Source organism: Polypterus senegalus, chromosome 16 (assembly GCF_016835505.1).
Source record: "Polypterus senegalus isolate Bchr_013 chromosome 16, ASM1683550v1, whole genome shotgun sequence".
Lineage (NCBI taxonomy): Eukaryota > Metazoa > Chordata > Cladistia > Polypteriformes > Polypteridae > Polypterus > Polypterus senegalus.
Genome location: NC_053169.1, coordinates 18,336,304 through 18,454,576, shown reverse-complemented (window position 1 = coordinate 18,454,576; position 118,273 = coordinate 18,336,304). Strand labels below are relative to the sequence as shown.

At 41.8% G+C, this 118,273-nt stretch overlaps 1 protein-coding gene across 2 annotated transcripts; it reads right to left on the bottom strand.

Annotated features, from left to right (window-relative positions):
• Positions 1-35,388: 35,388 nt before the first annotated feature.
• On the bottom strand, positions 35,389-114,055 carry dlk2 (delta-like 2 homolog (Drosophila)). 2 transcript variants are annotated; one of them, XM_039738852.1, is made up of 6 exons: positions 113,628-114,055; positions 101,301-101,408; positions 59,713-59,776; positions 44,451-44,581; positions 41,858-42,002; positions 35,389-36,983 (listed from the first exon to the last, which is right to left on the bottom strand). In XM_039738852.1, the coding sequence occupies exons 2-6, from the start codon at positions 101,365-101,367 to the stop codon at positions 36,212-36,214; spliced, it is 1,179 nt and encodes a 392-aa protein (XP_039594786.1). In that variant the 5' UTR covers positions 101,368-101,408; positions 113,628-114,055; the 3' UTR covers positions 35,389-36,211. The 2 variants fall into 2 exon arrangements, with proteins under 2 accessions (XP_039594786.1, XP_039594787.1); XM_039738853.1 differs by lacking the exon at positions 113,628-114,055 and adding an exon at positions 113,437-113,593.
• Between the last annotated feature and the right edge of the window lie 4,218 nt (positions 114,056-118,273).

The following is a 118,273-nucleotide window of genomic DNA, read 5'->3' as shown; positions in this document are numbered from 1 at the left end:
AGCATTTGCCCTTGTATGAGCACTCTTCTATAGTCCAGTTATAAGACACTCTTGGAAATAAAGTGAAATTTAAATTGATGGACAAATATGTGGAAAAAGATGCAAAATGACACAACATGGCATATGATACAAAGAAAATGATAATTTAAGCACTTCAGGAGCAGTAAGTAGATTCTTAAGACTAAAAAAAAGCACATGGTGATCATAATTTAAGCATATTAAGGGAGTTTTAACTAAATGGGGAGTTAAAGGGCCTAAATTATTAAACTATGTACAAAAAAAAGTTGTTGTTAAATTCTTGAAAGATGTAAATGTGATTAATCCTGTAAGGGGTTTTCTGTGAATTTAAATGAGAGCTACATAACGAGTAACGTAATGAAGTTGTTACTGTATTAGCCCTGCTGAATCCTTCGCAGAAATAGTCGGTTCCTCCATTAGACACACACACATACATATGTACACATCATTTAGGTATACAGTATCTGTTTCTCTCTATATATACATCTCTCTCTCCATCTCATATATCTATATACTGTATATGATGTACAGTTTAATAGGTACAGGCTTTTTTTCCTCTCATCCCTGAGGCAGACATGCCATGTTTCGTTAAAGTTGTTCTTATTGTTCATTACCCACCATACAAAGCTTCACAGTCTGGGTGGACAGACGCTAAACGTACTGAACCTGCTTACTCAAATACAGGGTCGTGGTGAGGATTGAGCCCAGTAACATATGTTGCAGGGAAGGAGCCAGGAATGGTTAAAGCATCTGGCCATCCCAGGGTACATTGATATATGCATCCATACACATTCTCACACACATACACACACATTCTTTTTATACTGAACAGTTCATCCAACATTCATGTCTTTGGCATGTAGACAGAAAACCGAGGTACGCTGACAGAAGATCTTGCAGATTAAGAGTGATTAAGCCAAAACGTTGTAGGCGTGATGCAGCATTATACAAACCACATGCAGCGAGTAATGAGCTATGTTTAGACCTTCAGAGTTGATGTGTTTTTTGCTTCTTTTACTAAAATTGTATAATTTCATATCTTGCGTTGGATAGACTTGATAGCTGTTTGGTCGGAGAGGGTGCTTATAAAAGTGTAGTGAATTATACAGTAAGTAGCATATTATGTTGCTGACAGGAGACGTTCCATTGCTTGCTTAAGTAGCAGAAATGCTATTTAGTATTTATCCATAATTTCTTTAATCTGTACCAATTTGTTTAATGATAAACTGACAGTAAGATAAAGTAGAATATTGTTTATGAACCTGTTTTTATTTATTTATTTTTTAAAGTGGATCACTCTAGCAACTGACATTGATCATGTTGTACATCCAATCTTCTCTTGAAGCTTTCCAAAGCACTTTGAGGAGGTGTTCTCTCACAAAAAACACTATAAAAATTTTTCAACACCGTTTGCTGCATACTGTAAAACATCAAGGTTGTTTTTGGTTTATTTATGGATTTAATGTGATGAAGTTGAATGCTTTTTTTTTATTGGCGTGAAAGAAATATCAACCATAAAAAAATTCTCTGTACTACAGTATACTATTTATTTTAATACTGACCTTTACAGAGACTGTGTTTTTATCACAGGTCTTGATACCTTTTGAAAAGTGTAGTATCAAACGTAATCTGAATTGTTTACAGCGGGGCAAGAACAGTAAACTTTAGAGCTCTGACTATTGAAATAGATTTTTTTTTATTTATAATATTTGTGTTATATGAGATGTCCTGTCTAACTAGATGTACGTCATATTTATGTGACATTATTATGGATTTTTTTGTGTTAGTTTTCAATTTTTGTTGTATCAGAATGTCTTTCTTGATCAAAAATTAAAATCGACTGTGACATTTACCTCAGAATGCTCAGCTTGCGTAGTGTGCTTTCCTTTGAGGCTATTTATTTATTTTGAAGCATGTGAAAAAGGGGTAATTAATTACACCTACAATGCAGCTTAAATCTTAGATTCTATACAGGATGCTATTTTTTAAGCAGTGCATGTTATGAAACTGACATCTTTTGGGGGGAGTCTGAGTAACATAAGCTACAATGCAGGAATCAATCCATCACAAGGCATACAGATGCAATACTAACTCAGAACGAGACAGTAATCTCGTTCGATGTTAATTAATGTTGATTTATTTTGTTTTATAATTGTCCATCCATCCATTTTCTAACCCGCTGAATCCGAATACAGGGTCACGGGGGTCTGCTGGAGCCAATCCCAGCCAACACAGGGCACAAGGCAGGAACCAATCCTGGGCAGGGTGCCAACCCACCGCAGGTTTTATAATTGTGTCTTTCATTTTTCTATTCTTTAATATGTAAGGCACTTTGAGCTACTGTTTGTATGAAAATGTGCTATATAAATAAATGTTGTAGTTGTTGTTGTAGTAAGGAATTTTAATGAAAAGTACCAGGAGATGAAATGTAGTTTGGAGGAAGAGCCAAATTCAAACCCAGAAGTCAGTCTTGTCTGTCCAAAAGTTAAAATTGCTAACCAAAATTTGATACACCAAATAACTAAAGCAAAGATCTAAAGCCAGCCAGGAAGTCTTCCACAAAAGTTCTGCTGTTGATGGCAAATTCAAAACTGTTATTCACAATGCTTCAAAACATTTGTCATACTTTGGTTTTGAAACCCTGCTCTCAAGTCCTTATCAAAAGGAAGAGGTTACATGCCTGTAATGAAAAGGACTTCATTACATCACCACTTGTATCAAAACGTTTGTCCCATTTATATGTCAGGGATTCACTTCACAGCATACTGTAGTGTCAAAATCGCTGGTTTGTTGCAGAGTGCTGCTCATGCTGTGTACTCCTGTTTATGAGCCACTTTAATATCAAACTTGGATAAAGTTTGGGCTGGTGCTTCTGATCATTATTATTTTCAAGCTGAAAAGAAATGAAAGTTAAAGACACAACATTTTAGCTGCATAGACTCCATCAGGTTGTGACAATTATATATGATGCTACATAACTAGCTGTGTAAGCCTGTGCTGTAAAAAGCCCGGGGTCCTAGAAACTATTGAAATTATAAAAAAATAAATAAACCCTGTAATGGGGCAGTATGGTGGCGCAGTGGACAGCGCTACTGCCTCTCAGTTAGGAGACCTGTGGGTTTGCTTCCCGGGACCTCCCTGCGTGGAGTGTGCATGTTCTCCCCATGTCTGCGTGGGTTTCCTCCCACAGTCCAAAGAAATGCAGGTTAGGTGCATTGGCGATCCTAAATTGTCCCTAGTGTGTGTGTGCCCTGCGGTGGGCTGGCACCCTGCCCGGGGTTTGTTTCCTGCCTTGCGCCCTGTGTTGGCTGGGATTGGCTCCAGCAGACCCCCCGTGACCCTGTAGTTGGGTTGGATAATGGATGGATGGATGAAAAACCTGTAATGTAGAGATGTCAGGTAATTGAAAGGTACTACTCTGGGCATCTCTCTCCTTGGAATTTTCGTTTTGCCGATGTGCTCACCTTGCTTGTGTATATATTAGTGGCTAAGCAAGTTTCTCTCTTTTCTTGGCGATTTCACTTTGGTGGCAGAGTCGTTTTCTTTGAGCTTCATGCTGTAGCCTCACAATTCCAGGCTGCCTTGTACTTCCGGGCCGGACAGACAGATACACACACTTCCATGTGTAGACATTTATATATAAGAAATGAAATATATTATACTAGCCGACCCGCACTGCATAATTATTCATCGATGGGTGAACACTTCCTGAAAGACCCAGTTCAGCAATCCCCTATTCAGCATCACGATAGGGCGGCAGCCATCACTCCGGGTTCGGTGTCGGTCTAACAAAGGAAAAAAAGAAGGCACAGAAACAACAGGGAGAACAGAAGCTTGTGGGGACAAAGAAAGACGGCAGAAATGAGAGAGACCTGTTAGCAAAGCAAAGCAAAGCAAAGCAGCCGGAACCGAGAAGAACAGTGAAAAGTCAACGTGGCTCAGAGGTGCATATGGACTGTAGCAGAGACCAAAGCGACTGAGGATGTGTTTGGTGAGGTGTTGGGGGCGGGCACGTGAGATCGAGGGTGGGTACAGGAGGAGGGTTAGAGTTGGTGGGCGGGGCTCCGTCATGTGTACCCCATGGTTGGGCGACTTGGTCGATTATACACTGTGTGCACAATTATTAGGCAAGTGAGTATTTTGACCATATCATCATTTTTAATGCGTATATTCCAACTCCAAGCTGTATTAACTTGAATGCTTATTGGATTTAAGCACGTCAGGTGATGTGTATTTGTGTAATGAGGGAGGGTGTGGCCTAAGGAGATCAACACCCTATATCAAGGTGTGCAGAATTATTAGGCAGCTAGTTTTCCTCAGGCAAAATGGGCCAAAAAGAGATTTAACTGACTCTGAAAAGTCAAAATTGTAAAAGTCTTTCAGAGGGATGCAGCACTTTTGGAATTGCTAAGATATTGGTGTGTGATCACAGAACCATCAAACATTTTGTTGCAAATAGTCAACAGGGTCGCAAGAAACGTGTTGAGAACAAAAGACGCAAATTAGCTGCCAAAGATTTGAGAAGAATCAAACGTGAAGCTACCAGGAACCCATTATCCTCCAGTACTTTCATATTCCAGAGCTGCAACCTACCTGGAGTGCCCAGAAGTACAAGGTGTTCAGTGCTCAAAGACATGGCCAAGGTAAGGAGGGCTGAAACCCAACCACCACTGAACAAGAAACATAAGTTGAAACGTCAAAACTGGGCCAAGAAATATCTGAAGACAGATTTTTTCAAAGGTTTTATGGACCGATGAGATGAGAGTGACTCTTGATGGACCAGATGGATGGACCTGTGGATCAGTAATGGGCACAGAGCTCCACTCCAACGTGGAGGTGGGGTACTGGTATGAGCTGGTATTTTTAAAGATGAGCTAGTTGGACCTTTTGCATTGAAGATGAACTCAAAATCAACTCCCAAACCTACTGCCAGTTTTTCAAGACACTTTCTTCAAACAGTGATACAGGAAAAGACCATGATTTTTATGCAGGCCAATGCTCCATCACTTGCATCGAAGTTCTCCACTGCGTGGCCAGCCAGTAAAGGCCTTAAAGATGAAGGAATAATGACATGGCCCCCCTTCCTCATCTGACCTAAACCCTATCGAGAACTTGTGGGCACTTCTTAAACGCTAGATTTACGGGGGAGAAAAACAATACACCTCTCTGAAGAGTGTCTGGGAGGCTGTAGTCACTGCTCCACAAAAAGCTGATCGTCAACAGATCAAGAAACTGACAGACTCCATGAATGGAAAGGCTTATGACTGTTATTGGAAAGAAGGGTGGCTATATTGGTCATTGATTGATTGATTGATTTTTTTTGAAATGTCAGAGATGTTTATTTGTAAATTTTGAGGTGTTTGTTTATTATTCTCACTATAACAGATGAAAATAAACAAGTGAGATGGGAAAATTTTCATTTTTCCTTTAGTTGCATAATAAATCTGCACACTAATAGTTGCCTAATAATTGTGCGCATATGTATTCCCCTGATGATGTTCACACTCACATTTCCGTTGTGAAACATTCAGGTTTCAGGTTTATTAACATTTTGGATTGACTGATAGCACTGTGTTTGTTCCATATTAAAATTAATCCTCAAAAATACAACTTGCCTAATAATTGTGCACACAGTGTATATATATATATATATATATAGATCCTTTCAGTGCTTGTTGTAATGGGCACAATTTGCTGTAGTTTTTTTGTTTGCATAGGGTTTATTGTATAAATGCTTTTGGGTATTTGTTGGCTGTGAAAAGCTTCAACAGATAAGGTCTTTCATTCAAGCTCCCAACCTCCTCCTCCTCTTCCATATTGCAGTGAGTTTTGACTTGTATGAACAAAGCCGTGACACAGCTCATTTGATGAAAGAGAGGGGATTGCTGTTACCATCCACCATCTTATCAGCATATCTGTTCGTCTAAAATACATTGCTTGTTAAAGACACATTCCCACCTCTCATTATATGACTGACCAGGAAGGACACGTATGTTTTTATTTTCTTCCATTACTGAATAGCTGGGAGTATTGAAGTCATGTCTGCGCAGTGACGTTTAAGTGTGATGGAAGTGTCCTCCACATATTGTATTCAGAGTTTGCTTGATCTGTACTAGCACAATATATTTTCTAAACATTGCATGACTAATTCTGCTAGCAGTCCAGATAGTGTTGATCCCATAGGGGTCCCTTCTCTCTGTTAATATTTCACATTGAAGTGAAAATGGGCTTGAAGGCAGTGAGTTAGTAACATCATTATATCTTTTTTGGCAGTTTTGTTTGTGTACCCAGGATGGTGTCAACCTTTAGGTTCATTAGTAAAGTCTCTGTGTCTTGTAGGACAGGTATGGATATCAACAGGGACTCCACATTAAAAGAAATCTTCTCATCATCTTTGATGGACTTCTCGTGCAAATCTTTTAATGCCTTCTCAGAATTGTACTTGGAATAGTCCAAGCTTTTCATTACGCATGTTGACGTCTGGAATAAACGTTTAGGTGGATTGTATGGAGGACCATCCTGTAGGCTAACAAATGGTCACTTCCACGTAAAAACATCCAGCATGCATACAAACGTCTAACAAACTCTGCATGCGTATCCATGACCATGAAAATAATGTGAGGAGAAAATATCCAAAACAGTGTTCTGGCACATTGACTCATTTAGACAAAACAGTTTTTGGAACACAGCTCTAGTTAGGACAAGAAGAAACTTAAAAAGCAAACAAGAGTTTGGCAAGGCATGGTTCATAGGTGAGAACCCAATTAACACGTACATCATCCTAAATTCTTCTTATGCCCAGCTCAGAGCTAAAACCACTACGCCATCAATGACCTATACCTCCTTTCACATAAAACGCTGCTTTTCCCTCATGTCTAATTATTAGTCCTCTGATGAAGATACCTAACAGGTGTCAAAAGCTCAGGAATAAAAAGTACTTTGATTTTATCTATAATAGATGTAGAAATATACATATACTGTAGATATAGATATAGACAAGTAAAGGTATACAAACTTAACAAGACATCATTGGACAACTGACCAAGAGAAATGTGTTGGCTTCAAAATGTTTATTCATTACTTTCTGCCACTAGATGTCACTGTGATGTGAAGTTTTGAACGTTCCGAAAGATCAAATCATTTTGTGAATCAATTGTTTCATTTGATTTGATCTTGCAAACGTTTCATTTCTGCCATCACTAGGATTCACATACAAACACAGGGACTTCTGCACAAACCTGGATGAGAAGTGACCACCAGAACCAATCGTTTCAAAGACGTCCGATGTCACAACCTCCTCAACCACTTGACTATCTTGGTACTCATAAAGTGGTTGTGCCCATATGCAAAGCAAAGAAAGTGAGCATTTAATTACTTGTACCTTTTACTGAAGTACTTCTTGCAAACCGTATTTAAATGGCATGCTAAAAGAAGCAGCTTCCACACCCCACTGCTTTTTGGCTGTCAATTTTAAGTGGTGTCTTACTGAAGTTCATTGTATTCATTGAAGAAAAACAATTTTACATAAACTAAGAAAAGACAAATCAATATAAGGAACATAACTAATAATATAAAAAATACAAAATTGGTTTTGTTGTTATTTAAAGAGGAAACTTTATCCAGCGCTACACTCCTGGCTAAAATGTAACACTAATGGCATAAGTATGAAGGTAAGATTTTTTCAGGTAAGGAAGACAGGTTTCAAAGTAAGGTAAAGTAGATATTTCAGGTAAGGAAGACTGAAGTTTTGAGGTAAGGTAGTGTTCATTAGCACTTGCAAGTATGAATTTTACTGTACATGTAACAATAATGGCCCTGTGAATTTGTGATCGGCTGTGTCAGGGATGCCAGGGGCCATGACCCGGTCGGGACGACAGGAAGGACCGGATGTGGGTCTGCACCCACCCTGGATCACGTGGGGGTTGCCTTCCGGGTTGCTTTGAGGCCACGGGTACAGGGGTAGGGGCCCGTGGTCACCACCAGGAGGCGCCCCAATGCCTTGAGGACCTGTTACCTCAGCACTTCCGCCACACCAGGAAGTGCTGGGGGGAAGACTTTGGAGGATACCCGGAGAGCTGCTGGGAGAACAGCCGGCGCTGGGGCGTGGCTAGAGGAGGAATGCCGGGAACACCTGGGGCTCATCCGGGTCCTGTATAAAAGGGGCCGTCTCCCTTCATTCGAGGCTGGAGTCGGGAGGAGGAAGGACGAAGCTCAGGAGGAGCTGTGGAGGCGGCCCGAAGAAAGGCATTTGTGGTCAGGACTGTTTGGGGAACTGTGCACTGTTTGAACTGGGTCTTTGTGACCATTATTTGGGTCTGAGTGACCAATTAATTGTAAATACTGTAAATAAACGTGTGGTGGTTGGATAAACAACATGTCCGCCTGTCTGTGTCCGGGCAGCGTTCACAGCTGTTTTATCAGAGGGAGATCCCCCATTATCTGCATTGGCCCAAAGGGTTGCTTTGTAATCCTATGGTACCAAGTCCAAGTCCTACAGCTGTTGTCTCAGGGAGGATGAGTAATCAAGAGGGATACATCCCTCTGAGCAGAGAGAAATGAGTTAGAAAACATCACATTGTGTTTTACTCCTTTTAGGATGTTGTTCTTTTGTTGTTGAAAATGATAAGATAAGACCAAATAGCAAAAGAAAACAGAAACATAATATTTCAGCCTACACAGAATTCAACTGTCCCTGGCCAACTAGTCGCAGACAAAAGTCAAAAATCTGGCAATATACAATAAACTTCAGATGTGAAGCGTCTACTCTGTGATTGTATTCCATGTGTTCAGGCCAGATAATGTGATCAAGATGGAAGTGAGGCTATGTTCTACCACAGGGCACCAAGAAAAGAAAGCCTTGCGAGAAATACTCGAGAAGGAGAACAAGCTCCTGCTGGGTTATCTACTGTTTTTACTCGTGTACCACGTGCCCTCGTCTAAGACGTGCACCCTAATTTTTACAAAGAAAACCGCGAAAATTGTTTTGCCCCGTGTACGACGTGCGTTGTGATTGCATAGGAAGCATTTAGAGAGAGAGAGAGAGAGAGCGCAAGAGCACAATCAAGCGTATTTCCTCGTGTACCACGCGCACCTGATTTTCTAATGCTAATTTTCGGGAAAAAATGTGTGCGTGGTACACGTGTAAATACGGTATATCCTTCAATTTCCATATTGCTACCTTGGAAAGAGTTGAACCTGAATGAGCAAGTTTACTACATTAACATTCATTACTTGTGGTAGAATTGCTGAGGTCAGTAAACAAAGCAGTTTCAGCGAGATAGTACCCAAAACATTCTTTCATTTTAAACATACTGTATGTTTATCTGCGGTGGGTTGGCGCCCTGCCTAGGATTGGTTCCTGCCTTGTGCCCTGTGTTGGCTGGGATTGGCTCCAGCAGACCCCCGTGACCCTATTCGGATTCAGCGGGTTAGACAATGGTTGGTTGGTTGGTTGGTTGTATGTTTATTTGCACATCAAATATAAGAAGTGAAAATAGAAGAAAACAAGTCATTGTCCACACAGAAACCTTGACCTCAGTAAAACCAAGAGAGTATCTGTGTAAATTGAGAGTCTTTTCTTCTTACTCTAGCTAAGATGTTCTTTTAACACTTCAAGCCATTGTGCAGCCTTTTCCTCCTGTCTTCATTGTGGCACTTTTTCATTTTGTAAGTGGCTCCGTACTTTACATTCCTCCTTTGACAGCATGGTGTTTTGTTGCATCTTCACACCTATATCTCTCGTATATCTCCACGCTCTCTCTCTCAAACTGCAGACACTTTGTCTCACGTCTTTCATATCGAAAGCTGTTTGTCGTCAGATATTCTCAAAACAATACAGTGCCTTGGTAGCTGATTATACAAGATTTAGTTACATCCGCCTAAGTCAGACAGCAAAGAATTTTCCATGGTCTGGTTACTTGTCAGTTAAGATAAGACTTTTAAGATAAACACCATAAAATATTGACTACAAAGTTCCCTGTACATATTTCACATCTTCTTATCAGCATACACACACCAGATAGTTTATCTGAGCATAAACATATCTCTGTATTATAAAAAAAAATCTTGAGATGAGACGAGAATATTTTCAAGAGTTTTTTTCAAGCCCAGCCCTTCTCTCAGCCATTTACGGTTCACGGCCCATGCCCGCGGTCCTCTCTCCTCTCATTCGTGTGAATGCTTTTGTCAGACACAGTTCCTGCACTCTTAGCTCTAAAGTTCCCAATAAAAGAAGACTTATTATGTCCAAATCTTAATGAAGAATTTCATCCCGAAGGGTTGAAGAAATGAGTACATGGGCAATCCTAGCACCGAGAATCGATGAAGTCAAATAAATTTAAGCGAAAAATTGTTGATCGGTTACACTGCAAATTAGTTAAATGCGTATCAATAGAGTATGCTGAAACAGTTGGTGGTGATGGTGCGGAAGATGCTTACAATATCCTGTAGAATTTCTACAACCGTTAACACCATCCTGTCTTCCACCGGCCAAATTATTGTTGAAAGAAGGATATATCACAGTGTTATTGCGCAATTTATGTTTGAGTGTTGGGCTATGCATTAGGACAAGATTAGTTGTATTCAAAATTGGTCGAACAATTCTGACATGTAAAATTTTAACAGGCGACAAGAAAGGTAATGTAGTACATCTTCAGTGGGTAACATTAGACATCAAAGGAGAACTTGATATGCCATTTGTATTAAAACGTTTGCAGTTTCCCGTTAGAATAGCTTTTGCTACGACAATTAACAAATCACAGGGACAAACATTCAAAAAAGTCATTTTATTTATTAGAGAGAAAGAAACGATATTCACTCACTGGCAGTTGTACGTTGCATTGTCACGATGTAACTCCAAACACGGAATCAAAATTCAAAGCAATATTGACAAAAAGTTAATTCCAAATATTGTTTTTACTGAAGTTTTACAGTAAAAGTGTAAGTTTAAAAAGTATTTGTGTGTTAATTTCAAAGCCAAACAGAATGAAAACATATAACGCAACAAATACCTCTAACGTAACATAAAATATAATTTTCTTTCAATTTATTACGTTTTATTGTTTTTTTTCACTATGGTTAATTACTCACTGTAATGTAAAATATTTAGGTCTGTTATGCATATGTAACAATTCCCATGAAAATAACAATCTGTTTAAATTGTACATCTGCTTCTCTATACGCGAGTGGCAGAGCTGCAAAGTGGCAAGTGTGTAGCGCCCGCATGGGGGTTGGCGAGCGAAGTGAGCAGGGGGCTGTGCCCCCTAGTGCATAGGCAAAAAAAGCACTGTTTTTAGTATTTCCTTTTATATTTGCATACTTCCCAGAATTCTCTGTTTTTTGAAAACCACACACTTTTAATTTCTGTAAGTCATTATCATGCTGACTAAGGCCTTGTTCACACGGGCGTTAAGTTTTTGGATAAACGAACTTGCTCTGAACGTCCTAGACGTTTATGTTGCATTTTGTGGTGGCGATCGATTGACTTCTACACCGGCGTTCGTTTGTCTCTGTCTAACGCCAGCCTGCAGCCCAAATTGTAGTTTGTGTGTTAACCTGTGGAGGCAGTGTCAGAACTGGATATGAAAGCCCTTGTCATTTTATTTGAGGTGCCTCCTTTCAATATGGACCATTTTGCTATGTTAGATATTAATCTTCTTGTTTTAAAAATACTCGTAATCGGCGTAGGGAGAGAAAAATCGCCGCCACTACTGGGTTCATCCTCTGACTGCACAACGTCGGGTTAAAGGAAGTTTTTTTGTGCTTTATGAAGAAATGCGAAAATTTCCGCGCAAGTTTTTAATTACTGTCGGATGTCGGTTTCCACTTTTGATTGCTGCAGCTGGTGCAATGCCACATTGCACGCCGATCAACCAATATGCGACTTGGTGTTAGCCCCGAAGAGAGGCTACTTGTCACTTTGAAGTAAGGAAACAGTAATCGAGTGTGCGCTTACACCGGTGTTATGCACTGAAATGCCCGTCCCCCCGCCATGGATTGCCCCCCCCTACATAATCGTATTAGAACATAAATGAATAGGTTCATGGTTTACAAATTACATGAGAAAATAAAATAAAATAAGCAATATGAAAATATATATCCGGTCCTCCGAAGCGTAAAATAAATGCGCAGAAAACGAACTAGAAGCGGTTTCCTTGCGTTCGTTGGGTTTTGAACGCCAAGAAAAAGCTGCATGCAACGTTTTTTTGATGCCGTATAAACGCGCAGCCGGACAAACGCACGTCACCAAAGCCCGTGTGAACACTCTCATTGATTCCTACGTAGAAAACACTCGGCGCTTGATCCGCTCACCGGACGCTACGAACGCAAAAACGCTCGATTTTAACGCCCGTGGCCAAATTCTTCTGTCCAAAATGCAGACCTGTCAAACTCTTGTTTAAATATACACACAAACATATAGGATACTGGAGTGACTGTGTAAAGGGTAATATTTTATTAATTGACCAACCATAAATTAGCTAAAGAAGGATGCCTATTCTAGGCATTGCATCAGTAGTAACCTTGTCTATGCATCAAAAAGTGAGCAAACTGTTTTCCAGCTGAAGGAGGTAAACAACTGTGCCAGCTTCAGTTAAACTGCCATGGGGGGCTGAGCAATTAAAGACGATTATATAATCATCCCCGATAGACTCTTATGAAAGCAGACTCTTACTCAGAAGATAAGCCAACGTTCAGTTTAGCCTTTGGCCCTTTGTTGGAGGCAAAAACTGTCTTCTTACACAACACACCTGTTTTAATGTCTTTTGACATCAGATTTGAGTCTTTTTACCTCAGCTTCACATTCCCAGGAGTCAAGAAGTCTCACCTCATCCATCTGACAGCTACTTATCTGCAAGGGTTTAATTATCCATTGATGTGCCATATTGGGCAAGTAGTTTGCCCTTAGGCTATACAATAGGATATAAGGAGACTGGAGAGCCATGAGAATGTGGAAGATTCTAGGTCAATCTCCCAAAATGCACCTCTGTGTTCTTAGCCATTATCCAACATATATTTGTAATTATATTACTTCTGTTATTGTATTTAATTTTGACTTTGCTGGTTAATTAATTACTGTATATTACATCTGATCTTTGACTCTGGTATAAACAATACTTATTCTAAAAAGGCATAACTCTTAGGCCAGGTTTATACTTCACGCGACGCAACGCATTCTCCAGTGGACGCTCCTGCTACGCCAGTGCTTTACTGTTTATACTTGCGCGCGTACTTTACGTAAATCTGGCAGAATCCACCAGGTGGCAGTGCGAGATATTAACACGGTGAGAACAGGTTCGACTTCACTGTGTTGTGAATTGCCTGGAATACCCGTTAAATTCCGATGACACCTTACCGCAATATCTCTGAAAAGGATCTTTAATGATTAAATCCATCAATCCAGGGATGTGCCCATTCCAGCTAGCATTGGGCCCGAGGCAGAAACAATTCCTGGACGGGGCATCAGCTCATCGCAAAGTGAATACAAGCACTCACACACACAGACTGGCGTCATTTTACTGTCACCAGATCTGCATATCTTTGGAAGGAAACTTGAGCCCAGTGTGGAAACCCAGCAGGAAAACCTGTGAACTGTAGGCTGGGAATACCAGTGACGTGACTCCCTACAAGACAGCAGTGCTACCGCTCCGCCACCGTGTCACCCCCATGTGTGTATTTATTAACAGTATTCATTATTTAAAAGAAATGAACGATTTATCTGTAAAATGTAACATACACACTTTAATGCATTTCATCATGAAAGTGATATCAAGTATAAATCTAAGGATTCTAAATGTGCAGAGAGTTGGAATATCAAACATTTAATGTGTTCAGCGTGGTGATCTATTGCTGTTTGCCGCTGCTGTCAGGTCAGGAGGAAGCCCCAGAAAAAAAAGACGACTCAAAAGATGGTATGTCCATCCATCCATTATCCAACCCGCTAAATCCTAACTACAGGGTCACAGGGGTCTGCCGAAACCAAACCCAGCCAAAACAGGGCAAGGCAGGAAACAAACCCCGGGCAGGGCGCCAGCCCATTACAGAAGATGGTATGTGAGACTTTTAAAATGTATCATCGTGTTATTACGATCAGGAATATGTGACGCTTGAATATAAAAGCACCACGAATGCATTTGTATGTCGGCATTTTGTTTCATCGCATCGAACCATTCATCAAACATTGAAGTGCACACACCGATCCCGTAGGATCTGCACAGCGGCTTTCTGTCACAAGTAGATAGTAAACAGGGACTCTGACGTCACATTCTAACTTTTTATCACACTGTGCAAACCCGACTTTTTGCTGGTACTGCAACTCGTGTATGCATCTCGTTAATTTCAGAGGACACGTCAAATGAACGCTGGGAACGCGTGGCAGCCATGATGCGGGCGCGTACGCATTCTGTATAAATAAGCCCTTATTCTTGGTGGGCACATGCCAGAAATTCAGCCTGAAGGTTCACAGTCTGAATATTCTCTAAATTGGTGAGTATTCTGTTTACAGGTAGGCTTTAAATTAAATGTAACACACCTTAAGATTAGATGCCTTCTATAAGAAGTTTCATTCTGAAACACATGGTTTTCATGCAAAATATTATTCATGTAACACATGCTAACAGAGCTACGTAGACCCTGAGGTTACATATAAAAGGAGAATGTTAGCCCTAGTCAGTCAGTCAGTCATTACCCAACCTGCTACATCCTAACTAAAGGGTCACGGGGGTCTGCTGGAGCCAATCCCCGCCAACACAGGACGCAAGGCAGGAACAAATCCCGAGCAGGGCGCCAGCCCACCATAGTAGCCATAGTTGTATTTCTTTCCACGGGTATGTAACTCAAAAACAATAATAAGTTAATGCTAACTCAAACATTACAGTAACATACAATGAATTCAAAACTGCAGTAAAAGTAATCTTAAAATATTAATAATAAATTGGAGTCATTTTAAGAGATCCAAGCCCTTATTACCGTTTTATGGTTAAGAAGTGTGACGATTGTAGTTTAAAGCTGGTCTAATAAACAATTAAAATAATAGACATAAGTGCATAATCAATAAATGCATAAATTAGCAGCCAGCTAAAAAGTCCTATAAAAACAAAAATAATGTTAGCTTTCCCAGTTTATCCACTTCATCCTCTCTAAATAATATCTATATACTGTATATCTTTCCAAAGCATTGTGTGTAATGCCATCTACCATCCACAAGGGGGCTAGAATTTCTGATAAGTAAAAGCAACAAGACGCACAAACGGGGATGTAAGGGCTAGCATTTCAGGCGAGCAAAGGTTCCTAAATGCACAATGTGATTGAAACACACTGACTTACCATTTCACTGTATTAGACCTATAAAAATCCTAATAGCCACACAAATAAAATATTATAATTCTTATTTAACAACCTGTAAAAAAATGCATTTTTTCACCCCAATGTGCTAATAGCATGCCATGTTAGAATAACAAGGCTTCAGTCAAGCTTTAAATGTGTGACTGACGAGACTTCTTTCATGCTGGCAAACATTCAAGGTCAGTTCCAGGTTTTGGGGCCTTGTCACTACAGCTTTCCCAGCGGGTTTGGTTCACAGACGACCGGTAGAAAAGCACAACACTCCTGTTTAATTTCAGAGGAACAACATTTCAAAATTCAGAAGCAAATGCTAGGAAAGTGTTACAAGTTTTAAACTGTGCAATTATATAATCCACCCTCACAATTATCTTAGTGTGAAAATGTATTACAGAAATAGGAATGTTATCCCCAAATGTGACTGCATAATTTTCACAGTAGGATTTCGGAATTGGTTTGCCGTTTAATTGAGCTTAAGTGGGATTTTACGTGTCCTTCAAATATAGTGTAGAAAGTATCTAATGCCTGTAATTGCTGAAATCAGAAGACTGCAAGGAATGTTGATTTGCCGGGTCTTAGCGATTAGGTAATTTTTCACACTGTAGTTTTTTGTAATGGTGTGGAAATCAGCATACGCACACCAAAACTTCCTGAATTAAAGGCAGCAGTGGATTTCTGTTTCTACATTTCTCCACAGCAGTGACTGAATTCATCAAAAATAATCCTGTGGCATCCAACATAAGAAGGTGCTTATTAGTTTCTAGTCATCTAAAACACATGAAATATTGTTGGTGTTTGTTATAATATCTCTTGGGCTTCTGTAAAACCTAAATTTACCCCTTTAGACAAATAAAGTTCTCTACCAATCTATCTATTCCAATATCTATGAACAGTCGCATGCCAATTAGTTCCAAGAATAAGTAGCCTCTGCGTGAAAGGGACTTGTGAGCATTGTAAGTATCCATTACAATGAATTATTACAGAGAATTATTTTCTTCATATTTCCATGTGAATTAAACTTTATTTATTTCTAGAAGACCCCTGCTATTATTGTGGCCTTTATGTAATAGGAACCAAACACACAAAACAGCTGACCCATGAAATACCAATACACAGGTTGGCATAAATTAATTAATATGCTGTAACCTGATCTATCCAAATTTAAGATAGGCGGCTGGTAATCCGAATTATCTAGAATTAAAAGAGAGGGACTTTCCAAATTTTTTATCTTCCCCATCATTTCAACATTTCTTTTTAATAAACTAAAAAATATACCGTATATACTCGCGGATAAGTTCTCCCTCGTATAAGTTGGGACTTGATTTTACCGTATATTTTCTGGTCTTCTTATATAATACGGTACCGTGGCTGTTCGTTTGTCTGTCCAGGATTTTAAATCACCTGCAGCTCGCAAACCGTTTCACCGATTGACTTGAAATTTCATACACATATACTACGTGACGTCTACTATCAGCTTTTGGGGTGATAATTTTTATTACTCTTTTTATTTTTTATTTGACTTTATTGTAGAATCAGCTCTTGGCAGTGTGCAGCAGGGTGGCCGTGCGGCGCATGCGTATGGGCGCCGTTCTCATTCCCTACCACCTTCGCTAATCATTCTTGAGGCAGATTGGCACTTAAGTGAAAAATTAAAGAAAACGTAATAAGTAATGGCAACACAAAAACTAACTTAATCAGTTTTAACGCGAAATGATGCCGACGAAAGAGACGCAGCGGGCTGCTAGAGTGGAGAAAAGAGGAGCTGCTCAGGAAGGAGCAAGCGCATCAACCTCTGAGCAAACGAATGCTAAACGTACAGAGAAAGAAAGAGGATGAAAACTTCGAATGCTCAAGTCAAGCGTATTTATGCAGTGCGCCGTTACTGGTTCATATACAATACGCTACCGTGGCTATCCGTTTATCTGTCCAGGATTTTAAATCACCTGTAGCTCGCAAACCGTTTGACCGATTGACCTGAAATTTGGTGCACATATACTGCGTGACGTCTACTATCCGCTTTCAGGGTGATGGTTTTTATTACTCATTTTATTTTTGTATTTTATTTTATTGTAGAATCAACTCTCGGCAGCGCGCAGCATGGTGGCCGTGTGGCACATGCGAATGGGCGCCGTTCTCATTCCCTACCACCTTCGCTAATCATTCTTGAGGCAGATTGAAGACTTAAGCTCCAGCTTAAGTGAAAAATTAAAGAAAACATACTAAGTAATTGCAACACAAAAATGAACTTAATCAGATTTAACGCGGAAAGATGCCGACGAAAGAAGATAACAAGCGGGCCGCTAGGGTGGAGAAAACCAGCTGCTCAGGAAGGAGCAAGCGCATCAACCTCTGAGCAAACGAATGCTAAACGTACAGAGAAAGAAAGAGGATGAAAACTTCGAATGCTCAAGTCAAGCGTATTTATGCAGTGCGCCGTTACTGGTTCATATATAATACGCTACCATGGCTGTCCCTTTGTCTGTCCAGGATTTTAAATCACCTGTAGCTCGCAAACCGTTTGACCGATTGACTTGAAATTTGTTACACATATACTACGTGACCTCTACTATTCGCTTTCAGGGTGATGATTAATCTCCAAGGTTTTTGTTCTTTTTCTTTTTATTTTATTTTATTGTAGAATGAACTCTCGGCAGTGGCAGCTGGGCGGCTGCGTGGCGCATGCGTACGGGCGTCATTCTCTTATCCTAAATCATTCCTGTGGCTGATTGAAGATTTAATTGCCCTCTTAAGTGACAAATTAAATAAAATGTACTACGTAATTGAAACACAAACATGGACCTAATCAGATTTAAAGCGGAAAGATGCCGACGAAAGAGACGCAGCGGGCCGCTAGGGTGGAGAAAACCAGCTGCTCAGAAGGCAGCAAGCGCATCAACCTCTGAGCAAACGAACGCTAAACGTACAGAGAAAGAAAGAGGATGAAAACTCAACGCTCAAGTCGTGTATTCACTGCATGTTATTGTGCAGTACGCCGTTACTGGTAGATTATAATGTCGGTCGTATAAGTTGAATGCGGAAAACTCACGCTATTGGCCCAAGAGATTATGATATGCTAACGTCCACCTGAGAGAGTAACCACACATGTATTGTGCCCACGTGATCACACGTTAATACCCAAACTATTCCGAAGCGGCGTTTGCTCTGTTTTAAGTTTTTTGTATCTCACACCCTCATACACCTTCATCGTAAGAGCATCCCTTATGTACGATGGAGCATACGATCAGAAGAAAATATGAAGCTGGGTTTAAATTAAACGTCGTTGAAATAGCAAAAGGAATTGGTAACTGCGCTGCTGCAACAAACTTTGATGTGTCTGAGAAACTCATGTGAGATTGGAGGAGGCAAAAAGAGGTCAAAAAAAAAATGAAGTGTCGCATTTTTGAACGAGCATACAAGTCAGGGTTTGATTTTATGATTGATTTTTCAGGTTTCAAGACCTGACTTATATATGAGAATATACGGCATATCTGTATCTATAAATAAAAAATCTAAGTTGACTGGCTGACTCGCTCACTCACTCATCACTATTTCCCACTTAGTAAAAAAGCTGAACTTTGGCAGGTTTGTACATCTAGGGCAGTAGGTGTCTGCTAAGAAAAGACAATAACACCCCCCCAGTAGAAATAAACTAAATATCCCAAGATCTCAAAACGATTTGACAGATTGAATGATTTTACAGTGTGGCAGTAGGGGGCGCTAGTGCTCCCTTGAACCCACAGGGATGACTCCAAACACACGGTAAAAGTCCAATACCTTTTATTTTCTTTTAACACAAATGTGCACCAAGAACCCTCCACGCTACTCACAAACAATCCACTACCTACAATAAACACAATATTATTCTCTCCTCCTCGCCCAGACACTTTGCTCCTCTCCCACCCAGCACAGCTCAGTGTCTGGACTGAGGTACCGTCCTTTTATAGCCCCTGACCCGGAGGTGTTTCTGTCCCATCAATCCATAGTTCCTAATTCCTTCCAGGTCAGGGCAATCAGTCCTTGTATTCAACCCGGGAGCACGTTGTTCCTTCCTGTCACATGACCGTGACGTACTCCCGGGTTATAGGGCACAAAAGAGCCCATAAGCCCCCCCACAGCGACTCCTGGTGGCCCCCAAGGTATCCAGCAGGGCTGTGTATAAATACTACAAAGTCCATGAGGCCTTGCTGGACCTCGGGGCACTATCCTGCTGTCGGGAGGGCTCCTCCTGGCGGCCTGGGGGTGAGGACCGGCATGAGAAGCCGGCAGTCCTCCACAACAGAAAAAAGAAAATTAGCTGACCTAGGTTATTTCATTTTTCTGTATTTGTCAATAGTAACAGCATACCGAGTACGCTATGCTAAAGTGACGCACAACTCTAATAAAAGACCGAAAACCGAGTAGCACCTGCTCAGCGGCCTGTTTGCAGTGTGCCTGTGTGTGCAAATGAAGGTCTCCAGCAGAACCAACAAGTGGCGTAGACGAACATCACCACTGACCAGTAGGGGAGACGGGAATACGACACAGCATTGACTTGAATGTAAAATGCCCATATTGTTGTGTATTGAAATGGGCTGATGAACCACGAAAATGGGTTGCAAAAGTGGAAAAAATCTTTTGAAGGCTTACCAGGATCTACACTCACCTAAAGGATTATTAGGACCACCATACTAATACGGTGTTTGACCCCCTTTCGCCTTCAGAACTGCCTTAATTCTACGTGGCATTGATTCAACAAGGTGCTGAAAGCTTTCTTTAGAAATGTTGGCCCATATTGATAGGATAGCATCTTGCAGTTGATGGAGATTTGTGGGATGCACATCCAGGACACGAAGCTCCCGTTCCACCACATCCCAAAGATGCTCTATTGGGTTGAGATCTGGTGACTGTGGGGGCCATTTTAGTACAGTGAGCTCATTGTCATGTTCAAGAAACCAATTTGAAATGATTCGAGCTTTGTGACATGGTGCATTATCCTGCTGGAAATAGCCATCAGAGGATGGGTACATGGTGGTCATGAAGGGATGGACATGGTCAGAAACAATGCTCAGGTAGCCCGTGGCATTTAAACGATGCCCAATTGGCACTAAGGGGCCTAAAGTGTGCCAAGAAAACATCCTCCACACCATTACACCACCACCACCAGCCTGCACAGTGGTAACAAGGCATGATGGATCCATGTTCTCATTCTGTTTACGCCAAATTCTGACTCTACCATTTGAATGTCTCAACAGAAATCGAGACTCATCAGACCAGGCAACATTTTTCCAGTCTTCAACTGTCCAATTTTGGTGAGCTCGTGCAAATTGTAGCCTCTTTTTTCTATTTGTAGTGGAGATGAGTGGTACCCGGTGGGGTCTTCTGCTGTTGTAGTCCATTCGCCTCAAGGTTGTGCGTGTTGTGGCTTCACAATTGCTTTGCTGCATACCTCGGTTGTAACGAGTGGTTATTTCAGTCAAAGTTGCTCTTCTATCAGCTTGAATCAGTCGGCCCATTCTCCTCTGACCTCTAGCATCAACAAGGCATTTTCGCCCACAGGACTGCCGCATACTGGATGTTTTTCCTTTTCACACCATTCTTTGTAAACCCTAGAAGTGGTTGTGCGTGAAAATCCCAGTAACTGAGCAGATTGTGAAATACTCAGACTGGCCTGTCTGGCACCAACAACCATGCCACGCTCAAAATTGCTTAAATCACCTTTCTTTCCCATTCTGACATTCAGTTTGGAGTCCAGGAGATTCTCTTGACCAGGACCACACCCCTAAATGCATTGAAGCAACTGCCATGTGATTGGTTGATTAGATAATTGCATTAATGAGAAATTGAACAGGTGTTCCTAATAATCCTTTAGGTGAGTGTATTAAAAGTGTAGTATTTGGTTTACACCTGGACTCTGAACATTTTCTCAGTGCTTTAAGAAAAATAAGAGTGTTTCAAATGATATATCATCAAAGGCAATTTCATGCTAGATTTTTTAATTTTTTATGGGTATCTAAAATAAAAGATTACATTAAGTGTGGTCTTTTCTCTGTTTTTTATCATTCCATATAACAGTTCCCATATTTTGAAAGCAATATGGCATAAGAAGTTTGTATTCACACTTTTACATGTGAGATAATCTGGTACAGCGATTGTGGTCAAAATCTGAGACGTAGTGATTACATCTTTAAAACATTTGTGGTGATCCGTTATGGAACAGTCCTATTGAAGAAGATAACAGTGGCTAACCAGACCTCGTTGTTGGTTGCAAAGGGGCTCCCATAACAGTTCAAGGTTCAGGGCCCCAAACATGTAAGTCCACCACTCTATCTATCCTCTACTAGACAGTTCGCTTGACCGTGGCAACTTGTGGCTCCAGCATCTAAATGAGTGCAAGAGAAAGCTGAATTAGGAGTTGCACATCTTTTCATGGGTGTTGCATAGTGGTGCAGTGGTAGTACTGCTGCGTTGCAGTAAGGAGACCTGGGTTCACATTCTGAGTTCTCGCATGTTCTCTCCGTGTCTGTGTGGGTTTCCTCCCACAGTCCAAAGACATGCAAGGTTAGGTGGATTGGCGATGTTAAACTGGCCCTGGCATGTGTGTGTGTGTGTGTGTTTGCCCTGTGATGGACTGCCCCCTGTCCAGAATATGTTCCTGCCTTACACCCTATGTTCCAGCAGACCCCTGTGACCCTCTTCAGGACTAAGCGAGTTAGGGAATGACTGACTGACTGACATCTTGTCATTTCTTGGCAATTACTGTGGTGGCCTAGTAATAATGCCCTCCCTGCACCTCCCCTCTGAGGGTGAGGTGGGCTGCTGGTCTGTATCATTTGAGTCCAGGGCTGAAGGGCAGTCCAACTCTGCCTCTGACCAGGGGTAACCCTTGTATAGGGGGCTGGCCACCAGTGACGTGCAGTGAGGTTCATGGCTGGTGAGGCACGGACTCCTTCAGAGTCAGATTTACAAATATATGAACCCAAAGCGCAGCTGGCAGCCTGCACATTGACTACTGGTTATGTTTCATATCTCATCAGCACTCCTTTACACACATAGACAGGTAAGGCGCATATCTGGCTAAGAAAGAACGTTACATTTATAGCGGCGAGAGAGAGCGCATTTGCTCCTCACCCTCCATGTGTTCTAAATGTGCCGTCGCAATCCCACAATTCAAACTCATTCAATACAAATGAAAGAACAGAGAGGTGTACAAAAAAAAAAAAACGGATTTCAATTTTGACCTTAATTGAAATATTTAGTTTTTAAAAGCTTTTAATTCTGATGCTTTAATCAATTTTAATACAGACTGTTCAACAAAACGGTCCGTGTACTTTTTGGTATATGAAGTTTCATTTTAGAAGCAAAAACGAAAATGAAATGAATTTTCAGATTTAGATTTTTGATTAAAACATAAAATGAGAGAAAATAAGGTATTTTGTAATTCTTAGGTAACAAATAGCAGTCATAAACTTAAAATACACCTACTTTTCTGGATTTATTTGTGATTCAAATAATGAAAGTGTTATAGCTCGAAAACAACAAAACCAACGCATTTTCGTTGTCTTAAAACGGAGGCACTTCTTCTTCTGCGCGATTTTTGAGGACACGTGCGAACCTTCCAACGTATTCCTCACAAGACATCGATCAACAGCCTTGAAGTTACACTGCATGGCATCAGCAGAGGATGGACCGTTACGTTGTTTTTTAGAACAGTAAAAGAGTGACACTCCAGGACGAGGACACTGAGTTGCATCTTTCAGGTAAAAATACAAGCTTTGCAAACTTTGCTTCATTGATGTAACAGCTCTTACTGTATATGAACATTATTGTTATTACTTACTGTGAAACAGCCAACATTTGTTGATTTCATTTACTAACAGTAAGTCTGGCAATTTTTAGAGTGCTAGCACTTTGAATGGTTGCTCATTGACTTTTACCGGCTACTATAGCTAGTAAACGTTTCGAGTATTAACAGTGCGCAAACGGGTAACACGTTAGTAGAGCGACATGATTTACAGAAAGTTTTCTTAAAATGTGTTACATTTGTCAATGAGGAACCATTCACACATTTACACACATTCAAAATGCTAGCACTATAAAAATTGCCAGACTTAGTGTTAGTAAATGAAATCACCAAATGTTGGCTGTTTCACAGTAAGTAATAACAATAATGTTCATAAAAGAGCTGCTACATCAATGAAGCAAAGTTTGTATTTTTACCGGAAAGATGCGACTCCGTTTTTCTGCAGTCATGTCCTCGTCCCAGAGTGTCACTCTTTTACTGTTCTGAAAAACAACGTGATGGTCCATCCTCTGCTGATGCCAGTGTAACTTCAAGGCCGTCGGTCGATGTCTTGTGAGGAGGACGTTGGGAGGTTCGCACGTCTCGTCAAAAATCGCGCAGAAGAAGAAGTATTTACGGTTTCAGACAACGAAAATGCGTCTGTTTTGTTGTTTTTGAGCTATTACACTTTCATTATTTGAATCACAAATAAATCAAGAAAAGTATGTGTAATTTTAAGTTTATGACTGCTATTTGTTACCATAGAATTAAAAAATACCTCATTTTCCCTCATTTTATTCTTTAATCGTGAATCAAAATCTGAAAATTCCTTTAATTTTCATTTTTTTTGCTTCTAAAATGAAATTTCAAATACTAAAAAGTACACGGACCCAAAACGATAACAAGAAAAACAAAAGAATATTTTCTTTAAGGTCAAAATTTAGTTTTTAAATATTGGATTTCCCATTTTTTATAAAATTGAAAACCGCGTATGGTCTTACCTTCATTTGTAAGTGAAGTCCATGCGCCTATCCATCTCCACGAAAATCTCTGTCATTTTCTTGTAAAAGTCCTCCGTAGTTTCCTTTAGTTTTAAAAATCTTAATCTTCTATTTTGACAGTCAGTTGGAACAAAAAAATAAAAATAAACGGACCGCTGCAGTGCACGTGACTTTCTGATATCGCTAACTTATTGGCGCCTCTGCGTAGAAGAACAGCGGCAACGGGCACCTTTTGGGCTCACATGCGCCCCCTTCAGGGCGGCACGGTACTGTCAGTACTTCAGGGACTCCATATGCTTTTACAGAGGAGTCGAGCCACTTCAGGCACCTGTTACAATTTCTTTATGGTCTATAAAACCAATATATACTGCTCAAAAAATTAAAGGAACACTTTTTAATCAGAGTATAGCATCAAGTCAATGAAACTTGTGGGCTATTGATCTGGTCAGTTAAGTAGCAGAGGGGCTTGTTAGAGGGGCAACAATGAGACGACCCCCAAAACAGGAATGAATGGTTTAACAGGTGGAGCCCACTGACATTTTTCCTTCCTCATCTGTTTCTTCACTAGTTTCGCATTTGGCTATGGTCAGTGTCACTACTGGTGGCATGAAGTGATACCTGGACCCTACAGAGGTGGCACAGGTAGTCCAACTTCTCCAGGATGGCACATCAATACATGCCATTGCCAGAAGGTTTGCTGTGTCTTCCCAGCACAGTCTCAAGGGCATGGAGGAGAGTCCAGGAGACAGGCAGTTACTCTAGGAGATCTGGACAGGGCCGTAGAAGGTCCTTAACCCATCAATAGGACTGACCGGTATCTGCTTCTTTGGGCAAGGAGGAACAGGATGAGCACTTCCAGAGCCTACAAAATGAACTCCAGCATACAGGCCACTGGTGTGAATGTCTCTGACCAAACAATCACAAACAGACTTCATGAGGGTCACCTGAGCCCTGTGCTCACTGCCCGCCTGGCACCATGCTTTTCACAGATGACAGCAGATTCACCCTGAGCACATGTGACAGACAAGAAAGGGTCTGGAGAAGCCGTGGAACGCGTTATGCTGCCTGTAACAACGTTCAGCGTGACCGGTTTGGTGGTGGGGTCAGTGATGGTCTGGGGAGGGATATCCATGGAGGCACGCACAGACCTCTAATGGCTAGACAACGGCACCTTGACTGCCATTAGATATCGGGATGAAATCCTTAGACCCATTGTCAGACCCTATGCTGGTGCAGTGGCTCCTGGGTTCCTCCTGGTGCATGACAATGCCCGGCCTCATGTGGCGAGAGTATGCAGGCAGTTAATGGAGGATGAAGGAATTGATGCCATTGACTGGCCCCCATGCTCTGCTTGCCTGACCTCAATCTCATAGAACACCTCTGGGTGGGACATTATGTTTGGGTCCATCCAACAACTCAGACTGTCCAGGAGCTCAGTGATGCCCTGTTCCAGATCTGGGAGGAGATCCACCAGAACACCATCCATCGTCTCATTAGGAGCATGCCCCCCATAGACGTTGTCAGGCATTCATACAAGCACATGGGGGCCACACAAACTACTGAGTACGATTTGGAGTTGCTGCAATGAAATTTCGTCAAAGTGGACGAGCCTGCCGCCGCATCATTTTTTCACTTTGATTTACGGGGTGTCTTTGAATTCGGCCCTCTGTAGGCTGATGATTTTCATTTCCATCCTTTCGTTCCTAACACTTTACACAGTCCATATCAGTATGGATATCCAGGAGGATTTTTTTTTTCCCATTGAGATCTCATGTGTTTTCAAAGTGTTCCTTTATTTTTTTTTTTTGAGAAGTTTAGTTCACATGCGAAACAGTAATACACAGCCATGGACCAACACAGTATTGTTGGCATGCAGACCGGCAGTTAATACTGATATACCAGTAGTGTGAACATGTAAACCAATAGGTTACATACCTATATGATTTATTGCATGTTTGCCCCCTCATACCCAGATACAAGCAGGTAATAGTGTAATTATAACAGGGGTGCCCAATACGTCGATCGCGATCGACCAGTAGATCGGAAAGGGAGTGCAGGTAGATCGCGTTGCATTGAAAAAAAAAACTTTTTAAACGTTAGTCTATCACATATCCTCCCTATGGCATTTGCCACTTGATTGACATACAGGGTGGCCAGTCTGAGATCTCTTTTCTTCTAACACACTGGTCATCCCGCACGCGCGAGCTACTGCAAAACTCCGGCTGTGATCTAGTTAGCTTTCCAATTTATATCGAGTAAAGAAGGGATTTAAAACAAAAAATTTGCTTGGGAAGGATATGGTCTGGAAGTGGAATTGGAAGAAATTTTTTTCTCTCACAATGTCACAATCGAAGTGCGTTTATCAGATCTGTCAATCTATCATTGCTATTCCAAAGAAGGAAAATGTGGAAAGGCACTTTGGAACTGTTCATAAAAACTACGAAACTGACTTCCTTCTGAAAAGCAATCTGAGAAAGAGAAAGGAGAGGGAATTAAAATCGCAGTTAATCAGACAGCCGTCATTTTTCACTCGGCTGAATTCAAAAGCAAAGGCAGACACACCGAAGCATCGTTCCGGGTGAGTCACTCGATCATTAAGAATAAGAAGTCCTTCCAAGATGGAGAGATGATAAAAGATGCCTTCGTTGAGGCAGATGGCCAGGGAGAAATTCCTGCTGAGATTTCAAGACCCCTGGCCGGAGAAAAAGGAGTTTCTGCTTTTCATTAAACATGCAGAATACAAGCAACTTAATAACGATCAATGGCCGTTAGACTTTGCATTTTTTTTTCCAATCTGACCAACATATTGAATGAGCTTAATTTACAGCTACAAGGAAAAGAGAACTCCATGGTCAATATGATTAGCTCAGTTAATGCTTTCAAATGAAAAATGCAACATCTGTCCTCAAAGCTGCAGCGCCTTGATTTAGGGAACATCCAAAACCTGGCGTCAGAGCTGGAGACGCAATGGAAGGCGTGTGCGCAACTTGACAGAATACGCCACACAGAGCAGATTGAAAATTGTCTGTCAGACTTTGACAGACGGTTTCAAGACTCAGCCTTACTTGAGCCAATCGCTACATTTAAATGCTGTCCATTTAGGGAAGATGTTGAAGGTGATTCACTCGCATCAGAAATTGCAACACTGTTTCACCTAAAACTCGTCTACAGTGGAGGATGAGATTTTGACACTGCAGGATAACATTCAGCTGAAGTATGGGGATCATGGACAGTTTAGTAACTTACTCGCAGAGGAAAAGTACCCAAACATGAGGAAATGTGCTGCCTCCATGACTGCATTATTCGGCTCTACTGATTTATGCGAGACAGCCTTTTCCCACATGAAGATTATTAAATCCAAATACTGTAGTGACCATAAATGTATTGAATTGTTATTGTGCCATAAGGGTTATTCAGTTATGCAAGGTACAACAACATATATTTTATGTATAAAGTATACTCGGTATATTTAATTTTTTCTTACAAAGAAATTTATTGAAAGATTTGAGTTCATATTGAAATAGCATTTGACAAAATCAAGTGTGAAAAACAACATCTCCTATGTGGTGTCCGTTATCACTGATGCATTTCTGAAGGCGTTCATGGAAGTTGGCCTCCACTCTTTTCAACATCGCTCTGTCGATTTGGGCGACTTCCATGCGAATGGCTTCCTTCAGTTCCTCCAATGTACGCGGCTTATGCTCGTATACATGTGCCTTGAGGTGACCCCACAAGAAATAATCTCACATGGAGGCCAATGAATGTCACCAAACCTGGAAATGAGGTGACCAGGGAAGAGAGGGCGAATAACATCCATTGATGCTCTAGCTGTGTGGGCTGTCGCCCCATCCTGTTGAAACCACACACACCAGATGGGAATACGTTTTTGTTGTAATTCAGGTAAAAAGAAGTTGTTTATCATCTCGATATAGCGCTCCGAGTTCACAGTAACAGCATTCCCATTATCGTCTTCGAAAAAGTAAGGACCAACGACACAAGTTTTGTCTATAGTGTACCAAACCGTCACTTTTGGGCTGTGTAGCGGACTTTTGTGTAATTTTTTCCAATTTTCAGAAACCCAGTAACGGCAATTCTGTTAATTCACCAAGCCATTGAGATGAAAATGAGCTTCATCACTCATGAACAAAATGAGGTTGTCATTTTGCTCAGAAATTGCTTCCATTTCATGCTCTAAGTTCAGTCGCTGTGCGTAATCCCTGGCCTTCAACTGTTGCACAACGGGATGGAAATGCAGGTCTAAATACAAAATACACCTTACCGAACGATTACTGAGGCCAAGTTCAGAAGAATGCTTCTGAGCAGATCAACTTGGACTTCGCAGCAGGGCTAGTCGTACGCTTTCCACATTTTCAGGGGTACGTGCCGTTCATGTAGCCCCCGGCAGTCTTTTGTTCATTAGTGTACCTCTAATGCGAAGTGCTTTAACCCAACGTAGGATAGTGTTATGAGCGGGAACAGCTTTATTTCTGTGTATATTGAAATGGCAACGAAACTCACGCTGAACTGCGGTAACAGATTGGTTGTTCTTGACAAAACAGTCATATGCAAAAACGCGGTGTTCTATCGTCCACGGCTCCATGGCTTCAACTAAAAAGAAAATAATGCTAAGACTTCGCGAACCTAATGCCACCTGCCGCACATCTGTCACTGCAGTTGATGGAGAATTGTGGGATGCACATCCAGGGCACGAAGCTCCCGTTCCACCACATCCCAAAGATGCTCTATTGGGTTGAGATCTGGTGACTGTGGGGGCCATTTTAGTACAGTGAACTCATTGTCATGTTCAAGAAACCAATTTGAAATGATTCGAGCTTTGTGACATGGTGCATTATCCTGCTGGAAGTAGCCATCAGAGGATGGGTACATGGTGGTCATGAAGGGATGGACATGGTCAGAAACAATGCTCAGGTAGCCCGTGGCATTTAAACGATGCCCAATTGGCACTAAGGGGCCTAAAGTGTGCCAAGAAAACATCCCCCACACCATTACACCACCACCACCACCAGCCTGCACAGTGGTAACAAGGCATCATGGATCCATGTTCTCATTCTGTTTACGCCAAATTCTGACTCTACCATTTGAATGTCTCAACAGAAATCGAGACTCATCAGACCAGGCAACATTTTTCCAGTCTTCAACTGTCCAATTTTGGTGAGCTCGTGCAAATTGTAGCCTCTTTTTCCTATTTGTAGTGGAGATGAGTGGTACCGGTGGGGTCTTCTGCTGTTGTAGCCCATCTGCCTCAAGGTTGTGCGTGTTGTGGCTTCACAAATGCTTTTCTGCATACCTCGGTTGTAACGAGTGGTTATTTCAGTCAAAGTTGCTCTTCTATCAGCTTGAATCAGTCGGCCCATTCTCCTCTGACCTCTAGCATCAACAAGGCATTTTCGCCCACAGGACTGCCGCATACTGGATGTTTTTCCCTTTTCACACCATTCTTTGTAAACCCTAGAAATGGTTGTGCGTGAAAATTCCAGTAACTGAGCAGATTGTGAAATACTCAGACCGGCCCGTCTGGCACCAACAACCATGCCACGCTCCAAATTGCTTAAATCACCTTTCTTTCCCATTCTGACATTCAGTTTGGAGTTCAGGAGATTGTCTTGACCAGGACCACACCCCTAAACGAATTGAAGCAACTGCCATGTGATTGGTTGATTAGATAATTGCATTAATGACAAATTGAACAGGTGTTCCTAATAAACCTTTAGGTGAGTGTATAATCTTCATTTGGATCTTGATCTTTGTTTGTCCGTGAATGAATTAGAAGAAGAGGCACTAGATGGCAGTAGAGAGACAGCTAAAACATAGGCATTGCATTAAGAATCTCCTCCAGGCTTATACTACTGAAGACTGTAGTACGCCAGTCACACCTCAAAACACAGACATTCAAACTAAACAAATTGTTGTGCTTTAAATTAACTAAAGAGATCTTCATTTAGATCTTGATCTTTGTTTGTCTGCGAATTCCACGCATGCGTAGACCACCTTCCAGTTTAGTACGTTGTTGTTACTCACGGATGTCAACAATGTGCCAGAATAACGAAAGGGGTGATGGACGGTGTTACGCTGGATAGCTCCTGAGGCCTGGTTAGAGAATGAGATTGCCGAAGATAAAAAGGTACGTGCCTACGTAACATATGAATGAAAGAAAGACAGTGGGTAAAATGAGTGACAACGTAACAGCACGTTCTGGAAATTATTATTGTTACTTTGTAGCCGGCGAGTGCTGCGCGTCTCACAGTTGTACCGTGGCTTGCTCACATGTCAGTGAAGTGATCCCTATTTATGCTTTAAAGAGCCTGGATACCTATGTGTCCCCCTTTTATAACCATTGCTTTGTGTATATTGCCTTACTCTTTGGATTGCCACAAAGTAACCTGCAAGATTAGAGAAAGGCTGAGAAGACATCGTGAGAGGAAACGATAGCGTCGTGAAAACGAGACGGACTGAGAACGGTCAGAAGCAGAAATGACCCTACACCACCACATAATTACGATTCGGACAGTTATTCCGAGTAGGCCGTTCCTATCGAATCAATATCCAAGGGTTTTATTTTGTAATTTTGTTTCCCTTATAAAAAAATCATAATGCTGTGCGTCGAAGGGCCCAATTCACGACTGGCAGCCACGTTTAAACAGGGAGCCCTTCACAGACAACTTTAACACGCGCAACGCAGTTGGGCGCACATGGCTAGTAGATATATGTATGTATATAGCATTTTTAATGTAGGTAGATCATTTCGACCTGGTCATTTTAAAAGTAGCTTGCAAGCCGAAAAAGTGTGGGAACCCCTGAATCATATGGATCCAGTAGGGTAACCTGAAAAGAAGAGTGACATACGGCCATCTTGGCTGGTTGAAAACGAGATGTGCCACAGCATTTTGGAGCCTCTGCAGTGCTAGTAAGGAGTTACAGTAGTCAAGGTGAGGCATGGCTAGGGCCTGAAATTGAGTTATATACTCCGCCAGATATGATTTGATCTGACAGATGTAATACAAAACGAGTTTGCCTAAATGAGAGAATGCTGCAGTGTGATCAGTGAATGTTAGCCGATCTTCAGTTTTCACCGCAGAGATGCAAATGAGTGGAGGTCTACAGAGATGTTATGTTGAATCGAAGGACTAGCTGGGATGATAAAGAGCTCAGTCTTTGATGTGCTGAACTGAAAATCATCTTACCTGTGCATCGAAGAATCAACCGTATGTGCAGACTAAATGTGAAAAACACAAATACAAAGAGGTGGCAGGCGAGTTATGTCTTTAAAATGCTACATGGCGGTATTTCTTACTGTACATGTTTGGTAAATTGTGTGATGTGGAAAAGTGTGGTTAGACTCAATGACAATGTATCTGATTAAAAAAAAAAACAAACAAAAGGAGGACCAGTGTCCTCCTCGGTCATCTTAACAATATTTTTGTTACGACTCTATAATGCATGTTACAGTGCAGGTCCTGATTTGTATTTAGAGTGGCAGTTTGTTATCAGGCTATTAAGAGTGACATGGTGACAAAACCTGTTTGAATGTCAGTCAGTCAGTCCTTTTCCAAACCACTATATCCTAATACAGGGTCACGGGGGTCTGCTGGAGCCAATCCCAGAGCACAATGTTATTTTTATAAATCAGATTGTGGTCCTTTCTGGTTACTTTTAACTATTTGTTTGCATGTAATAAATCAGCTTTTCAGATTTACGAGTAACACATGGACAAAGGAGACCAGCAGTTCTCCATTTAGTGTGTTTCCATTGACACCCCTGTGTGTATTTATCATGCACTATTGGGTTTAATTAAATACTTTGAAGGAAAGTGAAAAGAAAAAAGTGAAGGACTGAGAATTACTTGTTCATTAGCCTTCAGATCATTTGGATGATATCCTCAGAAAGGGGAAGAAAATCTAATCCAGGATATGAGAATGAGCTGACAGGGCAGAGTTAAAGCTCCAACAAGCCATGAAATTCAACTATTGGCAAGAATTGCTTTCTAATTAAACAACTGGGTTGGAATAAAAACCTGCAGCCATTGCAACCCTCCAGGACTGGGACTGAGGACCCCTGCCGTAAAGTGAGAGGTCGTGGGGACTACGGGGTTAAGAGTTAACATTAAATTTGCTTGCAGGTATTTGCACACTTGTGTTATATCTACAAATTAATTTTGTTGGCTGGTTGTTTATTTTTTTGTGAATTCTGAAATAGAAGGGAATGTAAAATTAGCCAGTGTTCGTGTCATTTCTTCTTCTCAGTTTCCTTTTACAGATTTGTAAATCGTTGACGTCCTTAATATCATAAATGAAAGGGTTTGCTCGTATGTTTCTGCATGAACAGGCACCATCACAGCTATTGGTATTTAAATCACAGGGCTTTGCAGGATTTGATAAGAAAACAAAAAACTCTCTCTGGACATGACACGTAACAAGTTCAGCATGTTACTTCACAGTTTTTATTTAACACGCGCAGTATCAAAAATAGGTCACAATCCAAAATAGTCTGTGAACACATTTACCAAATAAATTACACAAATAAATTACATGTACAGGAATCATACAAAAACATGTTCATATAAAAACATAGCCCTTGAAGCACAGTGGCCTAACAATATACAAAAAATATCTTTTTTAACAATACTAATACTAGAAATTAGCCTATGTTTTATAACGTATTCATCAAATTTACTGCAGTGCAACAAATTATTTTATTATCAATTAGACAGACACCTGAAAGCAAATGCAATCCATGACTAAAGAGTGCAGATCACAAAAGAAACTTTATTAACACAACTTAACAAAACTTTAGTTTTCTTTTTACAGTTCATATAGACTGTGTATATTGCGCATGTATAAATATCGATATAAATAGGACAGAAGCTGTTTAAACTGGCCTAGTCAGTGATTATTATTTAGTGTACATAAGGTATGTATACGTGTTTAATGTATAAATTTGTACACACACACACATACACACACGTGTCTTTTAAGAGGCAGTCTGGTGGTGTGGTGGTTAGCACTGCTTCTCACAGAATTTGTGGACTGCCTTTAAATCTCACACCTGGTTACTGTCTCTCTAGACTTTACACGTCTTCTTTGTGTTTGCATGGGTTTTCAATACATGGAATTAAGTTTTGCTTGCACAACCCCTAAAACTGAGCACATTATGTTCATTGTGGTTTCTATATTGGCCAAGGGTGTGTGTGTGTGTGTGTGTGTGTGTGTGTGAGCAAGTGAGTGTGCTCTACAATGGACTGATGTCTTATTCAGGGTTGCTTTCATTCTTGCACCTATTGTTGCCGAAATAGGCTCTGGCCCTTGGTACCCTGAACTATTTAGACAAGTTTGAAATGTTATGTTATTTCTATATAAGCCGTATATTAGGTATAATAAGCATCTATTTGTATGTAGTATACAGTATATAATAAACACATATACTTTTATACACACTGTATATAGTATATTTATTGTAAATTATATTACATATGCTCCTTTTAATACTCACCATTTACTTTTTTGACTTTTGCTTCCAGTGTTTCCCAACCTCAGTCCTGGGGACCCTCTGTGGCTGCAGGTTTTTGTTCCAACCACATTCTGTTTTTAATTGGACTCCTGGGCTAATTAAGTGATGTGTTATTTCCCAAGTTCTTTGTTTTGGGAGCAATATAGAAAAAAAACTAAGTTTGTTAAAATAAATAAATATATATATATTATATAATATATATATATAATATACAGTATATTATATATAATATATATATATAATATATATATATAATATAATATCTATCTATATATATATATATATACAGTACAGGCCAAAAGTTTGGACACACCTCCTCATTCAATGTGTTTTCGTTATTTTCATGGCCATTTACAGCACTCCATCACTCTCCTTCTTGGTCAGATAGCCCTTACACGCTCTGGAGGTGTGTTTGGGGTCATTGTCCTGTTGAAAAATAAATGATCGTCCAACTAACCTGACTTCTGCACAACACAACTGCTGGTCCCAACCCCATTGATAAAGCAAGAAATTCCACTAAATAACCCTGATAAGGCACACCTGTGAAGTGAAAACCATTTCAGGTGACTACCTGTTGAAGCTCATCGAGAGAATGCCAAGAGTGTGCAAAGCAGTAATCAGAGCAAAGGGTGGCTACTTTGAAGAAACTAGAATATAAAACATGTTTTCAGTTATTTCACCTTTTTTTGTTAAGTACATAACTCCACATGTGTTCATTCATAGTTTTGATGCCTTCAGTGAGAATCTACCAATGTAAATGGTCATGAAAATAAAGAAAACACATTGAATGATGAGGTGTGGCCAAACTTTTGGCCTGTACTGTATACACATATACATATATATACACACACACTAGGGGGCTGTGCCCCTTACTCGCTTTGCTCGCTTACCTTTAAAGCAAATATTCAAAATCTCTACAGACACTCATATTATGTAGTTACATAAAAAGTGTAATGTGTATATTGTGAGGGATGGCAGGAGTCATTACCCAGTCAGGACGCCCTGAAGATGGAAGAACTGGGGGAGAGAGTGTGCACAGGGCATTATCTCTCCTGGATCGGTAAATGGCAGCCCCCCGGGGTTGCAATGGTGCCTCAGATTCTCATAGGGTATACTGGGAATCAGAGTTCTTAGACTCAGCCCTGTTGAGTTCTGTGGGTGCCGCCAGAAGGTGCTACAGGGACAGGGGAGCCCCACTTCATTTGGCTTCCGCCTCACCCAGAAGTGCTTTCGGACCACTATATGGAACACCGGAAGAATTTCCGGGTGGTAGATAAAAGGAGGTGTCTGCCTCAGTTCCAGGAACTATAGTCAGAAGGAAGGTGGACGAAGCTTGTGAAGAGGAATGGAGGAGGCAGTAGCCACTGATGGAAAAAGAGAAGAGAAAGAGTGCTTTATTATTGCCTGTGTGGTATGTATTGTGGCTGTAGTGGAAAACGCTTGCCAAAGAAAAGTTTCCCACAGTAAAATATTTCTTTTTTTATACTTGTGTTGGAGCCTGTTTGTGTTGGGTGATTCAGGCGCTGGAGCGCCCCCTGGTGTCCACAATGTATATATGTGTTTGTATGTTATATATATATATATATATATATATATATATATATATATATATATATATATATATATATATATATATATATATATACACATATATACATATATATACATATATATACACATATATACACACATATATATACATATATACACTCATATACATATATATACATATAAACATGTGTGCTCACACAAAAGAATGGACTCTTCAGGCATCTAAGGTCTAAAATATAACCTTAATGAGCATAATTTTAGTTTTGGTTGACCACTGAAATAAAATGATAAAGTGAGGAATTCATCCAGGTTGTTTTTTAAAAAAGTGTAGAATACTGGCCATCAAAACCTATAAGAATTAGGTTCATAAAAAAAAGTACCTTATTTTCTTTCAGTGGTTGTATGCAAGTAGATATGGCAAGTAAATTGAATCAATTGTTCCAAATGTAGCAATGTTTCTCTCGAGAGCATGACGGGACACACTCTACTTGTTATTCATTCTCTGAAGAGTTTCTTATTCCAAATCCACAGACAGATTTCCCAGAGATCATCTGCTCGAATGAAGCAGCGTCATTCCAGTTGGTTTTTAAGTGCTACATGTATGTTTCCTGTCTCTGTAGTATGTCAATATTTTTTTCAGAGCCAATTTACATTCCTTCAGCCACATTCCTATTTACAAAACCACCTACCAGATTGGAACATGGGCATGAAGGTGCCTGCCTGGCATTTTTTTCCTCATTTAAAAGTCTTCCACGAAGTAAATTATAATACCCCACCCAGCAAGAGTCTATATATTCACCTTAAGTTTGATTCCATTGTAATAATATAAACCCTAATTGCAAAGCTTCAGGCATTTCCTAATATTTTCTTCCACTTCTCAATGGAAAAGTTGAACCTGGGTTGCTGAGATTCCAGCTGAATGTGGCCTTCTATCCACTTTCTTTGACTTTCCATTTTATGTCTTAGTAGCAACTTCTTTTACTTCCACTCGCAATTTTAACGCCTTCTTTTCTGTCAGTAATTAAATGATTTCCGTGTTGAGTTTTTTTTGGAGGTCTGGCATAGGGGCAGAGAGGATGCTGATTCTGCATTCTTCCTCTTCTCCAAGTGTCCTGCGGTGTCGCTGAGAAGTGCAGTGGCATTTTGTGCATCGTGTCTGCCAGTAACTCTTCAACACTACTACAGTTGTGAGGGTCACTAAAACTAAGGTAAATGTGCCAAACACCACTAGCACAATAAGCTGCAGCTCAGTAAGTACAGGTCCTTGATGGGTCACAACTTCTTTCACAGAGATCTTCAACATGCGCCCACTCACTGCATGGTCCTTGTAGGGTGGAAATGACACATTTCCCCAAGAGCTACCTTGCCCCTTGCTAGGCTGGGATAATGTACTTCTTGGGTAGGTACTAGTCCAGTTCTTTGGCATTGATTTTCCCACGTCCAGTGGTGATTTTGCCGTGGAGACTGAGCATGTTTTACCAGTATAACCTTGCAGACAAACACAGTCAAAATCATTCACCCGGTCAAAGCATCGGCCATTGTTCAGGCAGGGATTGCTGACACAGTCATCAATGTTGATGGTACAAAAACGTCCTTTGAAACCTGCTTGGCACTCACAGGAGAAGCGGTTGATACCATCATGGCAGATGGCACCATTTGCGCAAGGACGCATCAGGCAGTCATCCACGTTCACCTCACACCGTGGGCCCACAAATCCTGCCAGGCAGCGGCAGGACAACTCCTGAGCATAGCCATTGTCATCATAACACATCCCCCCATTCTTGCAGGGCATTCTGCAGAACAATAGAAGAAAAAAGATTCATGTAAATGACACAAGCATTGCATGGGGTACACTTCCAATGGACATCAAAAGTGTCATTGGTAAAGACTTCATTTGCAATTAATTTAGAAGGATTTGCACAACTTTATTTTCAAATTAACATTAGAGTTTTTGTGTTGGTTAACGGCAAAAGAAATCGTAATAAAGTGTGTTAAAAGTCCACACTGTATCACAACGGGATGTGAAACATTCCAGAAAAGGGTGGAAACTTTTGTTTCGCCTCTGTCAGATTCACTGATGACACCACAGTGATGATGAGAACACACGCGGCAATGAAGGAGCAGATTGGACACAGTGATGGAAGGCTGGTTTCTGACCTGTGCCCAAATTTGTGTTAGAATAAACAAGATTTGGAAAATAATAAACGAATGTTGTCTTTTAAGTGTTATCAGCAAAATGCTAGGTTCAGGTTGAGCTCAGGCGTGCATTACGACAGTCATTTGATCAAAACAGTTGGCACAGCAAATAACCTGATCGCGAGGTAGTAAGTGCTACTACCGTGTATCCCCGAAAATAAGACCGGGTCTTCTATTAATTTTTGCTCCAAAAGATTCACTAGGGCTTATTTTCAGCGGATATCTTATATTTATTCATGTGCAGCAATATACATTTATCCAAATACAGTCATGTCATCTTCTTCTGGAATATCGTCATAACTCTCCACATTCAAACCCTGAATTCCAGTCCGAATTTCTTGCTACTCCAGTCGCTATGTGGATCCTACGGGATCAACGTGGCTGCTTCGCTGTTTGATGAATGGTTCGATGTGGTGAAGCAAAATGCCAACATACAAATGTATTCATGTTGCTTTTATATTCAAGTGTTGCATATTCCCCAAAGCAATGATACGATACATTTTATAAGTCTCGCATCTTCTGTGCATAACCCTAACCCTAATCCTAACCTTCACAATGTCATCAGAATGTATGGCGGTGGATTTGAGCCACAGAGGAAAAAAAAAAAAAAGGACATAATGAAAATGTCTGTTTTGTGATTAAAGTGAAAACTTTGGCTTTAAACTCGAAATGTCAAATTTAACCTCGTAGTTTACTTTACCATTAAAGCAGACCCAGTTGTTAAATTGCTACGCGCTTCTGGGGCTTCCTCCTGACCTGACAGCAGTGGCATGCAGCATCGCCACACAGAGCACATTAGATTTATAATATTCCAACTCTCTGCACATCTGGAATTCTTAGATTTATACTTGTTATCACTTTCATGATGAAAGGCATTAAAATATGTATGTTACATTTTACAGAGGGCGGCACAGTGGTGCAGTGGGTAGCGCTGCTGCCTCTCAGTTAGGAGACCTGGGTTCACTTCCCGGGTCCTCCCTTTGTGGTGTTTGCATGTTCTCCCCGTGTGTGCATGGGTTTCCTCCGGGTGTTCTGGTTTCCTCCCACAGTCCAACGACATACAGGTTAGGTGTATTGGCGATTCTAAATTGTCTCTAGTGTGTGCTTGGTATGTGTGTGTGCCCTGTGGTGGGATGGCGCCCTACCCAAGATTTGTTTCCTGCCTTACGCCCTGCAGCAGACCCCCGTGACCCTGTAGGAAGGATAACGGATGGATACATTTTACAGATAAATCATTAACTTGGGCGGCACGGTGGCGCAGTGGTAGCGCTGCTGCCTCGCAGTTAGGAGACCCGGGTTCGCTTCCCGGGTCCTCCCTGCGTGGAGTTTGCATGTTCTCCCGTGTCTGCGTGGGTTTCCTCCGCGCTCGGTTTCCTCCCACAATCCAAAGACATGCAGGTTAGGTGGATTGGCGATTCTAAATTGGCCCTAGTGTGTGCTTGGTGTGTGGGTGTGTTTGTGTGTGTCCTGTGGTGGGTTGGCACCCTGCCCTGGATTGGTTCCTGCCTTGTGCCCTGTGTTGGCTGGGATTGGCTCCAGCAGACCCCCGTGACCCTGTATTTGGATTCAGCGGGTTAGAAAATGGCTGGATGGATGGATCATTAACTTTGTTTAAATAATGAATACTGTTAATAGTTACACATATGGGGAAGGCACGGTGGCAGAATGGTAGCGCTGCTGTCTCACAGGGAGTCATGTCCCTTGTGATCCCTGCCTGGAGTTTGCATGTTTTCTTGCTGGGTTTCCACAGTGGGCTCAGTTTTCCATCCAAAGACATGAAGGTTTAGGGATCTAGTGAAGCTACAATGACACCAATGTATGTGTGTGTGTGTGTGCTTGTGTTCACCTTGTGATAAACTGACACCCCGTCCAGGGATTTTGTTTCTGTCTTTCACCCAATGCTTGCGAAATGTGAATGGGCGCATCCCTGAATTGATGGATATAATCATTAAACATCCTTTTCAGAGATACTGTGGCAAGGTGTCCTCGGAATTCAATGGATGTTTCGGGCACACGCGTCACATCGCGTGAAGTGTAAACCTGGCCTTAGGCGCCTTACGTTTCAGCTCACGATCCTGACTAGAGCTTATTTTCGGGTAAACACGGGTAAGTACGCATCACAATAAGAGCCAATGAAGGTGTTGGCACACCTAGCAGTCAACTCTGTGAGGATGAGCTTCATGGCGCTTCTATTTATACTTTTTCTCTGAACATCATTCTCCTCTTTCTTGAATCCTGACAAAGTGCTTCCCTTCCCTGCCTGACAGGTAACTGCCACTCGAGCATTCAGACCTGTTCATCCTTTGTGGTGCTCATGCCCAAGCTGCCTTTCTGCCGTTACTCCAAAAAAGTACCATATGCTGGGGTTTAAAGTAACAGGAGAGAGATGAACATGGAATTGGGACGTAAGCAGGGCCAGTATTCAACTAATGGGAGGAAGAGGGGTAATGGAAGCAGAGCTTACACTGTCAATTTGAAGGGAAGTGGACCAGCCACTCCAATAAATTTGAAGGAGTCAGTCAAGCAAGCCCAGAGGGGCAGCGTTTTTTTTTCAAAGATGTCTTGAGAGTTCTACCAAGTCCCACAAAATAAATCTTTTACTACTGTACATGTCTTTGACCCCTTAAGATGCATTCCAAACACAGCCCTACTTTGACAATTCTGTGGTTGTCAAATAGTCAGAGCTGTTGTACAATCTGACACATGGCTGCTTCTTATTCCACCCCTTAGGGCTCATGCAGTACTACCACTGTGTGTGTGTGACTTGTGGTCTTCAAAGGCAGATTCTGAAAGGTTTGTTAGGTCTCCTTCCATAGACGAGACGATGAAGATGCTGTTCTGAAATACTGCCTTGTTGCTCAAGTACACTAACATAAGGGAGCTAACTGCGTTATTTGCATGGACATTCATTTTCACTCTGAGTAAATTATTAAAAAACGACCAGGGGTCATTCTGTAGAAGCTTCAAAGCAATTGTAGATTTGCGAGTGTCAGACATTTTGGATACAATTTTAACGTAATGTTAATTGCATTATAATCAAGGCTACTGTAAAAGAAGGAGGAGAGGGAGGTGAGGAGCAGACGCTGATATGGTGCACTGCCGCACCCACCACATGACAAATCAGCTCAGGATCCCAGATTAGGACCCGAGTTCGGCCATGCGACAGGTGACACTTCAGCACCACACAAGTTCAGATGGAGTGGAACCAGTGGGAGGTTTTTTTAATGGTGGCTGGAATGCCAATTCTGCCCCCAGGTTTTTCCCAGCAGGTTGGAGTGGTGGCTCTGAGGCTAGGGATCTGCACTGGCAATCAGAAGGTTGCCGGTTCGAATCCCGTAAATGCCAAAAGGGACTCTGCTCTGTTGGGCCCTTAAGCAAGGCCCTTAACCTGCAATTGCTGAGCGCTTTGAGTAGTGAGAAATCTACCAATCAATTGTCTTCGCCCCTTGTGGGACGTAAGGCTTCAATGAGCTCCCTCCATCGCATGCGGTCCTCCTTTGCAGCATGTTGTGCTTCTCCCCATGACAGGTTCACCTTTTGAAGCTCTTGTTCTACGCCAAGTGTTTTTGAGTCTTCCAGTTTTTCTTTTTCCAGGTGGTGTCCATCTTAAGTCAACTCTTGGGATGCCGTTTTGCTCCATCCTTAACACACGTCCAAGCCATCTTAAGTGTCTTATTGTAATGTCCCTGCTTGTTTTCTTGTATAATTGTTGGTTTGATATTTTGTTGGGCCAATAAATCTGGCAGTTTTGTCCGAGACATCTGTTGTGGAAGACCTCAAGTCTCCTCATGTCTGTACTGACCACACGCCAACACTCTGAACCATACAGGAGGACAGACTTTACATTGCTGTTGTACAGGAGCATCTTTGTTTTTAGGTTGTATTGTTTAGACCTCCAGATGGAGTGGAGTTGGGAAAAGGCACCCTGAGTCTTTCCCAGCCTTGCGCTGATGTCTTTATGGACAGCGCTGTCCTTGCTGATAAGGCTGCCAAGGTAGGTGAAGTCCTCCACAAACTACAATGAGCAAATCCATCGACGGCAGGCCCATAGCAGTTCTCCGCCACTATGGCAGTATGACCACCCCTGATGAAAGTAGTGAGAAAAGCGCTATATATATATGCAAAGAATTATTATTATTATTATTATTGGAGGGCATACATGCAGGGCAGGATGCAGATTAACGTCATACGCAGGACGGAGCGATTGCAGGTTATGGGCCTTACTCAAGGGCCTAATAGAGTAGAGTCACTTTTGGCATTTCACAGGATTCGAACCGGCAGGTACTACATATATCCTCAAACCCACTTCATCCATTTCAGAATGGGATAGGGAGTGGTTGAGCCAATCCAGACAGCACTGGCCACAAGTGGAGCACAAGCCGTAGGCAGCACGCCAGTTCAATGCACAGCACACACCCTAATTAACCGAGTATGCTCGTTCCATTTGTAAAGTCTGAAATAGAACTCTTACTTGGCTTTGTCGCAGGGCCCAGTTTTAAATTCACAGTTCTTGCCATGAAAATCTTTAGGGCAGACGCAGGAATACTCTCCATCTTCACTGGAAATGCAGGTGGCTCCATTTTGACAGGGATTATGATTTGTGCATACATGAATGTCTGAGGAGAAAAAGGGCAGAAGCAATATCTGAGTAAAACAGAAAGAGACTGAGGGCGCAGACAGCCTCGCCATCCCCGGAGCATAGAAATACTGTCTTGGCTTGTTTTACATTAATCATTTAAATTCCACTTTTTACTATGTAATTAATTTAGTTTGTGTGCTGTTGTTGCTAAATATTGTATGGTTTGTAATTTACTGTTCAATCGTTATTGTCGGAAATATGTGTATGTACTCAGCAAAAAAATAAAGAATGCCCAAAAATATCATTGTTGTTAAGTTCAGTCAATGAGTGCTGACAAAGTTTTTCTGATGGTATAAAAATAATTTTTTTTTTGAACACTAATATGGATTTATAAAAAATGAAAACTGTTATAAATGAAAACCTCACATTCCTTTTCCAAAAGTACAACCTTGTTCTTGACAGCAAGATGTGTGCGGACTCTTTCTTTTTTGTTCTTCTTCTTTTGGAAATTTGTGTGCATATATCGGGCTTAAGCCTCCCTGTTTAAAAATATACAGTGCAGGAAACAACAAAATATGATCAATCCAGCACTATTGGCTCAAATAGAGAATTTCATGATATTTTTTAATGAAAAGAAATCCTTAAACAGGAGTAAATTGAATGCAGGTTGTTATATCAGTCATATTGTGGACGCAGAGCATCTTTTGCAGTTCACCCACCTTCAAAATGTGACGTGGGATGCTGCCTGGCTAAAGACCCTTAATTTGAAAAGTACACACACATATATATATATGCTGTGCTCCTTACACTTCATGGAAAAAAAGCCAGCCGATGGGCAGGAATACCTTACAGGAACTTATTCTCGCCACTCAAATATACTCAGCAAAAAAAGAAACGTCCCTTTTTCAGGACTGTGTATTTCAACAATAATGTTTTAAAAATCCAAATAACTTTCCAGATCTTCATTGTAAAGGGTTTAAACAATGTTTTCCATGCATGTTCAATTAACCATAATCAATTAATTAACATGCACCTGTGGAATGGTCGTTAAGACCTTAACAGCTTACAAAAAGTAGGCATTTAAGGTCACAGTTCTAAAAACGCAGGACACTAAAGAGACTTGTCTACCGACTGTGAAAGATGCCCAGGGTCCCTGCTCATCTGTGTGAACGTGCATTAGGCATGCTGCAGGGAGGCATGAGGACTGCTGATGTGGCTAGGGCAATAAATTGCCATGTCCGCACTGTGAGACGCCTAAGACAGCGCTACAGGGAGACAGGAAGGACAGCTGATCATCCTCGCAGTGGAAGACCACGTGTAACAACACCTGCACAGGATCGGTACATCCGAATATCACACCTGCGTGACAGGTACAGGATGGCCACAACAACTGCCCGAGTCACACCAGGAACACACAATCCCTCCATCAGTGCTCAGACTGTCCGCAATAGGCTGAGAGAGGCTGGACTGAGGGCTTGTAGGCCTGTTGTAAGGCAGGTCCTTACCAGACATCACCAGCAACAACGCCGCCTATGGGCACAAACCCACCTTCGCTGGACCAGACAGGAGTGGCAAAAAGTGCTCTTCACTGATGAGTCACAGTTTTGTCTCACCAGGGGTGATGGACGGATTCGTGTTTATCGTCGAAGGAATCGAGCACGTCTGGGACCTGTTGGATCGCAGGGTGAGGGCTAGGGCCATTCCCCCCAGAAATGTCCAGGAACTTGCAGGTGCCTTGGTGGAAGAGTGGGGTAACATCTCACAGCAAGAACTGACAAATCTGGTCCAGTCCATGAGGAGGAGATGCACTGCAGTACTTCAAGCAGCTGGTGGCCACACCAAATACTGACTGGTACTTTTGATTTTGAGCCTCCCTTCATTCAGGGACACATTGTGAAACATTTCTAGTTGATGTCTTATGGTGTTGACTCTTTTAGTGTTCATACAAATATTTACACATTAAGTTTACTGAAAGTAAAAACAGTTGAAAGTCAGAGGACGTTTCTTTTTTTGCTGAGTATATAATGTTGTGCCCCACACTAATCTACACTCCATGGGTGACAGCAGGGCCTTCAGCTGTATGGCGAGTGCCCAGACTCTGGAATGACCTACCGAAATTAATGAGATCAGCCGACTCCATGAATTCTTTTAAAACTCATCTGTTCAGGAAGGCTTTTAGCTCAACTTGGCTTTATTCCCCTTCTCTCAGTTTACCTCTCTGTCAAGATGCTCATGTAACCTGTGTGTGTGTGTGCGAGACCATCAGTTATGTTGTCTGTTAGACTTTTCTTTCTCTGAATTTACTGTCTTAATCTTCTTTATTTATTTATTTGGTTTGTACAATGCTATATTCTGTATACCCTGCTGTTCTTCCTTATATTCTGTAAGTGCCTTGAGCATGGGAAAGGCGCTATATAAATAAAACGTATTATTATTATTATGTCTTAATTATCACAGAGACAACTTACAATAAATACAGTCTTACCTTTATCACAGAAGCGTCCAGCCCAGCCTTCCTCACAGATGCATTGCCAGGACTGGTGGCATGTGCCATGAACACATCCAAGCATCCGAGTACAGTCTTCACAAAGTTCTCCTTCCCACCCAGGATCACACCTATAGAGTAGGAAGCAAAACAGTTCCGTATTAGGAGGTACAGCAGCTTGTAGCTCCACGTTTTAACACAAGGGGGTAGCATTGAATAGGAAATGTAATGTGCACCGGAGGTCAACCAGCAGTGGGTTGACAAATTTGTAACATTTTCGGAGCAATAGTGCTAGTGTAATGGACCAAGCAGGTTCAAAAAATGATTATTTTTAATGTTGCACTATCATGGTGAGGGAGTCCATTTATCATCCAGTACCCCAAATGTGTTCTGGTTTACAATTCTATCTCCAATACAAGTGTCCATCCAGTCAATCCTCTGTTTTGTAAATCTACTTTAATTTCATTATGATTTTGTTTATCTCAGAATGAGCACCAACCTTGAATAGGATGGCAGTTCATTACAGAGTACTATACACTCATAACCAAGAAGAACTAATGACTTGCTCATTACTGGGATACAGAAAATAAAGTCATGGAACACAAAGAAAATGGACATGACGTGAACATGCAAACTTTACAAAAAGCGTAAGCTGGCCGGGAAATAAGAGGAGCTATTGGGTAGGCAGCAGTGCCTCCACCCTCCGCCATAAAGTTAAACGTAATATAAAAAAGTTTGGATGGATGGAATGTGTAATTTGAACATCAACACAAAGTGACTCATGGACCAAACCTCACTGCATATATTTAACATCCTAATCTGTAAATAATTAATTACCAACATGCAAAAAAATTAAAAGGGTAGTCAGTCAGTCAGTCATTGTCCAACCCACTATATCCTAACTACAGGGGTCTGCTGGAGCCAATCCCAGCCAACATAGGGCACAAGGCAGGAAACAAACCCTGGGCAGGGTGCCAGCCCACCTTAGGGCACACACACACACACCAAACACACACTAGGGACAATGTAGGAGTGCCAATCCACCTAACCTGCATGTCTTTGGACTGTGGGAGGAAACCCACGCAGATACGGGGAGAACATGCAAACTCCTGAAAAGGGTATTTAATTATTATTATTGTTATTATTAAATTGATTAGAGTGCCTATTGTTAATAATGCAGAGGATGTGTTCTTTATGATGTATTTAAATTCTAATGGCGTTGTCTCTCTATAAAACCTGGCAAACCAAATTTGTTCTTTTGGGACAATAAAAGTGAAATAAATCGATCACCCTGGCTGCTGTAGAATTGCTCTGACCTTTAACCTTATGGTAATGTCTGCCTTTATAACAACATAAGACTTTTTTCAGCAGATCTCATTAACTGATGATACATCAGACTCTATGAGGTTTGGTGCTGATTTCACAACCCCAGAGTGGAAATGCTACCAATGGCACAGTTTCAGGGATCCATTATTCAGGGTTCAGATTCCTGAGCCTGGTCATTGTCTGCGTGGAATATGCACAGTCTACTTGGGTCTGCATGGCTTTATCTCTATGTATGCCATTCGTTCTCCTACATACCTGAAAACAAGCAGGCCTAGTATTAGCGGAGCGTGGGCAAGTGTGAGCAAACCATATACTGTAATGGTTTGCTATAGATTTAAATGCTCAACTCCCTTTTGTTGCTTTCGTTATATTTCACCCTTTCTCTGTGCAGTTTGCTTCCTTCATTGTATTTTAGTAATGACAATTAAAAATGAGCAGAGCAGACACCCAGGCAAACGACACTGAATCATGAAAGGCTGCAACTACTTTAGCATCAGACTAACTAATTAGTAAATAATGGATTAATTAAACACCTGGAAAAGTAGAATGAAAATCAAGATGGATATATTGCTAAAAAGAAAAAATACATTATTCCTATATAACTGCCTAGTACAGTTAAATATATGGTCACAGATTTGCACAGAGACACAGGAGGTCGTAGAAACAAGAAGGATTTTTATTCAAACACTGCAAACACATGAGCTTAAACGTGCTCCATGACAAGTCAGACATGACAGTTCCGCTAGGAGCGGAGAGAGAGAGATAAAAGCAAACAATCAATTCCCAAAACTGACAGGCGCTGCGCAAGGCTTATAAGTCGGCGGAGTACCGCGCGAGGCTTGTATTACGCGTTATAGTGCAAGGATAAGGAACAATGTGAGGGTGGTAGTCAGTGTTTCAGGGTTTGTGGTTTTCCCAGGGGCGTCTGTATCTATTTGGGGTGCGATTAACCCTCCAGCTCACAATATATATACTAGCCAACCTGCGGCGTACCATACGCCCAGTGCAGGATTTACGTATAAGCTACACAAGCTATAGCTTAGGGCCCCCGCCTTCTTGGGGGCCCCCAAAACAAATCATATTTGGCACTTACATAGAATATCTGGACTTATAAAGGGCCCCATGTCTCAAATAGCTTAGGGCCTTATCAAGTCTAAATCCAGCCCTGCATACGCCGCATAATCAGGCCGGCTTTTAAATAATTTTTAAGCACAGGGAGAAAATTTAACATTTGCAAAATCGGTAATGTAATAAATCAGCAAGAAAAGCAGCATTGTAACAATGCACGGAACGAACCAACACACAATCGTCCATGCGGCGTAGCGAGGTGGGAGGTGGGTGTGTACAAAGTGCAGGAGTATCTAAGAAGACGCATGTTTATCGCGGATGCGAATTGCTGTATGTAGCGTGTACAACACTTTGCTATGGTGCACGCGGTCGTGCGTCGTAACCGAAAACTCGTTTTTTAAAAAGACTGCTCACTTCATTGTGTTTTAACCTCAGGTGTAAAGGAATGTTTTAATGATCCCATGGGATACCCCTCGCAAACTGTTTTACACGCTGCATATGGCGATTCACCTCCGCGAGAAACATGTCTCTATGAACAGTCAACGTGTGGGAGGGCGGTGTGTACAAAGGGTAGGGACGAAAACAGTGGGAGCGTATGAGTCGCACTTAGTGGCAATTTCACGGTTTGCAGCCCGAATGGGGTTCAACGGCTTACCCACGCCAGGTAGACACACGCTCAATCTCATGCATAATTATTTATTGAATGGTAAACACTTCTGGAAAGACACGGTTGTCTAAAACAGGTTAGTGTGAGAATACAACAGTAAGTGAATGAAAAGATGGAACTCTGGAGAGGGCAAAATACAACACAATAGTGAACCCGCGGCATAATTATTTATTGATGGTTGAACACTTCTGGAAAGACACAGGGACACCCCTCGCAAATTGTTCTACACGCCGCATACAGCGATTCACATCTGCGACAAACAAACTGTTCTACACGCCGCATACAGCGAATCACATCCGCAACATGATTTTTCCTAGATGGTCCTGTCGCGTCCACCCTCGTTCTCGAAGCATACACACTGCCTGCTCATGTGTCCGCTCGCAAGAGAAATTCACGGAGAGCCGCCCACCAGCTGCCTGTGTGTGTGTCTCTGTCTGTCTCTGGCGCGGCTTTCTCTTGCGCTGCCTGTGTGTGAACCGGTCAGGCACAGAGAAGGTCAGCTGCTGACAGAGCGTCTCGACTGTTGCAGGGCCTGCATTGGTGAAGCAGGTGAGACGGTAATGAAACAGAGGCACAGGGCTTATTGGTTTTTAAAGACTGATTCCTTCATTGTGCTTTAACCTCAGTTTTAAAGGATTGTTTTAAGGATCCCATGGGATACCCCTCGCAAACCGTTTCACGCGCTGCGTATGGCGATTCACCTCCGTGAGAAACATGCCTCTATGAACAGTCAACGTAGCTCGGAGGTACATGACATTAACCTGACCTGCACTGCATGTGGCCTCTACGACAGACAACATAAATGACGCCATTTTTTCTGTGTCGTCGCGTCCGAGTTGGTGGGCGTGGCCCTGCGAGTTGTCGTCGTATCCAATGGTCTTAGAGTTGGTGGGCGTGGCTCCTTCCTGTGTGCACCATAGGTGTCTCTCTTGTCGGCAGCTTAGTGAATCCTTTTCATGGTTGTCTTGCCTTAGTGAATTATATATATATATATTTTAACCAAACTTAGTTTTCTCATTTTTATATTGTTCACAAAACACATAATCTGGGAAATAACAGTTCACTTAATTACCCCAGGATTCCAATTAAAAACAGAAACTGGTTTGAACAAAAACCCGCAGCCACAGGGGGTTCCCGGGACCGACGTTGAGAACCCCTGTCGTAGATGGATTTGAAAATGTTGTGCTTCTTTTGCAGACTTGAACTCAAATTATAGAAACTGAAAAACACTAATTCACACAAGTTCTTTCAGGATCAGTAATTTCAAATTCACAGGTTAAATATTTACATGATGGTCACTTTTACTAAAAAAAACACATTGGAAATTAATTCAATTTATCAGCTAAATATACTGTATATATTTCCTTATTCCAGGCAGCCTGGCTGTTTCCCTCTGTGCTAAATGTTTGCATATTGTAGTCCTGACCTGGATTACTTGGGTTTCATAATAGCTGGTAGGATGCTTTTATTTCCATATTTCTGCATTTGGAGCTGGAGGGTTAAACGTCTTGCCCGTGGTCATACACAGTCAGTGATGAGAACTGAAAATTGTGTTTCAAACTCCACTTGACCTGTTCTGTCACCTGTCAATATTTCAGCTTCTATTTTATGGCTTTGAAGAGCTGTACCTGTCATAGTGACTGGGCCTGCAGTGAAAACAAACTGGGATTCAGTCATTCTGTCTGTTCATTGTTCCCTTCCAGATGCCTTGATTGATTGATTTCATATTCATTTATATATTTTTATTATTTTCTCATTGTTTTCATAAAAATTATACCTGTTTTTGAGTCTAAAATACTTTCAGGTTAGTGGAAGATTGGCAGGCGGCACGGTGGCACAGAGGCTGCTGCCTCGCAGTTAGGTTCGCTTCCCAGGTCCTCCCTGCGTGGAGTTTGCATGTTCTCCCCGTGTCTGCGTTGGTTTCCTCCCACAGTCCAAAGACATGCAGGTTAGGTGGATTGGTGACTCTAAATTGTCACTTGTGTGTGTGTGTGTGTGCCCTGCGGTGGGCTGGCACCCTGCCCAGGGTTTGTTTCCTGCCTTGTGCCCTGTGTTGGCTGGGATTGGCTCCAGCAGACCCCTGTGAGCCTGTAGTTAGGATATAGTGGGTTGGATGATGGATGGATGGATGGATTATTTCAAATGTGCTTGGAAAGGCGCAGTGGACACATTTGTTTTATAAATATCCATGTGCTGCATTTTAATTGATGTCCCTGCTGCCTCGTCTGCTCTCCCTACCCCTTTTTGTTAAACCAGTCACAGAGTGAACCTCCATCCTATTTGTCTCTATTTTCAGTCATGTCTCTTTGGCAGTCAGAGGCAAGTTTCCATTTTTAAAAGCTGGAAATGTTAAATTTGGAAGCAGATCGAGTGTGATTTACACTACACCCACAAACAGAGCTACCGTAGCATCGCTGGGTGAAATTTCAGACTGTGACTGATGAAGATTATGGCAGCTAATGGAGTAGCTCCCAGCTTTTAGTGCAATCTCAGTTAGTGTGCTGTCGTTTTCTTGACAGTACCCCATCCCTTCATGGGTAAGTCTTTGTATCCTGTGCATTCATTGACTGCGGTACACAAAGCGTGTTTCAGAATAGCACACTTTTCATTTACTGTACTGATCCAGTGTTACTGTGAATGTATGTGTGTGAGATTCCGCCCTGCAAATGTGAGCAGTATTATATTTTTTTAAATAAGAATTGCAATGTTTTTCTAAGATGTTCTATCTCAGATGTTTAATCCTGATACTCTGTATATTTAACTTATTATAATAACTATTCATGGTGGCTTTAAAATCCATACTGACCCCTACTCTCTCTTCTGTTTCTTTTTCTGGTTTTCTGTGGTAGCGATCTGCACCATCACCACCTAATCAAAGCACCGTGATGTCCTACATTAAAAGCCAGAAGTCTACATGACCATCATCATCATCATCAAGTTCTTCCATGAGAACCCTAAATACAAAGAGGACTGTTTCATTTATGTCAGGTAGAATGCCCAGAGCGGGCTGGGTGGTCCTGTGGCCTCTGAACCCCTGCAGATTTTATTTTTTCTCTCCAGCCATCTGGAGTTTTTTCTTTGTTTTTTTTTTTGTCCTCCCTGGCCATCGGACCTTACTCTTATTCTATGTCAATCGGTGTTATCTTATTTTAATTCTTGCTTTGTCTTTTATTTCTCTTTTCTTCATCATCTAAAGCACTTTGAGCTACATTAATTGTACGAAAATGTGCTATATAAATAAATGCTGTTGTTGTTATAAATTGTTATACCTTCAATAAGAGAAAAAAGTGCCAGTTGACTGCAATGAAAATAAAATCTAAAAACAGTCATACAGTATTAAAACATTCTTTAATGGGCAGTAGAATGGAGTCATTTTAATAATGTAGGTCAGACATATCGTAATACACATAAACTGTAGAGCAGGGGTGTCCAACTCTGGGCCTGGAGGGCCAGAGTGGCTGCTGGTTTTCATTCTAACCCTTTTCCTAATCAGTTTTCACTGTTAATTAACTTCTTTTCCCATCATTTTAATAACCCTGTTTTGAAGGATTCAGTCCTCTGAATTGATTCTTTTCTTCATTAAATGACATCGAAAAAGAAATGAGACATGAAATGAGCCAACAGACGACCAGCTAAATTGAGGCTTTCAACTCCAATCACTTTCTTAATGAGAAGCCAATTCTTGCTGTTAATTAAACTCGTTATTTAATTCCATGGCTTGTTGCTGCTCTCATTCTGCCACAGCAGACATTTCCAAAACTGATTGATTTTTTTGTTTTTTCTAAGAACATCATCAAAATGTTTTGGTGGCCTGAGAGATCAACCTTACTGAGACCATCACCTTTCTTTATTTTCAGATGCTGCGTGGTGGGCACAGGCGAGCTGGTCATGTGGTGGCTTGTTTTGTGTCTCATTATTATTTGGCTGCTAATTAAGGACAAAGGGGCCCGAGTCAAGTTAATTAAAATTAAGGCAAAGAAGTTAATTAGTAGCAAAAACTGGTCACTAATGAAGAAAATTCACCATTGACCATTTTATTTTATTGCACAGGCTAGAAAACGATGTTGCGATTACAGGCCCCGTGCTCGCTTGGTTCAGTTCTTATTTATCAAATCGATTCCAGTATGTACAGAAATGTGCTGACAGGACTCCATTATTATACACAGAAGTTCAATATGGTGTCCCGCAGGGCTCAGTACTCAGACTTTTACTGTTTTCACTTTACATGCTTCCACTGGGATCTCTCATTAGGAAACATAATGTTAATTTTCACTCGTATGCAGATGACACCCAGTTATACCATTCATTTAGATCAAATGAAGTTTCTCCGATATTGTCTTTAATTAGTTGTGTTAGTGAGTTAAAGGAGTGGCTGGATGAGAACTACTTGTCTTTAAACACAGAGGTTAATTGTTGGAGGGAATGACGCTGATCACAACACTATTTTGTCGTCATTTAACTCAGTAGGAATCACCATTAATCAGCCCGTAATCTAGGAGTTCTCTTTGACACTAGCAAGTCGTTTAAAGCACATATTACAAAGTTGTCCAAATCATGTTTCTTCCATCCTAAAAATGTTGGGAAATTAAGTCGCTTTCTAAATAAACAGGATTCTAAAAAATTAATTCCTGCATTTATCTCTAGTAGGATTGACTACTGCAATGCAGTGTTCACTGGCTGTTCAAACTGTTCTTTATACAGCCTCCAGTTAATCCAAAATACTGCTGCAAGAATTATTACAAGAACAAGAAAATACGAACACATAACTCCAGTTCTTAAATCCTTACACTGGCTCCCGGTTAAGTTTAGGGCAGATTTCAAAATCCTCCTTTTAACATATAAAGCATTAAATGGCCAAGGTCCTGCTTACTTGTCTGAACTTATCATGACTTACAAACCTGAGCGCACATTAAGATCTCAAGATGCCGGTCTGCTTAGGATTCCAAGAATGGGAAGTCGAGCTTTTAGTTACAGGGCCCCTAAACTGTGGACTGGTCTGCCTGCTACTATAAGAGATGCCCCTTCGGTCTCAGCTTTCAAGACTCACTACTTCAGTTTGGCACACCCTGACTAGAGCTGCTGATTACCTGTACAGACTGCATCTCTGTTGTTAGTCATTAGCACTAAAACATAAGTAACATGACAGTTATAATTTGTTACTAACCCTCACCTATTCTGTTTCTCTTCTCCATACTCAAATGTGGCACTTGGTGCCACGGCCCACACACCAAGTTGTTTTGCCTACCTAAGGTAAAGTCATCCCTGATGGAGGATCACAGGAATCATGGGGTAGAAGGGTCCTTTCATTGGATTGGCAGGCCAAGCAATGTTTCAGCTGTGGAATGGCCAATTGGGGGAGGCAGCTTGATGGCTGAGGTCTCCAGGACTCTAAACAAATCCAAATCATATTATGGAATATCATCTACTGTTAAATTCTGGTCCGTACTTGTAAAATTTTTATTTGTATACTGTATTGAGGATTTGATCCGTTCTGTGTATTGTATTGTATTGACCCCCTTCTTTTTGACACCCACTGCACACCCAGCCTACCTGGAAAGGGGTCTCTTTTTGAACTGCCTTTCCCAAGGTTTCTTCCATTTTTTTCCCCTACAAGGGTTTTTTTGGGAGTTTTTCCTTGTCTTCTTAGAGAGTCTTGGTTGGGGGGCTGACAAAAGGCAGGGCCTGTTAAAGCCTATTGCGGCACTTCTTGTGTGATTTTGGGCTCTACAAAAATAAACTGTATTGTATTGTATTGTAAAATGGTTAGAATGAAAACCTGTAGCTGCTGAGGCCCTTCAGGACCGGAGTTCAATCACCCATGCTGTAGATGGTGAGGCAGTGCTTGATACTGCTGCTTTTCAGTTTCAGGAGCCTGGGTTCAGTTCAGCCTAATCACTGTATTTGTGGGGTTTGCATCTCTCTCTCTTGGTCTTCATGGGTTTTGTTCCAGGTACTATGGCTTCCTTCTTACATGTATGTTAGAATAACTGAGGATTCTAAATTAGCCTAGCCCCTTATGAAGGAGTGGTATCTAATAATAATAATAATAATAATAGATTTTATTTATAACGCACTTTTCATTGACAAGATCTCAAAGTGCTACAACAAAAGCAATAACCACAAAATTTAAAAGTTTAAAAGACTAGATTAAATCAACAATCTCAGCAATTATATGCTTTCCTAAATAAAAAAGTCTTCAAATTTGCTTTAAAAATGTCCAGGTTTTGTGTATTTCTCAGTTCAACAGGGAGCTGATTCCAGAGCTGTGGGGCAGCAGAGCAAAAAGCTCGACCCCCCCATAGTACGGAGCTTAGTAAGGGGAGTATGAAGCTGCATGCTGCCAGATGATCTGAGGATCCGATTGGAAGTTTGTAAGTGAATCAAATCCTGAAGGTAAGAAGGTGCCTGGCCATAGATACATCTGTGGGTCAGTAGAAGAATTTTGTACTCAATCCGGAAGGAAACAGGGAGCCAATGAAGTGATTTGAGGATGGGAGTAATATGTTCGAATTTCCTTACTCTTAGTAGGACCAATCTGCAGTGGACTCGTGCCCTGACCAGACTTGATTCTTGCTCTGCACCTACTGTTGCAAGGATTGCTCTGACAATGGATCGAGGAATTGATGAGGAGACTAGTGGAAAGCATTTCCCAAACATGCACATCAAGTTAATTTGTGGATTTAAACAGGCTTGAATATGACTTTAAGTATTCGTGTCCAGCCATAGGCTGGTGTCTCATTCAGGGTTGGTGCCTCCCTTGTGCCTGACCCTGTTGAGAGTTAGATTCTGCCTCTCCATAGCCCCATATCTGCGAGTGCAGGTTATTTGTAATGGAACGATGCAGGCCACCAAGATTCTATAACAAACGGACTGCTTCTGGAACATAGAGCTGGTCAAAGTGGCAATCAATAGATTTAAAACGCCGTTCAGGGGCAACTGGGTAACAGACAACTCTGCGAAAAGACAACTCAGTGAAAAAACAACACGACGACATCCTTTACCAGTTAAGTAATAGTTAGGCTCAAAGAGATTTTTTAATGATATTTAAATGACAACGTAGGGCGCCGGAAAATCCACAGAATCACCTGCTTTATGAGAGTCCCGATATGTTGAGAGTAAAGATATTCCTTAAGCCGTACTCGCAGGTCACCCTTTGTATTCTAAATAACGTTATCATATGATTACAATCAATACAATTTATATAAACGATTAGCAATTTTGGTTGCAGAAGATAATGTAAAATAGAGTTTGTTCCATCTGCAGAATAAAGTTCGTTCGTCAATTATATAATTTCATTTTCAACATTTTAAATCATGTTTTCATTTAAATATAATTAAAAAATCTCTTTGAACCTAACAATTACCTAACTGGTAAAGGATGTCACCAAGTTGTTTCTTTGCTGAGTTGTCTTTTCGCCGAGTTGACTGTCACCCAGTTACCACCGAACCAACACCTTAAAATACAAGCAGAACATATTTGTCTTTACATCGTGGAAATAATTTTGTTTTAGTTCAATATACGTCCTGGGTTCAAACTCTTTATAAGTGTGGAATTTGCAGGCTTCCCATCCGTGTGGATACTTTGTCTTTCTACCACATCCCAAAATTGTGCAAACTCAGACAGATCAGCCACTTTAAATCAGGCCGTTGTTGTTGAGCGAGCGTGCCTTGTGGTGGACTGGTACCTGATCCTGGTTTAGTGCCGGCTCCCCATGGACTCTGCCCCCAAATAATTATAATTGAATGAAAGAAGGAAGTGCATTTGTAAATTACAAAATGAAATAAAAATAATCTGCTTGTAAAAATATACACGTGTGCACATGCACTTTCAGACTCAGGCCCTATAGACAGTGCCAGCTACTTCATTTCTAGAGTGCATCATGATACTTAGTAAGCTGGCACTTATATATACATTCCACTTGCATCTGTCACCTACTGTTGTGATTTATTATGTTTATATTTACCAGGCCCTAGATGAGCATGTCTTGAGTGCCTCCTGGTGTTTTAAAAATACTGGTTGTGCTCATAAAATTGACATTTTAGGACAGAACTAGCAGATGTGAAGCTCTTTAAAATTCTCCAGTGACGACAAGTCTTTGAATATAAGGTGTAAGTACTAAGAATAAACATGTCAGTGAACTAAGGGCTGCTGGTGGTGATCAGCCATCAATGCTATCGAAAAATTTGCTTCTATTCTGCGAATATTAGAGTAAAAACAGTGATATTGCTGCTGGGTTATGGAAAAAGAATTTTATTTGATTAATTCACACATCTGTTCATCCATTTCCTGAACCTGCTTGCTTCAATTAAGAGGCACAGAAGGCCAACGTTTGTCTTGGCCGCATTAGGTACAAGGCAGGAACTAATTTTGGACAGGGCAAGCCATCCCTTTAGGTAAAATGAGGTTAATGGTCCATGTTGTCAGGCCCAGAGTGTAATTAGTGTGTCTTTGTTTTACATTTTGTGCTTTGTGTTTCACTCTATCCATTATTGAACCTGCTTGATCCAGTTCATGATCACCAGTTCAGGCACTGGAGTCTATCCCAGCCACATCAGGAGCAAGACAAGAGCAAAATCTGTGTAGGATACCAGTCCTTCACAGGGCACACTCACCCACACTCAATCATGCCAGGCCAATTTAGAATTGTTGCTAATATAATGTTATTCTTAGTAAATTTGTTTCCAGAAAAAGGCAAAAAAAAAATCTCCTAATTAAAACACTGATTGGTTTATTGTACCAAAAAAGAATTATTTTCAAGTTAGAAAAAGGATTACTACACCTTTACAATTTAAAACACCTGCATCTTTGGGTTCCACACATGTTGATGCACCAAGAGCTGATGTACTCAGCCATGCAACTTTTGAATTGCCACCACCCTTACCCTCTGACAATTCCACAAAATCTGGTGCTACCTAGAGAGGATGACCATTGGTGTTTTGTTGTGTGGGTGTCACAGAGGGAGCCCACTTCACCTATAATATCTTCATCGTCCTCTTTTTCCTCTTTTTCTATTAGTCAGGTGTCAGACTGTACTCTTTCACTGACACTAATCATGAGACAATCCAACCCAGGGCTGACTGTTAAGAGAGTAAATGGAGTGTTTGGCAGCCAAGCAGGGGAGCAGATACAGCTTTCTGTTCATTCATTTTAAGTCTTATGCATTAATGTCCTTAATTCCTAAAATGTGTCTAAAGCTGAAGCAAAGTGATTACAAATATGTGTGACATTTACCCAAAAATACAACCTTTATGGATAGTATAGAGAATTTTTAAGTATTCAAAGTAACACATATTCATATGTCAACATATTGTGACCAATGGCTTCCGGCAAAGTAAGAGTTATATAAGTTAAATATGGAGCTTATGCCCCATACTTTTTATTCACTAAGTAATATGGGATTCCACCAATATTTACAAACCGAAGGTTAAGAATATGACAGGTAATTAAGAGGTGGTCATTCCTTGGGCCAGATGGCGAGCATGTCTCTCGGGTGAAGATAATGATGGCACGTGAGGAGTAGAAAGCAATTATGCGCATCAGAAAATATTGGTGGGGTAAGCAAAAAAGAGAAATGGAGGAGTTGGGTACTGGGAGTCAGATAATGATTAGAAATATGCATAGTGAGGTAGTCTTGTGATAAGAATTTCAATAAATATGAGGTTCCACCGGACTAATGGTGCTCACTTCACTGAACTGAGACAGCTTTGTGTTCTATGTACTGTAATAAAGTCTTATTCTGATTGCTCTTGCAGAAACTTTGTGTGTTTTCTTCCGAGTGAGAATGAGCTTTTCTCCATGACAATAGCAGTATTTTTGGATGGAAGACTAATGTGCCTAATGTGTGGAAGTTCTTCTTGCATGCATTGTGCTGTTCAGTCATTATGCTGGGTCTGGAACTCAGACTGTTGATCTACCACAGTATTTAGGCAGTTTTTCGCACTTTCCTGTGACATTTTTGGGCCAATGGGACATCAAACAGTAGTGACGATACCCTTCGCATTGTGGACACTGGCCACTCATTCCAGTTCCTATCTTTCTTGTCAATTTTTCCATTAGTCAATGTTTTATCCATGGCAACAGTCTCACAGGACGTGCCTCTTTCACTTACCACTTCAGCCTATGCTGACCTCAAACTCCTCTCCTTACTGGTTCCATTCAGTCATGTGGTAAGGCAAGCAGCTCAACAAATTTCATAATAGAGTAACTGATGGACAAAGTGCAATTAACCCTAAACTTTCCTATGCTCTACTACTATATGCTTTTATCACTATTGTATATTGAGGGCAGATAATGAGGTGTTTGTTAGAGGAATCAATGAGCATGTGACACACCATCTATGGTTAAGTGACCCACGTCCTGCTTACAGAGGATTCGAGGCATTATGCACATTCTGTTCCTTGGAGAGGGGCAAATCAAGGCAGGTGGTGGAACGGTCCTTACAGATGATGCTGCAGTTTTGACCCACTGGGTACGCTACTTTGAGCAGCTATTTAAGGCTGAGCCTGTGGCTAGGAAGTTGGATATTTCTGGGTCCATGGTTCTTCAGGCTGATCCTCCAATTAGCTGTGAACCAACCAATCACATTGAGATTGTATAGGTGGTGAACCAGCTGAGGGTAGGGAAGACTGCAAGACTTTGCTTCCATTTGGGAGATGGGCATCATCTCAACTGACTGGAAAACGGGACTTGTCATCCCTATCTGGAAAGGGAAGAGTGAACACCTGGATTGTGGCAACTACAGGGGGATAACACTGCTCTTGGTGCTGGGTAAGGTCCTTGCTAAAGTCATCCTCAATAGGAACCATGATCACTTGCTTACCTACCAGCAACCGGAGCAGTCTGGTTTCATGACTAAGAAGTCTATCATCAATCACATCCTGGCACTGATAGTTCTCATGGAGAGCAAATGCGAATATTGGCAGAGTTTCTTTGCAGCCTTTGCCAATTTCTGTAAGGCATTCGACTCAAGCTGCTCTGTGGGACGTCCTGAGATCCCCCCAAAGTTGCTGGATGTCATTGCTGGCCTGTACACTGGTACTGTGAGTGCTGTGCAGAGGGGAGGCAGAACCTCTGCATTATAATCAGTTGATTCTGGGGTTCTTCAGAGGTGTGTTCTTGCTCCTTCCTTGTTCAGTGCTTGTATGGACTGGGTGTTCGGCAGGGTCGTGGGGTCCAGCGGGTATAGGGCATCTGTTGGTGAAGAAAGATTTGCTGATCTTGACTTTACTGATGATGCTGTGATATTCGCAGAGTCAGTGGAGGCTCTGATGGGGACTCTCGAGAGACTGAGCGAGGAGTCTGAGTGTCTGGGTTTGTAAGTGTCCTGGATAAAAACCAAGACTTCTTGGGCAGAGCCATCAGCAATGTGTTTGGACGAATTTCCTTGTGCTTCCTTTCTTGCTATATGGTTGCAAGACATGGACGATGACCAGTGACCTGAGACAAAGACTGGACTCCTCTGGTACTGTGTCTCTTTGGCGAATCCTTGGGTACCACTGGTTTGACTTTGTGTTGATCGAGAGGTTGCTGTCAGAGTCCAGAATGAGGCACTTGTATTGTGAGGGAGCGTTAGTTATGGCACTACAACATGTGGGGCGATTCCCAGAGGGTAATCTGGCTCACAGGAACCTCATTGCTGAGGACCCAAGCGGCTGGACCAGGCCAAGGGTACACCCATGTAGCACCTGGCTGCGGCAGATTGATGGTCATTTCCACATGTCTGGCTTGGAGGTTGCCAACCAGGATCCTGAGCTGTTTCGTCGTGTTGTGGGTGCAGGAATGTTCTGTACCAGTGCATGCTCTGCGACCTGACCTGACTATTGTATTATGTGTCTAATAAAAACATGCCTAAGATGTAGGATACACACAGTATATAATTATTCATCCCCATATCAGCTGGAGAACACCTCAGCAAAGAAGAAAAGAAAGAAACAGAGAGAGGGAGAGAGAGAGAAAGGAAGTCCTAACCGCTTCAGATGCATTCATTCTACTGTTATTCATTGTGAGTTGCTTGTCACAGCCTAACATAGACTGTACATCGATTACTCAGTGCACACCAAGTATAACATCTTTATTTTTGTTCAGGTGTTTACATCATAACACAATCACATACAATGACCCAGCTTAGCATCCTCAACTAGCCTGGCAAACATCAGCAGTATAGCTCTTTATTTTAATGGTATGACTCTCAGTCCATCTTACCTACAGATGCCATTCTCGTCACAGTGCCCGTGACCAAGGTTGCAGCCTGGTTTGCACTCGACCCCTGAAAAATAGCAGTAAGCAGGAGGTTAGTCAGAAATACTATATATGGCTTGATGTCCAGCTCGGGCATCACTTGTTCCATGTCCTAGGTGTATTGTAATGTTAGAACATTATACCAGTTTTTTTAATGAGAACAAGGCTTTCAGCTGTTATTCATCTATCCATCCATCCATGTTCCAACCCGATGAATCCGAACACAGGGTCACGGGGGTCTGCTGGAGCCAATACCAGCCAACACAGGGCACAAGGCAGGAACCAATCCTGGGCAGGGTGCCAACCCACCGCAGGACACACACAAACACACCAAGCCCAATTTAGAATTGCCAATCCACCTAACCTGCATGTCTTTGGACTGTTGGAGGAAACCGGAGCGCCCGGAGGAAACCCACGCAGACACGGGAAGAACATGCAAACTCCACACAGGAGGACCCGGGAAGCAAACCCGGGTCTCCTAACTGCGAGGCAGCAGCGCTACCACTGCGCCACCGTGCCACCCTGTTATTCATCTAATTTATCCAAAATAACATCAAACTGAGCTTAAACATAGAGGTCTGCATTCCCATTGAAATCCCACAGTGCCCAACTCCAGGTTTTGCAGTAGAGGACTAAATGTGAGAGCTGTGAGCAAATGCAGGAGGTTAAGAGGCGGTCAGGGGTGTCAAACTCCGGGTGCTGGAGGGCCATAGTGGCTGCAGGTCTTCATTCTTACCATCTTCTTAATTAGTAACCAGTTTTGGCTGCTAATTAACTTCTTTTGCCTTATATTTAATGAAGTTGACTCGGGCCCCGTAGTTGTTTCTTTTTCCTTAATTATTAGCAGCCAAACAATAATGAGGCACAAAGCAAGCTGCCACATGACCAGCTCACCTGTGCCCATCACACAATATCTGAAAATAAAGAATGGTGAAGGTCTCGGTAAGGTTGATCTCTCAGATCACCAAAACATTTTGACGGTGTTCTTAGAAAAAACAGAAAATCAACAGTTTTGGAAATGTCTACTGTGGCAGAATGAGAGCAGCAACAAGCCATGGAATTAAATGACAGGTTTAATTAACAGAAAGAATCGGCTTCTCATTAAGAACTGGTTGGAGTGAAATTGGTTGGAGTTTGAAGCCCCAATTTAGCTGGTCACCTGTTGGCTCATCATTTAATGAAGAAACAAATCGATATCCTTCAATAAGGGCGCGTAAATAAAGGTGAGCTTCAAAAGGGCGACCTCAGTTGGGCTCAGCGAATAAAGGCAAATGCAACAAAATTATTACAGAAAATGTATTAGATAAAGGCAATGATTGAACGTATAAAAAGGCAAAAGCAAGAATATTAATACATCCAGTTAATTAATGCATGAACTTCTAACAAACTATTTCTAAAGCTCTCTATATTTCGTTGTTTTCTGCTCTTACTCATTGTTGTGTTACGCTTGAAGCTGTAGAATATGTGCAATGCCACGTAGATATTCGAGATGCGGTCTATTAGCATAATCAAGGACAATTGATTTAATTCACTCTGAAGTGTCTTTGTAGGTCTTCCTTGGCCTTGGAATAGGCCGGCCTGCAACGAGCTGTTCACATATTCCAGAGCCATTTGAACTAAATTATCTACGAATGCCTTTATTCGCCGCGCCCAATTGAGGTCGCTCTTTTGAAGCTCGCCTTTTTGTGTGCGCCCTTATTGAATAGAGCCAAACAAATCAACTCAGAAGACTGAATCCTTAAAAACAGGGCTATGAAAATGAAGGGAAAGGAAGTTAATTAGCAGTGAAAACTGATTAGGAAAATAGTTAGAATGAAAACCTGCTGCCACTGCGACCCTCGAGGCCTGGAGTTTGACATATGTGCAGTAGATGAACCACTGAGAAAATTGCCTATTGAAAAGTAAATACAGTGGTACTTCGGTATACGTCTGCTTTGGAATAAGTCCAACTTGGCATACGTCCTGTTTGGACGCAAAACATTTTGCTTGGTATACGACCTTTGTTTGGAATACGACTCACGTGCTAGAACATCGCGTGCTACCCTCTGTCGAGACAAAGCCACGACCGCCCACGAGCGTCAGTACGCCAGTTGCTAGCATTCAGTGAACAACCCGTGCTATAACTCTCTGTGAATTTTCACATAAATTTGAATTGATTGTTGAAAAGTATGAATGTGGCATGCGTATCCGGGACTTGGCTGCCGTATGCCGAGAACGACGGTATCTACGATTGTGAAAAACAAAGACGTTATTAAAAAGTAAAGTGAGGTTAAATTTTCATTTATTTCATCTAATTGCTTTTGTATTTATGTATTTTAGTATTAAGCAGTGTTTAAATTATTTTATACAACCCCATCAATGTATAATATGCCAATAACAATAGGATTTTTTTTCATGGGAACGGATTAATCATTTTCCCTTTATTTCTTATGGGAAAAATTCATTTGGTATACGTCCTGTTTGGTATAAGTCAAAGGATCTGGAACGGATTAAGGACGTATTTACCGAGGTACCACTGTAAATGATTTTAAATGTTATTTTACTGTTCTAATTTATCATTAATATTACGTTTTACTGTAAAACCACATGCAGTAGAAAAAGCAAAAGTTAGTGTGCATGTGTGTGCGATGCGGTATTGTCTCTGTGTTTTTTAACTAAGTTCTCAAATGCATTATCACAGGCATTATAGTGATAGTTGAAGTATTTTTTTTCCCTACAGATTCTGCTGTTTTAACAATCCACTTAGGCTTCGTGCCCAATTCATGAGAGGAAATTGGGTACGTGGGAGGAAATTTTGTAGGAGTGGGAGCAGGTGGATGGGAACAAGCAGAACTGAGATGGCACTTTATCAGGAGTGGCCTGAGAGAGCCTCACAGACCTCTACATTGAAGGTGCTACTATTTAGCGGATTACCTGTGTGAACATTCAGCCCGACTACAGACAGACACCAGGACACACAGAAGTCTAAACACACACTTTTATTTTCCCTTCCCCTGCACAACACAATACACAGTCCTTAACAGCACACACAGTGCACAAACCAACAAGAATACTGCTCACAGATACGCAGTCCTTTACTTTCTTTCTCTTCTCTTTTTGCTTCTGCCGCCTCCACTCCTCTCTCGCAAAGCTCTGTCCTCTGCCACCCGACTCCGGCTCCCTGACTGGAGTGAGGCGACCCCTTTTCTAATGTACCCAGATGTGCTCCAGATGCTCCCTGATGACCTTCCTGCAGCACTTCCTGGTGTGGCGGAAGAGCTGCAGTCTTGGGCTTAGCAAATGTCCAGGCACCCCATGGTGGTGGCCACGGGCTTCCAAGCTCTGTTCCCGTGGCCCCAACACCCATCAGGGCGACTGCCATCTCGTGTTCCTCTCTCTGCTCCTCTCCCGGTCGTTCCATCCTCCAGACATCCCAACTGGGCATGAGCCCCAGCCGTCCACCACACTTGGTAACTTATTCCACGTGTCTGTGGTTCACTGCATGAAGAAAATGTGTTTAATGTCTACATAAACAGGATTTGGAACACTGGGATGTTGTACAAACCGGATTCCAAAAAAGTTGGGACACTAAACAAATTGTGAATAAAAACTGAATGCAATGATGTGGAGATGGCAAATGTCAATATTTTATTTGTAATAGAACGTAGATGACAGATCAAACGTTTAATCCGAGTAAATGTATCATTTTAAAGGAAAAATATGTTGATTCAAAATTTCACGGTGTCAACAAATCCCAAAAAAGTTGGGACAAGTAGCAATAAGAGGCTGGAAAAAGTTAATTTGAGCATAAAGAAGAGCTGGAAGACCAATAAACACTAATTAGGTCAATTGGCAACATGATTGGGTATATAAAGAGCTTCTCAGAGTGGCAGTGTCTCTCAGAAGCCAAGATGGGTAGAGGATCACCAATTCCCACAATGTTGCGCAGAAAGATAGTGGAGCAATATCAGAAAGGTGTTACCCAGCGAAAAATTGCAAAGACTTTGCATCTATCATCATCAACTGTGCATAACATCATCCGAAGATTCAGAGAATCTGGAACAATCTCTGTGCGTAAGGGTCAAGGCCGTAAAACCATACTGGATGCCCGTGATCTCCGGGCCCTTAAACGACACTGCACCACAAACAGGAATGCTACTGTAAAGGAAATCACAGAATGGGCTCAGGAATACTTCCAGAAACCATTGTCAGTGAACACAATCCACCATGCCATCCGCCTTGCCAGCTGAAACTCTACAGTGCAAAGAAGAAGCCATTTCTAAGCAAGATCCACAAGCTCAGGCGTTGTCACTGGGCCAGGGATCATTTAAAATGGAGTGTGGCAAAATGGAAGACTGTTCTGTGGTCAGACAAGTCACGATTCGAAGTTCTTTTGGAAATCTGGGACGCCATGTCATCCGGACCAAAGAGGACAAGGACAACCCAAGTTGTTATCAACGCTCAGTTCAGAAGCCTGCATCTCTGATGGTATGGGGTTGCATGAGTGCGTGTGGCATGGGCAGCTTGCATGTCTGGAAAGGCACCATCAATGCAGAAAAATATATTCAGGTTCTAGAACAACATATGCTCCCATCCAGACGTCATCTCTTTCAGGGAAGACCCTGCATTTCTCAACAAGATAATGCCAGACCACATTCTGCATCAATCACAACATCATGGCTGCGTAGGAGAAGGATCCGGGTACTGAAATGGCCAGTCTGCAGTCCAGATCTTTCACCTATAGAGAACATTTGGCACATCATAAAGAGGAAGGTGCGACAAAGAAGGCCCAAGACGATTGAACAGTTAGAGGCCTGTATTAGACAAGAATGGGAGAGCATTCCTATTTCTAAACTTGAGAAACTGGTCTCCTCGGTCCCCAGACGTCTGTTGAGTGTTGTAAGAAGAAGGGGAGATGCCACACAGTGGTGAAAATGGCCTTGTCCCAACTTTTTTGGGATTTGTTGACACCATGAAATTCTGAATCAACATATTTTTCCCTTAAAATGAAACATTTTCTCAGTTTAAACTTTTGTTCCGTGATTTATGTTCTATTCTGAATAAAATATTAGAAGTTGGCACCTCCACATCATTGCATTCAGTTTTTATTCACGGTTTGTATAGTGTCCCAACTTTTTTGGAATCCGGTTTGTATGTAGGAAGGGTTTGCTGTGTTACAGCTGAGCGTATTTTCACTGTGAGTAATATAAAACATCAGTGTAGTGCTCTTTAAATTGCTGGGATGTAACAAGGGTCCAATCCTTCATAAGAAAAGTAAAAATGGCTTAACAGACTTTTTTGTTCAATTACTTTTAGCTATGCCTAAATGATTAGCCAATCATCAGAGTACAGTTCACTCCAGAAACATCACGAGTGGCTCCCGGAAAGATTATATAGGAATTTGCAGTCTCTCTAACAAAGCAGGAATCTGGAAAACTGCCCTGAAGACTTGACACATAATGACCGACCTCGGCCTTAGGGACTCGGGGACATCTAGAGGGCTTTTAGGTATGGTGTCCTTGTAAAAAAATGAAGAGCTGCCCCAACCTTAGCGGTGACTTCACGGCTTGTCTGGAAGTGCCCTTGAGAGGGGATTTAAAGCTGCCTTCTGACCAAACAACAAGTGGAGTTGAATGGATAGCAGAAAAATTACCTGCTGGGGAAAAAAGAGAGTCTAGGGTCTGACTGACATTAAGTTTCATGATGGGAGTGGAAGAAGAGATAAGAACTGAGCTGACGGGGGGACGAATGTGCAGAGAAATGAGAGAAAGTGGAAGGTGTAAGCAGGAGAAGACTGGTGCCATTTGATAGGCAAGTGGGCTAGCTAGCTACCTTCATCTATAGCCGTTTGTGAACGGTAAGCCTAGAGATGAGCAGGATTTGTTTTGCAATTTCATGGATTCAAAAGTAAAATTAAAATCGTTTATTACATTTGCATCTCACACAGACTAATGACATTAGTGCAATAGTAATATCAGACAAAAATACAATAGCATATATCTGTAATTACTACATATCACACCAGGCTCCTAAGTATTAATGTGCTTAATAAGAATAAACCAAATTAAAAAGGTGTACACGTATTTCTTGAAGTGCCATTAAATTGGCTGACACTATAACACATGATCCGAACCATTACTTTTCCTTTTGAACCCCCTTAATTACTGGTGGGTTGTTTATCTGACAGATTAGTCATTCGGGATTATCTCTGTGTGCTGCCGTCTCCTAACCATAGCCACATGTCAATTACTCATTTGCAAAAAAGAAGCAATTTAACAAAATATTGGAGTCCTCCTTGAACCTGCAGGGTGCCATTTGCTCAACTGGCAGTTTATCAAAGCAGCTTGTAAAATTAGATTTTCATTACCACTCTGAAATGTTAACTGTCTGATATATCAAATGCACAGTTTGAAATGTGGTCGAGGATTTTGGAATACACCTTCAGTGAGCTTAAAAACCGACAATTGTGAGAGGCGACGATGGAGTTATCTTTTTTATGTTTTATTTTTACAGGGAAGTCTAATGGTGCTGTGGTTAACACTGCTGCCTCATGGATCCAGCATTCTGAGTTTGAATCTCGTGTTTACTTGCCGTCTAGTGTCTGAGTGGTTGGTAGGGGTGGCACGGTGGCGCAGTGGGTAGCGCTGCTGCCTCGCAGTAAGGAGACCTGGGTTGGCTTCACAGTCCTCCCCGTGTCTGCTTGGGTTTCCTCCTACAGCCCAAAGACATGCAGGTTAGGTGCATTGGCAGTCCCTAGTGTGTGGGTGTGTGTGTATGCGTGCCCTGCGGTGGGCTGGCACCCTGCCCGTGGTTTGTTTCCTGCCTTGTGCCCAGTGTTGGCTGCAATTGGCTCCAGCAGACCCCCGTGACCCTGTAGTTGGGATATAGCGGGTTGGATGATGGATGAGTGGCTGGTGTTTGGGCCCTCTGTTTTATTTTTTTTTATCACATTTAAAAGATGTGTGATTTCACCTAATTGGCGTAAAATAACTGGGAGAGTACGAGTGTGCTTAAGTGGGCACAGTGATGGACTGGCGCTTCTCCCAGGACAGGCTCCAGTCAGGCAATCTATACTGCCAAAGGCTACCTGTTAGCCCTGAATTAGATTAAGAAACTTTTGGATTATATATTTTTATATCTTCTGGCTATTGAGCTTCTGCTGATGACCCCTTTTCACAGATTTCAGTTGCTGATATTTAACTACGAGAATGGCAGTTGTGTCTTGTAACTGCAGTGCCCTGGGTTTTTAAATCCCAGTTCAGTCTTTGTCTATGTCGGCTCTGCACAGATTTCCTATGCCAGCGTGGATATTTCTCCAGGTACTTTACTTTTCTGCCACACCTCGTATTTTAGGATGTGGCAGAAAAGACAATGAGACTGATTTTTTATTTACCAAAGTTTTTCTTTTTTTCAAACATCAATGTTATCCCCTTCAAAGTAGTTCCCTTGGGCAGCTACACACCGATGGAGACGTTGTTCCCACTGTTGGTAGCAGCGCTGGAATTCTTCAACCGGTATGGTCTTCAGCATGTCCGTTACACTCTTTTGGATGTTTTCTAAAGTCCCGAAATGACGTCCTTTGAGGACATTTTTCAGTTTAGGAAAAAGGAAAAAGTCACACGGACTGAGGTCAGGTGAATAAGGGGGCTGGGGAACCACAGGAATGCCTTTTGAGGTCAAAAATTCGGTTATGGAGAGGGCAGTTTTTCGGCACCATTTTGGCACAGACCTTTCGCATGTGCAAATGTTCAGTCAAAATTTGATGAACGGTAAATCTGTTCAAATTTAATTGTTCACTCAACATTCTTAATGTTAAACGACGGTCTGATCTCACAAGAGTGTTCACACGTTCCATGTTTTCATTGGTTTTCGAAGTTGAAGTCCTCCCTGAACGGTGTTCATCTTCAACGTGTTTTCTGCCTTCCAAAAATGATTTGTGCCAGCGAAAACTTGAGCTCGGGATAAAGAATGTTCCCCATAGGCCTGTTTTAACTTTTCAAACGTCACACTTGCCGTTTAATGGCACAACGTTGCTCCAAATTCCGCTGCTCCATTTTGCGTGACGCACAACCAAAAACACAACTTCGCTAATAGCAGTCACAAAAATCACGTAGTTAACGGAAGGAGTTGAAACTCGCACTGAGCTATGGGAGGGTACTGATACACGTGCTCTATCAAGGACAACAGCGCAGCGTTGCCAGATCGCTTGCAGTGTTGCCAGTCTCATTACTTTTCTGCCACACCTCGTAGTCAGCTCTAGATTGGCCCCATGTTGGTGGTACGCATGTGCACCTTTCTCATCCAAGTCAACAGGATTACATAGGTTTGATAATTGATCGATGAGTGAATGGCTGTTGAGATCTTGTGGTATGGCTTGGCCATCAGGTAAACATTTTTGAAGAGACTAGAAAATGGAGCACCAAAATAGTGGAAGGAAAAGGTATTTGACTGCCTTAGGAACCTTTTCTAATGAACTTGAAATTAAGTCTTTTTAAAGAGTTTAGTCCGCATACTTGGACACTGGTGTATTGCCACACCATTTTAAGTAGGGGAGAAATGAAGATGTCATGTGATAGGACTGGGACGATGCGGGTTCTGCTCCAGGCTCCCATCCCCATTTTGGGAGCCCTTGAACCCAACACCGTCGGTAATGTCACCGGATGAGCTGGACAGTGAAGAAACAACAAAGCAATGGGATGGTGCGAAAAAGTGCAGAAGTGCTTTTATTAAAAACAAACCTAATACAGTGTCCAAATAAATAGTGCAGTGTTCATAATTAAATAAATAGTCCATTAAAACCAGTGGAAAATGTGGAGGTTAAAAATACAATAAACAGATCCAGTTAAAAACCAGGTTAAAACAATGGCTGGAAGCAGTCCTTTTTAAAACAAAGCCCGGTGCCTTCTTCTTAGTGGCCACTCCCCCGCTTCCAGGCTATGTACCTTCTCCATTGGCCTCCCGATCCCTGGCTTCGTTTAGCCATCTGCCAGACCGAGACTCGGTTTTCCCCCCCAACGGCCAGGACGCTCACGCTGGGGTTCCACTCCAAATCTCCGACTCCCGTTGCCTTCACTGCGGCGAGCCAACCTTCTCTCGGTCACTCCTGCTCCACACCAGCGCTCAGCAGGAGCGACCACTACCGTCGGCCCTCAGGTGTCGGCCAAACACCCCGCTAGTGCCCACCTCTCCCAACTGCCTGCAAACATCTGCGAGTCAGCGCTCTCTCGCTCTCTTGTTTCCAGCTACCTTCTTCCTTAACCTCCATTCACTTTTTCTTTTTCTTCCCCCTCCACACTCGCACCCCGATTATACATAACAGGGACGTGGATCAGGTGTGCGATTAGCAGCAATTACGGATGCGGATGACTCCTCACCTGTGCACTTAAGTGAGGACCGACCGCATCACGAAGCACCCAGGAACTGCTCCGGCCACACTAAAAGCCGCGAGTGCGGCGACTTATTTATTTAAAAAGTGGCCTTTTCAATCTGAGCTGTGGACCGGCTATACCTCAAGGACACCACAAATTCCCTTCTGGCAGTGTGATTACATCACATAAATAATTGGGCAAAAAAAAGGAACAGAAAGGAATTCAGGAGATTAAAAACCTAAGATTCACCACAGTGGCAGGTTTAGCCCAAAGATGTACAAATCAGATCTTGTGCCAAGTGCTGCCAAGATAGATTCCATTCTCCATGACCCTGAACTAACCCTGAAAGTTTCTTCCGAGAAGATACGTCTCGCGTTCCTGGTTTCCTTATAATATGTACCAGTAACGGCGCAGTGCACGATAACGTGCCGTGAATACACTTGACTTGACTATTCCTAGTCTTCATCCTCTTTCTCTGCACGTTTATCATTCGTTTGCTCAGAGGTTGATGCGCTTGCTCCTTACTGAGCAGCTCTTCTTTTCTCCACCCTAGTCGCCCGCTTCTTCTCTTTTTCTGTTGCCTTTATTTCATGTTAAAACTGATTAAGTCCGTGTTTGTGCTGCAATTACTTAGTACGTTTGCCTTAATTTTTCACTTAAGCTGGCACTTAAGTGTTCAATCTGCCTCAAGAAAGATTTAAGATATGAAGAGGTAGGGGAAGTGACGGCAAAGGTGGCAGGGATGAGAACGGCACCCGTACACATGCAGTGCACGGCTGCCATGCTGGCTGCTGCCGACAGTTGATTCTACAATACAATAAAATAAAAATAAAAATAGGAATAACCTTACAGGTCAATCATCACCCCGAAAGCAGATAGTAGACGTCACGTAGTGTATGTGTACCAAATTTCAGGTCAATCGTGCAAACGGTTTGTGAGCTACAGGTGATTTAAAATCCTGGACAGACAAACGGAGAGCCACGGTAGCTGTCGTAAGTGGATTCGTAAATATGGACTTAAAATTTAATGACAAATATGCAGTTTTTCTTAGATAATAAGAAAAATTAACATTGTAACATTACATTTTATGCCAGCTAACTACATAACATAATGTGCAGATGTTCGCTGACGACACTGCTATCGTGGGCGGCATCAGGAGTGGGCAGGAGGAGGAATATAGGAACCTAATCAAGGACTTTGTTAAATGGTGCGACTCAAACCACTTACACCTGAACACCAGCAAAACCAAGGAGCTGGTGGTGGATTTTAGGAGGCCCAGGCCCCTCATGGACCCTGTGATCATCAGAGGTGACTGTGCAGAGAGTGCAGACCTATAAATACCTGGGAGTGCAGCTGAATGATAAATTGGACTGGACTGCCAATACTGATGATCTGTGCAAGAGAGGACAGAGCTGACTATACTTCCTTAGAAGGCTGGCGTCTTTCAACATCTGCAATAAGATGATCAGACGGTTGTGGTGAGCGCCTTCTTCTACGTGGTGATGTGGGGAGGCAGCATAAAGAAGAGGGACGCCTCACGCCTGGACAAACTGGTGAGGAAGGCATGGAGCTGAACATTTTGACATCCATGGCAGAGCGACGGGCGCTGAGCAGACTCCTGTCAATCATGAAGAATCCACTGCATCCACTGAACAGGATCATCTCCAGACAGAGGAGCAGCTTCAGCAACAGACTGCTGTCACCGTCCTGCTCCGCTGACAGACTGAGGAGACCCCACACTATGCGACATTTCAATTCTACCCGGGGGGTAAACATTAACATTATACAAAGTTATTGTCTGTTATCTCTGCATTGTTATCACTCTTTAATTGAATATTGTTCTTTATCAATATGCTGCTGCTGGAGTATGTGAATTTCCCCTTGGGATTAATAAAGTATCCATCCATCCATCCATCCATTTTCTAACCCGCTGAATCCGAATACAGGGTCACGGGGGTCTGCTGGAGCCAATCCCAGCCAACACAGGGCACAAGGCAGGAACCAATCCTGGGCAGGGTGCCAACCCACCGCAGGACACACACAAACACACCCACACACCAAGCACACACTAGGGCCAATTTAGAATCGCCAATCCACCTAACCTGCATGTCTTTGGACTGTGGGAGGAAACCCATGCAGACACGGGGAGAACATGCAAACTCCACGCAGGGAGGACCCGGGAAGTGAACCCGGGTCTCCTAACTGCGAGGCAGCAGCGCTACCCACTGTGCCACTGTGCCGCCCAAAGTATCTATCTATCTATTTAATTACTTTTTTTGTTAATAATAAGTAGCATTCCACAGCGCTGTTGAAGACATTCAACAAAATCAGTCCACTTAGAGCCAAGTTGCTTCGGGTGGACAGATAGACAGACATGATGACAACAAAGAGTAAGGCAGGACACCTAAACTTCAACTCATATAAGTTGTTTTTTTTTTTTCAAAACAGTTTATGACATCTTATTACCCTACACAAGTTGCCTTATATTAGCTTATGAGGAGATGAAGTGAAGAAGCCTCGTTTCCTTCTGGCATGGTAGGTACAACATGTACAAAGCCAGTCCCATCCACCATTACCTTGAGCCATATACTGTAGTGGTTATCTTACATTATCTTAATTAGCATCCAAACACCATGCTGAAGGCAAATTTGTTTTCTAGGGAGCTCAGGTGCTGCAGATACCCAGCCTGAAAAATGCTAAAGCTTTTCAAAGAAAAATAAAAGGTAAAATAAATAGGATTTTATCATTCTGCTTCAGGGCGTACATTCCTAAAAGCCCTTAATCATACAGCATGCATTAGATGAAATGCCGTGCCTTGTTAATTAAATCCCACCTTGGAGATCTTTGTTGAACTCAAAGACAGCTTTATCTACGATATCCCGCACCAGGGAGCGGTTTTGTACATGCCTCCCTGCTGTGTAAATAGCTGTCCTCAAGGGGTTTCTTTTTTCACAATTTTTAATTTTCTTGCCAGAACATTTCTTCTCTTACAAGAATAACAGCTTGTTTACAGGTTCTTCTGGCTAAGGTTTCAGATTTTCTTGAAGTGAGACGTCAGAGCAGCCAGCGTACAGTAATCTATGAAATAGCTGAAGATGGAGCAGTGGATAAAAGCTGCATGGCAGCATTTGATAAATGATAACTGAGCTTCTAAGAATCTTTTATTGGCCCTGGAATTCAAGATGCAAGCTGGCATTGAGTGTGGTGCAGCAGGAACGACAGCAATCTGCCGCTGAATGCCTAGTAGTTCAAGGGGAGGAGGATGAGGAGGAACAGCCATTTAGAAATGGCCTTTTAGTCATTGTAGGCAATTTACAAAAAGTCTTATCTTTTTGTTTTTAATTTTGCCAAATTGGAAACAAGCCTCATTTTTCTTTTTTGTTTTTGATTTGCATTTAATTAATGCAGCCATTTCTATTTCCCTCTAAGCCAGGGGTGTCAAACTCCGGGCCTGGGTTGCCGCAGTGGCTACAGGTTTTCATTCTAATCAGTTTTCACTGCTAATTAACTCCTTTACCCTTCATTTCAATAGCCCTGATTTTAAGGATTCAGTCCTCTGAATTGATTCTTTTCTTCATTAAATGACAGCCAAACAGAAATGAGACGCGAAACGAGCCAGGGGATTTCAAACTCCAACCAATTTCACTCCAACCGGTGTCTTAATAAGAAGCCAATTCTTGCTGTTAATTAAACCCGTTATTTAATTCCATGGCTTGTTGCTACTCTCATTCTGCCACAGCCCACATTTTGAAAACTGTTGATTTTTCTGTTCTTTCTAAGAGCACCATCAAAATGTTTTGGTGACCTGAGAGATCAACCTTACTGAGACCATCACCTCTCTTTAATTTCAGATATTGTGTGATGGGCACAGGGGAGCTGGTCATGTGGTGGCTTGTTTTATGTCTCATTATTGTTTGGCTGCTAATTAAGGAAAAAGAAACTACTAAGGGGCCTGAGTCAAGTTAATTAAAACTAAAGCAAAAGAAGTTAATTAGCAGCAAAACTAGTCACTAATTAAGAAGATGGTTAGAATGAAAACATGCAGCCACTGCGGCCCTCGAGGACCAGAGTTTAACACCCGTGCTCTAAGCTATCCAAAATGACACCTTTTATTGGCTAACTAAAAAGACGACAATATGCAAGCTTTCAAGGCAATGTAATTTACATCTAGCCTGTAGAAGGGGCCCGAGTCGCCTCGAAAACCTGCATATTGTCATCTGTTCAGTTAGCCAATAAAAGGGGTCATTTTGCTTGACTTCTCACTACATTCATAATGGCTAACATGGCACAACACCCTAGTATCTCTAAGCCAGGGGTGCCCAATGCATCGATCACGATCGACCATTAGATCGCAAAAGTAGTGCAGGTAGATCATGTTGCATTCAAAATGTAAGTCTATCATATAAGCTCCCTATGGCATTTGCCACTTGATTGACATACAGGGCGGCCCGTCTGAGATCTCATTTCTTCTCACACACTGGTCATCCAGCACGCACGATCAAACGCGCGAGCTACTGCAAAACTCCGGCTATCTAAGTGATCTAGTTAGCCTTCCAATTTATATCGACTAAAGAAGGGATTTAAAAAAATTGTCTAGGGAGGGTATGGGATGGATGTGGAATTGGAAGAGGATTTTTTTCTCTCACAATGTCACAACCGAAGTGCGTTTGTCTGATCTGTCAATCTATCATTGCTGTTCCAACGAAGGAAAATGTGGAAAGGCGCTGTTCATAAAAACTACGAAACTGACTTCCTTCAAAAAAGCAATCCGTGAAAGAGAAAGGAGAGGGAACTAACATCACAGGTAATCGGACAGCCGTCATTTTTCAGCGCCTTGATTTGGGGAACATCCAAAACCTGGCGTCAGAGCTGGAGACGCAATGGAAGGCGTGTGCAACTTGACAGAATACGCCACACAGAGCAGATTGAAAATTGTCTGTCAGACTTTGACAGACGGTTTCAAGACTCAGCCTTACTTGAGCCAATCGCTACATTTAAATGCTGTCCATTTAGGGAAGATGTTGAAGGGTGATTCACTCGCATCAGAAATTGCAACACTGTTTCACCTAAAACTCATCTACAGTGGAGGATGAGATTTTGACATTGCAGGATAACATTCAGCTGAAGTCTGGGGATCATGGACAGTTTTGTAACTTACTCGCAGAGGAAAAGTACCCAAACATGAGGAAATGTGCTGCCTCCATGACTGCATTATTCGGCTCTACTTATTTATGCGAGACAGCCTTTTCCCACATGAAGATTATTAAATCCAAATACTGTAGTGACCATAAATGTATTGAATTGTTATTGTGCCATAAGGGTTATTCAGTTATGTAAGGTACGAGAATATATTTTTTATGTATAAAGTTTATATTGTATGGACCTTGGCTCACAACCATAATTCGATCCAAAACTCTGGTCGTAAACTGATTTGGTCGTGAACCGAAACAATTTCCACCATAGGATTGTATGTAAATGTAATTAATCCGTTCCAGACCATACGAACTGTATGTAAATACAGTAGAGTCTTGCTTATCCTACCTTCTCTTATCCAACATTCCGTATTATCTGACGTCCCACCGCAAAAAAAAAACAAAAAACGCATCAATCGGCAACAAGAACTGCAAGTTGCGAGCGTGAGCGTAGTCTATTTTTTGTTGCTCCCAACTCTACCGCAGCTAATTACAATGGAACCTCAGTTTGTGAGCATAATTCGTTCTGGAAATGTGCTCGCAGTCCAAAGCACTTGTACAGTATATCAATGTGAATTTCCTCATAAGAAATCATGGAAACTCAGATGATTCGTTCCACAACCCAAAACTATTCATATAAAATGATTAATACAAAGTATAAAGTAAAAATACGTAAAGCAAATTAACCTGCACTTTACCTTTGAAAAGAATCACGGCTGGTGTGAGCGAGAGTCTAAACTCTTGTGGGATTCCACCCAACGGGACGACACGCGGAAGAACTTCCCAAAGGAATCGCGTCTCCTAGCGCGTAGCAGTTCGCCATAAAAGCCAATCTGAAAAGATCGCGGACATGCTATAAGCACCTGCCGTCGATGGGTGATACAAAGAACAAGGAACATTATAAATGCGCAGGGCACAGTGTTACTTTCCCCCCGACCCTGCCTGAGTGCCGTGTCTGTGTATAGGAGAATGGCAGATCCCGCTATAATAAATAACCGCGCTGTTGCTGTTTCAATCTCAATAAAGCTGGTGTTCCTAAAAGTACTGAGACTCAGCTTCGAGTTTTCGGGTGCAAGACGGGGACTCGCACGTCACAGCACAAACACACACACGCAGTCACAATGCTGTAGTAAAGAGTATACGCTCGTACGGATATTGACTATATGAGTGACGGAGTTAAGGCTCTAGAAGCTGCAATTAATTACACTGAGCAACAAGAAGAAGCTACAGGAATCGACATAATGATGCTGCAAAGATGGAGAGACTGGACAGCGAAGAAACGGCACTCGTCAGGAAAGCAGACTACGATCAAAAATGTCTTTAAATCATCACAGGACTGAACTTTTTAAGTACAGTACATACTGTATTTAACTTCAGACAATTCTGTAACTGTAAGTTCATTTTTTCAGTTAATTTATTCTGTTGTTTTGTTGTAAAACATGATTATTAGGTTTGTAATCTGTAAAATTATAACATAGTCTGACATTTAATAGGCTTTTTCTTAACACCTGCCATTATCCAACATTTTCGCTTATCTGACATTCTGCCGGCCCATTTATGTCGGATAAGCGAGACTATACTGTATATATTTTTTTTAGTTTTTAAGCACAAATGTAGATAATTATACCTTAGAATGCACAGCGTAATAGTAAACTAAATGTAAAAACATTGAAAAATACTAAGAAAACCTTGAACAACAGAGAAAACTAACACTGCAATAGTTCACACTACAGCGCCACGAACCGCTCGCTAAAAACACTTTTTTAATGAGTTTTAAGCACTGGGAAAAAAATGAACATTTGAAAAATCCGTAATTTAATAAACCACCAAGTAAAGTAACATTGTCACAATGCACGGTATGAGCCGATCGCTGTAAACAGAACTGGAAAGAAAAAACAAGCTTTTTCTACCTTATGTGTCCAGCCTTCCCTCTCTCTTTTCGTGTGTGTGTCTCTCTCTGTCGCCCGCCTGTGTGTGTGTGTGTGTGCCCCTCTGTCACACGCGCCTGTGTGTGTATGTGTGTGTGTGTGTGCCCCTCTGTCGTGCCCGCCTGTGTGTGTGTGTGTGTGTCCCTCTGTCATGCGCGCCTCTGTGTGTGTGTGTGTGTGCCCCTCTGTCGTGCGCGCCTGTGTGTGTGTGTGTGTGCCCCTCTGTCATGCCCGCCTGTGTGTGTGTGTGTGTGTCCCTCTGTCGTGCGCGCCTCTGTGTGTGTGTGTGTGTGCCCCTCTGTCGTGCGCGCCTCTGTGTGTGTGTGTGTGTGCCCCTCTGTCGTGCCCGCCTGTGTGTGTGTGTGTGCGCGCCCTCTCTCTCTTGCTCGCTCACCGCACAGGAAATGCACAGGGAGAGACTGAACACGTACAAACCGAAAGAGAAACTGGCTTGTTCATATACTGAGTGTGTGGTCGTGAACCGAGGCAAAAGCTTGGCGAACTTTTTGGTCGTAAACTGATTTGTACGTGTACCGAGACGTTCGTGAACCGAGGTTTCACTGTATATATATATATATATATTATATATATATAATTTTTAATGTAGGTAGATCATTTCAACCTGGTCATTTTAAAAGTAGCTCGCAAGCCGAAAAAGTGTGGGCACCCCTGCTCTGAGCTAACATCATTTTAGTTCACATATATGGATACACATGGTCAACACTGAGCACAAAGGTGCAAAGAATCAAAGCTGATAAGACCAAGTGGGATTTCGTAGCCCCAAACAAGCGTTCTGACGTGCTGCATTATGGGGATTTGAAACGAAAAGCCAAAGAGACTGTATTGAAGGCTCATCAAGGAACAGAGTTGATCAGAGAGTGTACAAAGTTAAAAGATCTGTTAGACCTGTGGGCAGAAAATGCACAAAAAAATGAGAAGCCAGTAAATACATACACACCATGCCAAAGATGCGTGGTCCACATTACCAGAGTTTGTAAATTAGACAAATGGCATGGTGTTTTTCTTATTCTGGGATAGACATGAAACCAAAGCGTAGTGGACCAACACTGCACCAGAGATGTGCAGGCCTTTTGACAAAAAGTGAAAGCTCACCCTACCCCTGAAGTAGATGTTAAGGCGATGCAGAGAGGTCTACTTGACCAGTGAGTGAGTTGTGCATTCCCCTTGATTTGGGTCAGGGAACTATAAGAAGTTAAAAATGGTCTGTGAGGGTCTGGATGCATGCAAATGCTGGACACAAACTGAAAGGTCGGCCTGGCCTGGGACTAAATACATTGATAAGCAGATGATGGTTTGATATTACTGTAAAATAGTCCATTTGATCGTGGAGTAGAAATGGGGCTAACGTTTGGAGATCAGCTTTGTCTGACAGCACAGACTGATTTACTGCCCACAATGACTCCACATTTCTGAGTATTCCGTGCATTTTTTTAAAATTCATTTTGGATTAAGCGAGTTTGAGCTCGTTGTGCTATTTTGCAAGGCTGTTGTGACTTGGGGTGGTATAGTGGTTAGTGCTTGCGCCTCACTTCTCTAGAGTGTCGAAGTCAAGCTCTGTCGTTTGTATAGGAGCGTGTATTTCTGTGGTTTTCCCATGTCCCTTAGAAGCACAGTATGTGTTTGGTTCATGGTTGCCTTTAAAATGGCCCACTGTAAGTGAGTGTGTGATGGAGCGGCACACTGTTCTGCATTATGTCGAATACTCTTAGCATATTCTCTGTGACCTTCAAGTGGATAAAGCAGGTTCAGAAATACATGATGTTCTACGCACTTGGTTAAGATCAGAGTGCTAGAGTAGTGTGATGGCTGCAATCAAGCCAATCGATAGAAATGTCATTTACAGTCAAAACCTGACGGCACTGTGGTCTGCAGGCCTCAGCATGGATGTGTCACAGCCACGTTTTTTTTCCCCCTGACCTGTAGCTGACCTCCAACGTATATAACAGAACAACTGTCAGTCGCTCTCATGTGATCATCTGGGGATGGAATGTGTAGCTGTGTGTTTAGGGCACATGGAAACGTACCAGGAGTAACACCTGTGTTTGAAGCACGCGTAGGCAAAAAGAGCGTTTCACAATTCAGAAAGGAGAGCCCTTCTAAATGAAGCTCATCACCATGCCAGGCCCTCTGGATAATAAATATCTCTTTGTGAAGAAAACATCTCGTGCATTTATGAGCAGTGTGCAGCGAAGACTCAGACTGAGCAAACAAACATCAGATCCTCACCCCAGAACTTTAAATCTTTCATCACAGCACGTCGGCTGTACTGAAGGCATCTCCATTTCTGGTGATTCTCACTTAAGGCCAAAGTACAGAAAAATATCCACCATGTGCCACCACTCTCAGCTCTACATGTGTACTACATCCCCAAGAACAGGACTAATGTACCCATGTTACAGGGCACACACAAACTGTGAATCAAACCTGTTTAAACAGGTCTCCATTCATCCATCCATCCATTATCCAACCCGCTATATCCAAACCACAGGGGGTCTGCTGGAGCCAATCCCAGCTAACACAGGGCGCAAGGCAGGAAACAAACCCCGGGCAGAGCACCAGGCCACCACACAACAGGTCATGAAATGTAATAAAAGTGTTTCTTTCAAAAGGCACCTGGAAATTAAAAAAAAATGCCATTCATTTATTTTCTTAACTTGTTTTTCCTACAGATTGGCAAAGTGATCAGTGCAGCCGTCTCACAACTCCTGGCCCAGGCCCGGCCCGAGTTGGGTTTGCAGGTCCTCTCTATTTTACATTTGGCTCTGCCTTCAGGAACTTTAATTTTTGTCTAGGGGTCATTCTTGACTTTTTTTGGCTATGATTTGGATTAAGAGGGTTGTTGTATATAACCAGTAATGGTGCACTGCACAATAACGTGCCGTGAATACACTTGACTTAAGCATTCCTAGTTTTCATTTTCTTTCTCTGTACGTTTAGCATTCGTTTGCTCAGAGGTTGATGCGTTTGCTCCTTCCTGAGCAGCTCTTCTTTTCTCTACCCTAAGCGGCCCGCTTCTTCTCTTCTTCCGTTGGCATCTTTTCTCGTTAAAACTGATGAAGTCCGTGTTTGTGTGGCAATTACTTAGTGCGTTTTCTTTATTTTTCACTGAAGCTGACATTTAAGTGTTCAATCTGCCTCAAGAATGATTTAAGATATGAAGAGAGAGGGGAAGTGATGGCGAAGATGGTAGGGAATGAGAATGGCGCCCAAACACATGTGTCGCACGGCCTCACTGCTGGCCACTGCCGAAAGTTGATTCTACAATAAAATAAAATAAAAATAAAAAGAGGAATATGGGCGGCACGGTGGCGCCGTGGTAGCGCTGCTGCCTCGCAGTTAGGAGACCCGGGTTCACTTCCCGGGTCCTCTCTGCGTGGAGTTTGCTTGTTCTCCCCATGTCTGTGTGGGTTTCCCACAATCCAAAGACATGCAGGTTAGGTGGTTTGGCGATTCTAAATTGGCCCTAGTGTGTGCTTGGTGTGTTTGTGTGTGTGTCCTGCAGTAGGTTGGCACCCTGCCCAGGATTGGTTCCTGCCTTGTGCCCTGTGTTGGCTGGGATTGGCTCCAGCAGACCCCCGTGACCTTGTATTCGGATTCAGCGGGTTAGAAAATGGATGGATGGATGGATAAAAAGAGGAATAACCTTGGAGGTCAATCATCACCCTGAAAGTGAATAGTGGACATCACGTAGTATATGTGTACCAAATTTCAGGTCAATCGGTCAAATGGGTGATTTAAAATCCTGGACAGTATATTATATATAAAGATGGCTTGTTTCTGGTCAGTTTCATGAAGATTCGTATATAGACTTAGGATTTAATGATAAACAGTGGTCAGTGAAATATGCAGTTTTTCCATAGATAACAAGAAAAATGAACATTGAAACATATTACACTTTATAACAGGTAACTATATAAAACATATTTAATTAATCCCTTATACTGTACAGTCAACCCTCGTTTATCGCGGTTAATCCGTTCCAGACTCTGCCGCGATAAATGAATTTCCGCGAAGTAGGATTCTTTATTTATAAATCGAATATTTTCACAGTTAGAGCATCGAAAACCTGTTTACGACCTTCTAAATACAGTAATCCCTCCTCGATCGCGGGGGTTGCGTTCCAGACCCCCCCGCGATAGGTGAAAATCCGCGAAGTAGAAACCATATGTTTGTGTAGTTATTTTTATATATTTTAAGCCCTTATAAACTCTCCCACACTTAACATTATTAGAGCCCTCTAGACATGAAATAACACCCTTTAGTCAAACGTTTAAACTGTGCTTCATTACAAGACAGAGATGTCAGTTCTTTCTCACAATTAAAAGAATGCAAACATATCTTATCTTCAAAGGAGCACCGTGAAGAGCAGATAATGTCAGAGAGAGCGCTCGCAAAGAAAAGCAAACAATCAAAAAATCAATACAGTATACGGGACATGTCCCATATTTGATAATTGTGTCCCCTGTCCCGTACTGACCTTTCAGGGATACCCAACTGTCCCGTATTAAGTTCATTTTCAAATTTTGTAATAAAAATATATTTTTACTACCTTCTTACGGAACTTTAATTATACTTTTCCTCAGATTCTCTGGATGAAAAATAACCCAAACGTAACGAGGAAACTAGCGTTTGCTGCCTGTTTGCAGCTCGTTCAGTTGCTGTGGTTGGCTGAAGACGGTGACACTCTTATCTACTGTTTTGCTGTCCAGACGCGCTGCTGTGCATTTCGGTATCAGCATTGCAACGTACAGTGACTGTCGACAACGTGTGTTGTTACTATTTGCCACGGCCCACTTTTTTTCTAACTGCCTGTATGAAATAATAATAATACTGTATTTCTCGGTTGTCTGTATTGAATAAATATTTTCAAATGATTTCACTTTTACAGAATTTGTTTTTAGTTTGTATTATATAATTTTCAAATGATTTTAACTTGGGTCTCTACTTTTATATAATATATTGGTCTGGGTGTGTAGGGGGCACGTAGAAATTTATATACTGTATATAGTAATATATAGAGAGTTTTTAAGGGTGTCCCGTATTTCTAATTTTCTAATCTGGCAACCCTAATCATCACCTCGAAAGCGGATGGTGGACATCACGTAGTATATGTGTACCAAATTTCAGGTCAATCGGTCAAATGGGCGATTTAAAATCCTGGACAGACAAACCGACAGCCACTGTAGCGTATTGTATAAGAAGACAGAATGTGAACTAGTCTAGTGGCACAGTGGGCAGCATAACCACTTCACTGATACAACACCCGGAGTACTAATTCTGCACCCAGGGATTTTCTGCAAGTTTCCACATTCGTCCCCTGTCCTTGTGGGGATTTCTCTCAATTCTCCAGCTTTCCTCTCCTAACTAGCCTTGTGTGAGCAGACAGTGCAATTGCCTGTGTTTATGTATTTGTCATGATTATTATTATTTCTTGTTTTTTATAATTTGATTTTTTGGGCGCATACATTTTTTATTTTTCACTTTATGACAGTAACATTATGGTGCTGTAGGCAACAGCATTTGTGCTTATTATCCATTTTATGTACAGCAATGGGTGGCACAGTGGGTAGCGCTGCTGCCTCGCAGTAAGGAGACCTGGGTTCGCTTCCCGGGTCCTCCCTGTGTAGAGTTTGCATGTTCTGCCCGTGTCTGCATGGGTTTCCTCCCACAGTCCATAGACATGCAGGTTAGGTGCATTGGCAAACCTAAATTGTCCCTAGTGCTTGGTGTGTATGTGTGTGTCTTGCGGTGGGCTGGCACCCTGCCCGGAGTTTGTTCCTGCCTTGCGCCGTCTGCTGGCTGGGATTGGCTCCAGCAGACCCCTGTGACCCTGTGTTAGGATATAGCGGATTGGACAATGGCTGACTGACTATACAGCAATGACACTGATTGCCAGTATTACTATTAGTGACCCCATGATGCCATCGGTATTTAAGATAGTGACATGATGTAAGTTTCCAAGCTTTTGGATCATTACAAAAAAAACCTTATGTGCATTAGACTTAGATTTTGTTTAGGTATTGTTCTTGTTAGTTTTGGTTCTTGAATTGATTTTTCAACTCCATTTGGTTGAGGTTGCTAGATAGTTCGCCCTCCTGTTTACCAACTCAGTCTGACATTTTCTGCTCATTTTTGCTTGCTGATCTCCTCATTCCATGGCGTACTGTACAGACAGACACCTTATTAAAGGTTTTTGTCCTTACTTGCACTACTTGCCCTGTCAGAATACGTTCCAGGCCTTGGATGACCATGAATTGACCTAGGAAGGTTTAAGAATATCTATATATATATATAATTCACTAAGGGCACGCAAGACAGTGAGCGCAAGCAAGACAGAGCCCCGCCCGCCAACTCTAACCCTCTTAACGCGTCATGGGATACGCACGACAGCTGTAACCGTCCTCCCGAGTCTAGCGTCGCTCTCGAGGAACGCAACAACTCACCAAACACAGCCTCCGTCGCTTTCGTCTGTGCAGAAGTCCATATGCACCTTTGAGCCACGTTGACTTTACTCCGAGCCACGAGAGCCACGATCGCCAACTCACAGAGCCCCGCCCGCCAACTCTAAGTTAGGGCAAGCAAGACAGAGAGCCACGCCCACCAACTCTAAGACCATGGGACACGCACGCATTTAGTGTATAATGTAAACGATTCCCCAAAATCTGTTGTATGTAAACGATACGGTTTAAAACGTACTGTTTTTTCATCAGAAAACTCGGTTTCCACGTCTATCTGTATTAGTTTAAATGGCACTTTTACCACTCGCAATATGACAGACGCGCGGAGTTATCATGTCGACTGGGCAACACAATGAATGTGGCGTCTATCTATATATGTCTATATTTTCCGTAGCCTGCTACAGGAAGGTACTCTCTCGTCGACCCCTGGCATTGGTTTCGCTCCTTGCTATTTTCGTTATACTGCGACGGTGGTTTCCTAAGCCTTTGTTATACTGAATTCCTTTCTCACCGTTTTCCGTTCCTGCTACGGCGGGCTTCGGCTAGTTGTGTTATAATTGACATTTATTTAAAAATATAAATTACACAATATAGGCTCATGCTGACAGTGTTAAGTACAAAATCAACCCCACCCTGGGCACCAGTACTTGTATGGTCACACTCACACACATCAAGGCCGACTATAACCCTAGCCTTCACACACTAATTCTTGATTAATTCAGAGTCTCCAATGAATCAGATACACACACACACGTTTACAATGCAGGAGGGAGACTGGAGAATAACTTGGAGAGAATAAGCAAACTCCACACAGCCAGCAGCTACGGTGAGATTCAAGCCCAATCTTCTAGTGCTCTGTAACAGCAGCAGTAATGTGTGGTCATCACTGCACATCCTCCTTTTGAACTCACCATCGTCTTTACGCACTTATTCTGCATTTTTAATGTTACCTTGGATCAAATGCGATTACGTATAAATACAAAATGTAGGACTTAGCATTTGGGTAATCTCCCCTTCCTCTGCCCCGTAGTAGAAATAGCTTTGTCTGTGATGATGGAAGTTAAATCAGAAACACCAGGTTGTCATAGCAACAGAAATGCAGTTTGAGTGGGAAGGCCAAATATGACAAGAGCCAAACTGCACTGCGCTTACAGAGGCCATGCACTGACAAGTCGAACAGGGGAAGTGCAGAAGAAAATGTCCAATTTAAACTACACTGCTGGCTTGAGATGGTATGCCATCCATTGCTGAACATTCATTTTGGCCCCATCCACACTACAACGTTTTAGTGTAAAGAAACAGAAATTAGTCTCCACCTTTTGTTCACACTACCCTGGCAGTTTTCAACGCCAGAAAAGAGACACTCTTCAGAGCCATAAGCTTCTGAGAACGCAGCCTCGGCACTGTAGTATTGAACAGGTGAAAACGCAGACCTCAGCCGTGCTCTGATTTGCTTGTGCTCATTACGTAGCCCTTCCCTGATTGGATCCTGCTCATTACAGTGTCTTCTTCCCTGATTGGTCAACCTTCAAGGAACAAAACTATATTCCAAAAGACTGGACATGGAGGAGTTGCTTTCAGTGAGGCTTGTTGTTTAGTTTACCTGTATGCATCGAAGTTGTATTTTGTACAGTTTGCATACATGTTCAAAAGGCAAAGAATTTGCTGGTCGCTGCAGTTTTGTAATAAACCCCATGACCGGAGGGATTACTGTCCCTTCAGAGATTTATTCTGATGTGTGCATGCCCAATGTAGGTGGATGCCATAGGCATATTCGGCTGTTTTAATGTGAAAATGCTAGTGTGGATATTGATCCTTTTTGTTTAAAGAAGTCGTTTCTAAATGAAAACATAGTAGTGTGGATGTATAACTCTTCATCCTAGTGCTCACATGAAAGGTGTAATATGAACTTATTAACTGCCTACAGTATCCTAAAACGTTTGCCATTATTTGTTGATCTTAAGGTTTCACTTGATCACTTGTCTTAAGGGGATATTAGACAGTCCTTCATGTCATAGGGTTTATAAGAGACAGTTCTCTGGAATCACATCCTAACTATATCAATTTACATTCTTGTGTACTTTGTAAAGCGTGTTGCAATGACACTGCCTTTTCAAATGCACTATATAAAACATTTTAAAATCAAGAACACCTTATAATGCCTTATAAGCTGACTTTTAGCTCCCCTACACCCAATCCTGCCAGGCAAGTCAATCCAAGCCTACAAACATTTTGACTGAAGGCCTGAGTTTATATAAAGCCTTTCCCCGTAACTGGCAAAGAGCAAGTGTACATACTAATCTGTAAGGGACACAATGGTGTCAGCCACACAAAAAATGTCAAGTCAAGTTGGGGAGCAGGCACTGCTACAGTGCGTTGTTGCATCCAGTACATGACAAAACAACTCGGGATCCTGGTTTGCAACCCCCCAGACAGACCAGTCTCACCCTCCGGAAATGACCCCAGGTGTTATGTGGGGGACCCCTTGGCCTGGTCCAGCCACTCGGGTCCCCAACAATGAGGATCTTATAAGCTGGATCATCCTCGGGGGAAACACACCACATGGCCGTAGTGCCGTAACTGACGCTCCCTCACAATGCAGGTAATGTGCATCATTCAGGACTCCATGAGCAACACAAAGTCAAACCAACGGTACCCAAGGATTTTCCGGAGAGACGCAGTACCAAAGGAGTCCAGTCTTCGTCTCAGGTCACTGGATAGCGTCCATGTCTCGCAACCATATAGCAAGACAGGAAGCACCAGGACTCTGAAGACTTGGACCTTCGTCCTTTGTCATAGATATCAGGAGCGCCACACACACCTTTTCAGCGACCTCATGACCCCCCATGCTCTCCCAACCCATCTACTGACTTCATAGGAAGAGTCGCCAGAGACATGAATGTCACTGCCGAGGTAAGCAAACCTCTTGATGACTTCAACACTCTCTCCGCAGACAGACACACTGCTGATGGCCGTGCCCAAGAGGTCATTAAAGGCCTGGATGTTGGTTTTTATCAGGACACTCGCAAGCCCAGACACTCAGACTCCTCACTCAGTCTCTCAAGAGCCCCGATCAGAGCCTCCATTGACTCCGTGAAGATCACAGCATCGTCAGCAAAGTCAAGATCCGTGAATCTTTCTTCACCAACAGATGCCCCACAGCCGCTGGACCCCACGACCTTGCCCAACACCCAGTCCATACAAGCATTGAACAGAGTAGGAGCAGAACAGACCCCTGACGAACCCCAGAATCAACTGGGAAAAATGCAGAGGTCCTGCCTCCACTCTGCACAGCACTCACAGTACCAGTGTACGGGCCGGCCATGATATCCAGCAACCTCGAGGGGATCCCTCAGTGTGTCCCACAGGGCAGCTCGATCAACTGAGTCAAATGCTTTACGAAAATCGACAAAGGCTGCAAAGAAACTCTGCTGATATTCGCGTTTGCGCTCCATGAGAACCCTCAGTGCCAGGATGCGGTCGATGGTAGACTTCTTAGGCGTAAAACCAGACTGTTCCGGTCGCTGGTAGGTGATGAGCAAGTGATCACAGATCCTATTGAGGACGACCCTAGAAAGGACTTTACCCGGCACAGAGAGTAGTGTTATCCCCCTGTAGTTGCTCCAATCCAGGCGATCACCCTTCCCTTTCCAGATAGGGACGACAAGTCCCGTTTTGTAGTCAGTTGGGATGATGCCAGTCTCGCAAATGGAAGCAAAGATTGCTTGCAATGCCAGGAGGACAGCCTTACCACCAGCCTGGAGAAGTTCACCCCGGATACCACAGATCTCTGCAGCCTTTCCCCCCCTTAGTTGGTTCACCACCTGTGCAATCTCAGTGAGACTGGGGGGTTCACTGCTAATTGGACGATCAGCCTCAAGAACCGTGGACCCAGAAATATCCAACATCCCAGCTGGAGGATCAGCTTTGAACAACTGCTCAAAGTAGCCAGCCCAGCGGGTCACAACTGCAGTGTCATCTGACCATATTTATGCCATTAATGGTATGGTAATTGGTAATGGTGATGGTTAAAGGGAATTAGCAACCCGTCTCTTGCTGTCTTCTTTGCTTACCTTTGGGTGTCTCCAATTACATAAACCTGAAAAAGTGTTCATTTATCTACCTTCTGAAGATTATTTTCTATTACAGGTTCACAGGGTGCTAAAGGTTAACCTGGCAGCAGAGGGCACCACATTTACATAAACACTTTCATGCTGGACCAGTTTAGAGAAACCAGATAGCAAACATACATGTCTTTGGTATTAAATGGAAGGCAGAGTATCTGGGGGAAAAAAAAATGCTGTGATCACAGGAAGAATAAGCAAACTCCATATGGAGAGTTACCATACTGGGAGCGGAGTCCAGGGCCCTGAAGCTGCTTATTGTGAGTATTATCCAACAACTAATAAAAACTGGCTGAAGCCTTCATTTCTTGAGTATTCTTACTACAGGCAGTTACGGGTTACGTACGAGATAGGGACTGTAGGTTTGTACTTAAGTTGAATTTGTATGTAAGTCAGCACAGTTACAGTATTTTAATAAATGCTATTGTTGACTGACTGTAGCCAAGTGCTCTGCCAATGAATGATGGAGCTTCACCCCTCTCTGACCTTTTTATTATTTCTTCTTTATTTTCCATGGTGATGGTTTTTCTCTTCTTTACTGTATCACCGGCACTTGCATCAGATTTGTATTTCAGAGAAGACAAAAGGTTAAGATGAGCTCTTCTGCACAGCACTGTACACGCTATCACAGCAGGAAGGCACCCGTCGTCAACACGTGTGATGTACTGACAAGAGATAACTTCCTGCTAAGTGCGTAACAGTACCAGTAGGCTTGCTATTGAGAATGAATGGGGGCAGCGAGGGGCAGTTCACCACCCGCCCACCACACAGTCACCTCCATTACAGTATGCTGCCTGCAGCGTCAGCCCACCCAGAACAAACAGGGTGCGGCCAAAGGCGGGTAGTGAATCACTCACCACCGCCGCCATTCAACAAGCAGCCTACCCGAGGTACACTACAATCAATCAATCAATCAACATTTATTTACATAGCACATATTCATACAAAAAATGTAGCTCAAAGTGCTTTACAAAATGAATAGAGAAATAGAAGACACAATAAAAGATAAACATAAGTCAACATTAATTAACATAGAATAAGAGTAAGGTCCAATGGCCAGGGTGGACAGAAAAAACAAAAAAAACTCCAAAGGCTGGAGAAAAAAATAAAATCTGTAGGGGTTCCAGACCAAGAGACCGCCCAGTCCCCTCTGGGCAATCTACCTAACATAAGTCAAACAGTCCTCTTTGTATTTAGGGTTTTCATGGAAGGACCTGATGATGATGGTCACGTAGACTTCTGGCTTTCAGTCCATCAATGTTGGTGCATCATGATGCTTTGAGTAGGTGGTGGTGGCGCAGGCCACAATGCTACCCCCCACCGCACCGTTCACCCTCAATGGCCCCCGTTCAGCCACAACCGGGTCACCGCTTGCAGCATCACCAGCCACCCACCGAGAAGGAATGGAGCAGCCATTCAAGTGACATTGCAAGGCTGTGTGGTGGGCGGGCGGGCAGTGAAATGACCCCCTCCACCCCATCAAGCCTCCGTCCTGCACACAAGCGGTAGCTGCGGCCCCAGTGACTATGGACTCAGAGTCGCCGCTTTCCGTGCACCCAGCCACCCAATTAATTAACTGGAGCCTCCCAAGGGACACTACACTGCATGAGCAGCGAAACCGCCTCCGTCCACCATCTATCCAGCCACCGTTTTCAACGTCCTCAGGCTGAAGATGGAGCGGCAATTATTGAGGAGCCTGGTTGTGTCCCCCAGACAGATAAAGGAGCAGCTGCGGACCCATTCGTAAGTCGTATGTCCGTAACTCAGGGACTACCTGTATTCTATAAATGGTGGCAGAAGTGGGATGACTGTACGCAAACATCATTAGTTATTATTATATCCAACTATTACTGAACTTGTCAAATCTAGTTCAGGGTCACCAGGCCCTGGGCCGCAGCATTATCAGGTGAACCTCATGAACCAAACCTGGACAGGACACCCATACACTCTCAATCTCTCGTACCAAGACTGTTGAAGGTTGCTGGTGACAATATTTTTTTATTCATTCATCCATCCATTTATTACCCTGCTAATTTAGTTTAGGATTGAGGAGTGATGATGCCAGTTCTGGCAGCATTTTGTATGAGGCATATCACAAGATCAATTCACACATTCAGTTTTTTTTTTAATATGTATATTTACATTTATTTATTTGGCTGGTGCCTTTATCCAAGGCAACTTATCACATTTGATATAAAACTGGTTACATTTCTTTTGTTTTTCAAATTGGAACACAAGCAGATGAAGTGTCTTGCTCACGGTCTCACAGTGTCAGTAGCGGGACTGGAACCAACAACCTAAGGGTTTCAAGTCCAAAGCCTTAATCGTTATGCCACACTGCCTGTAAAATGCTAAACACATCCCAAAAATGCTACAACTCTGAGTTTTTAATCTGGATATTTTAAATTTAAAAACAGTGATCTAATTTTATATTCCATGGCTAATGGTGTGAAACCTAATATTACAAGTCTTGCCGCAAAGACCTGCCAGGCAAACTGGTGCCATTGATAAATGTGGTTTCATCTTTCTGGTGTTGATCCCTGGCAGCCGTTTGGCCGCTGCTCCGCACGCGCCGGTGGGAAGCGAGGAGTGCTTGTGTAAAGGAAGGGAATGACTGCTGTAAATGGCTGTAACAAGATATCCATGAAATCAAACGCTCTATCACTCAGAGAACATAGACACTCAGCTGCTTACGGGGTACTTAAGAAAATATTTACCCAAGATAGCTGAAGAGTGGGGCAAAGTGTTCAAATTACGGGCCCAAGGTCACGCAATGAGCGGACAGCTACAGAAGTGCCAGGCGTGAGCCTTCAAAGTCCATCTGGGTTTGTCTGTTTCAACAGCAGGTGATCACCAGAGCAGTCATTAATGACACGCCCTGTCTAAACAAGGATGTGGATTGTCTGCCCTGCCGTGCCATCTGTCCATACGACTCCTGTGTGGGGTTTTTTAAGAGGTTGGGGGTATAAAGCACTGCAGAGATCACTTATAGTTTTTTCCTATCAGATGTGAAGCACAGGAATTTACATTGGACAGGATGCCAATCTATCATGGAGTGTTGCCAATCAACCTGAAAATATACAGTATAGGAAAAAAAATGACTGTCAGAAAATGATGACTCTTGGATTGCGAGTAACTCAGTCTGCAAGTGTTTTGCAAGATGAGCAAAAAATTTGTAATAAATTTTAACTTGTTAAACAAGCGAGGTCTTGCAATACAAGTAGTATGTATACACGTTGTCTGCCGAGTGTCATGTGACTGAGTCGATGGTTCTTGTCTCTCTCTTGCTGCTGGATTGTGGGTAATCTTCTCCCATGCTTGGTTTCAGTTAGATAGATAGATAGATAGATAGATAGATAGATAGATAGATAGATAGGCACTATATAATGATAGATAGATAGATAATGTGAAAGGCACTATATGATAGATAGATAGATAGATAGATAGATAGATAGATAGATAGATAGATAGATAGATAGATAGATAGATACTTTATTAATCCCAAGGGGAAATTCACAATTGGCGTGCCTCACTTGTATTGTCAACATCCCTATGACCGTATACTGCTCATGACGCGTGTGTGCATAAAGCATTTTTTTATTTTGTGTCCAAGTGTAGTGACTGTTCTTTAATAACAGTACTAGATTAGAGAGATGTGTGAAATGTGGGAAAGAGTGGACATTTTTGTAGAAAAGCACCACCCGAATGAGACTGTAGCAGTGCGAGCGATGAATGTGTTTAACGACAATGCAATGTTACATTTCGACAACATCCTCAAAAGGGCAAAAGTACCTTTCATTGGATGTGTTTCCTTGTTGAAGTCGCAAATAAAAGAAAACGATTCCAGTGAGCCAACAGATAGCAGGGATTCTGTTAGTTAGAGTGAAAGTCGTCCTACACGATAACCTTCCTCCTCCTCCTCCTCCTCCTCTCTCTCGTCTCCCTCACACCGGCCACAATTCTTTTCAAAGGTAAAGTGCAGGTTAATTTGTTTCATGTATTTTTACTTTATATTTTGTATTAATCATTTTTATATGAATATTTTTGGGTTGTGGAACGAATCATCTAGGTTTCCATTATTTCTTATGGGGAAAATCGCTTTGTTATACAATTGCTTTGGATTACAAGCATGCTTCTGGAACGAATTATGCTCACACACCAAGGCACCACTGTATTAGAAATTCAGAAAACAGAAGAACCTACTACTGCACAGAGTGGGAAATCCAATGGTTAGCCAAACTGGTGTCACCACAGCCTACTGGATACTATAATGTAACATCCATCCATGTTTAAACATACACACTGGTATGGCCTGAAGCCTATCCTGACATCATTAATTACAGGCCCAGAGCCATCCCTGGATGGGGAGCCAATCCATTTTAGGTCACATTCACACACACACACACACACACACACACACCTATTTGGGATGAAACTTGAGTACCTGGAGAAAAGTGAAATGGACATGGGGAGAATCTGCAATAAATATATTGTGAGATGTACAACCAGAGAGAGCTCCGGCCAAGAGACGTTCACACGTACAGAAATACAGAGGAAAGGCACTGAAGGTACATGTAGCACAAGAGATAGCATATATTTTTTAATTATTCTATTACTCAAGAGGTGCTGTGGCTAGTTATATTATAATACTGGGGGCTCCACCCCCTGCTCACTTCGCTTGTCCACCCCCGGGTTAGGCTAACCGGATATATACGATTTAAAAAGATTGTTATTTTCATTTCATTCATTTTTTATTTCTTCATATTTGCCAGTACTAAAGTTGTAGTGAATGAGTTATGCGCCAGCCACTTTGTGTCCCTGCCTCTTGCTAAGGAGATGCGGTCGCTCCTCCAAAACCCCCTCTTAAACCGTACCGTTTTTTTACCTCCTCTATGCTCGATCAGCTGGCTTGCTGCTGCTGCTTGTGCTGTGCTGTGTGATCTGCATGTCGCGCTGCACGTCGATCATTTAAAAGTCTGTACAGCAGCTATCCTTCGGTCTCACTTCCTTGTCTTGCGGGACGTTAAAGTGTCTCCAAGAAAATCACGTTTCGACCCAAGATTTTTTTATTATAATAGAGAGACAATACAACGCAATACATTCTCAAACAAGTTTAATCCAGCACAAAGTAGTGGAATGCCAAAGGCCTTTCTGGAAGTGCTGCCAGTGCATTGCTGGGCCATAATATATAGGATGGTCCAGATCTAATTATGCAATTTTCATTAGGCTATAACTTAAGTTAATTACATAGAAAATCACCCGAAAAATCCTGAACTATCGAGAAGTGTGCAAACTGACGACATGAAGAATCGTCTTTGTGCCGAGCTGTCATCCAGACGATCTGGATCTGCATAATTAGATCTGGACCACCCTGTAATAAGGATTGGTGTCCCATCCAGTGATGGTGTAGTGCGATGCAGGACCAACCCAAAAATTCTGCATCCCTCAAAAAAGGCTACGTATACTTTCATGAAATTTTGAATTTAAATTGTCCCTCATGCCATTTAAAATATATACAGTACTTCATGGAGTTTCCACAACTTTATTGGAGAGTCATGAGTGAGAGGCAAACACCACAAAAGCAGGGCATTACTTCAAAATAGTGGAGTGGTCGTTCATGTAATTTTGCGGGTATATTATAGTTAAGCCAATTTAACATACAGAGTTCATGGAGTTTTAAAACTTTCCACCCATTATGAAAATATACCTGGGAAACACGGGGCACTTCAGCGAATATAAATATAAAAATTAGAAACTATCTGGACAAATGATCTCATGCAGCATATATTTTGATTGATTCATTCATTTTCTTTACCTGATTTTTCTAGTAAAAGGTTATTGGGAGCAAGAGCATATCCAGCAGAATCAGGTATGGCAGAAGGCAATCCTGGGTGAGATTCCAGTACACGAGAGGATGAGCGTGCTCAGTAAAACAGGGTTTGCCAATAAATGTAAAAGCATATCTGGTTAATGAGAGGAGACTGCAGAACTGAAAAAACCCTCACAAGGTCTCTTCATCTTTCTCAGTTATGCACACTCATTCATTTTCATTTTACACAAACTCTTTCAGTAAAAGCCACGGAGGCCAATTAAGTCAGTGTTCAGCAGCAAGGCAAGGTAAGAGGCGCACCACACATTTGTCATACTGTCATAATACACTTGGACTTGGTGACACATTAGAATGCCCTTCAACAAACAATAAGCCAAATTAACAAGAAGGACAACTCAAGTACTTTAGATTTTTGCATTGCCAGTGAACAAAGTACACGACATGTGGATACATTTCCTATTCTTTAGAAAATAAATATCCATTTCCACTTGAGATTTGAAATAAAACTGTCTCATCTTCGCAGCACAAAGTCCTCCAGCATTTTAAAAGTAAAATAAAGAATAATAATTCTAAAACATCAAAAATAACAACTTGTTTTTATGTGCTTTTGAAAAGTAGGCTTCCCTTGGCAGATTCCACAGGTTATTGAAATAAAATATGAAATTTTAATACACAAACTTAGGATTTTGTACATTGGTCAAACAACACAAAAACCACTCAAAGTTATTTATTCTGTATAAATTGCTCAAGCACCTTCAAACAGGATAGGAACCAATGGGGAACAATAATTTTTAACTACTGCCACTTACATACTGTGGGGAGCTGGCAAGATAAATAGACGTTTAAATAGATATGAAAGGAACTACATAATAGATAGATAGATAGATAGATGTGAAAGGCACTATATGATAGATAGATAGATGTGAAAGGCGCTATATGATAGATAGATATGGATAGATAGATAGATAGATAGATAGATAGATAAAAGGCACTATATGATAGATGTGAAAGGCACTATATGATAGATGTGAAAGGCACTATATGATAGATAGATAAAAGGCACTATATGATAGATGTGAAAGGCACTATATGATAGATAGATAGATAGATGGCACTATATGATAGATGTGAAAGGCACTATATGATAGATGTGAAAGGCACTATATGATAGATAGATAGATAGATAGATAGATAGATAGATAAGGCATTATATAATAGATAGACTGATAGAAAAGGCACTATATGATAGATAGATAGATAGATAGCATGTATTAAAGTCTTTTTAGTGTGACCCACTTGAGACCATGCTGGATGAGGGCTCATCAGATAGAACATCGAATTTCTTGATTTTTTTTTTTACTGTTTAGTGCACAGAGAACTTCTTCCAGTTTTTTTGTTAATTAATTAATCTCGATGGATTAATTGGTCAGCTACTACTGTTAAACAAACACTTAACAAATGCATCCTTTAGTGCTATTAAGGCTTACAAAGCATGAACATCACCTTGATAACAGGGCTGGTGCATCTGGAGTCGGTTATTGCCACTTAACACAAAGCCTTTCTTAAGATCTTGTTATGCAGTAGTAAGTGAACAGCAGCTGTATTATTACAAATTCTTAATCCAGTATGGATTTTTATCTCGGATGAACCCAAACACCCCTGCATTAATGGAGTCCAGGCAAATTACTTTCAAATGAGCCCCGTCCCCCATCACCTGAGGCAGGTGGAGACACGGTCAGAAATAATCTGTCATTTAACAGGTGTGTCATCCAGAGTCGCCATTCAGGCATCCAAATTCGGCTGCAATAAAAAAAAAAAACGTTGGGGACTTGCTCACCTGCAGATTTTTAATGATTGTCTAAAAGTGTAACTTCAGTGGCACCGAACAACAACTTAACTGATTTTATAATGCAGACGTCTGCCATGCATGCGTGTGTCCTGAAATTCTCAGGCAGGTAACTGTCGATGATTAACTCAAATAGAGTCCATAAAGAAGCAGACATCTGTTAAATCATGAAATTTAAGAAATAAGGACATTTAGAAGGACAGAAATGAGAAATATATATAGTATATACAGTAGAATGATTTTGATGGTTGAATCTATGAGGACACTAGGAGGACAGTGTACATGGAATAGCAGGTTGTATTACTGAGAAGATGCTATTAAACAAGTACATTTAATTCAGTTTATTTTCCATAGTGCTCTCCACTGAGCGCATGTGCATAGTGCTATGACAAGGTCCTCACGTAAAATGGAAGTACAAATTGTACAAATTACTAAATACAGAATTAGTACACCAAGACACAGACTTGTTAAAATACACAGAAAAGAAAGTAGAAACTGATTAATATACATGTAAAACACCACCATCTGTCCATTTATTTGTCATTGAGCTGTAATGAACTAAACACCAGTTGTCTGATTTGCTAAATCAAATTCAATTACAGAATATTTTGTTAAAAGGAGGCCCGTCCCATTGGCAGACTACAGAAATGGTGACAGTTTTCTCATTGGTCATTCATCCGTCCATCCATTATCCAACCCGCTATATCCTAACTACACGGTCATGGGGGTCTGCTGGAGCCAATCCCAGCCAACACAGGACGCAAGGCTGGAAACAAACCCTGGGCAGGGTGCCAGCCCACCGCAGGGCACACACCCACACACACCAAGAACAGATCGCCAATCCACCTAACCTGCATGTCTTTGGACTGTGGGAGAAAACCCACGCAGACACGGGGAGAACATGCAAACTCCACATAGGGAGGACCCAGGAAGCGAACCCACAGGGTCTCCTAACTGCGAGGCAGCAGCGCTACCAACTGCGCCACTGTACCACCCTTGGTCATTCAGTAAATTCTATAAAATACATTAAAAACAAATAGGATACTTGTTTGCCATTTTAAGCCTTGCACTAACATGAGTCTCTTCTCTTGCTTTGTTTGTGTAACTGGAAAGTCAAAGGGAAGAAAAAAAAAGTCTAATTGTGTGGAAATAAAATTAATTCAGTAAGGTATAAATCATATGGCCAGATAAATGTGAGTGTCATGAGATAAGATAAGAATAAGATAAGAAAGCAGTATATACAGTACATGTGTATATCTATCTATTACATAGTACCTCATATCTATTAGAGTATATAGGGATTTTCCTTCCTATCATATACTTCCCTTCATGATAGATATGAAAGGCACTCCATAATGGACAGCGAGACAGACAGATATGAAAGACATATAATAGGCAGACATGACAAATATGAAAGGCACCATATTTTACAAAATCAAACATATGTAGATAGAAAAATAACACAGACTGATAAGAAAGACACTATATTATAGATAAATAATATTAGGATGAGCTCTTATTCTGGTAAATGAGAGGTTTTACATATTGCAGCTCATGTACTGTGGGCAACTGACAAGATTTAGGTTATAGAAAGATAAATCAATATAAAAGGCACTATATGATTGATAAATCAGTTTCAGTTTATGATTTAAAAATTAATGAACCTTTCTTAACCTTTATCATTATGGGTTACTAGCTGAAATACCCAGAATTGACCTGGAGGAAAATAGTGGTTTTTTTTTTGTTGTTTTAAATAGTTTGAGGAAAATATCATTTAAAAAAAATGCACCTTTAAAAATTAAAATAAATTAAACAATGAAGACTCACTAATGTGCTTGTATTGTTAGCTGAAGTGCGTTGTTATATACAACGTTTTTAGTTTTTTTCCTCTTTAGCCAATATATAAAGGTTCTTAGAGCATCCTACCGTTGAGCATGCCACATAAAGTTGTCCATGTGAGAAACAGGCGGTGTCCAAATTGATTCCAGCAATTTTCAATGATTGTCCAAATGTTCCCAGCGTCAAGTGGATGATAACCGACATACAAGACTGAATCTCCAATTAGTCTCTTCCATGTGAAATTCTTTTGCAATCACTTAAAGGTTAAATATTTTATGTATATAAATAAATATTATAAGTTAAACGAAGTGGTTCCCCCCTGCTCACTTCGCTCTCCAAACTCCCCGGTCTGCGCCACTTTGCATCTCTGCCGCTCATGTTGTGAAGGGGGGATGAAGGAGACCCAAGGAGCCCAAGAAGATGTTGTCGCTCCTCCGAAACCCCCTCTTAAATGGTGATACAATGGGAAATGAATATAGTTTTTTTTTTTTACCTCCTCTTTGCTCGATCAGCTACTGGCTTACTGCTGCTGCTGTACATCTCACACGGCGCTTCGAACATTTAAAAGCCTCTACAACAGCTGTTCTACTCTTTGTTTTTTATTTCTAGCCCCCGGGCTTGGTTACATTTTTTGGCACAAAGTCCCGTCTTGCGGGACGCGAGTTTTTGATATTTTTTAGTTTCTAATTTAAAAACAAAAAAAGAATCTGAAAATCTAACAACATCACATTAAAGATAAACTCTGAAAAGAATGATACCAAACATATGTATGTAGGTTTTAAAATAAGCCCGATTTAAAGCGTGACAAAAAACGTGACATGCATAAAAACGTTGCACTTATAGGCATAGGATTTTATATTATATGGTTATGTAGGGGGCCTCGGGTGAAGGGCTTGGAAGCCCAGCCCTGTAGGGACCCGTGGCCACCGCCAGGTGGCGCCCCAGTGCCTGAATATCCAGGGGACACCTGGACGGCTTCTGGGTGCGCAGCCGGCACTTCCGCCACACAGGGGCGTGGCTACAGGGGAATGCTGGGAAGCAGCTGGAGCCCATCCGGGTTCCTATTTAAGGGGCCGCCTCCCTCCAGTCATCGGCAGAAGTCGGGTGGAAGAGGACGGAGCTGGAGGGAGGACTAGAGGCGGCCAGGAGAAAGGCAGTGGAACTGTGTGGCCTGGACTTTGGGGAATCGGTGCTGGAGGCACTGGGGTGTGTGAGTGCACAAAAACTTGTATATGGTATTGTAAATAAACGTGTGTTGGGCGAACAGCGTCCACAATATATATGAGTAGATATCATAGCTATATATGATCTATACTTCATCTTCGATTTTGATAAGTTAATTAAATTAGTTTTTTGATTATGAATGTATTAAAAAAAAATTGTATTCCTTTTTACGACAAAATTGTAACACGAACATGTTAGCTACGATGTTGTGAAACAAATGATATTTAGTTCATTAATAAATAAACAAAAATTGCAAAGAGAGCCACTGAATCTACAAAATAAAAATAGGATGTTTATGGTAGATAAAAATAAAATTGCTTACTTGTATCCTGTATCTTCTTATATAATACGCTACCGAGGCTGTTCGTTTGTCTGTCTAGTATTTTAAATCACTTGTAGCTCACAAACCGTTTCACCGATTGACTTTGGTACACATATACTACGTGACGTCTACTATCCACTTTCGGGGTGATGGTTTTTATTACTCTTTTTATTTTTATTTTATTTTATTGTAGAATCAACTCTCGGCAGCGCGCAGCAGGGCGACCATGCGGCGCATGCGTATGGGCGCCGTTCTCATTCCCTACCACCTTCGCTAATCATTCTTGAGGCAGATTGAAGACTGAAGTGCCAGCTTAAGTGAAAAATTAAAGAAAACGTACCAAGTAATTGCAACACAAAAACTAACTTAATCAGATTTAACGCGAAAAGATGCGAATGAAAGAGGAGAAGCAGCGGGCCGCTAGGGTGGAGAAAAGAAGAGCTGCTCAGGAAGGAGCAAGCGCATCAACCTCTGAGCAAACGAATGCTAAACGTACAGAGAAAGAGGATGAGAACTAGGAAATGCTCAAGTCAAGTGTATTTAATGCACGTTTTCGTGCAGTACGCCGTTACGTGTATATGTATAATATAATAGCGTATTTTAATCAAAATATAATTGCGGAATATGTTCAAAATAGTGTAAAAAACGATGGAAAAAGTGAAGCCTTTAAGGTTTTCAGTTTTTTGACAGATGAATTTTTGTTTTGTGATGTAGTAATAAGTTTTTACATGCAGAATTTTTGATGACATAAAAAAGTCAATGAAATGAATATTATTAATCTAGAACACAATAAAGTGTGCAGAAAGCAGAGGGGTGTGAATACTTTCCGAATTCACTGTATAACACACAGATAGACACTCAGTTTCTCTCCTACATCCCAAGGCTGAATTTATTAGCCTTTATGCTAAGTTGTCCTTGGATGACAGAGCAAGTTGTGTGATGGACTGGCACCTGAGTACCCAGTGCTGCCCCATAACCCAAACTTGGAATAATCAGGTTTAGAAAATGAATTCTTGAATTATTTATGATTCACACCTTATATCAAGACAGGATATGACAGAGGCGATAAGTTCTGCTACTTGTTTGTGGCCTTTTGCATCAAGTACATTCCAAATTGTGTTACTGTTGCATTATGGGCCCTTCTTCTGCAGTGTAAAACTAGCCTTGGGAGAGCATAGAAGAGGAGAAGGTTTTTCCATTACTGCACTCACACATTACCTTTCACAGTGACTGACATCTTGGACAAAAGCTGCCTTCTTGCCCAGCATTCCCTTCCTAGCAAGTCACTTGGTAGTGCACATTCGGCCAGGGCTGACTTTGACTTTAGGACTGGGGGCCAGTGAGTAACTGAGTGTCCTGCCCAAGGCTACTTGCTACTCATTGCTAACTCCAGCTAAACTATACCAAATATAGAAGAAAATGTGGAGAAATGAACATGATCTTGATTGCTTTTACATAAATGACATGAGCAGGAATGAAAAAAGCATTCTCTTAACCTAATCCATGGCACAAAATGAACAGGAAACTGAGCAAACCAAAAATTCAGTCCTCATTTCACTTCAAGACCCCAAGTGTGTCTGATTACAACAACAGAGAACACAGCGACAACAACACACAAACACCGTCTCCTAAAGTTCTGTTATTATAACCGAGTATCGTGCACTCCCTAACACAGAATTTTTAATGTACTTTATATAAAAAAATCCTGATGTATATAGTAATAATAATAAATAATAATAATAATAATACATTTTATTTATTCATAGATGCCTTTCTAAACACTCAAGGACACCGAACAATAGATAAAAAAAAACACACATTACAAACAAAACTAAACACACAAAAATTAAAATCAGACCGAGCAATTGTAATTAAAGAGAAAAAGCAGTCTTAAACAAATGAGTTTTAAGTTTAGATTTGAAAAGTGAAAATGATTCAATATTTCTAAGCTCAGATGGTAGGCACTTCCAGAGCTGGGGAGTAGAACAACTGAATGCTGTGCTCTCCATGGTGGTAAGACGGATGAAGGGGACAGTCTGGATGGAGGAAGAGGATCCAAGGGTACATGGAGGAGGTCAGACAGATATGGAGGAAAGGTTGTGAATAGCCTTAAAAGTTAACAGAAGAATTTTGAATTGAATGTGGAACTGAACTGGAAGCCAGTGAAGCTGCTGCAAGACGGGAGTGATATGGTGAATAGAGGGGGTTCTGGTAATGATGTGGGTGGGCAGCTGAATTCTGGACCAGTTGAAGCTTATAAAGAGATTTGTGAGAAACAACCAAAGAAAAGGGAATTGCAATAATCAAGACGAGAAGTGACAAGACTATGAACGAGGATAGCAGTGGTGTGGGGTGAATACGATTAATGTTACGCAAGTGGAAATATGCAGACCGGGAGATGTTATTGATGTGGGACTGAAAGGATAAAGTACTGTCAAGGATGACACCCAGACTCTTAACCTGTCCAGGAAGGGGAGACAGAGGAATTATCAATAAATGAAAAATGATCAGTTTGGGATAACGCTCATTTTGTACCAATGAGGAGAACCTCAGTTTTGTCACTATTTAATTTAAGAAAATGTGAAGAAAACCAGGATTTGGTTTCTGCTTTGCAATCAGTAAGTGAGGAGGGTGGAAAGGAAGCAGCAGGTTTGCTAGTGAGACACAGCTGGGTGTCATCAGCATAACAGTGGAAGCTAAGGTTATATTTATGAATGATATTACCGAGGGGATGGAGGTAAATAATGAAAAGGAGGGGCGCCAGGACAGAATCCACCTGAAGTAACAGCGGTGGGTTGGGATGTGAAAGTCTTAAGCTGAACATACTGAGTGCGGCCTGAGAGGTAGGATCTGAACCAATCTAGTGGAGTGTGGGCAATGCCAATCGAAGATAATCTATTGAGAACAGTAGTGTGACAAACAGTGCCAAAGGCTGCACTCAGATCACGGAAGATGAGAAGAGTAATTAAACCAGAATCAGCTGCCATAAGGAGATTGTTAGTAATTTTGATAAGTGTCCATTTTCAAGGTGTATGAGATAAAACTTATATTGCACATTAAAATGAAAGGAAAAAATACAAATTTTCAGTTGTTGATTTTTTTGTTTTTAATTTGCAACCCTCTCTGAAGACATGTTTTCACTTTATCATTCTGAGTTATAGAGTAAAGGTTGATTGCATTTAAAATAATATCTGAAGCACAATAAAGTTTGCAGAAAGTGAAAGGGTCTGAATACTTTCTAAATCTACTGTATGTAATAATCATCACAGGATGACAGATGACAAAAAGAGGCCTTTTAGCCTAATGGTCAGATTTCAGTTTTCTTCAGCTGGACATCGCGTATCTGGCAGATGCTAATGTCCCAACACTACTTTTCACATGCATGAAATACTGTGAGGTAGAGCAATGAAGCGAGTCGTACCTTGAACCACATTGTGCCGAGTCAAAGCCATCCACATGGTCATCACTAGAAGAGTCAGCTTCCACATGGTTATGGTAGAGTAAAATATGCCTTTAATGGAAGGGGGTCCTAAAACAAAGAGAAAGGTTCAAGTTGAAATCCATTCTTAGGCCTGCAGAGGGCAATAGAGTTGGTAATTACATGTCTCACAAGAGGACTAAGGATGTTAAAGCAGACAGATGAGAGTTTTAATGGCACACCCTTTGACGGGAGGGTCCAGTGTGTTTAGGTTTTCTGCCGGTCTTAACAGTTAATCCCGGACGAAGAAAAATCAGTGACTGCTAACGTGAATAATGTGCTGTAGAACGGTTAACCCATAATGCCCGAGTCCCTACACTTTACTACACGTTAGAAGCACGTTTGGATTTCATAATATCATAAAATTAAAAATGTAGATTTCCCAGGTATTGCAGCAAATTTTAGTCCAGCATTTCACTTCAATTATACAACAATACAGTATTTCTATAGCAAGTGAACTTAGGAAATGCTGCATGTCTCTGCATTCATCCACACACTCATTTGTTCATTCATTCACTCATTCTCATACGGGGGTCTCCAACCTTTCCCCGAGAGCTGCTTTTACAAAATGAAAATGGCCGAGAGCTCCTCCTGTTTTCTAACGTTTATTCTCATCGCTTATTTCTACCCAAACTAACTGAATACGCTTCTTTTGCCTGAACATTTATAAAATGTTGGTGACCACAACTCACATTTTGCATTAAAACATCACAAAACAATATGGAGTGCATTTTGTACGTCTGTGTGCATTTTCTAGTGTATCTCACACAATTGAATTAAAACGTGAATGCTGTCAACACAAAACAATGCAATTCCAATCACACAGATGTGACTTATTCCTTTGTCATTTTGTCACATGTCACTATCTCACTTTATTCACAGCTCCAGTCACATGTGTGATGTGTTCTTTAGTTAGTCAGAGGACTGGCACTGAGGTGTCTGGTGGAGTGGAGCCACTGAGGTTCACTCTGATGGAGTCCTTTAGATGTTCGTCTGTCAGTCTTGTTCTGAACTTTCATTTCATGACCTTCATGTCAGACTCACAGAGCTATGGAGACCCAAACAAAGCAGACATTTTCAGAGCTGCTTGGTGAAGATTCTTCTAGTTATTTGACTCTACTGAGCTCCAGAAATGCTGTTGAGACTTTAACTGCACATTATTGTGAAGGTTTACTAATATATAATGTATAAAATCCAATGTCTCTCTGTCTGTCTGTCTGTCTGTCTGCTTTTCACGAGAGAACTACTTCACAGATTTAGATCGGGTTTTTTTCTATAATTTGCTTGAACATTCTGGTTGATTTTGTGACTTCTCTCATTTCTCTGTGTATCAGAGTTTGGTTGCGGTAATCGATTTATTGTGCGATTCCCAGAGACAGGCAGCGGACCGAGGAGAGGGGCCTTCCTCACTCACATGCCAGCCTTGGGTCGTGTTCCTTAACTTTGCTTAGCTAGTGAACAAGAGAACAATTGAATTCAACTTTGTCTGATATTTAAAATAAAGTGTTACTTAGGTCTTGATGAGTTGGAGTCTGGATATTACCTTAAGTGTACGCCACATTGAAAAGATAAGATTTCAATTCAGATTGTGGATCGTGATTTTGTGTTAAAAGGATCGTGATATGATTTTTTGGAAAGATCGCCCACCCCTAATTTTCCTAATCAAGTTTTCAAATTTATGGAGGATCCATTAACCCTTTGGTGAGCTACTTGGAAAGGTGTTGTGAGCTACCGGGAGCTCGCGAGCCACATGTTGGAGACCCCAGCTCTAGTGTTATTCATTTCAGAACCATTCCCTGGCATCTGTGGTTTGCCTGCTTTCAACCTGGTCAATGTGCCACTTCCTCAAACCCCAATCAGCCATTTTTGTCCTTCGTTTCCTGTACTTTATAAGATGTCCAAGTGGGCATTGTATTTATTGTCTGGTCTGCTTTTTCCTTGGCTTCATCATCTGCCTGAGGAACCTCACTAGCATAGCCCCCTACCCACCACCACCATTAGCCTAAACTGGTGTTGATTTTGTATGCTTCAGTTTAGTTGTAGAGTAACAGTGGTTTAGGAGCTGTGATGACCCAATCTAGATTTGCAGTGTACATGATCTCCCAGTGTGCACTATGATTTCCTGTACCTCTAAGTTTACCCTAAAAGGTTACGGCTGTAGTAACATGCCCTCTCACAGACTGCGTTCCTACTTTACAGCCTATGCTACCAAATGTACAGAACAGGGAAAGTTGATCCTGAAAAATGGAATTGAAGCTACAGTCAAAACCTCTGCCATTCTTCTTGTAAGGCATTGTATGCTTCATATTTGAGACTATAACATCCTTCTGTGTTTTCCTAACGTGCTGGATGGAGTAGGTGATGCAGCCGTGAGCTCCCCAGCACCTGGAGCCAGTAACTCAATCTGCCAGCCCAGGAAGAGGAGGAGGATGAATTATTGAACAAGCGCACATTCATTTTTTATAGGTAAAGGTAATTGTATTTCAATTCTTCTCATTTCATGATTATATTTTTTTAATTCCAATTACAAAATGATTTAATAGTCTAGAAGACTGAATACCATTCTTTTTTAACAACACTTCCACCCACCAGACTACATGTAGCATGGCAGCTCAGTGGTTCTTCGTGCTGTCTGGAAGTTCTAGAGACTGGAGTTAGACTTGTCTATAATACAGTATGTGTCCCATCTCCTGGTACAAAGTTGTGAGTCTGTTTTAGTGGCTAAGCTTTGTATTATACTGGCACTATGTCCATTGTTTGTTACAGATTTACCCTTATTACTGCTTAGATGGGCATGTGCTCTCTGCTACCATATATTGGAAAATTCAGGTTCTGACAATGAATGGATGGATGGATGCTTGGATGGCTGGTGTTTATTAGCTAAAATCCCATTAAAATATCTCATAAAGCACTCCAAGTGATTGGATGACTTCCAACAAGGGTTGAAAAGTTCAAGGTTGGCGCCCCAAAATGACCTCAAAAACAGCAGGCAGACTACTATTAGTGGCCTAATGTCCATCCTTCCATATTCTTACCCAACCTATTGAACGTTTTCATTTTAAGGACCAGCAGAGTTTCCCTCTAGTATTAAGGCAAGAACTAAGTATGGGAAGGGTAGAGACACGTACTGCCACACTCTACCAGGGAAAGTAGTCTACCAAGAAGTAGTCTAGCCTGCATGTCTTTAAGATGTGGGCGTGAAAACTAAAGTACCTGGAGAAAAACCTGCATTAACACAAGGAGAACACAGAGAGTGGCTCAAAACCCAGGTGCCTGAAGCTGGGCCGCAGTAGTGCTATTCTCTGTGCCACCATGCCATCTCCTAAAAAATAACCACTCATGTGGCCATTTTTCATATCTACTCAATTTAAGGATGCGGATGCCACAGTCAGTTTTAACAAAATGAGATGAAAGTGGGTTAAACACGTATAGTCAAACAAGTTTATTACTACGTTCACATTGAGTGGAGAACCAGCTCTACACAGGGTGCCAGCTGAACCCGGTATTTAAAGTAAATATGAGGAAAAAGCAGTAACCACTGCACAACCATACCTCCCACTTACACATTTCAAAAACGCTACAAATCAGGACATAACAGTCAGTCGTTGTCCAACCCGCTATATCCTAACACAGGGTCACGGGGGGTCTGCTGGAGCCAATCCCAGCCAGCACAGGGCGCAAGGCAGGAACAAATCCCCTGGCAGGGCACCAGCCCACCACAGGACGCACACACACACACACCAAGCACACACTAGGGACAATTTTAGGATCGCCAATGCACCTAACTGGCATGTCTTTGGACTGTGGGAGGAAACCCACGCAGACACGGGGAGAACATGCAAACTCCACGCAGGGAGGACCCGGGAAGCAAACCCAGGTCTCCTTACTGCGAGGCAGCAGCGCTACCAACTGTGCCACCATGCTGCCCCCAGGACATAACACTTCATCCTTAAAATTAGGTGCTGGGGAGTTAAAGACTCCTTTCTATTCATCCTCATAATTTCTCCACACTCAGAAATAATACACAAAAGTAGAAATGCCCTTAGAGATCCGTATTACAACTCCACCCTGGAGGGGCAGCTACTTGTCAACTGAAGGCCTCCAGAAAATATCCTGGGGTCCCAACTAGAAGTCCACCCCAAATTCTACCTCAGAGGTGCTGTTTTATGCAAAGTGTAGAGCTGTGGTGGTCCTACTCTTGCCTGCTTTGGTCCCAGGCATCTTGTCATCCTCCTCAGTATGTGCGTCTCGGGAACTGCAGGTCTGACATCGTGGTCATCAACATAGGAGCGCCACAGGGGACTATGCTTTGTCCGGTCCTGTTCAGCCAACATACATCGGACTTCCAATACAACTTGCAGTCCTGCCACGTGCAAAAGTTCGCTGGCGACACTGCTATGGTGGGCTGCATCAGGAGTGGGCAGGAGGAGGAGTATAGGAACCTAATCAAGGACTTTGTTAAATGGTGCGACTCAAACCACTTACACCTGAACACCAGCAAAACCAAGGAGCTAGTGGTGGATTTTAGGAGGACCAGGCCCCTCATGGACCCGTGATCATCAGGAGACTGTGCAGAGAGTGCAGACCTATAAATACCTGGGAGTGCAGCTGGATGATAAATTGGACTGGACTGCCAATACTGATGTTCTGTGCAAGAGAGGACAGAGCCGACTATACTTCCTTAGAAGGCTGCCGTCCTTCAACATCTGCAATAACATGCTGCAGATGTTCTATCAGATGGTTGTGGCGCCCTCTTCTACGTGGTGGTGTGCTGGGGAGGCAGCATAAAGAAGAGGGACGCCTCACACCTGGACAAACTGGTGAGGAAGGCAGGCTGTATTGTAGGCACGGAGCTGGGCAGTTTGACATCCGTGGCAGAGCAACGGGCGCTGAGCAGACTCCTGTCAATCATGGAGAATCCACTGCATCCACTAAACAGGATCATCTCCAGACAGAGGAGCAGCTTCAGTGACAGACTGCTGCCACCATCCTGCTCCACTGACAGATTGAGGAGACCCCACACTATGCGACTCTTCAATTCCACCCAGGGGGTAAACATTAACATTATACAAAGTTATTGTCTGTTATACCTCCATTGCTATCACTCTTTAATTTAATATTGTTATTATCAGTATTCTGCTGCTGGAGTATGTGAATTTCCCTTTGGGATTAATAAAGTATCTACTGTATCTATCTATTTTATCCTTACAATGGGCCCCAATGCTAGCTGAGATGGGCTCCAGCACCCCCCATAACACTGCACTGGATTAAGTAGGTTAGAAAATAACATGACAATGTGAAATGCTGGTTGACACATTGTCAGGTTCTTAAGCTCAAAAGGCTGCCTGCAATAAACTCTGGGGGACATTTAATTCCCTCTTTAAAGTAAAAGAAGGAATGTCAAATGTAAAGAAAAAAAGACAGCCATGTTTTGAACCCTTCAGAATAACATTCTGTTAATTTACTTTCAGACTTAAATACTGTCAGCTACGTGCTTGTCCTTAGTTGAATAATACATGTGATGGAAAGATCAGGTTGGGGCATGTTAAACATGCAGCCTCTTCAAAGCTGTCATCACCGGCACACAGACTAAAACTCAATTGTATTTTTTAAATAGTCACTCAGGATCTGCGTTATTATCACCTATTATGATCAGACCCATGTCATCCAGTTCAGGTTCATGGGGCCCAGAGGCCAACCCAGGACAGAAAATCAGTTCATCACACGGTATTCAGTGTGGTGTGTGAACACCCATCCATTTTATAAGCCTGCTTATCCCAACACAAGGTCATGGAAATGATGTCTGTCATATTCACGAAGCCCCAAGCAAGCAGACATATACTGTACTTGGATAAGACAGCAGTTCATGTCCACACTGGAACCATTTATAGCTGTCCCATATCCTAACATGCATGTCTTTGGGACTTGAAGAAATAACATGGAGGAAGATCACTTGGATGTGAGACAGCAAACAAACTAGGTTTGAAACTGGGTCCTTAAACCTATGAGGCAGCAGCATTAACCAATGTGGTAAGGCGCCTCCCATCCATCCATTCATTTACAAACCTAATAATCCAGAGTCACAGAATGCTGGTACCTTGCTACCTATCTTAACAGTATTGGCATAAAGCAGGAACCAACCCTGGATAGGATGCCAGTCCACTATGACACCCTGCATATTTTAAATGTTCACATATCCATCTATTCGTTTTACAAACACATTTATTCATTTTAAGTGTTACAGGAAACAAAGGCTTATTCATGAAGAATCTGTACAAGGAAGGAACCAAATGTAGATGGGCTTCCAGTCCGTTAAGAAGCACCACCCTCAGAGACACATGTAAAACTAGTCTGGGCCAACTACAAGTCACCAATAGCATGCACAGCTTTAGGATGTGGAGGAGACGGAAGGAAATCTACACAAACATAGCAAGAGCACGGACTTGACCAGGATCTGAACCCAGGTTGATGACCACTATCCTGCCATATATAGATCTGTTTTCTACATGTGCTTATTCCAGTATTTGGTCTTGGTAATTCAGGACCTATCCAAGCAGCATCACACACTAGACAGGACCAGTAGTTAAAGTAGATAAAAACAACTGGTAGTACCAACTACCATCAATCTTCTTCTTCTTCTTCTTTCGGCTGCTCCCGTTAGGGGTTGCCATAGCGGATCATCGTCTGCCATATCGTTTTGTCCTCTGCATCTTGTTCTGTTACACCCATCACCTGCATGTCCTCTTTCACCACATCCATAAACCTTCGCTTAGGCCTTCCTCTTTTCCTCTTCCCTGGCAGCTCTATCCTTAGCATCCTTCTCCTAATATACCCCTCATCTCTCCTCTGCACATGTTCAAACCAACGCAATCGCACATCTCTGACTTTGTCTCCCAACTGTCCTACCTGACCTGACCCTCTAATGTCCTCGTTTCTAATCCTGTCCATCCTCATCACACCCAATGCAGATTTTAACATCTTTAACTCTGCCACCTCCAGCTCTGTCTCCTGCTTTCTGGTCAGTGCCACCGTCTCCAACCCGTATAACATAACTGGTCTCACTACCGTCCTGTAGACCTTCAGTTTCACTCTTGCTGATATCCGTCTGTCACAAATCACTCCTGACACTCTTGTCCACCCATTCCACCCTGCCTGCACTCTCTTCTTCACTTCTCTTCCACAATCCCCATTACTCTGTACTGTTGATACCAAGTATTTAAACTCATCCACCTTCGCCAACTCTACTCCCTGCATCCTCACCATTCCACTGACCTCCCTCTCATTTACACACATGTATTCTGTCTTGGTGGTCCTACTGACCTTCATTCCTCTCCTCTCTAGAGCAGATCTCCACCTCTCCAGGGTCTCCTCAACCTGCTCCCTACTATCGCTACAGATCACAATATTTTGTTTTGTTTTGTTTTGACTAATACTACTTAAACAAATTTATGGACCTTGGTGTACAGGGGTTCTTGGAAGTCCAAAAGTGTGCTGATATACAAAAAGCGATCCCCTTAGAATTGCAAAAGCTTGGTCAAAGGACAGATTGTTTTTCTTAACAGAAGGAGGAAGTTCTGGTGAGCAGCACTGGACAGGAACCAGCCATGGATGGAATACCAGTCTATAAAAAACACACAGATGCATACATCTAAAGCTATACATTCTGGGACAACTTATAGTCCTCGATCAGAGATGAATATATAAATATAGATGAATATATAAATATCGATATATTTATAATTTGGTGGAGACTGAAGAAAATCCACAACGACTTAGAGAGATTAGGAAGATAGTGGACAGTTTTGTTGACTGGTGTGTGCTGAATCAGCTGTAGGTCAGTACCAGTAAAACTGGTGGTGGAGTTACAAAGATCACGATCTCCAGTTACTCCCTTGTCTTTGACGGGTGTGGATGTAGAGTTCATTCAGGAAGGCAAGTATCTGGGGGTGTACATGGACACTAAGAAAGACAGGTCCAAGAAGTCATTGGCCATATATAAATAGGGTCAAAGTTGACTGTATTTCTTACGAAGACTCAGATCTTTTAGGGTCTGCAGAACTACGCTGCTGATGTTTTATGAGTGTGTGGTTGCCAGTGCTGTTTTTTCGCTGTAGTGTGCTGGGGGACAACATGAAAGTGGTGGACATTAGGAGGCTAAACAAACTAATTCAGAAATCTGGCTCTGTGGTAGGACAGACACAGCTTGAGAACTGTGGCAGATCAGAGAATATTGTCTAGGCTTCAATTTAGTATTGAAAATGCTAATCACCCACTTCAGAGGATGTAGACTGACTAGCATAAAGTGATCCTCTGAACGTCAAAGGAAATCCTGCCTCCCCACAGCCATCAGAACCTGTAACTTCTCTTCCGGTCAATCCTCCACACTATAAGCCGTTTCCTTTTTCTCTAATGGATATCCCAGTACATTTTCGACTACTGTACTTAGATATGCAATAACTTGTCTGTTCTTCTCATGTGAATAATGTTTTGCTTTCAGAATGTGCAATATTTTCACTTAACATGCAATATTATTATGTGAAATACTTCAAGCTCAGTATGCAATTACTGTCTAGTATACTAGGGATTTTGTAAAATACTCACACGCATAGTATTTATTATATTTCATTACCACGTACCCATAGAGCAGGGGTCCTCAATCCCAGTCCTGGAGGGCCGCAGAGGCTGCAGGTTTTTGTTCTAACCCGGTTGCTTAATTAGAAAGCAATTCTTGCCAATAATTTGATTTCATGGCTTGTCGGTGCTTTAACTCTGTCATGTCAGCTCATTCTCATATCCTAGATTTTCTTCCCCTTTCTGAGGATATCATCCAAATGATCTGAAGGCTAAAATGGACGAGTAATTCTCAGTCCTTCACTTTTTTCTCTTCACGTTCCTTCCAAGTATTTCATTAAACCCAATGGTGCATAATAAATACACACAGAGGTGTCAATGGTAACAAGCTAAAGGGAGAACTGCTGGTCTCTTTTGTCATTTGCATGTTATTGGTAATTAGGAGCCATTAAGAATCAAGAATACAGCGTTTAAAGACTAAACTAAGCGATAAGGGTTCAAAATCTTAACAAGCGAGACGACTAAAAGTGTTACTTGAGCAATAAGAGCTTCTTATTAAGCAATTGGGTTTGGACCAAAAACCTGCAGCCACTGCGGCCCTCCAGGACCGTGATTGAGGACTCCTGCTGCAGAGCTTAGTAAATGATGATTTATTGTGCTTTATTTTGATATTTATATTCTATTTATATTTGTATTTTACAAGCTTTTTTATATTTGCTCTTGTGCCTTTCTCTATGTGTACAGTTGTAACTTAATTTCCCTCAGGATTAACAATGTTTACTGATTCTGGTTGAATATGTTTTGCTTATATAGCACCTTTCCTAATACTCTATCGGTTAATAGATCATTGGATAATTTTCATTTTTCACTTCTACCCTATTATTGTTTATTCAGTATATATATATATATATATATATATATATATATATATATATATATATATATATATATATATATATATATATATATATATATATATATATATATATATATATATATATATATATATATTTTAAATAATATATACATCACCAATAATTGAATATCAAAGGCACAGAAGTAAGACAAGTAAGCACTAGTAATGATGAATATGCTGTGTATCATTTGAAAGAAATAACAACGATAATCATTGACCTGTCCAGTAAGGTTGAACAAGTCAAGTCAACTTTATTTGTCATCCCACCATATACAAAATACACAGAAAGACAAAACGATGTCTGTCTGAATAGATAAATGGCGCCTGTGGTGTAGAATGACATCCCATCCAAGCCTGGCTCCGGTCTTATCCCTGAGTTTGTTCGGATAGCCCGTCTCTCCCCAGGCCCTTACTACAAATAGTCGACTCAATCAGTGTGGACGGGATGGATGATTTTGTGTGGATTATAGAGATGTGGAGGGTTTGTCTAAAATAATATGAAATGAATACAGTAGAAAATAATGAAATTCAGTTCCACCATCGGGTTAAATACAAATGCACATAATTTGCCTAAAATATGTTACCTAATAAAAATATGTCTTTTTATAACCGTGTTTTCCTAAACTGAGCTGGGTGGCAGGATGTCAACTAATAATAATAATAATTACATTTATATAGCACTTTTCCGGACCCTCAAACTTTACATAGACAGTGGGGAACCACTTTAATCACCACCAATGTGCAGCATCCTCATGAATGACACAATGGCTACCATTCTTGTGCCAATACACATTCAGATAGTGAAGAGTTGAGCAAGACAGTTAGCCAATAAGGGATAGGGGAGGATTAGGGAGCCAGAATGACATGGCAGACAATATACAGTAGGCATGACACTGGGAAACACCCGACACTTTTTGAAAGATGTTCAAAGACCTTTTATGACCATGAAGAGTCAGGACTTCGGTTCTATATCTCATCTGAAGGACAGCGGCAATTTTTAGAGCTCAGCATTCCTGTCACTGCAATGGGGCATTGGGGTCCACAAACAGACCTCAGGATAAGCACCCCCTGCTGACCTCACCATCACGTCTTCCAGTAGAAACCCAAGCTTCCCAGTTTCGTCTCCCATCCTAGTAGTGACCAGGTCTAAAACATGCTTAGCTTCAAGAGGATTACTTATGCTGAAGTGCAGGTGTATTACCATCTTTTAACAGTTAGTGATACTCCAACATGTGTGCCCGTTACTTTGCAGCTATACCCTATGACACCCCTAGAGATAACAATGACAGACAGACACTTAGCTTGTGTGCGTCTGGTTTGTGGTGCAGATTAAAGAATGAGAGTGGCAGTTCAATCTCAAGTGGGAATGAATCATGATAGGAAATAAAGAATAACCCAATATCAATTCAAATAAGTGGCCATACTTTTCACTTAAGACAATAAATAGAAGTAGGGTGGAGAGTGTAAAAATGTTTAAAATATAAACTAGTTAATTCAATTGATGCCACCTACCCTCTAATTACAAATAAAAATGGCAGCTGCCCCAGCTCCTGATGTTTTTCTTAAACTCAACAAGTCCGGTTTACAGTTAGGATTAAAGCATGAGTGCTGGAGGAAGCATGGCCTTTGCTGAAATGGGCGTGATAAGGTTCAACCTGCGCGTGCGTTACGTTCCAACGATGCCACTTTACTCCCACAACTACCACCCACACATATGGATGCTAGCCAGGGCTGCCAAGAGAAAATCTGGGCCCCTGTGCAGAGAAGGTGTGTGGGCCCTTATATAAAATTCTACACACATGTATGTGTGTATATTATTATTTGTAACAATCGTAGATTATATTAATACATTTAAAAAAATACAAAAAAATGTAATAAATAACTTATAATACAAATTATGGGGTGTGTTGAGCTTCATATGCTCAGGAGCGATGTACCGGCTGTACCCCCCTCTCCTCGGGCCTGATGCTAGCAGGTCGAGTTACTCGCTTGTCCAGCTTGTGACGTTTGGCCCCTATAAGTTACAGGGATGGCTGCACTCTTCCGACCGGTAATAACAACGTCAGCCACCCGACCCCATTGAGGGACGGCAGAGCGTTCAACTTTCGCCCGTTACTTTCTAGCGTGGACACTGTCACTGTTCCCTGGAGAACCTGTGAGTCCAGTCCATACGAGAGTTAGAGGAGCGGGATTCGATCGATGGGAAACTCGATCAACAAAACGTTCAGCACTAAAAATGAGGAGTTAATAAGAAATCATAGCTTTAAAAGCGCCCCTGCTTTCACAATCGCGAACCGTATGAAAGGACTACTTACAAAAGTCGGACGATAAATAGTTAACAATCGCCTTATTAATAAGCAGCGAATCCCGCCATGGAGGAACGCTTAGCTGTTATACATATGCCGCATATTAATGTGGACCTCCTGAGGTGAGCCAGCCTTCCTTAGAAAATACAGATAAATACTCAGATCCACAAAGGTGCTGGAAAAAATCACTTTTGGTTAAGGATAATATAATAAATATAGAGCTAAGGCACACAAAATATAATATTGCATAAGTTACGTAAGGCATCAGTAAACATCTGTTCATTACGGTCTGTGAGGATGATTTATCCAAGGTGAAGATGTCGTCTCCTCCTCAACGTTTCTTCCACGCAGCAAAAACGGTACTTGATAGAAAACAAGCGAACCAGCGCCTTAAAAGAGCTTGAAGTGACAGGAGCTCCGTGCAAAGAGTGTGAAGTGTAAACACACGCACTTGCACGCGCACGCGCGCACACACACCTGGAATTTCAAGGATCCGCAGCAGCAGCGGTAGGCGAGCCCAGTCTTCTCAAACAAAGCCCGGCTTGTCGCTCCGATGTCCTCTCTGTGTCCTTACGTTGGTTTATCGACAGCTCAATTGAAGGTAATAAGAGAATAAAGACAGAGATGATGATATTGATGATGATTGTCGTTATCCTCCTCCTCCTCCCATTTCTCCCGCAGTCAAGCGCTCCTTAAAGAGACAGGCCCCCTTCAGGAGCGCTTAGCCAGCCAATCCCGTTGTCTCTATTAGAATGCAATTATGCAGGAAGGGCGCAATTAATTTTCCCTTAACCGCGACACGCAGCTCGCTGGCTGTCCCGCTGAGACGCTCTTTTCTGATGTTATTTGTAAACACGAGACGTGTTTCTTCAGGGCGGGTTGTGTTTATTCGGGTGTCCTTTCACTGATATTTGGAAGGTCGAGTGATTTTTCACTCTCAAATGGCTGTTCCTTTTGGTAAGACATAAAATGTGGAAATGTGTCGTTTCCGGAAGCCTGACCCGCCGCTAGGTACAGTCACAGCAAGAACTGTGAAAAGTCCACATGCAGACATGCAATTGGCTGGAACCAAGACCAAGATCTGAAACATGAGATCAACTTCAGAACCAGAGATCTTGAAGCACAAGCACAAACCAAGATCAGACAACTCAAGATTCAGACTTAATGCAAAAAAATATGCAGACACAGCCCAGACTAGACACCTCAATTCCCTGACAAGAAAAACAGTAAACGTCAGTTCTGGATGAAGACAAAGCCCCCAAACAAAGTCCAGATCAAGAACAGTTTCACCTACACTTCAGAACTGGTAATCCATCTGAAGCTAAGCTTGTTTGGGACTGGCCGGTACTTACAAGGAAGACCAACCAGGAAAAGCTTGGGCTGCTGTTGATGAAGCCATCAGGGGGTCTGTGTGTGGATCCCAATGCCTCAATGCAATGATGGGGACACCGTGCTGTCCTTCAGATGAGATGTAAAACTGAGGTCCTAGCTCTCTGAGGTCATCTTTGAAAGAGTCAGGTGTTGCTCAATATCAGGCTAAATTTCCAACCAGTCTGGTCATTCTGGCTCACTAATCATCCCCTGTTCTTTATTAGCTGACCAGCTCTCTCACAATAGCTAGTGGGTGGTAAGTGTACTGGCGCAAGAACGGCTGATCTCGTATTAGCCAGGTAGATGCTGTACATTAGTGGTGGCTGAAGTGGTTCTTTGATTAGCTAGAAAACCACTATATGCCTGTAATAATAATAATAATAATAATAATAATAATAATAATAATAATAATAATAATAATAATAATAATGTTATTATTGTACACTTTGAGACCCAGAGAAGACACCATGAGACTAAGATCAAAGTCAATGCGGGACAACTTGGCACCCAAACCATAATTAATAGGAGACACCTTGGGACCAGCGCCAAGACAAAGAATAAACCCTTCACCTCAAGAATATACACCTTTATGACCAGACCCAGACCAAGACCAAAAAGTATGAGAACTAATCCAGTGCCAGGAGCTTTTGAATCCAGCCTGAGATGCATATCAAATACATCAGGGCAAAGCTCAGACATAAGAGAACCAAGATGAAGTCTGGTTAACTCTTAACCCCAAACCAAAACCAGGAACCTTAAGGACCTGACTCAATCTAACACCAGTCACATTGACACCTAAAACAAGAATAAATACAACAGAGCCAGATCCAGACTAGACACCTTGGTACTGTTATGTCACCTGTAAGATTGTACAGAAAGGAGAAAACAAGTAGCAAATGAACAACAGTACACCCACAATTGAGATATCAAGAACTATTTAAACATGCGAACAAAGTTCAAGGCAGATGACAATTCATAGTCAAGGATCACGCAGTATTCTAATATTTGCTTACTTCTCCCTTTCCTTGAGCTAGTTCAAATTGTAGATGGCTGTCACAAAGCTCCACCTACCATCACAGCACTTAAAATCCACCAGGAAGAGGAGGAGACAATCTTTTAGTATAGCTGGATTGGCAGGAGCTGGCAAAGTAATAGCCAGTAAAGCAATTGGAAGCACATGTTTGATGAAATGGGATGAGTCAACTTGGTAAAGCAGTGTGGAGACTGCAATTTGCATCTCCTTTCACTACAAACTTGTGAAAATCAGCAAGCATTTGCAGCTTAAGCTTTGCTGCCTCATGGCTCCAGGCTTAGCCACTATCTTTGTGGGGCTGGCATGTCTCCCTGTGACTCCCATGCTTTTCCTCAGGTACCTTGAACCTCCCCAATACAACCCACAGATGAGCATATTGGATTAATTGGTGATTCCAAACTGGACCATTGTGAGTGTGCCTGGCAATGGATGGACACCCCTTCCGAGATTGATTCCTGACTTGCACTGCTTAACAAGAGAGGGTTCAGTAAATAGTAAGTTGGATGGATAAACTGGCAGCATATTTTCTATGTTGGGCATTCCAGTAATTAGTTGAATGAGCTTAATATGAATTTAAGGGATTCATTAACCTCCTGGAGCTCTCTCAATATCACAAGGCATAGCACCTGATGCTACACACAATTCAACATCTGCACATTAGATTGTCTTTTTTTGCCCGCTGGCAGATTGCAGTGTTCATCCGAGTGGCGTGTCTCAGGTGCTGGCAGCTCATGAAGAATCCTCGCCAATCTGTTCTCAGTAGATGACTGACAAGGAAGTGCCACGCTTGGTGAGCCTGACAGGAGGCGGCCTGCCAGTGACCGCACACACACACGCAGATATGAGGGGGAGCAGCTGCACCAAACAGAGAGGCTAATTTCTGTAGAAGTTCTCTTCTCATTAATAAGATGCAGTTAATCCTCTGTGAACGTTGCCATGTCTTTGGTATGTAATACACACATTTTTTACCAGGGAAACATTTTCTGCAAAATGTGGTATGATAGTAGTGTTCTGGTCGTGCCCTCTTACTGCATCTGCGAGGTCCTCCATTTCCACCTCCATTTTATGCGTATTACTATTCCCTGTTTTTCTCATTCCATCATATTCATTTAATAAGAAGCTGATTTCTGTAGGTTTTATGAGCATTCTGCACACAAAAAATGATTCTTGGAGAATGTTACTATTACTCAGCTAACTTACCTTGACTCTCAAAATGAGTTTAAGGCCTTACATATACATTTATAGTACAACTGAATTAAATTTCATGGGTATCACATTAAAAAGTACACTTATTATTAGATTAGATTAGGATTATTAGGACCACCATACTAATACAGTGTTTGACCCCCTTTCGCCTTCAGAACTGCCTTAATTCTACGTGGCATTGATTCAACAAGGTGCTGAAAGCATTCTTTAGAAATGTTGGCCCATATTGATAGGATAGCATCTTGCAGTTGATGGAGATTTGTGGGATGCACATCCAGGGCACGAAGCTCTCGTTCCACCACATCCCAAAGATGCTCTATTGGGTTGAGATCTGGTGACTGTGGGGGCCATTTTAGTACAGTGAACTCATTGTCATGTTCAAGAAACCAATTTGAAATGATTCGAGCTTTGTGACATGGTGCATTATCCTGCTGGAAGTAGCCATCAGAGGATGGGTACATGGTGGTCATGAAGGGATGGACATGGTCAGAAACAATGCTCAGGTAGCCTGTGGCATTTAAACGATGCCCAATTGGCACTAAGGGGCCTAAAGTGTGCCAAGAAAACATCCCCCACACCATTACACCACCACCACCAGCCTACACAGTGGTAACAAGGCATGATGGATCCATGTTCTCATTCTGTTTACGCCAAATTCTGACTCTACCATTTGAATGTCTCAACAGAAATCGAGACTCATCAGACCAGGCAACATTTTTCCAGTCTTCAACTGTCCAATTTTGGTGAGCTCGTGCAAATTGTAGCCTCTTTTTCCTATTTGTAGTGGAGATGAGTGTTAATTAGTGAGTTAATAATAACTTGGTGTAATTGGTTACTTGGCAATGTCTTTTAATAATGATGTGGTTATGATTAGTGATCAGACAACTTGCTAGTTTAATTAAAATGTGAAAATAACATTTTTAAAAACAAAGTTTTGAGTTGATTTGATTGATCTGTAGTACTAGGGTGTTGTATTGTGTTAGCCATTATGAATGTAGTGAGAAGTCAACCAAATGACGCCTTTGATTGGCTAATTAAAAAAGATTACAATATGCAAGCTTTCGGGGCAACTCAGGCCCCTTCTTTGTTACATCTTGTCTGACAAAGGGGTCTGAGTTGCCCCGAAAGCTTGCATATTGTAATCTTTTTTAATTAGCCAATCAAAGGTGTCATTTTGCTTGACTTTTGATTTGATCATGCAGTGCAAGAGTTTAAATTTTGTTAACGTTCTGATAATTTGGTTTAACATTCATAATTTGATTTAACAAAATTGTAATAAGTTCAGAGTTATTAGTTTAATGATCCTGAGAAACTCAGATTAGTTACATTCAACTAATTCATTCCACTCTGGTTAGCATAACTCTATTTGAATTGGGCTTAAATCATTTGATTGATTTAATGTGAAATTCTGGCATGTAATTGAATTAAGTTTCTCCAATGAATCATTTTTTTTGAGTGGCATGGCAGTCAATTGTTTTACAACTTTCAGTTTGATCTCTCTTCATCATCCTCT

What these genes read in the sequence shown, in the direction of transcription:
- dlk2 (XM_039738852.1), bottom strand. Translation starts at nt 101,367, where the DNA reads ATGTGGAAGCTGACTCTTCTAGTGATGACCATGTGGATGGCTTTGACT. An exon ending in GACGAGAATGGCATCTGTAG is followed by an intron (nt 44,582 to 59,712) that starts GTAAGATGGACT and finishes CCTACTCTATAG; the next exon opens with GTGTGATCCTGGGTGGGAAG. An exon ending in GGGCCCTGCGACAAAGCCAA is followed by an intron (nt 36,984 to 41,857) that starts GTAAGAGTTCTA and finishes ATTGTTCTGCAG; the next exon opens with AATGCCCTGCAAGAATGGGG.